Below are 141,261 nucleotides of genomic sequence, written 5' to 3'. Positions count from 1 at the left end.
TGTGCTGGGGCTTCAGGCCGGAGGTTGGAATGGCTGCCGCTCAGGGACTGGCACAGGGCTCTGCACCCTCCATCATGGTCGGGCATATCCTGATACAGAGTGCAGCTGGGCCTTGCTCTGCTGAGTGAGGAGGTGGCACAAAGGAGGAGGAGCTGGGAGCAGGTCAGAAGTGACAGTGCCCAACACACGATGAAGCCTCAGTGAAGCGAAGCGCAGTGAGCCTTGGGTTCCTGTCTCTGGTAGGGAGACAGGAGCCCTCTGGTAGAGTTTGGTTTGTGCAGCCCCTGTGAGCCCCCTCTGGCTCTGCAGGGAGGTGGATGTGAGGTGCTGGGGAAAGTGGGAGAAACCAGAAATGGGGTCAGTGAGAGCTCGGGACAGGGGCTGAGGCCTGTTCCCCCCATGCTCGCCTTGCTTCCACCAGGCTTTTGCTGCAGGAGACAGTACTGCTGGTGGGCAAAAACAAAGCCTGTCTGTCCCTGGGCTGGGGGACAGGTTGCAGAGAGAGCAGCAGGAGCTTTCCCTGAGGCTCTGCAGAGTGATTGGAGGCACAGGTGCTGCCAGGCCACCAGCTCCTGATCAGCTGGTGCAGATCAGCCATGGGCAACTGCCTGAGGGAGGTGTGGGCTGGAAACTTGGGCTGTGACCGTGTCCCCAGTGCCAGCCAGGGCAAGAAGCTTCACCCTGGCTCTTGGTCCATGCTTACCACAACTTCATGGTGGAGCCAGCACAGGATGGGTAGGATGGTACAAGGCCAGGCAGTGCCTATGCATCTGTCAGGCTTTGCCCGACATTTTCCCACCATGAAGTGAGGGGTCAAATACTTTCCATTGCTCCAGCCTTGAAGACTCTTCTCCCCATCTCAGTCAGAAATAGCCCTGGGCTGGGAGTGAGCTATTTGTGGTGACTGATTGGGAAGGAGGAATGCATGGAGCTCCCCAGACCTCCCTTTCTGCAGCCACATGCCTCCCCCAGCTGCTGAGCTAAAGCTTAAAAAATCCAAGTAGCTATACTTGGAGAAACGAAGTTTAAACATAGCAGAGCCCAGCATGGCCTTAGGTGAAAGGGCTCAGGATCAGCTCCCTGGAACCCTTCCTGCAGCCAGCCTCACTGTGGGTAGATGTTAGCTCCTCTCCAGACCCCAAAACAGGTCAGGGACCCAGAGATCTGGAGTTTTCAGCGATCCCTGAAGTGTCAGGTGTTGAGTGTTGGCCATCAGCTGTTGCCATTCAGTATTGCTTTTGTCTGGCACTTCGGGCCCTGGTACTGAATATCCTTCTGTGGTGGTGCTGATGGGGGAACCTCCTGAGATCTGGTTTGGTTGGCATGAGGAGTTGGTTTGCAGGGGAGGGTTGAGCTCAGCAGTGCCCAAGGCTGCCTGTCTTAGCCAGGCACAGCCTTGTGTGGCTGTGTGGCAGCACTGGCTTTCACTGGGTATTCTTGTCTATTTAAGCAGGTTTGCAGCTCCAGGTGAGCACAGCCTGTGCTGTGCCCTGCTGCCACCCTGGCCATGTGTCTTGCAAGGACAGAGGGGCAGGAAGTGATCCTTGGTAATGTCTGTGGGAAACAGCCCTAGCAAGATAAGGTTGGAGGTAGTGGCAGTGTAGGGATGTTCCCCTTCCCACCATGAAAAAGCCCCTCCTCACTCTGTGTCCAAGATAAAATGTTTCTCTGCCCTCTCCATTCTTTCCTGGCTGATGCAAATGGTGGTAACAGAGCCTCACCATTGCTTCCTGGGGCAATGTGAGGATGAGGTGCGCCCTTACAACAAGATCCACTGCTCCTCAGTGCTTCACACAACTCATTCCCAAAGATGCTCTCACTGTTCCCCAGTCACCCTTCCTGCTGGCACCCCACAGACCAGTCCCATCTCTTTCCACCAACTCCAGCACAGCTCTCATCATCTCAGCAACACCCCACAAAGCACACCACTAAGCATTTCTTAGAAACATCATTTATTGACTTGAACAACTGCCACTAGAGCAGCATTTTCCTGCTCAGATGTTGGTGTTGCGGTTTTTCTTCTTTTATTTTCTACTAAGGTACTTTAAAATGAAAAAAATTAAATGAGTTTATGGTACTGAAACAACAGTCAAATGCATTACAAGAGGGCCCTCGTTGTAATCCCTTTGCAGCGAACGGCAGAGGCTGGAGTAAGGGAGGCTGCACCCGACTCAGAGGAAAACCACAGGGCGCTGCTGCTGTGTGCCAGCTCCGTGCCTTCCCTGGGCTGGCTTTCAGGCACAAGGACTTCCTGCCCATCCCTGGGACACCCCGGTCCCCACACAGCAGCCGTCACCCTCCTTGGCCAGACGCAGCCTTGCCCACCACGGCTGGCAATGAGGCTGCGCTTGCTCCGCGCCAGACCAAAGACCAGGGCAGCTGCTGCACGGCCGGGAGCTTCCCGCCTCCCACCATGGGCTGGCCCTGTGGCATGTGCTGTCTCCTAGTTTAGGGCAGGCCCATGTGGCCTGCAGCCCCTGGCACAACAGGCCCTTTCATTCCAGATGGTGGCTGGGGTTGATTTTGGGATGCTTCACTTGAGAGGACAGAAAGGTCAGGAGGAACAGAGAGTGACTAATGTAATGCTAAAGCAGCAGCTTCAAGCTCCTGGGTTAATATTTACTGCTGAAACTGGAGGAGTTGAGAACAGAGTGTGCAGCTCAGCTGTTTAAGAAATGCCCTGGAAATTATGCAATGGCGAGAGAGCTCGGAGACACTGGGAGAGGGTGACAAGCAGCTACAAGGTGAAATGTGTATGGCAGCAGATGTGCAAGAGCTGGAATCTCACTGCCATCCATGATGGCTGGAGGAGTCAAACCACTTACACAGAGAAACTCACACCAACAGAAGGTAACTTAGTGCTGGAAGGCACAGCAACACCCTGGCTAACATGGGGAGGGGAGATTATGGAACCCAGGAGCAGAGGGTTAAGGGCAACAACCTAACGGGCAGCAGGTTTTGGATAATTTTGTCTCCTGCAGGGCCCAGCACATCCCTTCTGTCTCCACAGAGAATGTAACAAATGCCAAAAACCGTTCACAGGATACTGTTCAAATGAAAACCAAATTAAACACATCATGGGAAATGGAGAAACATGCAGCATCCCAAAACGTAATGGGAGTAGCATGACAGCACAGGCAGGCAGTCCAATCTGAATGCACCACCCCGTTAGAATCCATCAGCTTTTTGAACCGTCTGCAAAACTGAAAACAAGGGTCTCCTCCTAATTAGTGTTAATTTGTTAGAAGTTTCCAAATACTTTCAAAATGTGCCTTTGCAAGAATCACACCCCCCAACCCATCACCCCAAGGGCCCCAACAACAGAATCCATTCCTGATCACTGCGAGAGTCATGGTTTATCTTCAGAAATACTTGGTTTCTTCCTTCTTATTCCTCTTCCTCCTCTTCTTCCTCCTCTTCCTCTTCCTCATCATCATCTTCATCGTGGCAATGTGTGATTTCCTGAGGTGCCTGGGGGAAGAGGTTGGGCGGTTTGATCTCACTGATGGAACGGGTCAGTTGGTGCCGCTTGTAGTCGGAATCTTTGAAATCCACCGAGGTGCGATTGCGTGTGGCCATCGGCGACTCCTTCTCATTGATGTCGACGTGCGTGTGCTCTACTGTGGACTCGTGTGGCATCTGCACATGGAACAGAGAGAGGAGGTGACAAGGGGTGTCCCAGCCCCAGGCTGCCTCCCTGAGACACATGGAGAGCAAACCCCAGAATGTGACCCTTTGGTCTACAGTCTATCCACTGCCACCAAACCCTCCAAGGAGCTGTTGTGTCCTGTGGAAGTGATAATGGACACAAGCGTGGGCACCTTTGGGACCCCTGCCCACCTCCCTGGGATTGGAACTCACCAGAACGTGGGCGGCTCTGAAGAGGTAGCTGAAGGGGTAGTAGAGGAGGTTGATGAAGGAGGCTGCATAGAGGTCGGCGTAGCGCATCACCTGGCTGGCAAAGAGCGTCTGCCGAGAGCCGCTGCGGAAGAGGCTCCCCATCATCCCGTAGCACATATCCATGTCGTGGGTCACTTTCTGTGAGGAAAGGACAGGTGAGATCCTGGGCCAGGCAGGCAGTACCTCAGAGCTACAACACTGAGGCTGAGTGCCCTGAGGGCTGGGGGCTACGTGAGACTGCAAGGATCTCCAGCAAGGCTTTCTGTGCTTGTATCCCATGGCATCAGGGCACAGCTGAGCCCCAGGTAACAGAAAGGAAGGTGGCAGCAGGCTCAGGGCCAGCACTGCCCTAGGCTGACACCCCAGGGCTGGCTGAACCAGAGGCTACAGCCCCTCTGAGCCTGTGTCTGCCACTGCCACGTGCTGCAGCAGTGAGCACCCTCAGCCAGTGCTGCTTGTAGGCGTGAGGAAAGGGACCCTATTCCAGACCAGGCTGCCTTTCAGGAGAGCCAGTGACACCAGTGAACTGAGACAAAGTGGCTTTGCCAAGCCTGCTGTGCCCACCCAAAGGCAGAGCAAAGCATTTCAGGACTGAGCAGTGGCGTTGGGTTGTTAAGCCCTTTGGGATCCAGAAGGATGAAAAGGGATTTTGATGATTGGTACCTTAATGCGTCTCTGGATGGAGCTGATGTCGGGGCGTTCATTGCTGCTACTGTCCAGATGCCTAGTTACAGGCGAGAAGGTAAATACATGGTGTGAAAAGTCTTTCAGAACCAGATGCTGTGGGATGGGGCTCGGGGGAGGGAGGCTGGTCTGGAGGGGAAGGTTGGTCTCACGGGCAGAGCCCAGGCCTGAGTTAAGGCGCCGGCAGCAGTGCCGCTAACCCAACCCCAAGGTTTTGTCATTGCTGCTCATTAGATGGGAGAGGCAGCAGGAAAGTTGTCACTGTTCGAACACTCACTTGTACAGCTCGGCCAAGAAAATGTCCAGACTCTGCAGCTCTTCAAAAAGGGCTGGAAAATCCAGAAAAGAAAGGGGAAAAGGGTAAGTTTAAACTGTTGAAATGGAAAGTGCTGAAAGTGAATCCAGTCCCCTGCCCATTCCCTTTGCATGGTGGCAGAGGGACACTGGAGCAGGGACACTGGAGACATCTCATGGCCTCTGGGCAAGGAGCGGGGTCAATCATTCTGTGCCATGGGTAGAACTTTGGGCTTGGTTTCTGGTTGGCCCTTTTGTTTTCGAGGCTGAACCTTTGCAGCTCTCACCAAAGCCTTCCAACCAGCCATGGGGCAATTTGCGTAACCCCCAGCCCTATTTACACACCAAAGGGCAAACCTGGGAGAAAAGCAGGAGTGCTGGAGGATAGGAAACACACAGCACTTTGGCAGCAGAGCAGCAGAGGGAGTGGGAGGAACGAGGAGGAAGCAGCTGGTGAATAGGGACTCCCTGCAGATGGGAGAGCAGTCAGGGCTCAGGCATTACAGGGAGAATAACCCAGGCCTTGTCAGATATTTTTTAACACAGAAGCCATGGCTCCATATGTGAAGAGGGAGAGGATGTTCTGGGGTTATTGATGAGGAACAACTCAACCCCACCCAGCTGCAACTTCTCTCGCGGCCATGACAGCATTTGGCTGATTACACACAATAGCCTGGGAAAGAGCACAGGAAAGCCCTGGGACCCCAAGGCCAGCCCACAGAGAGGCACCCCAGCTCCTGCCACCAGCATCCAGACCCAGTGAAAAGGGCCAAAAGGAGAAGTGGCAAGCCAAGGTGATCTCTCCCCTGCACCCCTAAGCCCTGGCGATCTCAGGGGTGCAGCATCAGACAAGCAAGAGCAAAGCCTGGCCAGGGGCTTGCCCGGCTCCTGACCGCTTTTGTCTGTCCAGACGTGCAGCTCCTGCGCCAGCTCAGGGATCACCAGGAAGGTCCGCCAGCCCTGGCGTTTCTTGGATTTGAGGATGTCTCCAAAGATATGGTCTCCGATGTACAAGATATCCTTCCCTTTGGCCCCCAGCAGGTCACAGACTGTGTCCGAAGAGCCTGAGAGAAGAATGGCATGGCTCAGAACAGTGAGCCAAAACAGCTCCTTAGCCATGGCTGCCCTGGACACTGCTCACCTGCCTGGGAGTTCACCCAGGAGCAGCTTTGCCTATGCACACCCCTACATGAACGGCAGCAAGAGAGGCCATGCTGCCTGCCCTGCCATGTGAGAGTAATGGAGCCCTGGGTGTCACAGACAGTTCTGTATCCACCCACTGCCCTTCCCTGGCTTGGCAGAACCTTCCAAGCGTGTCCACACTGGTGGCAGCACCTTGAAATACAGCTGGGGACACTGCACTGGGCCAGCTGCAGCCACCCCTCCACCACAAGCCCTGCAGGCATTTCCCAGACCCTCCCTGGCAAGGAAGAAAAGGACATTTGAGGAGGAACAGGTCCATCTGTCCTGCACTGTGCAGCTCTGATCACGGAGAGCTTCTGGTGCAGTGTGCAGAGGGCACAAACAATGCACTTTGGGAAGCACAGCCTTGCCTGGCACAAGTCCTCTCACAGCTGGAGTGCCTGAAGGCCACATCAGAGCCACTCCACACAAAAAGAAGGGCTCCTGCCTCACCTCCCGAGTACACAATGCCGTGCTGCAGCGGGCCAGTGTAAGTACCAATCTTCAGCTTCCCGGTCACCTGTGGAAGGAGGTGCTGTGTTAGTGCTGAACAGCTGATGGTCTGACCTTTCCTATATTGATACCATTGATACGTCACTCTTTGTCTGTCTGTCTCACTCCCAAGCAGCCCAGAGGTGGCTTTCCTACTGTCACCTGCAGTATTTTAGGGAAGCCAGCAGAGCCTTGAGGTGATGGGGTTGCTCAGGAATCACTAAGTGGAGACTCCAGCCCACAACCTCTAGGGTAGGTCCTGTTCAAACACTGCATTGCCCATTGTCACTGAGAGATGCCACGCAGGAGGTGCAAGAGCCCTTCCAGCCATGGAGGTACCCTCCACTGAGCACTCACCGTGTCCACCTGCCGCAATACAGTGCCTTCCCCAAAGAAGAGGGGTTTTCGTGCATCCACCAGGATCAGGTCGAAGTAGGACTGCCATGGCCGATGGGCACTCCCGGGCTACAAAGGCAAAAACAAACCCCAGAATCAGAAACAACACACATAACCACACAGAGTTTAACTGGAGTGTCACTGTCCATAGCCATAACCTTGTGACATTGCTGGTCCATCAAAATCCCTTAGCTCACACCTCCCGTGGGACAATGCTGAGTTGCCAGCACCATCTCTTAAAGCATTCCCCTTTTGCCACAAGTTCATCCCATCCCAGTCCTAGCAGTGGACGCTGAGGCCATGGTGTGGGACAGGAGAACAGCACTGAACATCCCTGTCAGGGCACAGCTGCCACGTAAAAAGATGCTGTAAATGACACCCTGCCACTGTTCCTGAAGGTGACATCCCGTGCAGATCCAGACACATGCAACTCCACAGCTTCAGCTTACAAGGCCATGCTGGTGCATTTGCCAAGAGTGGGAAAATGCCTGGACTCTATTCCACAGAGCACAGCTTTCAAAAGAGCCCTGCCCAAAGGATATCGAGCCCTTTCTGCTCCATGTTTCTGCACTTGGTGAGATCAAGACCACAGCAAGGGGCTTCTTTAGCTATCAATTGTGGTGAGTGTGCTCTCAAAATTTCCCTCTTGGCTGCCTTCTGCTTTTAAAGCAGTGTGAGAGCACATCTTTTGAACATGAGATAGCCTCTCACTGGGAGGCTGAAAGAGCAGTATAAATTTGTGTCATAAACCTTTCTCCAAAAGTTGCAGGGCTGAGTCTTGGCCTCAGGAGAAAAAAAAAAAAAAAAAAAAAAAAAAGAAGCACAACTAAAACTTCTGGAGTTAAGATAATTAATGCAAAATCAGCCATAAATGTTTCTGCTGTTTTATAAAATTATCTCCTTCCCATCATGGCTTTTTTGAACAACATCTAAACCACTGTGCATGATTTCTAAGAAATCTGTCTACAAAATGCCACAGCTGAAACGTTTTATCACTGAAATAATGTTATCATTAACACAGATTATCATTTGAGACTGGATGATGCCCCTTTTCTCTTTGTCATATTGCATTTGCTTTGATCCCATTCAAACAGACATAAACCAGCAAGTGCATTTTAACCAGATTAAAGCAACTAATCCCATGCAGCCAATGAAGCAGGATTAAAACGCTTTCCAGCTACACAGATAATTAGACACATCAGTGTCTACTGCAACTGCAGAATTCACATACCTTTGGTCCATGTGGAAAGTCAAACAAGTAAGTCATAATTTTCTAAAAGAGAGAAAGAAAGCCTTAAAATATGTACTTTTAGACATGCATTTGTGTAGTTTATAGAAGCATGCTTTTCTAACTTTATCTTTTCTGATTACATAACTTTAGAATTTACACTGAAGTCAGCATAAGATTTGGAGACAAAATGAATGGAAGAGGACAATGACAGGAATCAAACCAGTAGTTTTTATAATCAAATAACACAGTTACCTCAGAAAACTGCACACTGCTTAAGGCATATCTTGCAATGCTTTAAAATGGCATATAAATCTTTAGATTAGCAGCATTGCAACATCCTGCCATCCACCTGGAGTTGGAAATAACCATGTTTATTTCTCAGCTTAGCAGACAGACCTTTCTGGGTCTCAGACCTCTCCAGGACCTTGGTTTGGTGACCGTCTGTACTCAGACTATCTATCTCACTTGAAAGGGAAAGTCTGCATTTTAAAGGATGCTAAAATCCAAGACTGAGTATCACTTTCCTTTACAGCCTTTTAGTTGCTGAGGAACTGAGTGAAGCACAGAGGGACTTAAACCAGGCCTGTACCAGCTCAGCATCAGAACCAGGATGGCAAAAGGTGACTCAAGGCTTCATCTGCATCCCCCACTAACCCATCCTACACGTAGATTAGAAAACACACGATTCTCCACCAGAAGATGTCCCATCAAAACCCATCCAAATGACTGGCTGGCTTGTGCTTATTCCATGATATACCAACCCAACAATTCAAGCAGCACTTACGTCTGTGTATTTATAGTCGCTGTTTGTGACCAGAAACACCTTTCCCACTTCATTCATGCGGCTGAGCAGCAGTGGCAGCTTCCCCTGGAAGCCAAGGGGAACATCCAAGTCACACACAAAAGTTACATACATGCATCATGGAAAAAACACTCAACTATCATCCCACCAGACAAAAAAAAAGGCAAATCAAACCATCGAGCAAGCAAACTCACGTGTTGTGCACTGGCCAGAGCCAGGAAAGCTGCTGGTCCATCCAGGTAACCCCTCCAGAGCACAGCCCAGGGGAGGAAGGCGAGGGGGAAGGGCTCAGCAGGGCTGCAGTGCCTTTGCCAACCACAGTGCCAGGCACCCTGTGCTGCTCCCACCGATCTGCTCCAGCTCCAAGTCCGTTCCCGAAATGGGCCCAGAGGCAGGTGAAATCTGAGCTCACGAGCCACAAGTTGGAACGCATTATAATTCCAACCTCAAATTAGGGAGAATTTATTCCTGGGGCTATTTTTATTGAATCTGAAATCTCAGTCCATTGCCAAAATAGCTGATTACCTCACTGAACACTTACCTAAGAATTCTGTAGGCGTGTAACTAGAAACAAGGTTAACTGCTTTAAAGTGATAATCTACCACAGAGCTCATCTAAACTAAAAAATACTTACTCCATAAGTGGTCCTGAGAGGCCTTGCACACTGCAGAGATGGCAGGAGTAAGGAAACCACTGGAGCTTGCTCAATTAGATGTGCTGAACACACATTTTGAGGTTCTCAAGACACTAAACACTGGTGAGTCTTTCAGGATCTTTCCCTCAGTCCCTTATGGTTAAGTGTAACTTTCTTGTCATGTGGCTAAAAAGATGCTCAACTGTTGCTTTTTAAAGAGAGGTTTGCTTGGGCAGAAAAACATGGGCAGGGAACACAGTTGCTTTCACCACTGAAAGAAACAACATGAGCGCTGCCAGTGTGTTCACCTTGATAACATTTCCTCTGGCTTTTATATTTTACATATAAAACTGCGCACATCAATACACAATCATGTGGGTCACTGGCTCAGAATAAAGGCTGCATCTGAACCTTCCACTTTGTCTTTGGTTATTACAATAGAAATCACAGCGTTTTTGTGATTTAGTAAAGCAAATCAGCATGTTTATTTCTTGCCTGCTTAGTCAGTACTGAATAGCACAAGTCAGTCACATAGCACAAGTAAAGTAACTTCACACTTACATCTTTCACCACGTACTTCTCCAGATTCTCAAGGGTCTTTTCCTTAAGCGATCCCTGAAATAGAAACAACAGGACCCAGTGAGGTCATGGAAACTTATGATGTAAGAGACAACAAAGTAATGCCAACTTTCACACTTTAAAATGCTGTGAAAGTACAAACCAGGGCGAATCTGAACCAGTGATTCTAGAGATGAGAGGCTTTGAGTAGCAGGGACCATCACAAACTCTGTGATCCATCGATTCCCTCACCATGGTAAATAATCCACTTCAACAGCATTTTAACCCTTTCAGAAGGGAATACAATAGAAACAAACAAAAAATAGATTTGCCATACCAAACAAGACAGTTAACGACCTGTCTCCAACACTGACCATAATGCTTTAGTCAAAGGCCAACTCCAACATGTATCACACAACACTGCATAAGGAAAGAAAAATAGATTCCTGACTTCTGCATGGGTAAAAGGACCACCACAACTACAACTGTGAGCAGAGTTCTCCTGTGATGGCTCTCCATCCCACCCAACAGACTGCTTGAATGAGGGAGAACAAGAAAATCAGGTCTTTAACCACATGCTAATGCTCACAAAATTATATTCTAAATTTGTGCACAAATGTGTGCAGAGGATGAAATGCTTTTCTCTAATTAGAGAACAGCTGGTCTATTTCTCTCTTTAATGCCAGTACTTTTTAGACAACACAGCATAGTACCAATGTAAACAATTTGCAGTAGAATATTGCTTTAATAATTAGGACAACATACAAGTTGTGGACTTGAAATGCAAATACCCTCATGGCATCACACTCTAAAACCCATGAATTACAGTACAAAAATTAAATCTGGCCACAATAAAAAGGAATAGGAAGCCAAGCCAGATATGTTCCCATACTAGGAGGGCAGCTGAGATCTTACTCCCATAAAATTGCAATTTATTGTTTGCTCACTAGGCGGCAAAGCAGGGCCCTTGCCCAGAGCAGGCAGAGAACATCTGAACTCAGGAGTTCCAAACCAGCCCCTCCAACCCAGTTACAACCACACACATCCCATGGAGTTCTTGCAGTCACCTTGTAATGAACCCAGTCAACAGCATCTCTGACATCCTGGAACATACTCCTGAAGGACATGAAGAGGTCTCCATCCTTAAACCCTGTCTCACAGCTGTGAGGAGACAGAAGAGAGATTTCAGCAGTCAGTCACAGTAGGTAAGAAACACAGCAAGGAGCAAGACAGCTCAAAATGCTGTTTGGAGCTTGTGTTTTCTTCTTACCAACAGGGTTTCTTATCTATTCTTATCTTATTCTTATCTTACTTTACTGCAGCTCAGGCTTGAAAGAGGGCTACAACTGCAGTTTAACAGGACCAGGAATGTCTGTGCCTCCACAGCAGTACCACAGCTTTCTGAGGCTGTAACTCTTACTTCTCATCCACATTACAAGAAGGTAAAAAGACTGCAGAAAACTACAAAAATGCCATTTGCAGCATTTAACAGAAGATGAATGGTACTGAGGGAATAAACAGAGTGGTGCTCTTTCTCCCTCCTTCCAGCACTAAAGAAGGGAGAGTCATGGAAATCAACTAAATGTAATGTTGCTTAAAGGAGGAACTTCTATGTTGAACACTTAGAATTAACATTAGAAATTACAAGATACTCTGGAGGCATCTTTGAGACAGCATGACAGCTTGCATCAGAAGAAATCAAGAAGGATTACACAGAGCTGTATTTATTATGACAGCAATCATCATGCCTCTCCTGAGAAAAGGTACTTCACCTGATGGATTGCCAGCATAAACAGTTCCTCTGCTCCCAGGTGAAATCACATTAAACCTTTGCCTTCCACTCACATATATGCAAAGATGACCCACCACATGAGGTGATGAGCAGCACAGCAAAGTTCTCATTTGCCAGTTCAAACCACAGCATGTTTTTATATTTATATGTTTTTGACAGCAAGGTAATTACTCATGCTGCACAAACAGCCTTTTATACCACACTGAGCACTTCACCTCTAAGTGTGCAGTGTTCTTTATTACAACATGAAGCACTTGTGGTAACTGGCTGAGGAAATTCAGCCTTTCAGTTACCAGTTCAGACATGGCTACAATGGACACAGGTTCAAAATGAACTGAATGGTGCCTGTAATCACCCTGGAAAAAGTGTGCAGCCCTAGACACTGCCCCAAATACCAATGTCAGTCAGTATGCTGGTTCTGCTGTACCCTGTGAAGGAAACCTTCAGCCTCTGCTGTACACACAAATCAACGTAGCACCACAAAATTATAGGAGGCCCACCAAAACCACTTGAGGTTTTGATATTAAGAGCAGCTCCATCTGTGCTGTATTGCTCTTGTATAAAATAATATCAATCTTCTTGTTCCATCACATCTCAGAGTGGAGGGAATACAAACCTCGTGTACCGGTCACAGTTAGTAAAGAAATCCACCAGGCAAGCCAACAGGTAGGTCTCTGCAAGGAAAGAGATTGTAAGACAAAGATAACATCATACAGCCAGCTAACTTTAGACCTTGTGCCAAAAGGAAGAAAATTCATGCAAAAAAAACCCAAACAGAAAAGCAGAGTACAACATCAGCAAAGCTTTATTAGCTTAAAAGGCACAGAAAGAGGCCTGTGCTGGCTCACAGACTCACCTGGTAGATTGAATAACGTGTTCAAAATGTAAAACCTATCTGTGTCATCCCTCTGGATAAATTTATTTGGATATTGCTCCCGTGTTTCAGGCCTGAGAATAAATAAAGTGGAGAAGAGTGAAACCACAAAACATAAAGAAGATAAAATGTGCTGACCTGCAAAACGGAGCTGTAGCAGGGTCCACTAACCAAAGTCTGCTGTGCTTTAATTAACACCCAGCTTCCCCACATGCACTGTTGGCAGAAGAGCAAAAGTGCATCCAGGGGTGTTCCCTGGGCTGTGCTGACTCCAGCAGAGGCAGGACCAAGCCCTCATTGCTGGGTCAGCAAACAGAGCCCACCCAGGGACACAGAGTGGTCCAGAGTCCACAGCTCGACCTTAAGCCCCATGCTGCTGGCTAGGAGGATGCTTTAAATCATCTGCACTTCCATTGTTTGCTTATCTTAAACTCTTCCCCACTTTCCATGTGTTGCTCTTCACTCTCCCAGCAGCTCTCAGCCAGGGGTGTGCAGGGCTCTGCTGCAGGAGGTTTGTGTGGGGCCCTCTGCAATTCATCAGCAGGGTGGCAATGACTGAACTCATATCATTATTCTGGTCTCCCTAATTTCTGGAGCTACTGAAGATCATTTTAGGTTCAAAGAGGAACTTGAATGCACACATAAGGGCTTTTTTGTAAATTCTGGAGTCCTGACGTGAGGACTTAGAGGCCTGCAATGACAAGGTTTGTCACCCTGGGGCCCCTGAGCTTGCCTTGCCTTCCACTCATATGTCCTTGCAGCAGGAATGTGGGAGTGGGGATTTGCTGGGACACATCAGGAACATGGCACTGCAGTCCTCTCTGCTTCCTAAAGCACCTTCTCTGGGACAAGAAACACAAGCAGCCAGGGAAGGCTGCAGGAAATGGCGTGCAGTGCTCAGTTCTGACACCCTCAAAGGTCAGAAACACCAAGGGGCAGCGCAAGATTGTTCCTACCCCAAACCAGCTCAGGCCCTCAAACTTTCTTAACAATGGCTGAGCAGCTGACAGTCTCATGGGGCACAGGCCTCATACAATGGCTTTGTCTTGACTGACAAGCTGCTGACACTAAACTGTGCCAGGACAGGTGAACGACCCCTGGATGATCCCATCAACTCTTCCCCACAGCACACTTTCCTCTATTCCCAGCTCGCTACGGATGTGCCTGTGGTGGCACATCCTGTAAATATCTGTTTACAGGTAGCCCCTGTAAACATCTGGGCTGTTTCTGAGACCCTCAGTTCACCCACAGCTGATCCTGGAGCTGTAGGAACACCAACACAGCCTCTGCTGTTAGTAGAGTCCCTGTGATTCCACAGACTGGAGCTGATCCTGGAGCTCAGAGCCACAGCCTCTGCTGTTAGTAGAGTCCCTGTGATTCCATATACAATGGGTGCCCTGAGGATCATTGACACAATAGAGTGTATTAAGTCAAAAAGAGCAGCCAAGAGTCTGCACTCACCCTCTGAGGAAATTAAAGCCATGTGCACATACTAGGAGGTTCCCATAGGCATCAACTTTCAGCAGGTTTCCATAGTGGGTGTCAAACACCAGGCCTCTGTTAAGAAAGCAATGTAGGATATGAAAAGGCAAGTGCATTAAGGGGTGACCATTTTAACAGCAGCTAGAACAGCTCTAGAACAGCTTTGCTCACTTGGCATGGGGCACCAGAACAGAGCTGCTGTTATGATCCAGGTGGGCTCCCTACTGCCCCTTTTAGCTGTCAGCAGGTGAGCAACCAGAGCCCAGCACCAGCAGAGACACCGGACCTGCTCCCCAAAGTGTTTAACCTGAGAGCTCAGGGGAGCTGTGAGCCTCTTCCACAGGGTCACAAACGTGACACCCCTGTCGGCTGCAGGGAACAGTGAGGTGTGATAAAGGAATTTCTCTCTGCCTTTTCATGGCTCTGTCACAGACAAAGCCAGATGGGGCATGTAACCATGGCACATTACTTTGGACATGCCCGGTTCTGACTCTGGCAAAACTCTGTTTCATTTATCTAGCAGTTTGCATCTGGCAAACACCGCCTTCCCACAGAGATTTCCCTTCTGTTCCCTCCCTGGGATGAAAGTAGTGGATTTAACAGAGCTCTCATCACAGGTTTGTGAGGGGCTATGCCTTGTTACAGGCACGGCCAGCAGCAACTCTTAGGTGTAAACATGCTGAGAGGAGGGAAGGAAGGAGGCTGCCAGACTGAAACTGGAACAAACAACAGACCCTCTGGTCCAGTCTTTTGTAAAGGAACTCCAAAGGAGTCAAAGAAGCAAAATCCAGCAAAGGCACAAGTGGAATGAACTTGAAGGTGCAGAGTTAGATCAAAAGCTTTGTTCAAAACCTCTCCCACCAGAAGACAAAACATAGAATTTAGTAATTTTGCACCATTAACTTAGTGTAAAGTTATAAAATCAAAAAGTTACTAAATCAAGTGTTTTTGACATTTGATTCATCTTGACAAGAAAACTGGATTGGTCCCACTTCTGTTCTTGTTTACTGTCACCTTATTTTCAGGATGTCTTATGCACCACAACACTACTAATTAAAATCATTAAAGAAAAATGTTCTGAGACATCCCAGCAGCCTCTTGGACAGTAATGGCTCATCCCCCCCCAGTCCTGATTTCACTCCCAATCCAATTGTGTCTCTGCTGTCTTTGCTTTGAAGGGCTATTTTTGGCCCATGTTTTCAGTAGGATTCTTTTCTTGAACATTCCCTCTTTGCTGACAAGGGCCCATGTGTGCAAAGGCCCCCCACATTCTGGATTAGTCTTCTCCCTTCCCCAGGATGTGTGGCCAGCCATAGGCTTCACATCCACAACTGAAAAGCTGGCCTCACATGTCACCTGTGAACGTCACAGAACAAGCACTGGGGGCCTCGAGCAGGCAGGGTTGGTATCCATGAGTCATTTACCTGGTAGGGAATGCAGGATCATACACAAAATTGAGCAGCTCATGAGGGTATCCAATGGAAACTAATCTTTCTACGGTCAGGTCAAATCCAAGAGATTCGTATTCAGGGGATTTATACACTGTACCAAGATGAGATTTCAGTTAGAAAATTTGAAAACAACTAGGGGATTAAACAAGAAGGCAATTAAAAGTAATGCACCCATTCTCCCTCCTCCACATACCATTCCCTCCTTTGATGCCTCGAGTCCCCCAGCCCAGAGCGTGGTGGAATTAGCTCCTGCCCCAGGGCTGCAGTGAAGCAGAGCTGCAGTTTCAATTTCAGCAGCAGAGTGCACCAGATGAAATATCTATCAGTTTATCATAGCTCTCTGCATCAGGAAAAATGTATTTCAAACAGCAGCTCCTCTCCCTGCAGTCCTGTTAGGCATATGCATGAACACTCCTTGTTGTATCTGCTCCAACAGGGTTTTGGTTTGCTATGTTATTGCAAAGCTGATAAAGAAACCAATAAATTGTAGGAGCACATGTATTGGAGGTTAGAAATCCTGAAATTCATCACTTCTGAGCTACTGTAACTGCTCTGGATAGAATCCCAAAGTTCAGTATTGCTCCAGATTTCATATCAGGGGAATTAATGTTTGCTGCAGACTAAGTCAGCATGAAGGTAGATCTGTCAAGTTAACATATGATTTGTTTGTTAATAACACCATATGAAACTGCAAAATGTCTGTTCATTATTACCCTTGTGCATCAAAATGCTACTTTTTAAAGCAAGCTCACTGCTCTCACGTGTCAGGAGCTGCTCATTTGGGACACACACCTTCCCTTCACTCCATGCAAAATAAATGGGCTTGTTCAACTAAGTCATTCCTACCATGCAGCCTCTCTTCTTCCTGCAAATGACCTTCCCATGTGCTGAAAATGTTACTGTTTAATCAGATCATTAAATTACATCTAAAAGGCAATCAGGGCAGATGGAAATCACAGGGTTTCTCTGGCAGTGTGTTTACGCTCACTGCACGTCTGCAGAAGCCCAGAAGATAAGGGGCTAATGTGCATGTTTCAAACACTGAGACAGCTGGACAGTCCTGAAGCTGACCAAGGACTGCTGGCAATAACAGCCAGGGACTGTTGGTAATAACATGTTGTGAGAAGGAACAGGATGTGGCTGGAGAAGGGGGCTATGTGGAGGAAAGGACAGCACTTTTCTGGGGCAAACGTCCCTTGTTCTGGCTCCCAGAGCTAAGCACAGCACAGCTCCAGTGCAGGAACAAGGTCGAGAAGTATGGAGGAGATCAAGACCACCCAAGACCCTCTGACCCATTTTCAGAAAGGTCTGGAAGAATGGAGTGCACATGGTAACTGATTTCCACAGAAAGCAGGAGCCCTGTTTTCCAGGTGGGGAAGACTCATCTGTACAAAGATACCCCCACAAAGGCCAGGTGTGCGTGTGCCCCAGGACACTGGGCACCTCATCAGTGCTGCTGCTGGGACTGGTGATCTCTTTTTCTTGCTTTCTTCCTTTCTCTCTCTCTTCCTCTCTTTAATTCATCTCTTTCTCTCTTCCCTTTTACCCTACCCCTTTATCCAAACTCCAGTGCTGTGTGCTTATACTAGAAGGTCAGGGATTAACATACCAATTCTCATGCCAAGTGTAATTTACTAATAAAACTTTGTAAGGTTCTGTGGACCCCCTGACTTAAGTAATTCCTTTCAGCCATGAACACCTACAAATCCTGGGTGCTCCCTTCACCTTAGGAGTGGGATACCATAATGTTGCTGTCTTAAACTGGTCCTAAGATAAATAAATACAACCCTTGACTGCAATGAGGGTTACCATGAGTTCAATGGGTCCAACTGACTCCAAGACTTGAATATTTCAAATTTGGCTGAAAATGTGCAAGTTACACAGTAAACTCATTAGAGGACAGACTGCTTTTCCTGAGAGAGATCCAACACATCTGTGGGCCTCATGATATATATTAATACACATTGTCTATACTTTGCCCAGTAACCATCAGCAGACATATATATATATATATATATATATACTGTGGGATACAGAAGTTTAATCTGAGAGGAGAAAGAAAATATATAAAATATATTAAAAAAAATAAAATTAAAAAGGCAATGACTTTAGATGAAACAAGACTGTCAGAAGACTGAGATCACACTACCCGTGACAGAGGGCTCCTGTTTCTTTTAATAACCTAAAAAGTACCAGAATCCCAAGAGTTAATTTTCCCCATTAAACTAGCAGCATTAAAAATGTAATAAGCAAACCTGTAATGGTCTTAAACAGATAACTAAAATCAATAAAGCAGTTATCAAAATCTCCAAGCAATATTATACCAATGGCAAACACCAACAACATGATACAACATTCAATGCACGCAGTCTTTTCTATCCTTTAGGAAAGGAAGGATTGATTGAGCTATAGATAGGAATAAGCAATCAAAAGGTACAGCTAATGAAGGAAGCAGTGACTGACAAGGCAATTCTGGGGAGTGAGCTAGAGTTGGAGGGAGCAATAGGAAGTTAGGTGATGAACAAAATTGTGAGAGTGACACCAGAGCATCATCTGGAACAAGGAATTCCTCTGATTCAGGACAGTAAAGGCACCTCCCAGGGAAAACTCTTTAAGTCCACCGGCACACATTCTCAGAATGTCAAAGCTCTGTAAAGCTCCCCGTTAAGTGAAACAGACTCCAATCCCCCGCTCTGTCCATGACGCTGCTGCACTTCTCCTTCTCAGCCCCCTGGGAAATGGACCATGCTACCAACTGAATCCGTAATACATCACTTCACACAAAACATTTCTCTGAGGAAGCCCTGGTCTTTCTGAAGTCACCAACCATGGTGATGCTGCCCAGACAGACACCTGGGCAGGAGCACACTGGCATCTCCTCTGGACAAGCAGAAGTGGTTCATCAACAGCTCCACCAGAGCCTTTCCAGGGAAATTGTAGGGCTTTCTGATGAACAATCTGTATCTTTTTAACACTCCACCAGGGAACAGCTGTGTGGGACACATGGTCAACTGCTCACAAAATACCCTCACTCAATTTATTTATTTCTGTATTTGCCTCAGTCTTAGAAAATCACCACAGACCTCCTTTTAACTCTCTAAGGAAACAAGCTGAAGCACCATTAGGAAAAAGGCTGAAGAAGAGGTATCAACCTCAGCCTTCATCATCCCAAGTATCTGCTGAGGCAGTACATTAATCAGGATTAATCTAAATGTTTCTTTTACAGGGACAGTTATTCCCCTTACCTCTCAAGCCCTAGATTTTGCTTCCTTGATGTCTCTTTGAATAACACTAAACTATTAGCTCATTCACACCTCTGATCCCATCTCTATCTTTCTACTGCTCCAAAATATCTGGAAAATGAGAGCCTTCTCCTTGACACGTGAACTAAACAGACACAGGAAACTGGACTCGTGAAAGGACAATACATGTTCTCTAGTTACCAGCACACTTACTGTTCCAGGTAAACTTTCCTTTAATTAGACACACAGCTGGGAAGAGACAGAGAGCTCCCTGAGGCCACCCTGACAGCACCCTGCACCACAGCACTGGCTGCATCAGCTGGAACAAGCCACAACCCCTGACACTTCTCATAAGCCTATTTGAGTAACTGGAGCTTCCTCCAGGCAAACAAACCATCCACCTCCTCAGATCGAGAAAGGACAGGCTGACATCACTGCAACTCTGGCAGCACATTTGGGGAAGATGCCCCAATCACAGGTGTTACTCCATTATTTCAATATTGTACTCAGGGCTGGTTGCTCTCTCTCATGTCTTTAGGCAGCCATGAGGAAACACAGTGGAGAGGACAGATCAGTACTTTTTTCTGCTGCATGATGAAAACATGGTTTTAAACTTTGCTGGAATACCCCCTCCCTCAGACCTGGCTGCTGAATCCTGTTACCTCTGATGGAGACAGTTTGTGTGTCATGGCAATGTCATGAATTCAGCTATTTGCCACGCAGTCTCCTGTGCCCAGCTCTTTCAGCCAGCTGAGAAGGGCACAGTCTTTGAGCATTCCCAGCTCTGTGACAGGAGAGGAGGCAGAGCCACACACACATTTTCACACCATCCTTGCCCAACACACATGGGATGACAGTAAAAACCAAAGCACGTGCTACAACTTATTCTGATTTCTTTTTCTTGCTGCTTGATGGCCATGTCTCTGCCACAAAGCCAAGTCCTCAGCTCCAGAGGAATTGTTATTTTAATAGTCCTGTTCCAACACAGGCAGATGCTTCAGCATCACAGGGCAATCAGCACCCAGTGCTCGTGGATTATGCAACCAGGGTGGAAAGAAAACAACTAAAGGTTTTAAAAAAACAGAAGCCAGTTGACAGCATTCCAGCTTCCTCTTAATACCATTACTTGGCTTAACAATACACCATTAAAAGGTAAAAAGCTGTACCCCAGAGTGAACACTGCAAGCCTTCAGGTCTGTGATGAGTGATTCCTGACTGACACAGGACGTGCTAGCAGGGAAGCTGGTCTGGAATGAGGGGTTGTGCAGTAAGGTATGCAATTCTCATGCATTTGTGTGGTTGTGTTTACCTTTGCTGCCAAGACACATACAGTTACAATTTTATAGCCTTCCTGAAAAGGAAAAAAAAAAAAAAAAAAAAAAAAAAAAAAGCTCTCTACAGAGGCTCCAGCTTATGCAAAATGCTGCTGCCAGGATTTTAACTCACATGAGGCAGATGCAGATTCAGAGTGTCACTCCAGGCTTGACGGAGTTACACTGGGCTCCCCTGTTAAAGAAAAAAATCAGACTGATTTTAAAACTGCAACAGCTCTGTGCCATGTGGGACTGTGTCTGCTGGAGCTCTGTCCTCTGGCAAGCTCAGAAGCTGGCCGGGCAGTTATTCCAAATACACTTACAACTGATTTACAGAAGAGGCACAGTTGGTAATCGTGCATCCTACAGGCAAAATTCTGTCCTCATATCCACAAAGCAGTCTTAGATCATCAGCTCAGGGATAATTAGGAGGAAGAGGCTACAAGCACATTGCCCAAGTGATACAACAAATCCTTCATGTTTCTCTCAGACACAGAGCAACTGGTTTAAGAAAAGGTCTTGTGCTCTTTTTGCAGCTTTGCCATTATGGTCCATTCCTCAGTCAGTGACAAATTACTCCTTTCAGGACACCCTTTCACACCATACAATGCCTGCTCGTGTCAATGCAGGAGACTTGGGAGACTGGGTCAGGAGCCACTCTGGGAACCTGAGAAGAGAATTTTGCCCTACCCCTTGAAGGTGCTCCCAGCGAGAGCCCCGCACACGGGTCAGTCTGTGGGCACGTCTGCACTGAACGTACACCGGGACACGCTTTCACTTGGGCTGTCACGGGCAAAGCACCACAGGACAAACCAGCACCAAGCCTGCACACAGAGCTGCACTGCAGGGCTCTCGCTGGCAAGCACACACAGGGAGAACGCCAGAGATACTTCGCGACTTACAGGTATGCACAGAGTAATCAAGAATCATCTTTGAGATCCAATTTGCACTAAATACAAAGCTGAACTGGTTGGAATGATGTTGCAAAAATGACCCACAAAAGTATGCAGACCTCCTGGAAGGCTTTTCTGAAAATAAACGTTTAAGGCCTGTTTTGTTTCAAAATGAATAGCTGGGGAAGGCTGAAGTACATGTGATGGCTCTGCTTAAGCTGTGGGGAGGAGAAAACCCTTTAGGGGCTGCCCGTATCTTCCCTTGTTGCTCCCACACACAAAAATTCAGGCAAGGGCACTTCTCATTGAAGATGTAACATGGTTTGTTCCAGGGCTTGCCAACAGTTCCTGCAAGGTATTTATGGATCTTGGGAGAGAAGCAGGAGTTGAAGTTAAAATAATGACCCCTTTCTGCACTGCTTCAGTCGTCTCCCATTTGTGAGATGTCTCAAACTGCACATCTGCAAGCAGTCCCGCCTGCCATTTTATTTCCAATCACTATGGATTTGGTGCTGGGAAAAGCCCTGAATTTGGAACAGTGACAACACACTGATTTCCCATACCACCAAGGCAGCTCTGGGGAAGCAGCTGCCCTTCACCAGAACCTTTGTTTAGGAAGGGAAGAACAAGCTCAGGAGGTGGCTACAACAGAAGCCTGCAGGGAGAGCAGCTCCTCCGGGCAGAGAGGCAGAGCCGGGACCACTAAATGATGACCTGAAGTATCATTTGCGCCTGCCTCCAGTTTTTCCCCATCTGTTGCTCCCTTATGATGCCCTACCACCTCCTGAAGGAGTTTCATCCCTTCCATCTGCCAATTCCTCACCTGCCTCTCCTCGCAGCGGGAAGGCAAGAGCAGCCCAGGGAGAGGTGCTTGTGATGCCCCCAGAACAAACCCACACAGGGCAGTTCACAGGAGCAGCTGCTTCCTGCAGGTGGTGCACCCTGCTCTGATCCCTTGGGCACAACTGTCTCGACCCCTTCCCCACGCAGGTGCTGTCTTCCCCATGCTGTCTGTGCTGTTGACTTGCAGGTGTCCAGATAAGATCAGTATTTCTTAAACCAGAGGTGATGACCTCCTCCAAAAGGGTTGCAAAAACCTTTAACAAATACTCCAATCTTCAGAAATGCTACCCGCTCTCTGGGTCCTCCAGAGGTCACACAAAGACAGATAAGCCAAAATGTAGACATATAAAGCACAGGGTTTTGCCTTTTCTCTGAAGCACAGGAAATGCAGCCCAACTACTTTGTGTTAAGTCTTGAAGAAATGAAAGCAAAATAACTAAAAACAGGTATTTTCAGTTGCTGCTTATTCTCCAGTGAGTAAGGCATGCAAATCAGGCAGTTAGGGACATACATGGGCAGGTGGAGAGCTGGTATCCAGATTTATATGTCTCAGGCACAACATGCATAATTAAGCTTGTACAAATACATTTCTGAAATTACACAAACCTGACTTACAGAGCAGGATCAAAGTGTTGCTCTGAATTGCACCACAAATAAGTAATGTGTAGTGGGTTTGGTTCGCCAAGTATGCGAGTCTGTATTAGGAACAGATTTATATCAGTGTTTTACTGACAAAAACTGCTTAGTTAAAGCCTTGAGGACTGAGATCCCCTTTTACAAACCCATTCCCTGCAACAGTACAAATATCTGTGCATCCTGCCTCAACAATTTCTATCAAATGAGATCCTGATGTCCCAGAACAGGCTAGATCTATCCCCAGAACTCACCCTTCTGTCAGTATCTCCTCTGCACATGGCCCCAAAGCCAGCATTTAGTGTCCACTACACTGTGTCTGTGACAGTCACCCCTCCACAATAACAACACCACTGGCTATTTCACACAAGCTCCAAATACTGATTCCTTCCAATTCTGATCATCTGAAATGCAACTCTGCTGAGAATCCAGAGGGAAGCAGCCAGTGACCAGTCCTGGAGGTGTTTGGGATACTGGACTTAATTAAAAAACAAACCCCACTGAAATAACAATACCAATTAAATGTACTTCTAAGTGTTGGGCAAGCATTTCACATACTGCCATAGTATGAGGAAAGTCTGTCTCAGCTGTAGGGCCAGAGGTCTGAGGATCCCCAGCAGTAACCAGGTAGTGAGGAATGCTATCTGACCTCTACACACTGACCCTCCTTTCAGGGTATCTTATCTTCAAAATTTGTTACAGAGCAATGCCACTTTTCATATACAAGTGGAAAAGAGGAGGATTTCTGCTCCAGCATACCAATGACTTCAGCCTCTGTGTTACAGGGCCTTTTCTAATCAGGCAGGTATTGTCAGGCACTGCCACTGAAATGTAACAAAAGGGGAATGCTAAGGTTTCTCAAGCTATGCCGCTCTCCATGTTAAAATAATTCATTACTTACACAGGAAGGAATCTGAAATGTCATGTTTAAGTTTCACACCTGGTGTTAACTACCCTCAGTTGTGACAGTGCAGTCAGACTGCTCAGCTCTGATGGGAGCCCAGACTCACGCTTGGCTTGCACAGACTGGCAGGGTGCTGTCACTCTGCACTGGAAATAAAGCTGAGGATTTTCTTTCCCATGAGAACTACAAACCCTGCAGAGGTACCTGTACTGTGGGACTCTCTGTAGAAAAACTCAGCTGGCTTGGCAATCCCAGAAATGGGGATAAGCACAGACCTCCAGATCCCCCTGCCTTGCATCTCTCTTTCCAATGACACATCAAGTGTTACCCTCAGCTCCTGCCACAGCCACTGAAGGCATTTCTCTTCACAGTATCCTCGCTGGCCATGAAGGGAAAAACACTCCAGTTTAAAGCTCTGGTGTGTCCAGCAGTGTTTGGGTCATCTCTGCCCACACAAACAAGTGCCCTGTGTGCAGGCAGTGGAGTCGAGCAGCTTTGTGCTGTGCTGACCTGGGAGCTCAGCGCCTGTAAACAAACTGACAAAGTGGTAAACGTGCCTGACTGCAACCACAAGAAATCCCAAATGAAATCCATGGGACAGCTCACATGTTTTCAATTAGGAACGTGGTGAACTTCTGACTTGCCATTTGTTTATGAACTTGGCTGAACTGTGACCATAAAGGGTTTGTCTACAGTCAAAATGAGTTGAAAACCAATTAGGAACAGTCTCCAGTCCTCTTGTCTCCTGGGGTTTGATTTTAAGCACTAAACCATAAATAAAAATGAACAGGACTATGGAAAGCAGAACAGGACTATTGCAGCATTTCAGCCTATATTTAAATTGACTTTTCATAATACCAAACAACATGGGTAGCAACACTGGTTTGTTTCTTTGAATTTTTTCTTTCAGTCCAAATGAGAAGAAACTGCTGCCAGACTGAGCATAATTTTTACCCGTAGAAACCTTTTCAAACACAGAAGTGACCTGGGCAGTAAGACAAAGCTTAGCTTTAAAGCACACTTCAATACTTAATGTGCCTTTTCTATTTCATTAAAAATTATGTGTCTGTAGCGATCAACAAACAATACCTTGACAAAACCTCCAGGTGCATCCCGGGATACTTTTGTATGCTCAACACACGAGCTGCTCTGCCCTGCATGAGCAGCCAGATCTTGCAGAGCACCTTTGTGCCCACAGATGTTTTTGACAGCAAATCTGATTAACAGAAGGGCAAGGGTCGCTGATCATCAGAGGTTGCATCCTCTGGATGTGAGCTCCAGTGGCTCCATGGCACCCTTGTCTGACCATGCCAAACCTGGGGTTTGGGTGGAAACCAGAGCTCCCCTCCAGAGCAGCACCCGCGCTCTGCAGTGCCCAGCCGCAGCGACGCACCCACTGCAGCCTGAGAGCAGTGGAAAATTCCTTCCCTCTGATGCTCCTGCAAACATCCCCAAGTGCACAGCACAGCTTTCTGCTCTAAAACCTCTAACCTGGAAGTGTATCCCGCTCTGCATGCTAACAGGCTGTGTGAAGACAGGGCTTGTGGCTGCTTCAAGGACTGACACAGCACGGTGTGTGCAGCCTGGCTGTGAATTGCTGGGTCCACACTTCAGGTTGTGTCTAGTGCTGCCTTTCTGCTCCTATTAAAAACAAGTGTTGTCAAGTATCATCAGCTTTAACTCTTCCCAAAGCAGGCTTATTGGTGCTCTCATTGGTAAATTCTAGATATTTTTAGCTCTCTGCTGCTGCAATTTGTTTGCCTGCGATGTAACGAAGATTTGGGCTGTTTGAATATGCCTCAGAGGCTGGCAGAGCAGAGCTTCGTGTTGGAAAGATTTCTTCTGCTGAATAAAAATGAATGGCTTGAGGTAAGAACAGCAGCACTGAGGTCACATTGTGCATGTTGAGAGAAGCAACTCAGACTCTGCATTTCAAGGAAACTTCAGTTTGTCTATATTTTAATAGTTGGTATAACTTTCCTTTGCACTGGATTAATATTTTAAAAATTACTACAGAGTCACCTCTTCTTTCACAGGAAATTTTTAGTTTCCCTGACACAAGAGAATGCTTTTTGTTCTTAACAAATGGTCTTCACAATTTACCTCTCTCAGATACAGCCCACTGTGAGTTATAATCTCATATTGGAAATATCCCTGCATTTCCATGGAAACAAACTACTGTGCCAAAATATGGGCTTAGTTCTTCGGTAAAGACTTATGAACAGGGAAGAAATAGTTGCTCGAGCTTCAGGTTCAAACATAATTTTCTAGCATCTAGAAATAAGAAGTAAATTACTTAAAGTCTAGAAGTCATTAACATAATATATCTAAGTCATTTTTCAGGTTTATCAGCATCCAAACAGATTCAGCTTCTTATTTTTCTCTATATTCACTGAAGAGAGCGAGCTCCAAGGCCACACATTTGTTTAACAGCGTGCACCTGGGCTTAGATGCAGCTCAAGTGCCCATACTGGCAAGAAGCCACATACAGAAGTTTTTCTGTAGTGCTAAAATAAGGCATTCACAAAGCAATGGCACACACGTGATCTCAGAGTTAAAGCCTTCTGTACTCTCAGCTTTGGTTCCTCCTACAGAGTAAGCTGCTGGAGTCATCACAAGGGTATTTGCAACTTAATAGTACTTCTGTTGTGGTATTAAGATTACTAGATAAGGGGGTCGATTAGATTGAAAAATGCCTCCCTATTTTCATCGAGCTTGCCTTGGTATACTAACAGCCTGCTGACCCAGCTTGGTGTTATCTTCTTGTTTTTAAGAGCAAGAAAACAGAATATAGCAGCTTTTGAAACTTTCCTTACACTGTGAAGACTCGTTCTTTCAGCAGCTTCTGTTTATCACTGTGATTCTTCAAGAATCCACAGACAGCAGATTAGCAGTTTGTCAGTCAGTGATTTACTGGGACAGAGCAAGCAACACATGCTCTCTCCACTCCTCCTTCCCAGTGCCAGCATTTCAGATCCCACAGCTCCAGACCTCATTTGCTCATTACACAGCTTTAAATGGTCAGGCTCTGAAGAGCAGCAACACAAAGAGAGCAGCGACAATAATCACTGCGCTGGTATTTGAAAAGACATCCAACTCAAAGCATACTCGGAACAATTCGGCTTCTCCGTCTGCCTTTAGCTTTAAAACACCAATGGCTAACCCTGCCTCTGAAATCTGCAAAATCTGCACCTGTCAAACTGGCAATGTGCAAATGTGAAAAGGCAGACAGCAGATGTGCAGCAGCCAGGGCATCTCCCAGTCCTGGCTAGGAGAATTGGAAGGCTTCTCCTGCACATCCACCAAATCCTTTCTCCAGCCACCACATTATTTCTGTATGACACAAAGAACTGCGTTATCCAGCAAACTGGGAAAGAAGCAAAACTGCTTAGTATCTCCCCAAAAGAGCCTCAAAGCCTGTGGTCCTTATATCATGATGAAAAAAAGGCAAACCTTTAACCTAAGCAGGAGTGCCTGTTAGAACATTTGCATTAGAGTTCAGCACTAATAAACAGACAATAACAGCACCCGAACTGACATCCAGATACACTGTAGTTGTTTATGAGCTCAGTAGTTTAAGTATTCAGCTCAATCTTTCATGTATAAAACTCCCACATCTATGATTTGTTTTTCATTTGTGCAATCCAGAAATTTTTTTCATGCAAGGTACAAATTCATGAGTCCCATTTCTCATGAAAATTAAACAAAACTGAAACACAGGAACCTGATAGACTTGGCTACAATAAAAACAGTAGATGGACTGAAGAATCAGTTCTCAATTCTGCCAGATCACACACAGCAACAATCCAATTCTACCTTCTGGCTGAGTGTATCTTTTATGGGGAAGAGTGTAGGAAGAGTCAACAGGTAAAGGAAAGCATTTCAAAAATGAGATGAGGGTGTGAAAAATTTCCTCTTCCAAATTGCAAGGATGGCTTTGACATGAACACCTACCTGAGGAAAGGGCAAAACCTGTTTATGCATGTTGCACTTTGGATTGAGTTGGGAAAGACTAAAGCTGTCTTTCCCATATCTTTTCCCACGTGATGAGAAGGGAAATGCTACAAGCTGAAAGCATAAGCAATTTTGCAATAAAATCTTTGCAGTGCACCAAACCTTGGCATTAAATTGGCAATGTTTCCCGGACACAAGCTATATACCAATCAGATTATGTTGCATTAATCACATTTGCACACAACAAAACCAGTATTTTTCAAGCCTCATTTCCCCTCTTTTTTTTACTGAAACCGTTTTCAGCAGTCATTGATAATTTCATTATCACTTTCTGAAGAACACAGAAGGAGCAATGAATTAAGCACAGGAAAAGAATTCCAAATGAAAGCATCCTGTCTATTGATATTACCTCTTATCTACCTCAGAGACAGAAAATAAACTTTCAACAAGGCTGTAACTTTTGGAGAAGAGTAGTCACAGAGGAATCTTTTCAAGCACAATTGAGTTTGTAATTCTTACTATCCCTCTCCATCTGCCAACGGCCCAGTGTGAAATTACAGCCAGTTTGGGAACCCCACTGCTTTAGCTCTGCTCCTGTCAAGGGACATCTATCCATCACCTCATTGTGCAGCCTGTCCCATTTAAGAGCTGGTAATGCCAAGGCCTCCTGCATTATTTGGATCCAGATCCAATAATTAAGTGTAGCTCACACTGAGTAGGAAGCAGCCAAATAAAAGCTGTGCGAAACCAATCTCTCTCTGCTGCATTTCCAATGGGTGTCACCAACTCCTCAGGCTCAGGTGAGTGCCACTGTGACGACTCTCCACTGACATACCTTTATTTTATTTTATGCACTTAGTAGTAAACACAAAACAGAGAAGACTATGAATCTTTTGGATTGCATGCAACATTTTCCTTCACCAAAGCACGAGCAGTTTTGACAGTACTGGTGAAAACAGGCAGGCAGACCAGAATTGTTAGTGACTGTTGATCTTCTGGCTAGATGAATAAGCAGAGATGAATCACTCAGATAATAAATGAAACTACTATTTAGCAAACAAAAAATAACAGCAATAGGACCTTCAATCTCTCTGATTTAAACAGGAATTGTTCAATAATTCTCAGTTGTGCCCTGACAGCAATTTCAGCCCTGGGTGTAACGCTGTGGCTTCCCAAGGAGGCTTCGCTCCCAGGCTGGCAGGCAGCAAGGTCAGAGGCAGGGAATGAAGGGCTGCATAACATCACAGAAACTTGTCTTAACCTCCACCAACAGCAAGGGCTGAAATAGCTGATGACTCCTGCTTGTGTCAACTGCTGCAAGACTTTAAACAGAAACTACTTAACTAAGCACACAAACCACAGCCAACCCCTGCTGCCCTTCCTGCTCCCTCCACTTGCCTCCCAGTAACACCTGGCTTTAAAAAGCATTATTTTATGTACTAAATGTGACTCCCTAACAGACTGAATAGGATGAGGACAACCAGTTTCATACAAAACACAGATTTCTGAGCCTCTAATATTACTGTATCTAGAACATTAACCTAGGGAGATTTGGGAGTTTCCATACACGTAAGAGATATTACTCACTCCATGAGAATACAACAATCCTTTATGAGAAAAAAAGAAATCTAAAACCTGTGAGAGTTATTTCAATTTGCTTTCATTATATTTTCCCACCAGTCAAAATTCTAGATGTAATCACTGTGATTACAAATTCAGCTATTTAAGGTCCATCATTTCTCAGACAAAAACGCTAAAACCTTCAGGCTCTTCTACACAAAAAGACTTTGTTTAACCCAACCATTACCAGTATTTCTCAGGAAAGAGACAAGCACAATCAAGGAACACAGGAGTTATTTACAAAAATTCAAAGTTTAACCTAATTTTGGCTTGAAAGCTAACACAATCACTGTGCAAATGCTGAATCAGATAGCCTTGAATTATTTTAAATGCTGAGTTAAATGTTCTTTAATTTAATAACTCTAAGAAGTGCTACTCTATAAAATAACACATGAAATTGTACTTTATGCGCAATGTAACATGATGATACTAAAACTGCTCTCAGCTGGCAAGCTGACATTCTCAGACATGCTGGTAGTAGAACACGATCACTGCAGCGTGTGCATGGTAGCTGTTACTATAGACTTCAAAATGCAAATGCCATGTCCCTACCAAAATTAGATTATTCTAGACAGAAAAGATGGTTATTGTAAGTAGATCTGTGTCCTTAAATTCATATGGTACAGGAATACAACTGTCTCAAGCTTCTAAAGTTCAAAATACATTAAATTATTCGGAGTTTTCTGGTACAGAGCCACCTCCTAAGGAAGACTTTTGGTGCTACCAGTGGTCATTGATTTGGAAAGAAGAAACAGACAAGACAGGAGTACTTCTTTACAAGACAGGTAATTCAATGGGTATCAAAATAATCATTCTGAGATGGCAAATGTATGACTGTCAACAGTCTATTTCAGATGTGAAAGTACACAACAAAGGGGATGTCACGTACAGATTTTGGCAGGGTCAATGACTCCGCCTGCCTTAAGTTGTTGAGTAGGAAGATTGTGCTTGGATGTTTTAAAAAATTTTACAGAAAAGTAACCTAGCAATGTCTGAAAGTACAAATGCAGAAAACTAGATGAGGAGCTAATGACACTGGAGATGCTTCTGTTCTTTTCTTTGGCCTATTTACGTGTTTTGAATGGTCTCCAAAAGGCTTCTGCTCAGCATGAGCCATCTGGTATGCAGATACCATTTCCAGATGTTAAATTACACATAAACTGGCTCTTTATACTTTTTTTTTCTTTTTTTTTTTAATCAAGAGAAGTAGCATGCCCATGTGAAAGAGTGGGTAAAGGATAACGTGACCAATCAGGAAACACAAGAGGATCTCATGAATACACTGAATATAGCATATTACTGTAATACTTCCCTTGTTCCACTTCGTCATTATAACTTCCAATTAATTTATTACAATTGTAATCATATTCTAACACTGCACTCTTTAAAACCCCTGCAGTGGATAGTATTTTTTCTTGTATGCAAGCTATAGGTAGCTAATAATGGTCAGAAAATGAAAGCCCACATGGAGAGGAAAGGATGACTCTGAGACATATGAAAATAAACAGGTAATTTCAAAGGTTAATTTCCAGTTTGAGTGGAAAAAAGGGAAATAGTACTTACCAGTCATAATGTTTTTCATCTGCAAAAAGCTTTCCAACCTAATTACATTCTCACAACTCCTAGTGAAATGATCTGCAACTATTATCTCTGTTGTACCATGGAAGAAGTCACAGGACAGCAGCTTACCCCAGAGAGGGCCAGATTTCCAGTTTTCTGCTCAGACCACATCCCATTTCTTTTTCTGCCTCACACCCTGTCTCTCAACTCCCCCAAATGCACTGACTTTACCTGCTCAACTGGAGCACTGTGATATTCCAGCCCCAGGTTTTTATGTCCCTGGTACTGCTTTAGCATGCTTGAAACATTCACATTTTTTCCATTCATCAAATCAAGCATCATTTTGTGGGTAACAACGCATTTGCTGTGTGTTTACAGGAACAAGGAACATTTGAGTAAAATGAACAGTCAGATAAGTGAGGACAGTGCTGAAGCTGTCCTTCTGTCAGGATGGAAATTAGCAACAAACTTCACGCTCCAAACCAGCCCCTGGGATCACCTGGGTCCTTGGGAAGTGCCACCACCTCCTTTGCAAAAGGCACAGAAGTTGCTTTTCTGTTACTGAAGTGAAACCCACAACTTTTATTTTCTTTTTATTTTAAAGTATTTATTCTTAAACAACTGTTTTTCATGCAGCCCTTTAAAGCACTGCCACAAGACTGTCACAGCTGGGAAACACAAACAGAAAGCACATGCCTGCAGTCATACCCAGCACAGATTAACAATACACTTAATGATTTAAAAAGTGGCAAGAACTTTAAACAGATGTATAAATAAGGTGGGTAACAACCAAACCTTTTATATGTAACTATTTCCTTGTAGATAAAAGACCACAAGGAACTGATCTAAATATAAACTGCAATTACCTGCCACAGTCTCCAAAACTGCTCCATGCAGTTGAACCATGAGCCTATGGAAACCTTCCTGCCCTTCACTTAGCCTCTGACCCCAGCTCTGACCCTCACACGTCCCCAGCCATCTCTCATTCCTTCTTACTCATCTCTCATTCCTTCTCAGCACACAGTAACCAGATGACCATAGCTGACATACTGCATTAACCTATTATTAGGTGACCCTGACACCCTACCTCACATTTTCTCAGTTCATATACACAACAGCTCTAAACTGAAATATCAGTGGTGATAGGAACTTTTTATCCATAACCTTGGAGGTGGTAATGAGAAAGAAGGCAGGATGGTACATGACACCCTCAGTTACAGCCTGTGTGATACTATAACCTAGAAGAGTGGAAGTGAGCTTTTTATCTCTTCCTTCCTTAAAATACATAACATGAAAGTCTGACTATGAAGAAAATGGTAGCTTTATTTCCTCTCATCAAAAGTCTCAGGGAACTTGCCTGTTGAATATCTGAAAGATGGAGAAGTCATGCAAACAATTTTATGAAACCAAAAGATCTTATGCAACCTCCCAAAGCTTATCTGTCATAAAGAGTGGGCAAAGCTTTACAAATTAACTCGTTCAGCTGACACAAGGCACTGCCCCTGTCATGCCTCTTCTCAAAATCAGTCACTGGTGTGGCTAACCCAGGAAGGGGAAAGAGGAAAACCTATTGAAAAATCACTCTCCCAGGACTAGAAGAACCTGCTGGCCAAAGGTGTAGCTTGCTATGTGCACCAAGGATGAAAGAAATCACCTTGTTATTCAAAGCCAAGCATGCACAAGGGGCATTGTCAAAATACAGTGGAATCTAAGGAAGCAGATGCATTAAGCTTTGGTTTTCTTGACACCCATAATCACTTGGACCTGTACCACAGTAACATGGCTTAGGACCAAATACAGCTTGCAGATAACAAATTTAAGGAAACACCTAAAATGAAAGTGCAACAAATAGTGAAAGATACCCTTAGTAATAGAAGAAGCACCTGCTAACTCGAGTAACCCAATCAGCTTTTTGCTGGTTTTTGCTAAGCAAGAAGCAATATTCCAAACTAAGTCAGTGTTCAAAAAACTTAAGAAGATACTCACCAGCAAGTGTATAGTCCATATCAAAACCAAAGCACTTTATCTTTTCCATGGCTAAGCTTCTGTTTACAAAGACCCTGAAAAGAGAGAAGAAATATCACCAGAAGTACAAACATTTTCAAAATACTCACGTTTTAGAATGAATACATTCTGCCACTGTCAGGATGCTGGGCTTCCATAGGTCAAAATCAGCAAATATACCTGAAAACAGAGTCAAGTCTCATTTTTTGTGAGTTCTCCTGAAGCAAAGCCATGACTTTGCAGAATTATTCTAATGATTGGTATGCTGTCCAAAGACATACACGCATGCATGCACACTCACACGGCCTTCCATGTGACCTGCAAAAATTCCTAAGAATACAAGTGCAAAATCTCCTGAAGCAGAATACAGACCTCAAAGGATATGAAACTGGAAGCAGTAGATGCAAAGCAATATAATTCACTGGATTAAAACAAGTAATTGGTAAGAGGTAAGAAGGAAAATAAAATAATTTCTGTGAATAAATTCACAGCATTTGCCTCCTATTTCTAACTATATCTGGAAATTCAAAGCAAACCCAAACAGATCCATTTTCACATTTTCACCAATACCATTAAAAACATGTAATAAAGCTCTGAAAAACAGTAAGTGAGAAAAATTTTCATGCACAAGATAAGCCATTTCTATTGTGAAAATTTTTTATTTGTAATTCCTCTGAAACTTGCCAACTGCTATTTTGTAAATTTGACTTTTACCATTAATGCTTATTACAAACAGACGCTAGGCTGAATGCTTCCAGGCCCTTTTAGATGACAGCATTAATACATGATATCCAATTTAGTTCAAGTAAGTAACAGGGTACAGAAATAGGTCAGAGAATACAACGAAAGCTTTTCTTGCTTCCTGCTCCAACTACGACAGTAACTAAGCTGCTTACGTTTCCCCAGAACTTTAAAGCATAAAGCAGATCTGTAATTCAACAGGACTTCTTTCCACTGGCTTATCTGAACCTTAAAAATGAGAGTCAGAACTCGTCTGTGGGAGGGAAGCTGAGCTTTTCAACACCCATCTCAGACCGAAATCCCATGCACTGCTCGAGCTGTGATGCCAAGACAAAATTCTCCCGTAGGAGAAAGGTCCCAGAGCCTTCACTTGTGCTCTGATTTCAGCATGTGAAAATTCTCCAAATATTTACTAAGCGCACTGCCCTCAGTGCAGTAATTATCCTCCTAGGACGCGGCATCGGCTCAGGGACGGCGAGACACGGTGGAGACGGCAAGTGCACATTCGGAAAGCCGGGAAAGATGGGGAAGCCAGGAAAGACGGGGAAGCTGGGAAAGATGGGGAAGCTGGGGAAGCTGGAAGGAGCCCTGGGGAGGTTGTGCTCCAGGCAGGTGGCCGGCATAACCGGCCCTGTCAATCCCACAGCCCGGATTCTAGCAGCAATCCGCTCAGCCCAGGCTGCTGCGCGCTCCTCTTACCTCATCTCTCACCGATGTGCTCCCTGCTCAGCTCGCAGCAGTCTGATTCATCTACTTGTCTGAATCATATTACAGAATTCCTTTAAAGCTTCCCTGGTACCCATGCAATTTTGCTTGGATCTGATTTGACTTCAGAAGATCATTATGCCTGAACCAAGCCTTAAAGTACTGTATATCTTCTTGGACAGTGTTCTAGAAAACACATCTGTGGCTAATTTAACCAGTCACTGGATATTGTTGTTGTTCCACACAAATCCACTTGGAATACAGTTTCTCTGGCAGTAGTGTACTTTCCCTCTAACCTTGCACACTCTCTCTGGAGTCACTGTTTCCTGGCAAAGTGCCTGCCTTCGACAATGGGGCTTGTCACTAAGGGGCCTTAGAGGTTATAGATGACGCTCTTTTCTAATAGATTTATGTATTTCCTAAAGAAGACAAAGTGATAGGATGAACACTGGAAACCGGTAAAGAAATGCCTTTTGGAAATATGAGATGGGCTTGTAAGTCACTAAAATTTGCTCCTGAAATAGCTGGCTTTTGAGTAGGTGGAGCAAATTATCTGAATCTGCAATCTGAATCCCTGTTTGTCTTTTAACATCGAGACAGCTCTGATTTACAAGAGACCAAGGAGAAGCACTATTTAGTACTAAATACAGTCTGATACTTTGTACAATGCATATGATTACATGGTGCTGCTGCTGCTGTCAGGAAACATTATTTATTAGCTAATTCAAGCATAATTTCTGATCTCATGTTTGTGCAGCTTGTTTCTGAGAATGCAGAGCTTTAAGAAGGAATAACATACTTCCAGGAGACACCGGCAACATTTCTTTGTCTAACCTGCAGGGTCCAGTTCTGCTCTTGCCTTTAGGCTTAATCCCTGCAGCACAGTTTTCTGACTGTCTTTATAGGACAGGAGCAAGAAGGGAAATTTAAAGATCACAAGATCATTTCAGAATTGCAACATTTGGTAAGTTTCCCAAATGAGGACAAAAACCACCAGTACTAAGACACAGCTGAATGCACTCACAAAAAGGTAATATGACAGTGCCTGTGAAAGGCAGAAACAAGGGAGCTGTGACCCAAGAGATCGTTCCAGTCCAGCCTGCCTGTGTTTAGATGATGATCACACCAAACTGACCAAAAACCATGGAAAGATCACCAAACCTCCGACAGATGTCATCCCTTGCTTTTGTAGTGTTTAGAAACTGAACCCAAAACCAGCATACCTTGAGACTGAAGATCTGGAAAAGTTTTCTGAACAACAAAACAAATAGCACCCACTAGTACATTTTTGTTCCAAAATAAGTCTTTTGGAAAATTACCATAGCAGCAGTCTTTGGCCACAGCTGGTGAAGATGCCTCTTTCCCCACCAATTTTCACTTACTGCCTATGACCGACAAACTGCACTGGCAGGGTCTAATCACACCCCAGGCTGGCAGATTTCAAGGCATCCTACCAACTGATCTGATGTGGTAATTACTTCACCCACCAGCGCTGGAGTGAGACTGAGCAAATAATAAAAAAAGCTAAAGAAGGTTATTACACAACATGTTCAGGACAGGAAATGAGAACACTTTAATCAATTTAAACTTGCATAAGCCTTGGCAGATTAAATGCAGACTAAACAGTGGTAAAAAAAAAAAACAAAAAAAAAAAAAAAAAAAAAAAAAAAAAAAAAAAAAAAAACAAAGAAAAAAAAAACCAGGGATCATTTTTACTTCTCTTATGAAGGCCAAGATAGATGTTGGTTTATTTTGTAGCCACTCAGGACCACAGTTTTAAATCCTGATAAAGAAATCTCCCATGAACAGTGCTCCCCTAGGCACAAGGGAGTAAGCAGCTACTTACAAATATTTACTCCCAGAAACTGACCGGCTTAATTTGGGGTTTTACTCAAAGTAGTAAATATCTGCAGTGTCCTAGAAACTAAAATTAAAAGCTGAGATTAAATCTCTAGCACAGTTTCTGGGAAGAGCCAGGTTCTTCTCAGAAGCTGCAGACTTAGCCCATTCCAAAGCTGTTCTTGACTTCTAATTGAAGGTACACTCAGCCTGACTACAAGAAAACTGATCAAATCACAGGATCACAGAATGGTTTGGGGCCAAAGGGACCTGAAAGATCATCACATTCCAAGCCCCTGCCATGGGACACCTTCCACCAAATCAGGTTTCTCCAAGCCCCATTCAACCTGGCATTGTGTCTGTTGGCTAGAAAAAGGTAACATCTCCTCAAAACAAATGCTATAGAGAAATTACAAAAGTTGTTTTTGATGACTATAAAGCAAGAGCAAACTGAGGGCCCTAGGAACCTCAACCACCTGAGGGAAAAGATCCTCTGGTCATGAAAGGAAAGGATGAAATAACAAGTTTTTTTACAGCTCATCCAGATGAACAAAAATCAAAGAAACTTTCAGATTACAAACAGTAGATATAATGTCAGAATAAGAGAAAAACTAAAATGATCTAACATTTTTAGGCAAGGAAGTTTTAATGTAGAAGAATTTCTCCACTTGCCAGAATCAGAAGAAATCACACTCTCCCTTCCCCTGAATCTGATTTTTTCCATTTAGAAAATAGTAACTTCAACTGGAAGCACTAGAGTTAAAATTTAAGCTGTTCTAAAATCTTCACAGCACTGGGCAGTAAGACAAAACAAACTGCAGGCACAGCACGAGAACACCCTCTGCATTCCCTGTGCTGAGGCAGAGGTGAGCATTGCCCAAACCCAGCTCCGCACCCGCATGCACCCGGAGCACCTCCTTCAACAGGACACTGCCTTTCTCCTGCCTGCATCTTCTCCTCCTGATGAAAACCCAAGCTTTACGTTTCTGCTCTGAGGAATATCCTGCATTTTGGACTCCCTGCCAGTGTGGCTGGAGTGACACAAGGTGTGGAGCATGTGAGGAAAGCACTTCCAGGGACCCCATCCCAGCTCCGAGCACAGCTGGGACTGGGGACCAGCACCTGGACTTGGGTGGCTGAGCCTGGCACAGATCCCCACCTCTGGAAAAATGGACTTGAGGAGCTGCTTTAGGGAAACCTTGAAGCATGTTTCCTCTCTAATGAGTTCTTCCTCAAAGATTAAACCCTGCAGCTTGGCCACAGCAGAAGGCTCTCAATGACTACAATATTTATTTTCTTTTTGAGCTCTATGGATTGTGCTGGGTAAGAGAAAAATGTGTTGTACTGCAAGGAAGAAGGAACTGCTGAGCATGCAGCAGGGAAGCCACACAGCCCTGACAGCCACAACTCTGCAATTCATAGTCCTTTATATTTTCACAAGAGAACTGATCTTGGTTTTGTTACTGTTCTTGTCAATCAATTCTGAAGCAGGAACCTAAATCCCAACGCTTCTCAAGTAACACTGGAGAGGAACAAACGCAGAGAGGGAGAAATGTTTTTATTTTATTTGTGCAAAGCCTCTAAAGAACTGTATGCCCCAAATGAAATTTATGTGCATAGCAGTCTTGACCGGCAAAATAAACAAAATGCACAGAACTTTACAATTAAGGAGGAACTTGGCATATGGCTCACAATTCCTCATAGCAAAGAAATGAAAACGAACAATGTGAGGCAAGGTTTCTGGAACAGAGCACTTCATAACAATTTTCCAAATGTGTCTAGAAATACCTTGCAGCAATTAGCATTTTTCTGGGCAGTATGTTTCACTGGAAATTAAATAAATACAAAGAAAATTGCAACACTGCTGAGTGGAACAGCAAATACAGTGGAAGCTGGCTAAGCAAGACCTACATGTGTGTTTAAAAAAGCCTGTGGTGGACAGTTGGGCTTGAGCCAACCACCAAACAGGGACTAACTAGCCAGAAGGCTCAGATTCCCGCTTACTCAGGGTTTAGGAACTTTGGTTAATCTTCTCTTTATGGACAACTTCCATTTTTTAATAAGCTAGAAGATTTAAAGAGAAATAATGGGAACTAAATGGATTAGCTTTTAATAGTCTCCCACGCCCAAGGTCCCCGTGGCCTCTTTAAACAGGCGAATAATGAAATAAACATCCCTGCACTGTTATGACAACTCAGTGTCCTCAGTATGACCAGCTAGTCCCCAGATGTGGTCTGCTTGGGGACTTGTGTCACTGCATGACATTATAGTTCTGGTCTCAGGTGACTTCCACCAGCAGCAGCAAACTTCCCCACTGACCTTATTTGTCTGGTACAAAGCACGTGAGCAACCTAAAGAAGATACCACCCTATCATCCAAAGGTCTCATCTTTGGGTGCTGGATGTTTAGGCAGCTGCCTTAGAGAAGAAATAAACTGCTTTAAATTTTTAAAACCAATGAAATTATTCTTTTGCTAAGTTCTGCCTCTTCAGGCAGGTATTGACCATTCCATATACTATTTTTTATCATACCACTTTGGTTTTATTTTCTAATTCTACATTTTCGGAGTTATATTTTATTCCTTCTTCAATCAAAGATGAATATTCTGAATATTTGTAATCGTATTTAGAGATAGTATTTGGGCTTGAGATAACTTTAGGGGATGAAATAGTATCAGATAGGGGAAACAAAAGAAGGGCATAAAAATTTCCTGGCCACTTCTGGTAACATTTCCAACACCATGCCCCAAAATTTCACAAGTCTAACTGTCCTTGCACAGTTATAGTGACATTAAACTGTAAAATCCAGTAATGACTGGATTCAAAGCCTGATGAGGCTATGAGCACTTCCCAACTCTGCAATTCATAGTCCTTTATATTTTCACAAGAGAACTGATCTTGGTTTTGTTACTGTTCTTGTCAATCAATTCTGAAGCAGGAACCTAAATCCCAACGCTTCTCAAGTAACACTGGAGAGGAACAAACGCAGAGAGGGAGAAATGTTTTTATTTGTGCAAAACCTCTAAAGAACTGTATGCCCTGAATGAAATTTATGTGCATAGCAGTCTTGACCAGCAAAATAAACAAAATGCACAGAACTTTACAATTAAGGAGGAACTTGGCATATGGCTCACAATTCCTCATAGCAAAGAAATGAAAACGAACAATGTGAGGCAAGGTTTCTGGAACAGAGCACTTCATAACAATTTTCCAAATGTGTCTAGAAATACCTTGCAGCAATTAGCATTTTTCTGGGCAGTATGTTTCACTGGAAATTAAATAAATACAAAGAAAATTGCAACACTGCTGAGTGGAACAGCAAATACAGTGGAAGCTGGCTAAGCAAGACCTACATGTGTGTTTAAAAAAGCCTGTGGTGGACAGTTGGGCTTGAGCCAACCACCAAACAGGGACTAACTAGCCAGAAGGCTCAGATTCCCGCTTACTCAGGGTTTAGGAACTTTGGTTAATCTTCTCTTTATGGACAACTTCCATTTTTTAATAAGCTAGAAGATTTAAAGAGAAATAATGGGAACTAAATGGATTAGCTTTTAATAGTCTCCCACGCCCAAGGTCCCCGTGGCCTCTTTAAACAGGCGAATAATGAAATAAACATCCCTGCACTGTTATGACAACTCAGTGTCCTCAGTATGACCAGCTAGTCCCCAGATGTGGTCTGCTTGGGGACTTGTGTCACTGCATGACATTATAGTTCTGGTCTCAGGTGACTTCCACCAGCAGCAGCAAACTTCCCTACTGACCTTATTTATCTGGTACAAAGCACGTGAGCAACCTAAAGAAGATGCTACCCTATCATCCAAAGGTCTCATCTTTGGGTGCTGGATGTTTAGGCAGCTGCCTTAGAGAAGAAATAAACTGCTTTAAATTTTTAAAACCAATGAAATTATTCTTTTGCTAAGTTCTGCCTCTTCAGGCAGGTATTGACCATTCCATATACTATTTTTTATCATACCACTTTGGTTTTATTTTCTAATTCTACATTTTCGGAGTTATATTTTATTCCTTCTTCAATCAAAGATGAATATTCTGAATATTTGTAATCGTATTTAGAGATAGTATTTGGGCTTGAGATAACTTTAGGGGATGAAATAGTATCAGATAGGGGAAACAAAAGAAGGGCATAAAAATTTCCTGGCCACTTCTGGTAACATTTCCAACACCATGCCCCAAAATTTCACAAGTCTAACTGTCCTTGCACAGTTATAGTGACATTAAACTGTAAAATCCAGTAATGACTGGATTCAAAGCCTGATGAGGCTATGAGCACTTCCCTCTGAAATTCTGCAGGAATCAGATGCAAAGAGAGAGCCTTGGCCATTTCTGTTTTCATTGTTTGGCTTTTCTTCCCAGGCAACCGCAAAGTGCCAAGAAGCTCACATATGGATTCCATCCCAAAATAACACTTGTCTGCTCCCTGAAACTATTAAAGCTAAGGATCATAGGACATTTACAACTTAATTTCTTTATTATTAATTTGGCAAGTGGTGTGCTTTTTTTATAAGCTCACCCATTCTGTGACACCCTCCAGTGTCTAAAGCACTAAAGCAAAACAGAGAGAGCCACACGCTCCCTCTGTCACACACATGCCACCACACAGGTCCCAGGAGGCTGCTCAGCCACACGAGGACAGACCACGGCCAGCAGAGCCTCCAGAGCTACCCAGTACATGGGAGCACCACATGTGGCCTGTCCAGTCGTGTTTCATGAAAAGAGCACTTTCAGACTGGTAAAGATTTGTTCTGGTCTTCCACCTCAGTGAACTGATCATTTCAAAGCGATTTTAAATATAAACAGATGAACAGTTTCAAGTCTCACAGCCTTGTTTATACAACATTTCCACCTGTTTGCAATCACTGATGATCCAGTAACAATTAAATGAAGAAACAAGATTAGCAGTGAATAGCCCAGAGTCTACAAATTTGAACAAGCTAAAGTACATCTTTGATCCATGAAATCAAAACAACCAATTGGCAATCCTTTTGCTTTGTCATTATTAAAGCGTATACTATTTTTTAATCCAGAATCTCAGTGTATAGTACCAGATAAAATCACTTATATCACCACCGTAGCATGGTCTGAAAGCAAACTGAAGTACAAACTATGAAGCAACTTAATGCTCTATCAGCAGTCAGCAGGAGAATTAGGACTAGGAACCATGATGCCACATGCCTTGCACTAGCCAGTAAACAAGAGAGCAAGAAAAAACCCCAACAGTTAAAACAACAACAGAAACCCCACATTCAGGATAAGAAGTCTCAAATTAATCTGATGCAAAATGGTAGAAGCATCCCAAAGCCAGTATGTTTAACAAAAAGGCCATTTCAGCCTTACTGCTCTGTTAAGCTCTGTTAAGCCAAAACCACAGATAAATAAATATAAGTGCAAATACCTGTTTCCTGGATCTTGGTAACTGTCAGTAACAAGAGTGGATGGAACACCAACTTTTTCCATTATTTGCTTTAACTAGATGAGGTTGCTATTTAAACACTAAAGAGCTATGTGAGATAATCCAGAGGGTGCCTAGAAGTGCTCACTCCAAGTTAAAAAATAGACACTAGGGCAATTTGGTGGCTCAGAGTCAACCTAGTTCTTGCCTAATTACAATCACATTAAATGACAGCACTCCTCCTGAACAAGTGATCTAGTGATTATCCTCTACCCGGAAAAGTCAACAAGCAGCACACGAGGGAGGTGGCCTCACCACCACACACAGCAAGGAAAAGCCTCCCAAGAACTGCACATCCATTTTATTTCTGAATTAAAATCTGTGTTGCCAAGAGCACAGCAATGCAGTATCCTCTTACCAGTGACCTCTGCTAGAGAATGAGTAACATGTAGCTTGCATATTAATTCATCTTCAGAGCTCACCTCCAACAGGCGCCAGCAGTGTTGTGTAACAAGGTCTGACAGCAACACCAGCCAACCAAAAGCTGTCATTAAAGTTGTCAGAAATTCCCTGAAGATAAAACCCCACCACTTCTCCTCCCCAACAGATTTTTCTGATTCTATAGCTATATAAATTTGATTCTGAACATTCCTGCCCATGGCATTCAGATATGATTACGATATAGTCATTATACTCTGAGTCAGTATGCACTACACCAGTTAAACCAGTCTCAACTGGGACTTCTGCCAACAATTATTATATGTTGAACATCCATCCATCAATTATAATATCATTATAAGTGCAGCATCTGAAAAAACACATTCCAAGTAAGAAAGACCACCATAAACTATGACTATTAGAGTAGTATCTTCAGAGGTAATTTTTTATAAGTTTTTTAAAAGTTTCATGGCCACAAGAACATTTATATATTTTTTTAAGGTAAACTATTTTGCTAATGGAAGCTTTTCCTCTTATTTTGTCTGAATTGATTTACAATTCAAGCGTATCAAATCTGGTGTATTTCATGAGAACAAGAACGTTAAATTGATTGGTCTAGGTATCTCCACCAGTATTTAAGTAAGCATGAAGCAAACAAACAGTGAAACAAGTTTTTTAAATTTCACACTTCAGAAAACTAAGCATTCCTAGCAGCATTTAGAAAATCTGCTGAATTTGAGCTCAACTAGGCTTTCAACACAGGTAACAAAAGCTAGTCCCACTTATTCTCATCTGTAAATGTGGTGTAGCTGCCAAGCTGCTCCAGCCTTTCAGACTGGGCCCATAAAATAACTTTGACTAGCTTTAAGGTAAAAAAAAACATAATAGGTTTAAATTCAATGTTCTTATTGGTTTTGTTTCTAAGTCACTTTAGATTCATGTTTTCAAGGATTTTTCCTGTAGCTGCTGGAGTAAGTAAAAAAAGAGACAGGAAAAAAAAAGACTGAAAGAAAAATAGAAGAATAAAAAGAAAATAATCTTGACAATGACACCATGTATTTTCTATTTCTCTTATTCATAAAATTTGCAGTGCTTCAGCATTATCCAAGAGTCAGAGCATACCTGGACCTTAGTGAAACAAATTTACATCCTACAACTCATGGCTGTGACCAGCACATGTATTCTGCACCTGAAGCATTAATAAAACACTAAAAGATAAAATATCAAACACCAAGGGGAAATAACTTCAGTCATACTCTATCATGTTAAGTTTGCACTTTTTAAAGTAACATCACATCTGTTAACACTACGACTATGAAAAGTACCAGAAATAGAAATCTGACAACACTGCCTCTGGAATGAGGTTGTTTCAGATTCTCACAATACTGGATTATCAAAATAACTCCCATGAAACTGGTATACCAAAGCCATTAATAGCACAGATTTATACTACAGTCTTGGCATCAGGCTCTCTCATTCTCTCCCATTCCCTCCCTCTCTCTCTTTGAAAGAGGATAGCAATTCCAAAACAAAAATGTGCCTCTCCTTAATATTGTGCCTCCCTAGTATTTCCAGTGTTGTGCTTCCCATGAAAATCTGAGATGCTAGCAGCACTTCTGCTCGGTATGTTTTGCCTAAGACATTTCTAGATGCTAAAAACACATACCTAAACTTTACCACAGACTAATTTTGGGCTACCAGATCCCAGCTCCCAGTGGGCAACCCTCCCTTATATGACTGCACTCCCATCTTCCATAAGGAAATTATTTCTGAAAGCAAGGATTTCTTACACAGGTAAGGTAAACGTGATGAATGTATGAGCTCTTTAAGACAAGCACGGCTTCCTTTGGATCCTGTACAACATTTAGCAAACTGTCAGCACTTAACCATAACAAATGTTAAGAAAATACTTAGAAAAAATTATAGGCATTACTCTGACTTGATTTCTATCAATCTGAATCAGGAGTAACACAGCTGAAGTTTTAAATAAATTTATGACACAAAGGTAAACCTGTCAATGACTGCAACAAGGTGAAGATTTTCTGACAGGGAATGGTATAAAATCCCTCTCTTCTTACATGCTATATATAGTTACATTCATTAAATGCTTCCATATCTGACAAACCAGCTGACAGATTCAAATAATGGCACCACTTAAGACATGTTGCTCAAACATATTCTTTGGAAATTGGAAAGCTTCAGAAACACATCACAGGATCCATCACTTAGCCCCGGACACTGCAACTTGCACAACCTGGCCAATCATATGATGCACTAAGGCGTTTTTCTCAAATTAGATTCCATTTGGAGAATCAAAAGATATCTAACACTTCCAAAACACTTCCCCAGAAATACCACCAATGTGAATCACAAATGCAACGTGGCATTTAAGCATGAGGTTAAATGTTTCTGTTTCTACATCAGACATACATTTCCCCTTCTGCTGAATATCCTCTCATCATCACACTGTATGACTTCTCAAAATAACGAAGCTAAACTTTGAAGGTACACCTCCCACAAACAGAATACTGACAATTACTAGATACTGTTGCTTTTAACTCTGTAGAAGTCCAGACATCTGATAAGGATACAGACTTCATCCCTCTTTTATGCTCTATGCTTGGAACCTTGAGAGCTGTGGCCTAAATTCTTGGCTCAACCAAACCTCCAGTGTGATCTTGTAAAAACAACCTAGGGCCTGCACTTTGATTCCCAAACTATAAACAAAGAGTGATAACGTTCCTTTTATTTTGAACTCTGATGGTTTTAGGTACACCTAACAGTGAAAAGGCTGTGCCCTTGCCTAGTGCTCCTGCATGCTCCTGTGGTCACACAGTTAATCACACTAGGTGTAATTCTCAATCAATTTCTGACCCCATTTGATTTCCTCCTTATTCATATTTGTGCATTCCAGTGTCTAAGGCTCTGCTCTCCCAGTGTGCCCTGCAATAATTATTATATGCCACTGATTATTTATTGACTTGAAAGCTTCTATCCAAAATCTGACTTTGATTAATCTTTTGACTGCAATAAGAAGCATATCCTGTCTCGCTCGAGTACTTGTATCTCAACTCAGCTGTTTGCAAACTCCTGCAGGCCAATACTGTACCATCTTATATGCTCTCATCTACCAACACTTCTAAAAGGAAGGTAAGAACAACCTTCCTATTTTACTAACAAGCCAAAAAAACTCCAAGAAATGTGGGGTTTATGTTTAGTTTTGGAGCTTCACAGACGCCTTACCGGTGATAGGCTTCCCGGCGGTACTTCTTCAGAGCGTGCCCATCCATGTTTGCAGGGAGATCTGCTGCATTCTGCAGTCGGTCGCTCCATGAGGTTGTCATCTTCAAATGCTTACTTATTTCTGAAAGAGAGAGAAAAGAAAAGCTTGCTTGAGTTCAAGGTTTGTTTTGCCAGGCACTTTGCAAGACTTCCTGAGTAGCGTGACCTGAGTATGCAGGTCAAGTAAGATGCTGCTCTTTGAGATGTTAAAACAGAGAGCTGGGAAGGCTGTTTTATATGGCTGCAAAGATATTCCTATCCATTGTGGTGAAAATGCATTTACAAACAGAGACTTTGTTTTCATTACTGAAATGGAGTATTTTTTGATGCTAGAGTTACCAACATGCATTAACTGTAGGTGACAGAAAACTCTTAATACATGAGATAAATTCAGCAGTGTAAACCGTACAAGCCCCACTGGGACTGACCTTGCCACTTTTACCACAGAGTGAAAACAAAGAACCTTGTCCCTGGCCATTTGATCTCTAAGCAAAGACAAAGCTTCAAACTGATGCTAAATTAGCAGGAACAATTGGAAGGAAAGTAGAAAGACGATCCTTTGTCCTCTGCAGGTCAGATACATTCAGGCAGAGCAAGAACACACTGCAAACCTGTAACATGAGCGATGCAAATATTCACCAGCAGATCTTCACAAACACGAGCACCCCTTCTCAAGTGCTGGCTGTCACCACCAAACCACAGACAGTCCTTCTCATCAGTAGGAAAGAGGGGCACCTTTCCCAATTTTGTTATTAGCACACTGGGGCAATCCTGCTCGCCTGCTCCTCCAGCCAGACACTGCTGCTGCATTCCCTGGCACCAGGCGGGGTTATGAAGCAGCCCCACGCTGGCTCAGTTCAGCTCACCAGTGCAAGTCCTCACCTGTCAAAACCAACTGACCAAAAGTGAGGAAAGGCTGAGTAGTGCCCACTGGTCAGCTGAACCCAGGCTGAGCCCAGCTCAACCTGCCACAACACTGTCATTAGAGCTGGTGAGGAGAACAGGGTGGGAGACACAACCCACAGTGATACCAAATTAGATATTACATGCAACCACACTCTGGTGTAACCCACACAACTGCTGGACTGCAGGTCTTGGCTTGTTTGCTCTTCTTAAAACAAAAACACCCACAAACTACATGGGTAATGACATAGCAACTACCTCTGGACACCTCTAAAATATGACTGCATTCATTTTACAGGAGGGACTTTAGTGATTGCAGTAAAGCAGAGAGCAGAGCAAGTGTAGAAACCAATGCTAGAAGTCACAGCACTCTCAGTGTCACATTCATACTCCTCAAGGAAATGTGTGTAATTTCTTTATTTTAAATTTTGTTAAAGAACAACAGTTCCAATTGTCACAGCGCTTCTTAGTATATCTACCTACTATCTGCTGGTCATAAACACCAAACAGAGAGCAAACAACTTGTCTGTAAAAAATACGTTCCTCCTCCTCCTCCAGCATTCTCCCAGTTACTATAACCAAGGTTTACAAATGCATCTTCTGCCACATCCTAAAGGTCACCAAATTCAGGCCCTGGCAGGCAGCCCAAGAGGCCGCATGCCGCTGCTGAGAGCTCTCCCCTGAATTCCCTGCCACACACCCAGGAGAGGAGGTCACCACAGCGAGAGGGTGACGCGCCATTGCAGCCAGCCACAACTTCCACAACAGGGCAAGCAGGGCGAATCAGCTTCCAAAATAGCCCCAGCCACAGCCACCGAGGGCTTTACAAGTAATTACCATCTATCTATTTAAGCCGTGCCCAAAGGCAGACAGAAGGCAGCGCAGTATCAGAAGTGAACGCCCCACAAGCACCGAGCTGTTCCCATTTCGCTGGGAAGGCAGGGCACTCCTGCAGCAAGGCTCCTCAGGGACAGCAAGGGCTGCTCAGGAGAGGAGCAGCGCTCCTGCAAGGGTCACAGACTCAGCCAAGGCATGCAGCAGATGGAGTGATCTGGTAACACCCCAAGTCTGCAAACTACAGCAAGGGCCTGTGCTCTCGGAGGGTGGAAAAGCAGCTACTCCATGGACAATTCCAAGATGGTCCAGATCACCACAACCTTGGTCTATTTTGAAGCTACTAGCCTAGAGCTCCAGATTTGGGTCCAACAGACACACTCACTGAAGGCCTCTAAAAGGCACATAAAAAAGTTCTGAAAAAACTGTTGCATGGCTAACCTTAGGAATGTTAGACAGCTCTTCCAAACAAATCCAAATCCAAGCTTCCTGCTGTTTAGAAGGGGTACACCACTCTGCTTACCCAGCCAAACACATAGCAAGATTCAAGGATTTACACCCACAGACTACACCAGAGACACCGTGTTCTGCCAGCCTCTTCCCATTTCTTCTGCTTCCCATCACCCCAACACCACATCAGATGCTGACACAGGTACTAAGCTAGGACTGCTTCCAGAGACCATCCATGCCAGACGACCGACAGTATACACCGACAGTATCCTACAAAATACCCTAAAATCCAGATGGCAGAAGAATTTTAGCAGGCTACCTTTATAATACCCATTCTAAAGAAAGGAATCAGTGAAGCAATTTGAGCTCCTATGTGATGAAATCCTCCTCTACAGTATGAGAAACCAGACAGCATCATTTTATGTGTGTTGGGATTCAAAAAGCTGAGACTTGAGGAAGCCACAAAAATCTGAGTTTCCAAAATTAAGCAAAGAAGGCCTGAATTATTTTAATAAGCCAGCAGTATTTTGCTGTAGATGCAATCAACAGAGTTTGCAGGCAGGACAAGGTTTGTAGACAGAGACAGTATCTTTTATTAGACCAACTGGTATGGCTGGAAAAAATAGGCTCTTGGGTACACAAGCTTGCATGTTTTCAAATTCTAAAGGTTCTTCTAATGAAAAATATTACCTCTGCATTCAGAATTTATTAAAATATTTCTTCTAATGTTCATACAGCATTAAGTAGCAAAAAAATATGCTGAAGGTTTCTATTACACGTACTCAAAGGCAGGCTTACAGCTTAGCAGGCTCCACTGACACTGTGACAACAGCTTGCTGCCCTGAAACAAAACAGTGACAACTGACAAAATATATTGTGAGGGACCTTCGCCATCCGAAAGTCTTACTCATGCAAAAAGCCTCACAGACTTCACTGAAATTGTTCTGTGCTCCAAAGCATAAAAATCAGCCTGCTTGCGTGGGTAAGAAACCTGGGACCTGGTCCCGAATACAAATTCCCTCTTCCAAACAGAGAGAGAAAAATAAGAAGGACAGAAATCACTGGAATAAACATCTAAGAGATGTAAGTCACTGGAATAAACATCTAAGAGAGCAGGCAGACAGCCGGGCAGGATTCTCAGCTCCAAGCAACTGAAATATGATGCATCTTTCTTTAGTTACAAATCTATTTTTGAAATCAATAATCTGTAAATAGTTTCACATAAAAATAGAAATCTTTACATAGATAAAGCCTGTCAGAACACATCCTCATAATTTATTGCAAACATGCTCCTTGCTTGTGCTGTCTTAATTAAGCATCTGATACATTTATGGTACAGGATTCCTTTTGAAAAGGTATTTAAATCTCAGCTGCAAAGCTTTGATACAGAGTTGTTGCTCAGCACATATGCTTTGGTCCAAAAGAACATGAGATTTTTAGCATATATTTTGAATTAAGTACATTTGTCAGATTTTAGATGATTTAAAGTATTATCCATAGTGTATTCTTTCAAATACTCATATAAATTAAATAAAATATTCCAAAGCATTTCTCTTAAAGTTTTACAATTACTTTTTAAATCTTTTTTGGGCAGCAAATAGTTAGAAATTTCTGCACCTGATAATATCCGACATGTTCATGCTAAATGCACTGACTGCCTCTCTTTTTTTTCTGACTTCATCTTGACACGTTGATGATGCAGTGCCAAATCAGAGGCATCCACACTAAAACACAGAGATGAACAAAACTCTGGCGACAATCCCGCTATTTCCAGGATATTCTCCGAGAGCTTACACAGCCGAAAACAAAGGCATCCCTACGTGAAGCCAAGGTTGTAGCGTACTCACACTGACTCACCGTGCACTACAGCTGCCTCTGCTCACATGTTCTGCCTCAAGAATCATTAATACCTTGGCAGCACAGCCCACACATGTACGTGCACAGCGGGAAGCGAGCAGAGAGAAGATCACCACGCCCAGGGTTCTCTGCTCAGGAGCTCTGTGTCTAGTCGGAGCTGTGGGAGGACAGACTGTGACGCCCTTGCCAAGCCTGGAGCAGCTCCTGGCTCCCCGCTGCAGTGCTGCTCCATCCCAAAGTGCTTCGTGGGGTCTCAGCAAGGGAGGAGCAAACCATCCTAAAATCCTGAGGACTGCAGAAAGCAAAGGGAGCAGGAATAGGGTTGGCTTGTTCGTGACTCATGTCAAATTCTTGGTCTGGGTCGACGAAGCCTCACAAATAGGGCAGGGGAGGGGAAAAGCGACACGTTCTGCAGCTTAGGGGACTGTCCATGTAAGGGTGGTTAGGAAAAGCAAGTGACTCACTTTCTAGGAGAATTCCACCCCTCCAATGAGAGCAGAAGTAGCTTATACCTTGATCAGGCTAGGCACGTGGGACAGCGAGCACTGCAGGAGGTGAAATCCACTCCGGATAGCATCACCCCTCCTGATCCTCTGGGAGGGACAGCGAAAAGGGGCCAGGACTGTGTCACCCCCCTCAATGGGTGCCAGTGCCACTGTGCGAGCAGGGGCTGCACAGGCTCCTGGCCTCACCAGAAATGCCATTCTCACACCTGCAATCCCAAAACACTTCACCAGCTCCCACTCACATAATACATTTAGGGGCAGCAAAAGTGCTGTCCCCATTTTGTCAGCTAGGGATAGCAAGGCTCACAGAAGGTAATAACACAGAGCAAGTGGGAAGCAAATGCAGAAGCACTAATTCCTCAGTCCCTGTGCAAAAAGTCAGTCTGAGTTCCTAGCAGTGCCAGGATGAATCACAGATACACTGCATGTTCCTAGCACAGTATACTTTTACACAAATTCGAATTTCAATACTTAGCATCAACTGGCAGACACAGAGAGGTCAGCCTGTACCTCTGTGTGACAGAAGCCACAGAGCAGCAGGCTTCTGATGGGCTCCAAGACACAGGGATTGCATGGATGCCAAATGACGCTCTGATTTTATTCTGAATTTTAGCCCTACACACTAGCTGTTAGTTCACATAGCTCCTTCCCTTTCCTCCACAGCCCTGGGATGACAATTCAAACCACTTTTGTCTTTTACTGCCAACACTTCTGCTTGATGGCCAAAGGCAAACTGTTGCCAAAAGGTGTTTTTAATTAGCGATGCTTTTGGAAAACTATTATGTCCATGACTTGAGAAATAAGCAGTGATGCTTGTAAATTATCTAAATCAGAAAACTGACTTTTTTCTCCTCCCTTCCTTGTGCCTAAAGTTAAATTCTTCTTGAAGATCTTCCACTTCTGTGTGTGGTTGCCTATCTGACAGCAAGACTTCACGTTCATTATGGCAGGACAGGCAAAACACATACTTCATATTAGAAAATTAAATTACTTCCAAGAGACACTTCAAAGCATACTCTCACCTCATGGTAATTGAGGTTGGCTTTAAGCAGGATAATTCTGTATACTGATTACAGGGTATTGAAGAGGTAGAGAGCTGCTGTTAAGAACCTGTTAAGGTTAACCACAGATTTGTAGTGAGCTTACAGGTGCCACTTGTGGTATCCAAAGATCCACTGGATTACATTAGATTAATAACACTCTCCTTGCTCCATGGATCATACTAAATCTCCTAGCTTCAAACCTACTGGCTCTGACTCTTCCTGCAGGAAGGGGGTAGCAGTTACTCCTGGACACCACCACAGTGCTTACATTATGAAGCTGCTTTTTCAAGAGCGTGCTTTTAGTGAAATTGGTAAAGCATTCCCAGTTTTATGTTCATTTGACTGTGGTCTGACCGGTAGACAATGGTAACTCATGGACTACTTCTGAATGGGTAAGATATAAGAAAGGAGAATTCTACTCATCCCATTTATTATGGGATTTGATGTAATTTCAGGCTGAATTTTATCTGCTTTAAAGCCAGATGCTAAAGTAACATCTATTATATAATATATTATTAATGTATATTGTAAAATATATTTAACAAAACCATGCTTATTTTACATGGATTTTAAAATCAGAATATTTCTACTGACAACCACATCCACAGAGTGGCTGTGCATTTCCTAGAGCTCCAGCAATACTCCAGGACCCCAATGTATTAGACACACTAAAACCCAGAATACATTCATTTGGAGTTTCTTCTCATGTCCATCCATTTCTATCCAAGGAAAACTATTCTTTCAGGAATTCCAAGCAGCACTAGTTCATTAAAATATTTTAAGTATTATTTAATTATCATCAATGTTATGGATGGTTAGAATAGAACTTGGAAAACAATGAAATCTGCAGTGCAGCTCTGAGGAGCAAACCTCAAATCTGACCCTTTCTGAGTACCATGAGACCATCCATTCTCCTCATCTATCTGCAAATTAGTTTAATGCCTGGAAACAGGAACTCCATTCTCCAGTGAGCTGAGCTCATAAGTGTATCTTCTACATTCCATATAGCTCATGCTTCTCACTGTCTCTTCCAGAGCCACCATTTTAGTTATTTCCAATTTACTGCTTCTTACACAAAGAGTTTGCTAGGGGTAATGCTATTTCTCCACTCCTCTAACTCTAGTGTGCCCCATTCTCCCAGCACTAGAAAAAAAAAGAAGGATCATACTTAAGGAATGTGAGACTTGGTCCAGAAGCACAAGAGCTACGTCACAGAGAAGAATTAGCAAACATGAGCTCTCAAAGAAATGCTGCAGCTGCGGGTCAAACGTGATCCTTGGATGTACAAGACTACCAAGCAGGACTCCATGTCTCTGTCACTGACACAAACTCTGCTGGAAAACTGTCTTCAGCTGGCTGTCCCCATTCAGAAAGGAATACACTGAGAAAGGAATAAAGCTGTGAGAGAGAGTAAGGCTGGAGTGGAAGGCTGCCAGCACAAGAAGAGCAGCTCTGCAGGTGATTTGAAAATGATCTAGAAGCATTTGCACCCAGGCAGGCAGCCTGAATGTGGAGGGTTCTCAGTCTAGCAATGACAGAACAAGACCCCATGACTGGAAGTTAAATAAATCAACCAACACACCAACACAAAAATATTAACAGAGAGAAGAGTTAGCTGTGAAAAAACACATTTCTGAAATCATCATCAGAGGGCTCTTAATGAAGTGTGTGGATGTTTCAATCAGCCTTTTTTTTCACAGAGTCAAGAATTAATGCAGAAAAGTCAAATGGTCTGAGCTATACAGCAGGTCAGTCAAACTGAGTATCATGCCTCAGGAGACTTTTCCTCACCTTATACCCCAGTGCCTCAGTGGATATGAGGCTGAGGCACAACCAGTATTCCAAAGAAACCTCCAGAGAGTGGTTTCACCTGGACAAAAGGTGAATGGATAAACAAAGGCTGTTCTGAGCCAACACCAACATAAACCACGCACCCTGATGGTGCTGGGAAACTCTCCTCCTTGTGAAAAGGCCCTCAGCAGCCTGCAGCAACCCCTGCCACGGAGGTTCCCAAACTGCTGTCCAACTGAGCACCTGCCAAAGGCAAGCAGAGACCTGGCTACGAGGATGTTCTCACTGTCTTTTGTTTCCAGCTGTTAAATTCCAGCAAGAAACATGTAACATAATTCAAATACTTTACTCATATTGTTTTTCCCATAAGCAATTGCTCTAGTTGCCCAGAGTCTTTCTTGGAAGATTGAAAATGAGAGATTAATTTGATCCCTTTGCTGTAATACAGCTCACCCTACAGAAACTATTTCTAGTATATTTCTTTTAAAATATTTATCAGAGTTCCCATATATTTCATTTAGCTGAAAAAATGGGCAGTAAACTTTGATGTCAATGCCCACCACAACAGGAATTCAATGTTTGAATGATACATGCAAATACTTTATTTGCTACAAAGATGAAGCCTGACAGCATGACAGCCAAGCTGTAGGTTAACATAAAGATCACAAAAGGCAGAAATGTCAGCATGGAAGTATACACTGAGTACTGCAAATCAGAAAGGGAAGTCAAGATAATTTTTTTTTTTACTCCTAACTCTTTTTTTTTTACATCAGAACAATGTGCTGGCAAGAACAGACAAATGTAATCCCTGGTACTGAGCAGAGAGAGCACTGCTCCCCATTCTCAAAGGGAACTGCCAGTTTCCCTTCCCTTGTCACCCCTAGTAGCACCACTGATGTTCAGCCTGTGGAAGGGTCTATTCCCAACTCAGGACAGCTGAACACCGTGTGAGTCACAGCTCCCACAGGGAAGAACAAGATGAGACGTGCCATCCCCAGAGAGAACTGGGAAGCCATCCTGCCACATACCAATTTCAAACCTAGGAGCAACTGCCACTCTAACCTGCTATTAAGGATTATACAACAGTAGCTCTTTTGGCAGCAGATCAGAGTGTTTCAAAACAATGATCCTTTTCGTTGGATTCCACTGTGTTATGGGAAGCAAACACAGATATAACCTTTCCAGAAGCATTCCAGGTAGCAACTGACAAAGTATTTGAGATGCACAACTGGGCTCAGTGGTACAGCCGTTCTGAGAGCATGCAACCAGGACAGCTTGGATAATGCAAACAGCCAAAAGTTCACTTAGGGCATTTTTATTGTCTTTCCTTACTGACTGAGTTTACTGGCAAAAAACCTCTCATCTCTGAAGATCTCATCCTGCTTCATTAATATTTTAAGGGAAAAGCAAAGATACTGAAACTTCATTCTAGCTTTTTTTTCTAGTCTTCAAAAAGAAGAAGGAGGATGATTTTTTTTTAGAGATGCTTGAACCCTCTTCCATGCAGGACAGACCCTCTCTACACATTTATGGGCTCCATAAACAGATGTGACAGCAGAATCAGCATCTGAACCATCTCTGCAGGCTGGAAATATGAACTCACATCTCCCTCCAGCCTCAGCAGAAAGGTTTTCCTGCTCAGCCCTGGTGAGCAGAGCCAACTGGCTGCTCAGCCTGAGTCCCAGGGCTCTAGACACAGCACTTGCCAAGGGACACGCTCCTGAGTAAAGAACTGGGGAGCACTGGCTCCTCCTTCATTAAAAATGGGATTGAAAATAAACACTGACATCAACAGCTGAAAACAATCCAATAATTCTGAGAACTGCTCTGTCAAAACCAGTGAGAACTTTCTTTCTCTGTTAAGAATTTTCTTTTCCAGTGCCATTCCCTTCTCCTCCCAGCTTCTTTAAGGAAAAAGCTGACCAAATGCTTATATAGTAAACTTGTCTCTCTTATTTTTGAGAACTTACCCAACAGTAAGAGACAAATAAACCCATATTTCAAAAAACCAGATGACTATGGAACTGTGCCAGACATAGAATAATACCCAGTAAAGCCAGGGACTTCATACACAAAATTCAGCCAATTTTCATCTTGCTATTTATTCACAAAACCCAAACCAAAATAATGAAGTCCTCAGCTGTAAAGGACACTGTGAAAACAAATACAGAGATAATTTAGCAAGGAGGATCCTGATTCTCTGCTATCCTAACATATAGGGCTCCAGACACATACTAGCCTAACACGGACTTCACAGGCTTCCTGCTTTCATCCATAATAATGGTTACCCATCTCCCTTCCAAGGAGCCTTCCCTGAGGCTGATCCAGCCTTACAGGTGAGCACAGTCTGTGTGCAGGCTCAGCTCATTGAAATAAACCCCAGGCTGGCTCTCATGCTCTCCTGAAGTGCTCACAAAGGCCAGAAGTACAACCTCCTCCTGCTCTGTGCTCCTCCTAGTTCAGTACCTACAGCTACCCCTGCCCTGCAACCTGCACCATACAAAAGTCCTCCTTCTCCCCAAATCAGAGGCTGGCTGGTACCTAGTACTCACCATGGAGATCACAAAGGCAAGTACCCACAACCTGCCCTGCACTCTGCTCCCAGCAGGCAGCAGCTCCCTGCTGATGTGAAACAAGCCGCACAAACCTACCAACCGAGCAAGCACAAAGATGGAACACCAGGGAACCTGAGCACTGTACAGTGTTTTGAAGTGCTCTTGCCCTGTGAAGTTCTCCCCCATCCCATAAGGAGAACAATTCATTACTTTTCTGACCTGTTTTTTTAATCAGAGGCAAATATAGTAATTATAGTCTGCCTGATTACAAATGAAATTACAAATCTGTCCTAAGGGCACAATACTGTCCCCATCTAGATGTTATCAGCCTCAAATCTCATTTAATCTTAACAGATGTGTAGTACTGAGGCACCACTACAGGAAACTCTACAAGTAAATTAATTTTATGAATACTTTCTTTGCAGTATACACAAGCTCTTCCAAAAAACTGCTAATTTGTACAGCTTTTGTTAGGCATCCTATGTGACTAAATTCATCAGTAAAATAACTGAACATCTATGATGACTTTGAGCTCTTGCTAGGTTTCTGGCTTCTCTTTGATAACCTAACTGACTCAGCTTTATCAAGCGATTCCAAAGACCTACATTAAACCGTTTTCCAACTGAATCAACCTCTTTTCTTTGGAAACTTCTTACTATCTGTCCAAGCAAAACACAAACCACTAAGTTAATTTGGGGAAACAGTCACCTTTCCATGGGCTGTTCAGTTCCCTAGGTTTTAATATTAAATCAATCCTGCTGACACAGGAGCCTGTTCCCTGGCAGGAGCAGAGGAGGACACAGAGTGTTGTCTCTGCATTTGTCCCAGCATAAGCAGTTCTCAGAAGGGACACGATGAAGTGACAGATCTACTACATCAGCTGCAAACTGGAAGAAATCTGCCAGCCTGAAAGGTGAGAGAACCTTAACAAACAACTAAGAAGGCATCATCAGCACATCCCTGTTATACCAAACCTGAACTGAGAGTTCCCAACACTGAACCTTCCCTCTGGCCAGGACTTCTCTCTTCAGGGAATCTCAAGTACCTTGTAGACGCAGACTTGCAGATGCATTCAACAGCACAGTCTTGTCCTGCTGCAGATGAGCAAACAGCTTGGATCCCCTGGGTTTTGAGACACCCTTACAAACATCTGTCCCTAGCAGAGCAATATGAAAGCCCTGATTCACCCAGGACCTCTTTTTCAGTGTGTTACCTGACCTACTGTAGCCACTAGAAAAAAGAGCTGACCACACGCCCAGCCAGCACAAAGCCTCCTCCTAATTGCTTTCAAATCAGCAAATTAAAAGCTCCCAGCCTTGCTCTGAGCGTCACAACATGGGAACAGTTCTCTGCATGTTCTAACCTTTCCAATATTTGTTCCTGACCCCACCAGCACGCATTGATTTATGAGGCCCCACAGTGAGTTTTATTACTGTCTTTGTTAATATCTACTCTCTACATGTCTGTGAAGAAAATGACTGGTAGATGAGTAAAACACTGTTAGTTTTTCATCATCTGTTCCCTCCTGATTGCTCAAGTTTAGCAAGCAGAGTATTTTGGCCTTGGCTCATATAACTGGCAGTGCAATATTGAAAGAGAAGTTAAAACACATGTAAAACAAGAGGTTAAGAACCTACCTAATCTCTTATCACATAAAAAAAAAAAAACCAAACCTGAAAGGTTAGATTGCAAATGTGTTTTTAACTAACTCTTTAAAAGGCTACAGTGTTATTTTGATCAGACGTGAAAAAGTCCCCAAAAACTCTTTCCAATTTTTTTTTTTTTTAACAAAGGTAAGCAATGGGGAAATGCAGGATCCCCAAACACTGAAAGGCTCAAGATAGGCTGTCTTGCTGACCTGCTCTTAAACATCACTGATGCACCAACTGATAACTGCAGCATGAAGCGGAAAACTAAATTTGACTCCTGCCTCAGTTTCCAAACAGTAGAACTAACAGATGATTTATCTGGCTTGCCTCTATGCTAAACTTCTCTTTCCAGCTTTACTCAGCCACTGGTATTCAATGATGAGAAAGCTACAGGAAATGAACTGGAGGAGAAGTTTCCAGGGTCAGTCTTGAGTTAACTGATGCTCAGAACACCTGCAATTTATGGTCAACTGATCAGTTTTTTTCTTTAGGGAATAAATTCATCCTGACCTAAAAGAACACACTGAGACTGACATGAGAGCAACACTAGGAACTGAACAAGCAATAAAAAAGAAACAATTATGTAGCTACTATGGGCATCTGTTCTTAAAAGCTCTCAGGGAACACTGCACAGGGTGTCAGAAAGGACATGATTTAAGAGGACATCTGGGACCAAATTTTACATCCCTTTCCTATGACTTCAAAGGCCACATACATCTTTGCATAGTCTTGAAATGGAATTGCTCTGTAACATCCAAAAAGATCAGAGAGAAACATTTGAAATACCTTTGCCAACTTGTTAAGCTGTTCCTTTGGGGGGAAAAGAAGGTATCTTGGAGACAGAGAAAACAAACAAAATTAACATTAAAAGATTATTTATTTTTGATTGCAAGTGTTCTATTTACTGACTCCCGAAATTACCTATGCTGCCTGCCCTTTGCTAGCACTTATTCTTAGATGTTGTTATTGGTAATTGCCGTGTTATGATTACAAAGCTCTGGCATAAACCTCAGGACCTCTTTTGGGTTTCTGAGAGCAGAATATTCACACGCTCTCCTCTGACCTCATGTTCCTAATTATTCACTGTGCATGCCTATATGTAACTCACCACCAATTGAATCAACCCAAACACCAGCAGGTTTCAGCTATTCTAGAGAACTCTGGGTGCTTTATGCTAAACCATCTTCAGTCTTCTGAATTTACTTTCCTTTCCAGGTTACTTTACAAACTGACTACAACATACACTACATTTGATGCAAATGCCAAGAGGAGCATGGTCCAAGCAGTAAAGTATGAGCTGATTCAGTAAAGTACGAGCTGATTCCCATCCACAGCTAACATTCTGCAGAGGAGATAAGGAACAGTGATTTCAGCAGCAAACACTGCCTGAACAGCCAAACGCTTCCTCCTGAGCCCGATGGACACAGCTGGGATGCAGCTGTTCCACCACAGCAGTGCAGGCAGCAGCAGCTGCTGCCAGGGAAGAGGCAGCAGCTCGCACAAGAGGGGGACAACCCACCCAGAAGGTCTCACAAGCCAGAGCTGGCCACCACAACTGCCAAAACTAGAACACCCCAGCTGGAAAATATTCTGGGGATGTGTACCTTCCTGGAAGGTTCGGTGAGTAGTTACTTCCTGAAAATCTAGCAAGAATGTGTCTTAAGACTTTTATCTATTATGCCAATGTTAACAGGGAGAACTACAAGGCCTGGGTCAAAGCCAGCTAATCCAAAGGCCTGCTCTTAAATACACAGTGGAAAACCACTCTACCTCAGAGCCTCCAGCAGAAATAATGTACAGGAACTTTCTGTTTTATCCCTTCCTCTGAACCAACTCTGCCAAGCAAGGTTTAATGGTAATCTTGTAGTAAGCACATAAGCAAAATAGCAAGTCTTTGAAAATATCTGAAACATAGCTAGGAGCTGTGAATACTTTATAACTAAATTAAGCTAAGTTTGGACCACATAATGACTTCAAGGAGCTTTTGTTTTTCAATAAATCACTTGTAGTGAAAAGAGCTGGAATGGCAGTTATAGCGACGACCACAGCCGCCTTCTTGTTTACAGGCTGGGTACAACACGAGCTGCACTAGAGTACATTGTTCCTGCACATCTGTTTCTACTAACTTCACTTTGGAGCCACCTTCCAATCTCAGAAGAATCACATCTCCTTGGACCTCCCTTTCTTCTTCCATCCACCTACAGAAGCTCTGCCCACACATTTTTCAGTTTCAAAAGAGAAACCAACAGGTTTCAGTCCCAGCATCATTTCTACAGATGCCTCACTACTGTGGCTCCTGCTCTCCACAGCTGATGGGCTCATACCTTTGCAGAACTTAAGTCAGTTTGAGCTGGTATGATGCACAGGGTAAGAACCCACTTGTTTTCTTCCTTGGTTGTTAAGAGAAGCATGCGGATGATCACAGTGGGGTTTCCAACCTCCCCACTTTAGTCAGCATGGTGTCTCTAGTGAAATCACCAAAAAGGGCTGACTGTGCTGGTAAATCCCACTGCAGGTATTCATGCCCAGAGGAAAAGTTAAGACCACCAGCAAGCCACAAGTTTAAGCTCTACCATGCTGTACCAGACTTGAAAAAGTGACAGAACTTAGAGTTCTGGCACACAGCCACTCAGTGCTCCTATGTCTGGGGACCCAATTGTCCAGGAAATAAGAGCAAATCTGCTTTTGACTTCATAGTATGGTGCACACACTGTTACACATTCAGGTAATAACAGACTGCTGTGGGTTTTTTAGGCTGAATTACTCATGCTCCCTCCTTGATCTCATACTGCCATATAAAAAATGTATTTATCCTAATATAGCTTCATACAGGCAGGTCTCCCCATCACCTTTTTAGCCCTGAAAACACATGCAGGAGACTTAGTAATAACTACATTTATGTAGGCAGGTCTAGATTATCAACTGCTTACAGTGGCTACTTTAAAGACCGATGCAATTTTTTCCAGATGTTGCTTAAGATCTGTTTACCATACATAAAGTTCTACTTATTGTATATGCTGGATTCTCTCTGCAGTTGTGTTAAAGAAGCAGATTCATGTTGCACACATGATCTCTGTGTAGTGTGCACAGTCCCAGGTTTTAGGAACCATTCCAGTTGGTAAGTCATAATGATTAAAAAACAAAATACAGCTCATTGCTACAAGCATCATAATCACGACACAGTAATTTCTTTAATAGCACAAAACAGACACTTTAAAATAGGAAATATTTATATCAATGTGATCTTCAAATATAAATAATAAGATTCAGCACAGAATAGCCAACTCTTGAAGACTCGGATTGTGGCCATTTCAAATAACAATTCAAATTATATTTGTGCTGCTGACACTAAACAAATAAAATTTAAAAGTAGATGCAGTACAGAAAATAAGTGAGGAATTCCCATGCACTGACTTGGAAACATCTCTTCCCAAATACATCCCAAAGAGCCAAGCAAGGCTTCCCCTCCTGGGCACATTCTGTTCAGTTTTCTCTCCTATTATTCTCACTGCTGAAGTAGCCACAGCTGTTTTCTATCAGGACACCCAGTGTCTGTGGGCCACCCCCGGGCAGGGAGCTGGTGCAGAGCAGGCGCTGTGAGCTCATCCCAAGGCACAGCACTCAGGCTGCTCCCTGCTGGGTACAGCGCTGTCCTCAGTTTCCCCCGGCAGAGCCCGAGTGCCCTGCTCTCCTCAGGGCTTTACACTGGATGGCATGTGAGTATTTCTTAACCTGAGGTGCTCTTTCCAAGGAGCAAAGACAAGGCTTCCACAGGCCTGCGGAACAGCGAGCCAGTTCCTATGACAACTTTCCACTGCAGCCTGGCTGGAGACCATTAATCCACTTTCCCCAGGCCAAGCAGCTTCTCCGTGGTAACGCTGCTTTGTGTGGGATTGCCACCAGTGCCCAAGCAATGGCAAATTCCATGGTACTGAACCACCACAGCACCACCTCCACAGCCCTCCCCAACTCAAAATGCCCGCAAAACGATGGGTTCACTGAGTGTGACTGCATGACTGCAATTCTCTCTTGCTCAAGATTTTCAGGGAAGAGCTGTGGTCAGCCCTTGTTCCTGCACCTCCTCACAAGTCAGTATCCACAATTCCTGCAGGATTCAAAGGCTGCAGACTTTCTCAGCTTGTCCTGGAGCACCAAACCTGCTCTGCAGCCAGCCTGCGCCATCCCCAGATAACAGCTCACACTGCAACAGCTCACCCACCCACCTATCACTTTTCAACAAGCATTATTTTATTAAGATGAACTGCAAGTAAAAGTAATGATGTGATTAAATAAAGCTATCTGTTTTTTCAATAAGCATAATTTAAACACCGTATTAGAAGAGTTTGCTTCCCTTATTCCAATGCAAAAATAATATACTTGTATATTTTTGAAGGAAATAAAACACTCCTTTCAGTGTTCCCCAGAAAAGCACAATACCACGATGTTTACCAGTAAACACCAGACTAAGCTTTCTGTAAAAAAAAAAAAATCCCCTGAAAGTTAAAAAAAGTCTAGGATAAATATTCCTAGTGATTTTAATGAGGGTCTATTAGCTTTCTCTTCAAGTTATATTAGGAACCAAACATGACAAGGAGTGACAGTTCTAGAGGAATATTATTATCATCATCGTTACGATGATTAAGAATTGCCTACAAACTGGAAATTTGCCTGGGAAAGTTTCAGCCTGCGTCTGATTTTCGCTAGCGTATATCCTAGAATCATCGTATAACACTACAGCTACCAGTGCAAATATACTAACAGGCTGCTAATTTCAAACCTCAGCTGAAAACATCTCTCCCATTCTTACAGCTTTTCTCCCCATTTCTCTCTGCAATTGTACTTGATTCAATGGAGCATTCTAAACGCAGTTCGGTGCTGCATTTGCCATACAATTTGTTTGAATGACGCTGTACAGAGTAAAGGTTGTATTGTGCTATATAATGAAACCACGTCTATGCTTGAACAAACCCCAACTGCTGTTAATCAAACCAGCAGGTTCCTGAATGATCTTTTGGACTCTGGACTAATGGCAATAGATTATTTTAAACAGCAGTTCCACTCTGAAATATGTTTAGGTTGACACGGGCTGACGGGGACAGTGACAGACTTCCTGAGCTAAGCTGATTGATTTGCATGTAAAGCACTGGTGTTTTTGCTCAGTGCTGGAACTACAAATTCAGCACTTGAACTGAAGATCAAAATGCAGTTTTGCGTTTTCTTTCTGGTTTTCAGTAAAACCACGCAGCACCTGAAAGGACCTAAAAATCTTCATATTTTCAGTTCAATCACTAGTGACAAATGAATATTTGGATCACTACATTTCAGTCAGTGACGATGTTACTCTAAACTGACAGGGAGACATTTCTAAGTGACTACTTAGAGAGTATTTTGCAATTTTTGATGTTCAAACAATAAATCTTTCAGAGCTAAAAAAAAATGTTTTAGAACATGAATGATTATGGCTTGAGAGGAATGTTCTCAAGACCACGTCAAAGAGGAGCCTTAGCATCCAGCTTGGCAGCCTTTAGAAACACTAGCAAGGGAATAAACTTGAGCATTTCATAATCTCAGTGGTTCCAGGAATTTTCAAAACTGCCTGTGCTACAAGAAGCAGTACTGTCGTATAAAGTCATCTGGTCTATCAGAGAACCAGTGTAGGTTTGTTTCCATCATACATTTTGCAACATTATTTTTGGCATGCAAGGAGGGATTAAAAAAAAAAAAAAAGAGTAAGCAAAATGCTAGGAAAGCAATCTTGCACTGGTCTGTCGTATTTATTTATTTACTTGGTGCCTCGCTCCCGGCTGTGGGTTATCAGCTCCAGCCTGACACAGCCGGACTGCCAAGAGCAACTGGAGCGGAGCGGAGCGGTGACAGCGAGCCCTCGCTCAGCCGCACGGCTGCCCGGCACCGCGCTGCCCCCTCCGCGCCCAGGGACGGGCACCGCCGCCTCTCCCGCCCGGGCGGCCGCCGCCCCGGGGGACCGGCGGACGGGAAGGCGCCGCCGGGACCCTCCGGTCCACGTGGGGCGGAAGGAAAGCGGAACCGGAGGCACCGGGTGCCGGCCCCGGCCCTGCTCACACGCACCGTGCCGGGGGCTCGGGCGGCGGAGCGGGCACGGAATCGCCGCCCTGCCACGGGCGAGGGCAGTCGGCGAGCTGAGGCACGGCCGCGGGCCGCCCTGCCCGGAGCGGGACGGGGCAGCGGCGGCTGCCGGGGCAGGGCGGAGCAGCGGCGGGCGCTGCCCCGGGGGTCTCCCCGCGCCGCCTCAGCCCCGGCCGCGGCCCCGCCCGCCGTCAGGGAGCGCGGGCAGTGTGCGAGCCCCGCGCCGGCCGCACAGCCCGCGGCGCAGGGAGCGTCGGCAAAGTGCCGCACCGGCAGCGAGGGTGAGGGGCGTCCCACACACTGCGGGAGCTCGGCCTGAAAAAGAGACACTGAGAGGGGGTCTCATCAATGCATATAAACCTCTCAAAGGCGGGTGCCAAGAGGATGGCTCCAGGCTCTTTTCAGTGGTGCCCAGTGACAGGACAAGGAGCAATGGTCATAAACTAAACCATAGGAAGTTCCACCTCAACGTGAGTCACAGAATCATGGAATGGATCAGGTTGGAAGGGACTATAATGGATTGTCTGGTCCAAGCTCCCACTCAAGCAAGGTTATCCTAGAGGATGTGGCACAGGATTGTGTCCAGATGGTTCTTGAACATCTCTGGTGAGGGAGACTCCACGTCCTCTCTGGGCAATCTGTTCCAGCACACAAGTTCTTCCTCATGTTCAGGTGGAATTTCTTGTGCATCAGCTTCTGCCCAGTGCCTCTTGTCCTGCTACCCGACACCACCGAGCAGAAGCTGGATCCATCACCTTGACCCCCTCCCTTCAGATATTTGTACACATTAATGAGGTCCTGTCCCAGCTGCCTCTTATGAGGCTGAACAGGCCTCAGGCTTTCCTCGTAAGCTCCAGACCTTCTCTGACTTCATGCTGAGGGTGGCAGAGCCCTGAACAGGCTGCCCGGGAGGTTGTGGAGTCTCCATCCCTGAGGACATTCAAAACCCACCTGGACACATCCCTGTGTCACACGGTCCGGGTGACCCTGCCTTGTCAGGGGAGTTGGATTGGAAGATTTCCAGAGGTCTGTTCCAACCCTAACAATTTGTGATTCAGTGTGGCAACTCACAGAACAACCACACAACCCGTCCTCAGCAGCCTCCTCCAGGCCTGGCATAGCTCCAGAAAAAATTTCTGGGGCTGCACCCCCAGGCCTGCACCTCCCTGGCCTGCCTGAGCTCCCACAGTTTTGTCAGCCAGCCTCTGTGTTGTTGTACCACATAATGCTCATTTTCAAAACCTGTTATGAGGCTGTTTTGTGTTAGTTTGCCATTGAGTTACAATACCTTGAGCTAGGAGCTTAAGGAAGCACAGGCTTCAGGATCAAATAAAAACCTAGTCACTACTTTGACATCAGCTCCCCATGCTGCACAATGTTCATTTATTTTTAAGCTCCACAATGGGTGAGAGAGCCAGAGCTTCAATTAAAATGATGTAATTTATCATTGATACTTTGGGGAGGGTGTCTGTAGAGTGGGCTGGGACAAGGCTGGGGTCACTGTGTACCCCATCTGCTGCCAGGAGGGTGGTGAGGAGGTTCGCAAGCAGCTGGGGTGGCAGAGGGTGATGGCTGGGGGCTTGGGGGACAGTGACCACAGCAACGGGCAGGTGTGTCCCATCCCAGTCTACTGTGAGCACAGACTACATCCCTCATACCTCCAGGCATGGCCATTAGGTTGGGCAGGCTGAGGGAATCATTGTGCAGAGAAGAATCTGCCTGTGGTGCCCCCCAAGTTGTGCCACGCTGGGTGAGCACCACCACAAAAAGCGCGGAGCAAAACAACCCTCCCCAGCAAAATAAGCCTCACTTTTTCTGTCTATATTTCCTGACCCTGGAGAGCTGGAAAAGGCCTCACATTGGGATTCTGGCCACCTCAGGTTGATCCCTGCCAGAGACAAGGGTGATGGCAGCCATCCATCTACCCCACCTCATCCAGGCCACGCCGCTGTGCCAAGCTACTGGAACACTCATTCAATCTCCTTTCCCACTCCTCAGCGGTAGCCAGAGGCTGGGAATGTCTGCCTCACACTGGCAGCAGCTCTTCTGTCCCCACTGCCATGATGGTTCCTTTATCTCCCCAAGGACTCCCTCAGCTTTTCCTATTGCCCTCCACTCTGCTCCGGGTGATAAGGCTCTGCCACCACCCTCTGGCACAGGGACATGCAGCTGGGCAGGGTTTTGCTGACTTGGCCCATTGTACCTCTCCAGGCTCTGTCAGCCTTGCTCCATTCTCTTCCAAGGGAAAACACCCAACAGCACCAGAACTATTAGTTCTGATTGTAGCAAAGTCCATTTTTGGTGCCGAGCCTCTGGTGGGGAGGCATTGCTCACCAGGGAAGCTCAGCCTGCACTTCCCAATACCCTGGAACATCTCACAGCACCCGCACCAGACCCCCAAGCAAGAGTTTTTCTTGGAGATGCAGCCACCTGTATTTGTCATTTCCATGCATCCTCATGACAGGGCCCCTCCTGAAATGTCTGTCTGTGTGTCTTTCCAACACAATCCCAGATGAGTCACTGAAGACAACAAGGATGACTAAAAATGTGAAATGACTTTTCTGTGAAGGAAAATGAAATAGACAAAAACCTTTCAGCCTAGGAAAGAGGTGAAGTGGGGTAAGGCAGAGGTCTGCAAAATTCTGCACAGGGACGTGGGTGGAGAGAAACCATAACCCAGCTCTTCCACTGTGTCCCACAAGCCAGGGACATGGAATGAAATTAGCTGGCAGCCACTCTGAAACATGAAAAAAGATGTTTTTTCATAGAGTGCATTATCAAACCGTGGATTACAGAGCACAATGGCATGCAGGACGTGAACTTGCACTGATTAGATAAGGGCCTGTAAACAGAGATGTGACTGCTGTCTGGGGAGCCCCAGTGCTGCAGACAGACAGAACCAGAGAAGTTATACCAAAGAAGCATGAATCTCCCACTGTGAGAAACCGAGTTAGAGGGATCCAGTACAGCCATGTTCCTATTTTTGTTAGTGTGTCTGTGTGTGTGCAATTAAGCAAATGCATTTGTCCTCCTTACATGTGTGTTTACCACTTATATGTTTTCTCCGTGGCCAGACCCACCTGTGCCACAGGAGATCTGGCAGCAGCCTGCTGGAAGACACTGGGATCTGCCTTTTTCCCACTGCTGGTAAGCATTTCCCTCTCGTGAAGCTGCTGTGGGGAGGCTGGGTGGTGAAGCAGCTCCCCAGAGCTGTAGTTTCATGGTTTGTGCTGGCCAGGAGGCGTGTGTCCCACTGCCGAGTGTGCACAGCTCAGAGTACGGCTATTCCCTGTGACTCACGAGCCCAGGCAGATTGCAGCTCGGGAGATAAGTGGTTTAATGAGCCTCATCAGCAGGCAGATGCTGTGTGAGAGTAGCACAGAGCTTTAAGGAGTCCTTCTGCTGTCTCACAGGCAAGACTTGATTTTTGAAGTAACTAGGAGGTACAGAATGGTCCTGGGTAATTTAATCCCTAACACAACCCTTTGTTGTTTCATTGGTGTACAATTCTTAGCGATGGGACTGCTTCTCTTTGGTTTTCTGCTTGTTTTCTAGCCTCATAAAGCTCCTCCTGATGCCACGTGTCTGTGTCACAACAGTTACTCGAGTGTCAAGGTTTCCTGATGCTGAACACATCACAGACACTGCCGTGCTTCTGGTTTGTGCCCACTTGTCCAGCTTGTCGTCTCATTTCAGGTCTGACATGCCAGTGTTCAGCTTTTCTCCAGCCTTGGAGTCACAGCCTTGTTCTGCAGGACAGCAGTGCTCACTGTAACTTAGTGACCCTGATCCCTTGTGCTCATTCAGCCACACGGTTCCAGCACTCTCACCAGTAACTGGCACAGGTCTCAGCTGTTTCATGCAGCCTCCTTCTGGGTGTGTAAATGATGTCAGAACACCTTGACCCCTTTCCCAGAGGCAAAGGGATTTTATCCCAGGGTCTTTCCTCATGGAAATCAGCACTTCTACTACCTTGTAGTTCATGTGCTGGAGGAGACTGTGACACTCCTAACTCAGCTGTTAGGTACATATGTATGGCAGTGCTAAAACAGCAGAGTGAGGAAGCCAGGGTAAGCTGCACCTCACATTTCCATGACAAAGAGAACCACAGAAACCACTATTATTAGTAATAAGCATCAGAGCAAAGTCATCAAAGCAATGCCACACACAGAGCTGGAAACTCCTCAATTCCGTGATCAGTTACTCGCAGTAGTAAACCCCTGACTTAGGATATTGTAATGCAGAGTAGGAGACACTGAGGAAATGGTAAAATGCACTTGTGTGTGAGTAGTACATTAAATACCTGGGGAAAAAAACAGACCAAGAATAGGATTTCTGCCCCAGCCAGTGTGAGCCAGGCAGCCCAGGCCAGGGTGAGGATAGCTGGCAGCCCCACCTGTGCCAAGGCTCTCCGCCTGGAATGTTCTGCCATCAAAATATGAACTGTTTGTTCATGTGCAGTGGATGATGCAAGTGTGCAGCTCACACTGCAGCTGCACATCGAGCTACCTGCACTGAAAGTATTGCTCAACCACAGCAACAGCTCTTTTGGAAGTCACAACTCTCTCCAGTGCCAGTCCTGACTTGTTTGTCCTCCCTGCTCATTTGCTGGAACTCCCTCATGCTGTCCTCTGGTCACCTGTAAGGACAAACAGTGATAAGTGGAGTAGAGGAACAGGACATTAGTGCAGATTTCTGTGCCACAGAGAAGTACAGCAGGGGACACGATTCAAATATTTGCTCATTTCACCCATGTTTCTCACACTTAGATCAAAATTAAGTTGTTTTTCCATCTTACAGCTATATTTTGTGCTGCTGTTTCCAGAAATCAGTCACTTCTCATTGATTGCTTGGAGGTCCTGCAATGGGGTGCAGGCAGTGCACTTGGCCTGGAGGTGGGGTGTGCAGGTATCCCTCTTCCTGCCAGTGATACAGCCCTGGGTACTCCCAGCAAACCCTAGTCAGTGGGAAGGCCCAGCCTGCTTGCATGGACAGTTGAGAAAGCGAAGTCCTTCAGCTACTGGCAAACAACCTGAAGGCAAAATCCTCCCTGTGTGTCACCTGTGTTATATCTGGACTCACCATTATCAGCCTTTGTCCTGGTCACACCCTCCTCCAGGCATACCCCCAACTCTGCACCCCAACAGTCTCCATTCCCATCCCAAGGAGGTCCCACACAGACACAGGCACCCTGGTCCTTTTCAGAGAAGAGGGGCTAGCACCAACCCCCAGGACACCTTCAGCCCAGACACAGATGCACAGCGCAGCTTTCCTTGAGCATTGGAGGGGACAGCTGGGGATAACCCAGCAAGAGCGATGGGTGTGTGTATGTGTGTGCACGTGTGTCTGTCTGTCTTTTGTCTTTCTGGATGCCTGCCTGATTCTCTCCACCTGCCCATTTCTACCTGCTTCCTTCTGTTTCTCTTCCTTTCTGCCTCTCCTTGCCAGTGCATCTGTGTGTCTCTGAACGGTTGCTTGCCCCTTTGTCTCTCTGGCTCCGAGCACGTGGATGTGTGTGTCTTACTGTGAATGCACCTGACCTTTTTCGCATGCCTGTGCATCCGTCTCTTCGTGTGTGTGTGACCTCGTCCACATGCCTATGTATGTTTGCATGCTCCTCTGCGTCCGTGTGACCGTCTATTCCCCACACACATCTCCCCCCACACCCATCCATCCGTCCGTCTATCGGTCCGTCCCGCCCCGTGCCCCGCCCGCTGCCACAGCCCTTCAGCACCGCCGCGCACGGACAGCTCCTGTCACCTCCTGCCGCGGCGGCGCCGGGCACCGCACCGCACCGCGCACCGCACCGCACCGCACCGCGCACCGCACCGCGCCCCCTCCCCGCCGGAGCGCTCCGCCCCGTGCCCCCTCCGCGCCGCGCTCCGCCCCGCCGTACATAAGCGCCGGCACCGCCGCCGGTCCCCCTCCGCCGCCATGAGCTACAGCGCGGAGCCGTCGGCGCTGGCCGCCTCCTATCGCCACCTCTTCGCGGAGGCCCCGCGGCGCCCGGAGATGCTGGCGGGCCGGTGGGTGCGCCAGGGCGCGGAGCCGGAGGCGGTGCGGGAGCGCGGCGCAGAGCCGCGGCGGGCGCGGGGCAGCGAGAAGGAGCAGCTGCAGGGCCTCAACGAGCGCTTCTCTGGGTACATTGAGCGGGTGCGGGCGCTGGAGGAGCGGAACCGGGCGCTGGCGGCGGAGCTGGCGGCGCTGCGGCAGCGCTCGGACGAGCCGCGCCGGCTGGGGCAGCTGCTGGGCGGGGAGCTGCGCGCCCTGCGCGCCCGGCTGGAGGAGGCGCACGGGGAGCGGGCGCAGGCGGCGCTGGAGCGGGCGCGCCTGGCCGAGGAGACGCAGCGGCTGCGGGCGCGCTGCGAGGAGGAGGCGCGGAGCCGCGCCGAGGCGGAGCGGGCTCTGCGCTCCCGGCAGCAGGCGGCCGAGGCGGCCTCCCGCGCCAGCGCCGATCTGGAGCGGCGGGCGGCGGCGCTGCAGGAGGAGCTGGCGGCGCTGCGCAGCGCCCACGCCGAGCATCTCGCCGAGCTGGGCGCCGCGCTCCCGGCCGCGGCCCCGCCGCCGGCCCCGCGGCCCGATCTGGCCGCGGCGCTGCGGGAGCTGCGCGCTCAGTACGAGGCGCTGGCGGCCCGCAACCTGCAGGCGGCCGAGGACTGGTACCGCGCCCGCTGCGCCCGCCTGCACGAGCGGGCGGCCCGCAGCCAGGAGGCCGTGCGCGCCAGCCGCCGCGAGGCCGGCGAGTGCCGCCGCCAGCTCCAGGCGCGCCTGGTGGAGATGGAGAGCCTGCGCGGCGCTCACCAGTCCCTGGAGAGGCAGCTGCAGGAGCTGGAGGAGCGGCACAACGCCGAGGCTGCCGGCCTGCAGGTGAGCCGGGCGGCGCCGGGAACCGTCACTGTGCCCTCCCCTGGCACCGGGCAGCGCCGGGCACTGGGCGGCACCGAGCATCCTCCTCCCGCGCCATCCGCACCAGTCCGCACCTCCATCCCAGCAGCCACTCCCTGTAATGTGTAGCACCGGGAATCTCATCCGGCGCGGTGCCGTACCGGTACCCGCGTCCCCGCACTCTCCCTCCCCTGGTCCCGCAGCGCTGAGCATCGTCACGGCCTGCGAGGTGCTGCAGCGCAGCTCTGTCCCCTGCAGCAGCCCCTCCCGCAGTTCTGTGCAGCGCTGGACCCCCCGGCCCCATGCGGTGCCCCCCCCGCCCCACACCGCTGAGCACCATCGCCTGCGCTGTCCCCATCAGCGCCGCGCTACAGGACACATCCCCAGCACGGAACGGCACCCACCCCTCTTGCCTTGTGCAGCACCCACCCATGCAGGCAGTGCCCCTGCAGCACTGTGCAGCGCCAGGCATCCCTGCAGCCTTCCCACCACCCAGCGTTGTGCCTCTCTGCCCTGCACACAGATCCTGCCCCACCATGGCATTGCCTGTTGCCTTCACCCTTTATGCAGAGGCAAAACCCCATAGGGCAGATTTCGGCGAAGCAGGCCAGCACACCCCTCCCAAAGCTCCCTTCCCACAGGGGACATCCTGCACACAGTAGTGCTGTTTGGGGCATCGATCCATCCCAGCCCTGTCCCTTAAGGATCAGGTCCAAAATTGCCTACACATCATTGTGGGCAATTCCTCGAAGCTGTCTGCCCAGGCTTGGCCCTTTGCCCTATGGGCTAGCTCTTGGCACCTGCACTGCAGAAATTGGAGCTCTGCAAAGATTAAGTCTGGACCTGCAGACAGATCCCAGCATTTTTTATGTCTGTGGAAAGACTCATGTGAGGCAGACACTGAGTGCTCCATATCTCGTATTCCATTACTGCAGTATTGCCACATTTTCATGCTACAGGGAACTGTTCATGATTTATAATAAAATGAATCATGAGATTGTTCTATTATATGGCTGTTAAATGATCTGTGGTTTCTAAATCAAGCCATTTCGTTCTAAATACTGAAACAACTGCTTTAATCATACGTGGAGGGCCCAAGTAATGCCTTGTCATTTCCAAGGCCAAATTTTGCCAGGCGCTCTAGAATTCGTGACTTAGTTCCAAGCTGCTTGCAAGCTTCCTGAATAATTGAGGTGGTCTTCAACAATTTTTGTGGAAATAGGCAATTAAAATATTATCCACAGTGAAAATATTATCCACAGTAATCTTCTTAAATACTCTTCATGCCATGTGAAAGAGGGGTCCTGGGAGCAAGCTATCAATTGGAGGAAAAAAATTAAGCAACTGGATTAAACAGCATCATAATTGAAATTGCTTTAGTGACAGCATAGCAGTGCTTTTCTATATGACCCTCAGGATCTACTTTATGTGTAGCAATACTTAAAAGTCCATTGAGCAATGTGTATGTGTATCAGCTAAGTAATTTCCTTGGCTGCAAACAGTGGACAAGGTTGGAAGTGTGTCTTAAAAGAGAATATTGTCTTGAGCTTTTAAAATGATCCTGCTAAAGCAGAGGCAAGTCTTTACAATTGTGGGCTGCCCAGTCAAATCTGAACCAACATGCAAGAGCTTTTTGTTAGGGGACAGGTTTGCAGTGGTGTGAGGAGGGGATTTTTATTCTACCAGCTGGCAGAGCTGGGTTATGGAAGAGAGATGCAGATCAGGAACAAGGACAATCAGTTTTGAAAGAGCTTTTCGTTCATGTGGACTACAGGCAGAGGGAAGAGGGCTGGAGGCACAAAGAGTCACAGCAGCAAGAGTGGAGCTGTCCCAGGGTGGGGATCAGCTCAAGTCATTCCTTCCTGCCCTGGCTTGGTGCAGCAGCAATCTGCCTGCATTGGAGCAGAGGCTTTAACCCCTACAGCAGCAGCAGCCATGTCCTGCAGCTTCTCAGTCGATGCCCCCACAGAATGATCTCCTCAGAGGCACAGCTTCTTGCAGATCTTTTGCTGTGAAAATGGTCAGGGCAGCACAGGTCAAGGCAGGGACCACAAGGATGGCTCCTAAATATCCTGCAAGGCTGGCTGTGCCCAGCTAATCCAACTGTGGCGTGCTCTATGCTGCATTCAGGATGAGCTGCTGCTCTGAGGGGCTCTGCTCAAATGGGGCCCACTGCATCAGGGTCAGCACAGCTCCCTGCTCCCTGGGCAGCTCCACCTGCTTTGATTTTCTCTGCACTGTCCACCAGGAAGGTTAGGCAGGAGAGGAAGGTGGGGACATGATAGGAATGGGAATGGGTCAAGATGAGGATGATGTGGCAGCACAAAGATTGTTTGATGGAACAGAGGATCTGGAAGCAATTGCAGAGTCCTGACTCTGGGAGGGGATGCAGGAGAGTGGAGGTGGGCAGTGGCCATGGCAGGGCTCTGTAGGCAGGGCTACGTCGTGGCTTAAGTACAAACTGCTGACTCATTCCTGTTCCAAATCACGCTCCTCTGGTGGCACAGTGGGGCAGCTGGCAGCAGGAAACCTGATTGGGAAGAGCCTTATGGGAGCAGGTTTCACTGCTTTCAAGCTGCTACTTAGATACATAGATGCATGTGGGAAAAATACAGACTGCTTGTTTTCTGAAAAAAAAAAAAAATAGAAGAAAAGATTAGTCTCCTTTGTCAGCAGGAATTCTGGCCTTGGAGTCCTCCACATCGCAGGTAGAACTGGTTATAAGGAATAAAAAAGGCAGGGCAAAGCTGACAGTAAGGATGCTAGAAGGACATTGTCCAGCTGAGCACCCTGGCTCTTGCAGGGCAGGCCCCTGTCTCTGTAATCTCCCCAAATCCCTGCATTCAGAATCCCCCACTTTGAGGCTCTGAGGCATTTTCCCAGGAAGGTGACAGACTTCCCCACCTGGAGGGGACCCCTGGCAGCAGCACCTCTCCTTCCACCTCCTGGAAACATGTCCCAACCCTTCTTAAGCCCTGCAGATGCAGGCTGTAGCCTTTCTTCTCCGCTGCTGCAGGGCAGGGTGCTTCCACTTGTCTTGTTGAGCCACTGCCTCTACTTTGAAGATATTTAAGCCCAAAACTTCCCTCTGTAGCACCCTGCCTTGTCCTCCCCATAGGACTGGGGGGTCCCACCACCATGCATTATTTGCCCATCTCACAGACCCCACTGTAGATGGGAAACTACATGAATCCATCAATGGCCAAGCCTCCCCATTGCACACTCTCACAAGCCAGGCCTGGTGCTCTGCCTGCTTCTCCATTCCTGCTAGCATGAGATTTCATGGTCCCACGCCCCTGGTGGGTTGTGCCATCATGGATCAATTGCCCATTGCAACTTCCCTGTCTCTACAATGGGCAAAGCAGAGTGGAACTGTGGGATAAGTCCCTGTTCCAAAATGCAGGGCTGAGCACCCTTGCCTTTGCAGGACACCATTGGACAGCTGGAGGATGACCTGCGAAACACCAAAAATGAGATGGCTCGGCACCTGAGGGAGTACCAAGACCTGCTCAATGTCAAGATGGCCCTTGATATCGAGATAGCTGCCTACAGGTAAGGCTGCTCTATTCCTGCTCTACCAGGACACTTCCCAAGCCCAATCCCCTGAGCCCACTAGGCTGGGGTATTTTCAAGGGCCCAGAAAATACTTGGGTACACACTGCAGGAGCACCACAAGCATGTTGTTCATCTCCCCCACCTGGATCTGCCATACTCCTGCCTGGGGAGCAGCCATGGCTCCATGTGCTGCCTCGATCTAGCAGCTGTGAACCACTTCCCTCAGCCATCCCAGAGGCAGTATTTTTTAATGGGGACAGTTGGGGTTGGAAAATTGTTTCTCTTGTAAAGTTAAAAGTAGATGCAAAAGACTGTGCTTCAAGTATTTATTTTCCTGTTGTTTCTGGAGAGGAAAGAAGGGAGAAAGTTGCTCTCATGTACCCCATATTGCAAGTCTTCCAGAAATGGTTGACCAAAATATCATTTTGAATCAGTTTTATGGTGCAGTGTGAACTGTGTGTGGCTTGGACTTGCCTTCAGGGCACAATGTGCTCTCAAGTTTTGCAGATGTTTCACATCCCCATACTAACCTCTTCCCTTGTGATGTGCTTGCAGGAAGCTGCTGGAGGGAGAGGAGACCCTCTTCAACATGGGAAGTGGCGGCCTTCCATCTCTCAATTCCCTCCCCAGCCCCACTTATTCCTTCCAGCCAAGGAGCTTTAGTTCCTCTACTCTGTCCTTCAAAGAGGAGGAGCAAGGAGAGGTTATTAAAGTGACCTCTAAAATATCATCCAGCAGGGCTGAGGTGATTGAGGGGACCATAACCTCTGTCAAGAAAAGAGGGAGGTTAAACCTGCATGGAGGAATCCTTGCCAATGCAAAGATGTAACCATCAGGACCCTGTTCACAAGCATTTGAGGGGGAACAGTCTCCACTCGGCCTTGAAATTGCTCCTCTGGGCACAAAGCTGCACTGGGCTCGCAGGAAGCCTCCCTTAAAAACACAAAATCCCTCCGGGGACACCAACCAGGGATGGCTTCCTTGCAGGTCCTGCCACACAGAGGCCGAGCTTGGCACATTGCTCCCTTTTAAATGGGGTGGGGGCACACAGGACAGGTAGCTAGAGATGCATGTTGGTCGTTGTGGTGGTGGCACATGGACTCATAACACACTCCCTCTCCTCCTGCGGCGGGCGAGGGGCAGCCAGATGGGAAGGCTGCTGAGCCAGCTCTCCCGGGAGGGGAGGGAAACAACTCAACATGTTTACTGTAACTAGTTTCATCAATTATCCAAATCTATGTACAGCTAAACTCTTCCCCACTCCTCAAACTGTAGCCATCCACTTTTAACCCTAGAAGCACAGAAATAGCCATACAGGACTGTAACTGCACCTGACATCTGATCTCAGCCACGTATGTTTTGAACTATAAGGAATGTTACTTTTTCTTTGTACTGACAAATCTTGTTTTCTGACAGCACTAGTCAAGCCAGGCGCATGCAGCAGGCACAGGGCAGGGAACTGCGACACTGGAGGCGAAGGCACCACTGTGCTAAATATGAGGCTCTGAGGGCCCCTTGTTAGGCTGCACAGTCTTCACATGTAAACCCTGTGCCTAGATTAGCATCGTGCCCCAGCCAGCACTGGGAAGCTGCAGGACTCCTGAACACCAGCCCGCAAAGCATCCTCGTCTCCGCTCTAACTGTTCCAACGTGTGCCAAATTTGATATAGGATTTAACAACCATAGGTTTCCTTCAATGCCTTAAATTGCCAGCGATCGCTTTTGCAAGAGCCGGAGACGCCGCGTGTTGAGTGTCAGTGCCCCGGCAGGGTTATCAGCACCAGACCTCGCTGCCCTTGCGGTGCTGCCAGAGTAGTTCCTGGAACCAGCAAATTGTTTGCTCGCACTCTTTCCTCTTCTATTGTAAGGCACAAGTTAATAATTAAAAAAAGAAATAGTTGTGTGGATCAAACTGAGCTGTTTTGTCGTCTTTGCTGCTGCGTCATCTTGGGAACGCACGTCGGTGTCTGGCCCTCGGCTGGTCCAGTGCCCAGCAGTCCCTCTGGGCCCCTGCCAAGAATTTGGGGTTGGGCTGCAGCTGCCAGCCCCTCCTGCTGGGGGTGCAAGGTAAGGCTGGACCCACCGATGGCAGTGGGGCACGTCTGGGGCTCACCCCCGGTGCCTGTCATGGTGGCCCTGCCATGTGGAAGAGTTCATGGCCAGCTGGCCGAGGGATCAAGGTCTGCCACGGCCGAGTGCACCCTCATTTGCTCAGAAAATGAACTCTGAGGCTGTGATTTGCATCACACCCCTGGCAGTTCAGTCCCAAGGTACCTGTAATTTCCTCTCCACACTGCCTGTGTGCTCGGGGGTTAGAAACAGCCTCGTGCTTTACCTGCACAACTGAAGATAAAGTGAATTACACAAGAGCAGATGAAGAGCAGAGGGTGCACCCACCTCCCAAGTAAACCCAGTAGTTACAAGTGCTTTGACCAGCAGTGGTTTATATCTGGAAGATGCACACATTCTGCTTGAGATGTGCCTGTAGAGGGAAAAAGCAGCTTCCTGCTGGGTGGCCCTGCCAGAGCACACTGTCCTGTTGCCTTTCCATTCCTGCTTTGTTGCACCATGTCGTGGCAATCTGCCCCAGAGCCCCAGGGACACAGTGTGGCAGACACAGGCTTCTCCACCAGAGCTGCAGGCCAGGAGCAGCACGGCCACACCTTGATCCTGTCACACTGGTAACCTCGGGGCCCACGGACAGGCTGCTCACTGTGGGGTGGCAGCCCCAGGCAGGGCAGCCCTGCAGGTGGGTGAAGCAAGGGGCACTTTCCAGAGGCAGGGAGGGGCCCCAGGCATGGCTGGAGCAGTGCAGCTCACCAGCAGCCCCCAGCAGAACAGCACAGAGCAACTTGGGGTGCCCAGGCAGAGCCTGGGGGAGCCAGCACTTGCAGAGTTAAGTGCAAGGCACTGGCACATCAAACAAGATCAAGAAATGTCCAAATATCTCCTGGCTGAGCTGTCAGTTAGGAAATACAAACACACAGTATTTCTCCCAGTCCATAGGGAGAATAAAAAGCAGATGTGACTGTGCAGCTAATTAAATGTACTCTGAATCTCAAACACTCCCCAGCACTGCTGCTTTCTGTCCCTTGAGCGTAAGCAGCCTGACCTGTCCTTTGTTCCCAGCACAATCCTCAGTGAGAATTCCTGCTTGCTCAGCTAACTGGATGCTAATAATGAAGCTGGGAATTTTACTTTGGTGATATCAGTGTGAAGGGACTGCAGTGGTGGAGCAGGATGGATGAGCTGCAGGAAGGACAAGAAACTGTTCTGGAAAATGGCTGCAGTGTGAGGGCCAGCCCAGAGATTTCCTGCATTTTTGGAGCTCTGAAGCAGTTTGGTGCTGTCTCATGGTGTTAAACTCCAGAGGTGACAGAGGGACAACAGGCAGGGAGGCCTACACTTTCCTTTTCTTTATGAGAAGAAAAATGACAGCAAAGAGGGACAGGCCTGGCTGAATATATTGCCAATTCTGACTTCTGACTATCACCATTCAGGCCTCCTTTTCCAGTGTTATCTGCTTCAGAGTGCCTCCTTTTACCTGCCTGCTTGTATGCACCAGAAGGCTTCTACAGTGAAACCATAAGCTGGAACAGGACAATAAATCCTCCTTTGTGGTCCCAGCTTTCTTACTGGGTTAAACACCCAGGCTGCCAGAGGGAAGGAGTGAGTCACACTGCAGATGTTGAAAGATTTATACCTCTATAAAACCTCTTGGATAAAAGGCAGCTGTGGACAGCAAGAACAACTCAGAAAGCAGCAGAGCACAGCTATTTCTCCTTGATACTGCATTTCCTTCACCTTTATGCTGGGGAGAGCTTGAGCTTCCACACAGTGAGACAAATTCCCACCACTGGCCTGGCTGCTTGTTTTTTTTCCCTGGATGTAGATGCTGGCCCATGCAGTGGAGATGTAGAGCTCCTTGAAAACAGACAAAGCTGCTGCACACGGAGTTTTGCTAATGACACTTATCTAGATGCTGTAATTCATTAAAAAGTATGCCAAAGGAAAAAAAAATACCCACAAACCCCAAGTCTCCTTTGGCAGGAATGCAAACATCTTTTCCAGACTGGGGAAGAATGCTGTCATTCAGCAAGAAGGAATCAATAAGCAATTCAGAGCAGTCTCTTCCGGCACCTTTGGCTGGGTCCAGCCAACTCTCTCTTTGCCAGCTCTTGGCTCAGACACCTCTTTAAGGAATAAAGAGCTTCTTCCTGCAGTGAGTGACCCACACAGAGCCCTAACACAGCAGCCAAACAGATGTTTCTGAATGATCAAATGTCCCCATCACTGGGGTTTGACACTTGGAAGCAGAGTTTATGCCAAAATAGCACAAGCAGCGCCAGCTCATTCGTGCAAGACTTCAGAGGCCTGTGGGAATCAGGATCACTTGGCAAATGCAGCACAACGTGCAAACAGGGCATGGCTTGGGGTGGGGTGGGAGAATTTTCATTGACCCTGGTCTGTGCCAGCGCTTCCAGCTGAGCCAAAGGGCTGCAGAGCTGGGGGGAAAGCACTCCTGCAGATTGTGCAGGGGTCTTCATCCAAAACCCAGCTCAACCAGAGATGAGCCTGCAACTCTGTGACAAGCAATTACATCCTTGTTAAAGCAGACATTGTGCTGGCCAGAACTGACATACAGCATAACATGAAGAAGGAACAGTGTCCATGTTAAACATCTGCTTAGACAGCAGGGAAATACCCAGAAAATGCCAGAGTGCAATTCCAGAGCCCCAGGTACATATTCACTTGCTGATGGCAGCAAAGCTCTTGAGGTGCTTTATCAGGTGATGTTCTGAGGTGTTGTTCTGAAACAACAGAGACCCAAAGTCCATTCCTACCACAGCAGGGTCACTCTGCTTCTTTGCCTTTGGACTGAGAGGCAGCTGCTGCCTGCCTGCATGCCAGGAGCACAAGGAAAAACAAGTTCTTGGCTCTCCGATGTCCAGAGCAGCCTTGTAAATGCTCTGACAGACACGTAGTCGTCCCCTGAGATGATGCACAGGCAGACCCAAATGTGGTCTGTAAGAAAAAGCTGTTTGGAGATGCCATTTGGAAAAGCTGAGATCAGACTGAAAAACATGGTTTGCACTGAGGCACAGAATATCATAAAGTTTAAGCAAATTTTCAATGGAATTGCAAAAGAAAACAAAAAAAAAAACAAAAAAAAAAAAGAGAAAAAAACAAACAAACAAAAAAAAGCCCTAAGCCCCTGAAAAGCAACCTCATTAGCAAATTCCTAGTCTACCAACAAGACCTGAGAGATGTATGAATAAGAATGCCTGAAGCAAGCCAAAATGATTCAGCAAGCCAAAACATTAAGGCTCTTAAGGAAGCAAGGATTATAGGATTATACTGTGACTCCATGTCCTCTTTACCCCCTGCATCCTCCCCTGATCATTTCTTACGCTGATCAGCTTAACTTCAGCCACATTTGAGAGCACTGGAAGTCTCAAAGATACCAAACCCCTCTCAGTTTCAGGCTCTCAGGTAGGCAGGTGACACATCCTCATGGACTGAGAAGCTGAGTTTCCCCTACTGGACACCAGAAAATCCATTCAGGGGACAGAGGTTATGGATGCCTCAACACCAGGGGCTCCAGAGAAGCTCTCACAGGAACACACAATTTTTCTCAATCTTTGCCAAATCTCCACCACCCACTTTTTTACTGCTAATGTTTCCTTTGGAAGAAAACAGACATTTTAAGCCTCTATTTCCAAATAGACTTTTACCACACAATTAGAAAATGCAAGTTCTCTTTTCCACTTTGGGAAACATTTCTTTTGCAGACCACTGCCGTATTTGACGCAAATGCACTGTTTGTGGTGCCATCCCAATAAAGATGGTGACACAGCTCCAGCAAGAATTCTGCAGTTGCAGAGCAGCCAATCAATACTGCATTTCACCTCAGATATGATTACCGTTTCTCTCTCAAAAATAATTAAATTCAACCTGTCCAGTGATTAAAGCTGTATCCATGGCAACATTCTGAAGCCTCAGTCAATGTAAATATCCTTTGGCTCATTCAATAAGGTCTTTTAAAGATGACATGGTAAAATTCCATTTGTGGCCACCTTGCTCCTCTTTCTGCTGAACTAATTAGTGTCACAGAAGAACCACAAGGTAGAAAAGCGAAATAAAAAGCAGAAGTGAAGAGAATGCACCATTTGCAACACTTCTCCATCTCTCAGATGGAGAATTATGACAGAGCAGATATTTATGACAGCCTAAAAGGTGCATTTTAAAGAACCTAAACACTCAGGCTGGCCCTTGGTGCATTCTATTGAGTATATTAAAAGATTCATGGGGAGAACATAAAAAAGAAAGGCATGCAATACATAAAAACTCCTTTGTCTCTTAATAGACTGAATCCCTCCACTCATTTGTATTGACCACAAATTTCATACTAATGATATTCCACACTGAAAAAAAGTAAAACCAGAAATGCCAGGGATGTAATTTTCCTAGTGACTGTTAAAAATGTATTAATGTAAGTCATTGCACATAAATGATTAATGATTCCCTGAAAATAAATGCAACATGGACTAGTATTAGACAAGCTTGAATGGTTTTTCAATAAAACTCTTTGGTTGTTTAATATCTATAGAAATGAGCTGTAAGAGCTCCCCTGGCTCATGTGTGCCACAGTCTGGCGGCAGTGCAGAGCCAGGCTGGGTGCACTGCTGTGTTCAGGACATAAATGACAGCTATCCCTGGCCATTGCAGGTCCTCTCTGCTTAGAGGGCTCAGCTGCACATTTCACCAGCCTCTTGAACCTTATCTCCTTCTTACACTGAACCTGAACACAAAGAAAACAGGCAGAATGTAACCAATGTGACTCTGCTCACAACTTAATAGTAGCTTGATTCTGCATTTGTAAGAAATCTGGAAACTAAGGCCCATCATCTCCTCTTGCTGGGAATTAGCAGGTCTGTACAGAACTCAGAATTATGCTGCATTTATAAGCAGTATTTAATAAGGCTCTGTGTTAGCCATGATGCTGTTAAGAAGACAATGAGAAAGGAAAACCAGAATTCTCTCATCAAGTAAAGAAACAACCGTGTCCGTAAAATAATGAATGAGTCCAAGCACACCCTCCCTCACTTCCAGAGCAGAAGGCTGGCTCATCTCCCACGAGGGCAGAGATGCCATCCCATAGACGGCCTGTTGTTACAGATGCTCTTCTATCATCAGCAGCAAAAGTGGCTGGAGGCAAGCCAAGGTTAAAAGGAGACCAACAGAAATAAAACAGCAGCAGGAGAGCTGAGAGAAGATTGGCACATTTTAAAGCAAGCAGGCTGATTATGCAGGAAACCACAGAGCCTCAGCTCAGCCTTGGCAATAGCTAAAGGTCACCCTGCTGCACGGATGTGCCCCAGGGGACCTGCAGCACTGGAGAGAAGGAATGCATCAGTGCCTTCAGGTGGAAGAAAGCAGGATGTTCAGCCAGGAAAACTATGCTAAAAATACACTTTCTGAAGGCAGGTGAGGAAGAAATAGAGAGAAGTGGACAAAAGGGAAATAACAGGTCACTAAGCATTCATAACAAAAACACCACAGCTACAGGCCTTCAGTCCTCCTCATTAAGCCACCAAAAGGGTGAAGAAGGGAGTGCTGGCCTTCAGCATTTTAGCTGGCATGTGATTTACCCTACAGGAAAATCCTTTGAAGATATCCAGGAGGCCTTTTTTTTTTTTTGAAAAGCAGAATTTGACACTGACATCAGTGCCAGTGGCAGCACAGCCCTCTTGGGGCCATGCAAGTCAAATGCATCCTAGAATGACATTAATTTGAATTAACTATCAGCTTCAATACAGCTGTTAAACTCTGCACATGAGCCCTTCTGTGGATGTGAAGTTCAAGCCAGGGTTAAGGGTGAATTTGCAATGTAAAATATGACTACACTGATAATGATTTTTTAGCACAGAGCTATACATTTGAAAACAAACCCCTGCGTGATAATGGAAAAGGAAGGGGCAATATTGAGTATTTGAACCACGCCTTGATTCCAGTGGCAGAGAAAGATTCAGTTCACAGGGACTCGAGAACAACAGCCATAAGCATGAGAGACAATAACTGAGAGGTGGCTTTCACAAAAAGATGTTTTTGTTGATGAAAAAAGGGGTCCTTTAACTACACATGATTATTTCTCCTATATTTCGATGTAAAAATCATCTTGACTTCTTTACTGAGCTATTTCTCACTAAAATCCTCATTAAAAGGAGAGTCCCAGGGATTTCATGTTACTCCAGCTAACAATACCACACTTAGCTCCAGTGGAGACTCTGGTATTGAATTACCCTTCACCATTCAGCCTCTTAATTGAAATCAGTCATTCTAACAACCCCAGAGCACATTCAGCAGTTTCATGATCATCTACTACAATTCTGAGGCTGACACAGGAAACATGGCATAGAAACACAAGGGCTCAATTTTAAATTGGCTAAAATAAAGTTTATTTTACTGTTACAATATATAATCTTTTATTAACACAACTCACGAAGTGTTTACAAAATAATCTCATTTTCTGCTGCATTTTAAACACTACTTTTATACAAACTTTAAAGGTAAAATAGGAGTTTGTAGCTAAAAAGGCTTTTTGTCACATATTTAGAAGCATCATGAGAGTTACTTCAAACTAAACTCTTTTTTCTTATGGTGCCACCTTCACAGACAAAACAATGTTTATTGTAAAGGCCTGAGGGAGGATTCATGAAAGCTTTCTTAAGACAAAGGATGCCAGTCCTCTTTGGCTGCCAGTGGACAAATGCATTTGAGCCCTTGCAGCCAGGAGGGCCAATGGAATCTGGGGGTACAGTGGGAAGAGTGTGGCCAGCAGGCCAAGGGAAGTGATCCTACCCCTCCACCCAGCCCTGGTGAGGCCACATCGGGAGTGCTGTGCGCAGTTCTGGGATCCTCAGTACAAGGAGGACAAGGAGCTCCTGGAGAGGGTCCAGCAGAGGCCACAAGGGGTTGCTCTGCTCCTTAGGGACACTTCAATGTCCCTCACGCTCCTGGCAATGTCCCCTCCATGCCCGACTGGCTGCCAAGGGCTTCCAGGTCTGGATGGAGCTTGGGGTGCTGCTCAGGTGTCCCCAAGCTCCAGAACCCCTGCGCAGCTCAGTCAAACCCTCACCCCTGGACTTAGCCCACTCGCTGCTGCTGCCTCACCAGCTGACTGAAAGAAGGAAAGGAGGACTGAAAGAAGGAAGAAATTCTTTACATTGAGGGTGGCAGAGCACTGAACAGGCTGCCCAAGACCAGCTTACAGCCAGCTCATCTCCATTCAGACTAGAGATGCATGATCCACCATTTGGTATAAGCCAAACTACCAGCAAATATATTTCCAGTGCAAACAAAATTGTCTTTCTTCAAGAAAAACAACAAATTTAATGCTACTTCTCAAAAAACAATGCTTATGCTGCATTATTTTCTAGCTATTTTGGTCTGCTTTTCCGAAGTTTCCTTCCTCTCCCCAAATCACATCCACAGACAGATGATCACAGTATTTCTTTTTTTTAGGCAAATGACTGTCTCTTCCCAAAACCAAATTATACTGCTCATTGAAGATCATCCCTGAGAGCACTGTTCTAGCTAGACAGACAGCCAGAGAAATCTCAGAGCATGGAGGAAAAAAAGGCTGTTCACCCTGTGAAATCTTGTGGTTTCAGAAAGTAAAAAAAAAGAATTAGCTACTTGGAGCATTTAATTTCCCTGAGCTGAGTGAAATTTGAAGACAGTAATTAGTAACATGAAGCATAGCAACATCTACAGCTGTACTTACAGAAGCTGCAATTTTTTACAGTGGTGAAGTCAGACGTTACATTACAAGCACACAGCAGTTAGTGGTGGTTCCTTTCACTTGCTTCCTGCCACAGGAAATGCAATGGCTTCTCTGGTGAGAAACAGCACTGAAGAAGCTCCATGACTTCAGATTCTTTAGCCTTCTGATATTCCAGACACCTTTAAGTTAGCGGAGACACCACCAGGCCATAGTGCAGTACAAGCAGACCATCCTAGAGAGAAGAGAAAGAAACAGTCTCAGAATAGCACTTTCCCTTCTCCACGAGGAATTTCTGTCACCACCTGGTACAACTGCTGCATGGCAGGACCCCAGGTACAATCTCACCAGTTTACACTGTGTCCCTTCCACATGGAGAATGCAAGTTTTGAAGAATCAAGGCAAATAACTGTATTCCCCTCTCCTCTTTGAGATGGAAAAGTGTGTTAAAAAAAGGTAAAATCTGGTACTGCTTTTATCATAAAGTTATAATGGCATTATCGTCATACAATAGGCTCTTGTTTACAAGTTGTGCTGATTTCCACATGGTATTGTGGAGCAGAAAAAAATGTAATCTATTAAGTAGTTCTAGAAAGTGCTGCCAAAAGTTGTAGCACAAGAGTCCAGACTACTACTACATACATTTATTAAGTAATAAATGCATTGGATTAAAAAAACCTCAAATGACAAACTAATAGTTTGTTAACTCATGTTTCTCTTCAAAGACTGCTTGACATAAAAAAAAATCCCTTTCACCTGTGAAACAGGACAGTTCTGTTAGTGTTATTGCTTATGTCACTTAATTCACAGGCAGCTGCTGAAAGGCCTAGCACTTAGTCTGCTTCCACCACAGACACACTGGGAATCTGACATTGCATTACACCTACTTATATGGACAGACTGTAAAAGAAGTTCTTTTTTGAAGAGAGAATTACATTAGTACCAATGGACATGTCAGATTTTTTACTATATTTTGCTTCAGATGTTTTTATCTGTTAAGGCACAGGCTATAAGATAATTCATTAGTACCAACTCACTAATGTCTCTTCACCTTCTTACCCTGTTAATAACCAGGAACCCATTGCTAACTCCTGAAAGGATACAGAAGCTTTAACTCCTGTATCCTTTATCACCTAGCTTTAACTAGGTGATTAGCATAAATTGGGATAGCAGCATTGCAAGGCAGAACCTTCTAAGAGGTTACTCAGGAACCTCTTGCCACATAAAAACATTGTTATACCTTCCCAAAGGTACTTATTCCTTGTGCCCACCAGTCCCTTCAAAAGAGAAAATAAGACACATTCAAAACTTTATTTTTGGAGAAAAATTGTGGTCAAAACCAGTTTTTCCTCTACTTTCCAGTTTCTTAAAGGAAATAAATATTTATACAAGAAGAAAATGCTGCAATGTATTCTTTGATGAATAATTTTGAACTGGTACATTTGGCAGTAGGATATTTAAAGGAAATAGCCCTGTTAAACCCAAGACCAAACCCACTGCAATTCCTTCTCTACAAAGAGAAGCTGAGAGTTACCCCAGTACTGGCACTTCTTCCTCTGTAATTATTCACTTGTAAAGTATTACACATTTCTATCTATGATCAGCTGCTTCTTCTAGATACTGTTATTAAAAGGAAGTGCAAACAGAGAATGAGCTCCCACTGCCCATTACAAATCTCAAGGCTAACTCAGACAGGCACAAAAGAAAAGCAAAGCTCTCCAGTGTCCTTTGGCACACATTTGTGACCTTGACCTAAAAAAATGCAAAGGATCCCACCTGTTACACCCAACTATAAATTTCAGAGTGGAACTGAAGCCCAAAACATCAGAGCATACACACCTTATGATGTTCTAAGAGGAGCAACAACAAAAAGTGCCCCACTTTCCAAATTCAATAACCCCATAGCAAAGAGTAGAACACTTCCATAGGAAATGTGTGCTAGAAGGTCACAGTAATTAAATTAGAGCACAGTTCTTCCTGCCTAGCTCGGGAGACCAAAAAAACAGCACAATAGCATTGGGTTACAAAAAGGTGAGAGCTACAAAGAGACCATTATAATCTGCCAAGCCTCTGTGCCAAGGGCCAAGGACATCAAGGAAGCTACTCCTTTTAGCTTTTCCCATGTGTGAGCTCATTATATCCATCAGTGATGCAGAACTCTGAGAGGACCCAGTTTCAGACAAGTGAAAATAACCAGCAGCTTGGATCAGGTTGCATTTGTGCAGCAGAGGGGAGGAAGGTAACACTGGGAAGAAGTTATATTCCTATTTAGTTAATAACCAGCTTCCTTTCTCAGCTACTTGATCAAACTCAATTCCAGGCAGAGCTCAATGTTTGGTAACAAAATTGAGCCTTTAAAAGTCTCTGTGTCTTTCATCACTCCTTGCAGTAAAGTCCGCAAGTTTTACACTGTTTAAAAAACTGAAAAAGCAAAGTTATTTCTTATTATATAAATTTTGTCAGTGATTTTTTCATGTTTTTGCCCTAAACAGAGCTAGAAATCCTACTTTCAGCTAATTAGGAAGACTTAACTGACCACTCAGTTTTAGAAATGTCAAAATATGTTGACATCTACCAGATTAAACAAGATTTATTCCTGATTCTTTTTTAGCCTTCTATCAGCCATCAGAAATGAACATGTTATTTGATTACATTCAACCATTACAATTAGTTGCCTATTTACTTCAATTAAAACAACCCAAATAGGTTACTATGGGATCAGTGTCAGGAATATTTATTTTATCATCAGATCACACTTGGGTCTTCCCACACATGTTGGAAAGGCAGAAATGTATCCAGAAGAGCTAAAAACTTGCTAGCTTGCACCTACTCAGGCTCTAAGGTATCATTACACAGTGCTAGTCAGTAGGAAAAAAAAAAAGAAATACAACATCCAAAATCTTCACAAACAAATCTTAAGAACCATTCAACATAAGTAAAAGCCACTAAGAGCACCACATGGTTCAGAACAATAAATCACACACAACATATGTGATGCTGCAAATGCTACCAAAGAATGCACGTTAAAATTAATATATTTGCCAAAGAGAAACTTATCTGCATCTTTATAATCACTTTTCCCAGCAAAAAGAATAACTGCTGACATGAATGAACTTGCAAGTGAAAAATGTGACTCAGAATAGCAGCTATTTTTCTCCTCTAACAGTGGTTGTACTCATCTAAATAAAAGAGCCCAACGTTTATTTCTTCAAATGACTTTCTGTTGCAGAAGTAGTTTCTGAAGCTTCTTTCTTTGCATGAAACATCTACAATGAACCTCAGAAACCTGTAAATGACAACAGCAGTATTGAACAGTGTCTCAGCATTCTGGTGAGAGCTGCTAGGGACATTCCAGACTCCAACACTGATTTAGAAAGGCTGGAAAGTTACAAAGGCACAAGATGCCCTTGGTGTTTAATGTAAGATTCATCAAATGTTCCTCTGTACTTATAGTTTCACTGCCGAGGACAACTGTGCCCTTTACTGAATTTCAGACCCTGGTGAGAAACAAACAACCCTCACCATTTTAGACTAGACCCATTCACTAAGATTTTTTTCATGGCTAATTATCTAAAAATATTTTGCAAGGTTTTTTTAATCATAGAAATGCATCCTCTTTATTTCTAAAAAATATTATAATGCTAGACTAAAGAATATGAAAATGTCACAATTATTTCAATATCAAAAAAGAAGCAACATTACTACTGTAACTATTTGGCATAGAGATCTTCTAACAATATGAAGAGAAATTAAAGATGAACCTGGTCTTTCAAACTTCCCATCAAAAGTGACAATGAAAGAACAAGACTTCACAATAAGCCAAGATATTTCTTTTCTATTTATCTGTCCAATAGAGAAGCCTTGAGAGAATTAACTGCTAGCATACTGATTTGGTAATAAATGAGATTTGAAACATCAGTGGAGAATGGATCCCAAGGCAACGGCTCTCTTCGTGGAGCTGCTGACTGGTACTTAATCACCAAACATCAATCAGGCAGACCCAGTTCTGACAAGAAATGAAACTGCTGCAGTATTCCTTGAAGTGCTCCCCCAAGAGCATTCCTCATACATGAAAAGCTTTTGTGCCAAGCTCAAGTCTAAAACCATACATGTGACTATACCTCTGGACTGAGAAATATACCATTCCCCCGCCATTTACTGAAGCTTTTAGTAGAGAGCACTTCCATCACTTTGTGCTGATTGCTGAATTTACTTACAATGACTCAGTGTCAGAAACAAGCTGGTTACCAGTTCCCACTTCCCCCCAGTTTCTATCCCCTGCTCCCCAAACTGGATTAGGTTACATTTTCATTTCTTCTTCATGCTATTATAAACCAGCTAAGACATCAGGTGTGGCATTTATTCACTTCAACTGCAGAAACAGCACAAGCCTCATCAGATTTTAATGTCTGCCAATATTAACATGAGCCAAACACCTCTGCCCTGACTCTGGGACCCCTCCTAGTGATTCAAATCAGGTACAAGTGAGGCAAAGTCCAAGAGATCTCAAATTCAGCTTTTTACTTCCTGCCCCCAACACAGAGGCCTTCCTGTAGCATAAGAGAGCTCAGCAGGAATTTTAAATGTAAATGTTTGTGCATGTGTAGGCACAAACAAGTGAGGAGAGCTGATTTTGCTACTACTTTAATCCTTCTGCTATCTGCTAAGATTGCTTTCCAAATAAGATACCAATCTAATCCTATTTCTTCCTACTGTATTAAATATTAACTTTCCAGACTCCCAAGTTCAGATTAAGATACAATTTACCATATATCCCAACTTTACATCACTACTTAATGATGCACTTTGCAGAGTACTTAATTGTTTCTGCAGAACTTCTAAAATGGCGTGTTCCTTTAATGATGCTTTGAAAAGATTCACAAAGCATTTTTTAAAAATGCATTCTTATTTGCAAAGCCAGCAAGACTAAGACAGCAAGTTATCCAACAAGAAATAGCTGGCCATACACTCATGCTGTGACCAGAGCCAATACAATATGCATCAAGCAAATTTACTGCATTCATTACCCTCTGTCTGAGGTTTGTGTTTTTATAAGCAAGTTTATTCTCCTGACCAGTCACAAGGATAGCCTTATTTGGGATTTGTCCTCTGATTTCCCGCAGAGATGCAATTGCCAGAGAGGAAAAACAAGCAATGTTAATTGAAAAAATGGCTGGTACATATTATCATTGGTAAGATAGCAACTTGTTTTGGGGGAGAAAAACCCCAAAACAAAACCCAACACAAACCCCTCATATCCAGAACATAATGAGACCAAGAAGAACACGGTACACTTTGTCAACTCTACTTACAAAATAAAAATGATTTTGCATAAAATGGAGAGATTTTTCTCAGTGACCTCTTCAGACAAGCTGGTGCTACCTGAGGGCTTAAGAAAGGTCTGTTTTGAAACAGAAAACCTGGAACAAAGCCCCAGCTGCCACGTACCTGTACTGCACTCTCTCCTATGACCTGACGAATTTCCCTCAGTGTCTGGTAGTGCTCCAGCAGGTGATCACCACAGATTATATCCACCTGTGAACAAACACAAGCACAGTTAAGGCCGACTTGCCTTTGGAGTAGCAAAACAGTATTCAAGCCCTTTCAATTTTATTAGCAGAGCTCAATGCTAGAGTGTTAGACACTAAAGCCATCTTTACCTCAGCTCTTCAAATGTATTTAGCATTCACAGCACTACTGCACTGCCCAAAAGCCTTTCATGGCCCTGACTTGGGCTCACTGCTGAACAGAGAGGACAGTTTATTGTTTCACTCAGTTTGGTGTGTCCACTGAAACAAGCTCTTTAGTAATAGCTGTGATGAATTTCATGGGAATTTAGATAACGTATTAAAACGATCACACAAACATCTGCCATCATTCATCAGTTGCAAAAGAAGGAAACTTGTTTGTGCCACCAAAAAAAAGAGCCATTGCCACCCTCCTTATCTCGAGGGAGAAAACACCTGACTATTTCCACTTAATACTGTGGAAGAAGTGCCTCAATAGAAAGGAGCATCTTGGTGCATGCCACTGTCAGCAGTTACATGGCAGTCCTCCTTCAGCACGCCCTCAGTCAGTACTCCTGGGGTGCAGCTGCAGGGCATTCTCAGCAGTTCCATGCATTGTCCTCCACTGCAGCTGAACTCTGTCAGTGGTGCCTGCAATTCCACAGGGGGCACCTTCATTTAGTAAATGCCCACAAAAACAATAATTTTGTGGAAAACACAAACCTTAATCAGTATTTTGAATTCCTTGCCTTGATTATTATGAAAAATATGCTTCTCTATAGAGTTACCATGTATTTACAGTCCTTAATGTAAATCCAGTCTCTAATGCTCCAAAGAGAGCAACTAACACAGCACTGTTTTTCTCTTTCAACTGGAATCTGCTTACATTTTCCTTATGAGCAATTTCTAGATAAGGAAATGAGAGTGCTCTCATTTGCGAACTGACAAGACCTCAAAACTGAAGGCAAGAGCACTGACAATGAGCAGTCCCACAGCTTTCTGCAAGGGAACTGCCTAAGCTCTGCCCCTGCAGCAGCGGGGGAGCACACTGCAATATCATGACGTACTGTCTCATACAGCCACTTTCCACCACAGGATGAGCTCTGTGCTGCAGCCATTCCACTCCCCCAGATTTATCTTCTTCTGCAGGCTGACCCACTACCTCTCTCTTCTTCTTCATGGAAAGATTTAGTAAGATTTGTGCTGGCAGACCACATTGTTCTGAGACTTGGGAATGCAGGAATTCTACTCCTCAGAGGTTCAAAAAGAACTAATTTACTGCACCACCTGTATCGTATGAGAATGAAGCAAATACTCTCTTTGTGTTTGATTCTTAATGTGCAGAATACGTAAACTGCTTAATAGCACTTCTGCTTTTAGCTTCCAGGAAGCAAAAATTTGAGTGGACATAACAGTAAATACTGATTAGCTATTGATCCATATATACTCGTATAGTTAACATCAACATTTGATGTATTTAACACAGTACATGAAAAATGTATTCTTTTCCTTTTGGAAAACTGTCTGCAGCTCTTTCTGCTATCTTCCATGCATTTTTAACCTCTACAGTTATTACTGCAGGAAGACAAACACGACTGCTTTGCTTTCCAGACATGAGTTTAATTACTTTTGTTTGTAACCTTACTTCTACAACTTTATAGCATAAGGCACTGAAAACTCAATCTTGCTCCCAATGAAACTTATCACATAAATGTTTTATATATTCTGCAGAAATAGAAGATCTAATCTGTTTGACCAATGCAGGATGCAAACAGACAGTGGCAGCTGCTGACAATCTCTCAAAACAAAATTGGAATGCTTGTTTGAAAGTACACTGTTGTATCTGTTGCTCCAGTTTCAAACAGCAGTCATTAAAGAGCCAGTGTCTAATAATAAATTGAGAAGAATTTCTCATATTTACTGTATTAGAGTTCTCCAAATACTCAATGCTTAATCTCCTAATTCCAGCCCCAAAGCCTGAAATTCTGCCTGCTAATTGTTACGCTAGCACCCTTTCTATAAGGACAAGAGAATAAAACATTCAATGAAAAAAAAAATCTCAGGTCAGTGCAAAATTAAGTTGTGAAATGTGTCTCAGAGGATTCCTTGTGTCACACAGGAATTAATATGTTCCATTATAAAAGAGGCACCAGCACGACCAGCGCTACAAATTTACTAAAATTTCAAATGACTGGTAAAATTGAAGCCAACTAGTACTGATTGCCAGAGACAGCAGTAACTGTAGCTTGACATTTTGTTGAAAGGAAACATGAAGGTGAATCTGCTGAATACTCAATCACTTCTGTTAAAATTCTTATTAAAATAAAGTAGGTTTTCCATTATGCAATTTCTTTTCTTTTGGTGACATGTCTGCTATTAGAGCTATTTCTCTAAAAGCCACCATAACAGACAATTATAAATTCATGCTCACTACGTAAGACAGATATAAAAATAGAAGTTCATACAAGGGACACCTCACATAAGACTCATCCTAAGGGAGAATTTGGCCCAGAAAGCAGTAGGCTTCCATCAATATTTTCTACACCAACTCATACTACCGAGGGAAGGACAAGGAAAACACAAAATTATAGAGACTGACTGAGTATTTGAGCTAGTTATTAAAAAAGCTGTCAGAATTTCCCATTTCCTCTAGTTGCTGTTTACTTCCAGAGGCCCTGGATGCTTTTATTCCAGGGTCCAAGACTGGCATAAAGAAATTGCATCAACAACTACACAGTGTATGAGCACAGAGTCCTTTCTCCCAGTCTCCCCCCAGACTGCAGTTCACGCACTTTTAGGAACGCACATCTAGTAACAGAACATTTCTGTTCCATCAGCCACATTAATGAATTCCAAGCAGCTGAGCTGCAAGTCTTTCAGCAGTTTCTCTCATCCTTACAGAAGAAATAGCAGGAAGGAATACTGCTGTTGCAGGAGGAGCTCAAAGGAAATCACACTCTAAAGGAAACTTCTGATGCCAAAGACAAGAATCTACTGGGTTCCAAACACCACAACCTGTATTTAGCTCCTATCAGATGTTACCTACTTAACTATTACTGGTAATTTCAGTTTCTAAAAAAATATTTTCACCCTCTCCTAAAAATTCCAGCAAGAATATTCACGAGAGACCCTGCAATTAAAAGAACACATAAACACATACAGAAAATTAGTTGTTGCCCAAAGCACAGAGTTCAAAAGGCATCAGAAAGAGGAAACGTCAGTCTGCCAGCTCAAGTGGTAAATAAAAATAAAAGAAGCCATAAATTTCAGATAAACTAGGGAATTTAAATCATAATCCATTTGCAAATGCAATTACAGAAGTCTGAAAGCAATTTGAATTCTCAGAATAGAAAAAAAAGAACATGGGCAGTAGCTTCAAAACTGCTTTTTAGACTTCTATATATACTGCCACACACAAGCCAGATGGCTTATTTCACATTTTCATTAACCTAAATCCATTGCACTTGTGCAGGTCAATGAAGAAAGGCAAGCATTAGCTCAAATTCCACATGAAAAGATTAAATCAGAGATGTCCAAGCAGAGCCAGGAGTTCAGGGGTTGGGTAACATACCTTCTATCACTTGGTCACCAAATCAGCTCTAACAGGGAATGACAAACATTCTCAAATAGCACTTTTGCAGATTGTCAAACTAAGCTGATATTCAGTAGGAACTGACTGCACTCACAAAATAACCACACCTAGTGTTCTTACAAGGAGTTTCAACAACGAAACCAAAAATGCAACTGATATACTGAGGAGATAAAGGAGGAAACACTCTGGGCCTTCCTTACAGTCAAATCTTTCGAAGTCCCAAGAAAGACACAATTCAACACTCTTGCAATAAATTTTCTGTAGATAAATGTAGTACTAAATGTAGAAATTTCCAAGCTTCCCAAGGAAACCAAATTCTTAGACTCCGTCCCAAACTAAACACACCAAACTCAAGACATCTTATATAAAAATCAATTATTTTAGGTAATGAAGAGAGTTGGAAATTAAGACTAAAGAAGTAATATTAAAAGGAAGAGCCTGTTATCCAAAGTTAATATCTATTTCTTTTTTAACATACCTTGGGGAAGCTGACAGGAAATGAACCACTGCAGACGTCAACACTTCCAAATTTCTAGAGCAAACTAAAAATGCAGCAAAGAATCTTCTACATTTAAATTCTTTGCATATACGGTGTGGAACCTAGTTCTCTAAATTTTTCTGCTTGTGTTAATTCAGAATCAGGTTCTTCCTAATTTTGTTTTACAGTTTATTAGCAATCCTGAGAAGCTGGAGTAAGACATGATTCATTAGGCTTATTAATCCTCAATGACATTATCTGACATCTCTTTCACTCTCTGCATGTTTACCAACAAACCATCAGCTTCAGCTCTGTGTACTACCATGACAAGGTAACAGCTCAGTACATACACTCCTTTATTCTTAGTCCCCATATGAAGAAATGATGACTCAGGCTAGAAAGAAATACTTCCAGCTTCATTTCCTGAATTTCCAATTTTTTTAAAGATGAGCCTAGATATCAAGACAACAGTCACGACTTGGGGCATAAAAATCAACTGCAGTTTTCTAATGACCAAAGAAATACTTGTTGAAAAAAAAATGGGAACACATTATTTAAGATGAGAAAAAAAGGCAGCCAAGGCATCTGTTTGTAGAAGAAAGAAGATTTATCATTTCCTCCAAACAGGCAGGGCTTGCACAGAAGAGACCAAGGATTAGAACCAGCCAATGATTGTGCCTTACACCACAGATACCAGCAGAGATAGGAGTCACAGCATCAGCATCAAGCAACGTCTTGAGAAAGGACACCTATGAAATCACCAGCTTTTGAGATGTAGCAACATTTAGTCATTTAACCAAAAGGATTGTACCTGTCTGGCAAAGTCCAAGAAGAAAGTAACTAATGAGTGAAAAAAATCTCAAGTTCTCTAACAGGTGATCTTAAGATTTTACAATCTGAAAGACACCCAACACACAGGCCCAGGCTGATTTTGAAAGATGGACACCTGCAGTTTCCAAGACAGATGCTCAGTGTTCCTGAAAACTGAGATTCTGATGTACTATTTAAGAAAATCCAAACAAACAAAACAATTCCTTCCTCTCAAATAAACAACTAAATAATGCAAGAAGTTTCTCCAGCCTCATTCTGAGGCTACTTGTATTTGTTTAGAATATCAAGTCACCACCATGTAAAAGCTGCAGACTCTCACTGAGAGGAAACCAGCAAATAAAAATACATTAATTCCTCTGCAGGATGAATAATTTATATTCGATTTGTCACCACTGAAAAGGTAAGCAGCATGAATACTCATTACTGAGGCACACAGTCATGCAGTGTTGTCCCACAGTTACTGCTGGATGAAAACAGCACTAACTCCAGATCCAGCACTAAACTGCTACCATTTGTCTATTCACATCAGCTTGATCTTCCAGGAATTGTCAGCTTTATAATTATTTACACATTACAGAGCTCTTGCACTTTCCCAACTGAATGGCTGCTGAAATACACTGAAGAATTGGAAACTGGTTCTGACATGCAGTTCCTCTCAAAATGGCTGAGAAATATGAAGCTAAATTCTTTTGTACCATATTCTGCTCCTTTGAATTCTTATTTGGAGGAAAGTGTCTGTATTTGCATTCATACACATTTCAATATATCCATCCGTAGTATAATTCTTCCTTAGCCCTTGTTTGCCTTCAGTTAAATTTTACTATTATTCACCTTGCAGCAGCTTGCATCATATTCCCACTTTCCCGTCTAGTTTTACCTTTGAAACAGCAGAATCTCTTGGCTTTGAATTCTTTGGCTGAAATTTTACAAGGCACTTTAGAAATTCTGTCCAGTTAGTACAGAACTACGAAAATCTGAATAGGTTGCAAATGAGTTAGAAGAGTTGTTCCTTGCAGATCACAAAATTGCAAACAATTCATTTTTTAATCCTTAGTGTATAAAAAACTCTAATATTACTTCTAGAATCTAATGAACAATGGAAATGTCTGTCCAAAGCCCAGACAACTTGTGACTGCTACAGCAACGATGTACCTGACAAGCAGGGTCTAGATCCATTTTTCTTCTCAGGAATTTCTCCACATGTCCAATTGTTGCCTCCCCAGAAACACGTACAAACTTCTTTTCCAAAGGCTGCACAGAAAAAGTAAAGATTTTAAGCCAGAGTTAAGCTAAAATTAAAGTGACTATTAAAATTAAAACTAATTATTTTTTAAATGTTTTACACAGCCCTATGCTCTGTGTGGCCCAAAAACCCCAGGAAAAACATGGCAGAAAGAAGGGCAAATATGAGACAGAAAGGGTAGGAGGTGATACTGAAGATGAAAAAAGATTATGAAAAAATACTGTGAAATATGAAGATAAAAAGAATAAAAAAATGCTGGGTAGGTGTAATGTTATACAACAATAGGTTTGAAATACACTGTAATACAAGACTGGTTATTATTATTCTGATAAAAGCTCCAGCTGCACTCAGTATAAGAAAATCAAACTAAATATACTCAGGTTATAATTATTCCTGAAGTAAACTGTAAGACAAAAATTTAATCATATTTGTACCTTAAAATGCCCTGTGCCTTCATTAGCTCTGAAAAAACAAAAGAGTAAATAGTCAACATTGCTAAGAGTGTAAGTTATTAATATCCTCAAGCTCTTTATTATAACAGTGACTTACTGATTTATGAGTCTTGCATATCCAACTTATTTTCCCAGCTCAGGCTCCTCCTTTCATTAAATTGCTATACATAAAATAATACTGAATTTATAGATCTTATTCTCCTACCCTTTGTACTTCCCCTCCCTTTTTCTTGTAAATTCAGCTATTTAGGATGTTAAGGTTTCTCTACATAAAATTGAATAAAACCCAATGCAGTCTAAAGCCATTTTTAAATACAACACAACACTAATTTTCATAGGAGTAGGTTGCAATATTGATGCTGCTTAAACATCCATACTTCATGATCCTTGATATTTGGAACCTTGACAGACAGTACCTAAGAAGTTACGGAAAGAACACACCCAACCACCTCAGGGGCTCCCAGGGCAAGATGCTGGCCTTCCAGCCTGTTCACGTGACAGTATTAATGCTAATGCTATCCAGGAACTCAGGAAAGCAGCATGTGTTTCTCTGGAATGTGAAGTACATACAAAGGTGGCAAATAACCAAATCTCCAGCTGGCTTCAGCCAAGGTTCACTGATTTGCACAGCCTGAGCATGTGATCTACCACTGATCACCTATCTCCTTCTTGTAGTGCAATGTGCAAATTGCTCAATTAATTAAGGCCAATACACAGTATTTCATTATTCTTGCATTGCATTAGCAAGTATGTATATATGAGAGAGGAAACACTGCAGTATTTTCATTGCACTGGAGAGGGCAAAAAAATCAACTGACCATTTGTTATAGCAAGCAAATATAACACTTGTGAAGACCACACATTAATGTGGCACTTCAAGTTACTATGACTGAGTATCTTCACCTCTAAATATGTACCAGGTATCAGACAGAGCTAAGTAAATTTGTCATGAACTAAGAAAAAACATACAAAAAAGCTTTTCCACTACACATGTAATTTTCTTTGGTACAGTTCCACAGCCACCGGTGACCACATTGTAATCCACAGAGACACAACACAGACAGTCAGACTTTCAAGGTAACAATTTCTTTTGGCTGGTCCAATCTATTCCAAGCTTTCTTTCTCCAGAATGCTTTATTAATCTCTCATTGCCAAGATAATCTCTTTGATTTTGACCATATAAATTATCAAAGGTTAAAAACGTCACTAAAATAAAATACAAAGTAGATGGTGTTAAGCCATGATCTTTTTTTGTTAGAAACATTCTGTGCTCCCCTCCATATAAATAAAAAAAACAACCAAAACACAGCGGACAGTTCCACATGGAATAGATGGTATTTACACAGTATTACCTGCTTTGCTGCCAATGCTGGACATTTAAAATAAAACTACCAAAAAACCAAATATAACAGATTCAAAAGTCATCTTGTTTCTCAGGCAGATACAAGTTTACTAGGTTTGAGGTCTAAACTGACTTGTGCAAGTCAGGCACAAAGAAAATGAAAACTAAAATTAAGGCAGGTATATGAATTCACAATATTAAAAAGTTTCTATTATTTGAAAGCCACTGAATCCTTCCGGCGAGCACATCCAGCATTAACGGTGCTGCCACCTACAGGGATCAGGGACTGGAACAGACAGGCATTTCTCTGCTCAGTTTACTGCAACTGCACGACTTTGCTAAAAATAAAACACATCTGCATTTTAAAACTATACTTCCTAGGAAGCTACATATTAAACATTTAATTATCTGCATCATCTACCTGTGCATAGCTGGCTCTCACTATTGCACTGTAAGTTAAAACTGGCTCCCCACGACTATTTGAGATGGAAGAAATGCACATTTAATGAAAACCAAGAGCCCGTTAATGGTTCATCACATGCTAGCAGCACCCTCATGTCAGTCAGTTACTCTTACATTTGCCCACAACTCACCCAATAAACTCCAGAAGTATGGAAATGTCAAGTTCTGGTGGGATCCGGAACACTGAGCCCAGAACTTTTCGGGGTCTTCCTCTGCTCGGTGGAACTGGCTGTGGGACAGCTAAAATATTCAAGTAGCCAAAATGCAAAGATAACTTAAAATAAAAGCAGCAAAAGATACTAACATGCACTGAGCAAAACAGGATAGCTCACCAGGTAAAAAAGCCCATGCAATTAATCCTCTTTTTTTATTACTAAATCAGCACTTCCTACATTCTATGCTGAGTATCTGAATCAGAATTTTAATAGCTTTCAGCACAGCACTCTCCAAAGAGCTTTGTTTGATAGGAAGACATAAAATAATTAGAATAATCCCCCACTGTTTAGCAGACTTTGAAGCTCTCCTCTTTACTCCTTTGTAGTGTCTATTACTTATTAACAGCGAGAAAATAACGTTAATGCACATTTTATATATATTTCCTGATTATAAGCAAAATATGTAGTTTAAAATAATTCAGCCATGATCAGGGTTTAAGTGTTGCCAATTCATCTATTTTTGTAATATGAGATCTGTGACAAGTTATAATTTCCAGATAACTAAGAATCCCATATTTCCATGTGTACTTCCATCTTCAGTTGTGAACTAATATTTTAAAGAAAACCCTTAAGAAAAAAATTATACGGTAAAGTACTTTCTTAATAGTGTTTCTTAAAGTGATTACAGCTCACCTGGTTTGGGCACTTCTAATCCTCTTTCTTTATAGAAGTCATGCATTTGTTTTTTCTCTCCTGAAAAAAATGCAGAATACAAATAGAAATGTTTCAGATGCTGAAACATCTATTCTCATTGACCAATTTTCAATGGTTAGAACACCAAAAACTTTCCAAGTTTCAACAGACCTTCACCATCACCAGAATTTCATGAGGCTGAGATGCTTAAGAAACCCAGACTAAAATTTTATTAGTAAAAACTAGGAGAAAATCAGAAAAACTGGCCATAAATAATACTGAAATAGCTGCAAGAACTAGTATCCTTCTGGCTGTCATGCCTTGTGACATGACATGGTATTTTATAACCTGTTCACACAGAGCACAGTTCTTTTTATACTAATTTGTATATACACATATATTTTTATATATACATATATTTTTTATATATATGCTCATGGTATACAAAGCAATACCATCTATAGTCCATACATATCCACTGGATTGTATATTTTACTCAGCCCATCCAGGGGGACTGCAGGATCATTGGCTCCCAAAGCTGAAGATAAATGAGATGAGATTGTAAACACATCTAAAATCAGACACGTAAACATGGCAATGAGGAAAAGATAAAAGCATTTGAGAGAATTGGTCTTGGTAATTTTTTTCTGCTGAGCCAAGTGAACTTTTTACACAGAATGATATGATATAGTTCTACTAAAGTAAGAGGGACAACTGTGAAATTATCTGCATGTTTATCTGGATACAGTGACAGCTGTGTTTCATGAGATAAAATACACATCACTACCACAACAGCATTTAGCAGCCAGAAAGATGCCAGTTGTCACAGTTAATTCATTACAACTTATAACCAAACATCACAAAACTATTTTGAAGAGTCCAGAGTAGCAACACGGCTTTGAATTGCTCAGTTTTCTGTTCTTTTCAATCTTTACAAAGTAATGTAACAGAGAAAGGGACTTACTTTCCTCCAGGTTGACAACTAATTTATAGACTATATCTTGCAGTTGTCGGTCCAGTCTACGAAATAGGAAACAAAAAAAAAAAAAAAAAAAGAAGAGTCTTTGGTGCAAGACAAAATGGTTTCAGTAAACTGTAACAAAGATGCCAAATACAATATTGACATGGGATGTACGTGGAGAGACAACACCACCCTTCATGAACAGCTCAAGAAATTAAAACTCACTTTTGTGAGTTAATAGATATACCATGCCAAAAAGTCTTAATCTTAAAAGGAAATCAAACCAAATAGTTAAGTGTTTGTATCACCTGTAACACTGAGCAAATGCACAAAAATACCCAGGGCAGGGATAACAAACCCTAGAAATGGATACAAACTAGAAGAAACAATAAAGAGAGTCTTTTTATCTTAATTATTGTGGTGAAACTCATAGTAGTGAAGAACACAATGTGTTTCTTGTAACCATTCCCTTGTTTAAAAAAGGAAGCACTACAAGTCTGTAGAACAAAACATTTAAAAGCAAGTAGCAAATCTATAAAATGGGACAAATTTATTACCTGATATTATAGAGGGGCTGTGTCTGATGTACAACAATATTGCACTTAGGACATCTGTTGCTATAGTAGAAGTGTCTCACGATACAGCTTTTGCAAACTGTAAAGAAAAGAAACCCCACAGGAGTCACATGTCCACCACACAGTGCCATCTGTTCAGGCAAAAGGGGTAAATAGACCCAGACTTCCCATACAAAACTTATCAGACACAAAATGAAGTCACTGAACACTCCTAGTCCAATGGATGCATGGGTGAGAGTTCAATGTGTATGCAGAATGTGAGTAGGGACCAGGAAGAATATTGACTGCTGAAAGGCAGCCTACAAACACTTTCAGTAGCAACAAGGTAAGAAATCATAATTCTGCCATTTTCACTGTATTTTACAAGTCCTTTAAAAGCTTAGAAAAAATACTAAGTGGAAATACCTAGAATAATAAATAGTCTACTATCAAGTCAGCTCTCCATCTGCCTGAACAGAGGAAGCTTTTCCGTAACATTTACCAGGAGAGTTCTAAGACACCACCACAGCTGCATTTGCAACTCTATGCTGTCCTTACTAACAGTTGTGCCTCTTTGTAAACTGCAAACTGTGCTGAGTACTTTGTGCTATAGAACAAACTACTGAGTAGTGCTCTAAAAAAGGGGGGAGAAAAATAGAGAGAGAGAGAAAGAAAGTTTTCCATCTATGCAGTGTGAATGTTTGGGAGATCTAGTAAACCAGGATTCTTGGATTCAGGTATGAACATGGCTGAAAGAGCTTCACATAAGGTGTTTTATTAGTTTGGAGAGAAAACAGTTCTTTAGCACTGGGAAAATTGTTGGCACTAGGATCCAGGGGGAAAAAATAACAAGACAAGCACATTGAAATTAGTTATTTATTACCCACCTATTTCCACTAATCAGATTATGGACAAACTGTGCCATGGGTGCAGACCACTGTTTCTGTATCTGAACTGGTATTTCCACAGGAGCTTATGGGGTTTTGTGAATTTATAAGCTCACATCAACAACAGCTGAGGAAAATTTGCAGTCCATTAAAAGCAGAGCCACTCAACTTTCTTTTCTCAGTTATACACTCAAATTCCTGGAGCCTACTTTAAAAAAATAACTAAGAAAATATATGTAGTAGCTCTGCTTTTGTCTTACTTGGGCTTTATCTTTTCCTACATCTTCTTCCTTCTTAATACGGAAAGATGATTTCATGATTAATTGATTTAATAATTTCTGATGCTTAAAATACCCACAAATGTATCTCGCTTAAGGAACAGAATAAATACAACACACGTTCACTTCAAACAGAGAATTATTTTTCTGAACTCAGAACATTTCAACAGCTGACCTGGTTTGAATTTGCAAATAAACCTTTAAACAGGCAATTCTGACAGATACTTACAGGTGTGCAGACATTCTGTAATAGTTGTAGCATCGATAAAGTATCCTTTGCAGATGGAACACAGGATGTAGGGGGTCAGCTCTGCGAGGTTTATCATACGCTGCAAACAAAAAGTGGTGAGTTTGAATACACATGCTAAGCCATGACATTCCTTGACTGCATCTTCCAAAATACCACAGCCTTAAAACCATGGGGAAAAATGGGATAATAAATATGTTACAGGAATGGGTTTTCCTAACAGATCAGTTACTTATCATATAGAGTTCGTTTTTAAAAGACTTTTTCCTAGTCTTCTAAATTGAACTTTTTGACAACAGTAATCCAATTTGTTTAATGAATCTCACCTAAAAAGAAAACTTTAAAAAATAATTTTGGGACAAGTTCTTTTGGATTAACTCTTTTAACAAAATATCACATAGCCAGCAAGCTTGAAGTGCATACGGGTGGCAAACTACATCATTATTTGAAAATGCTCAGCAATGCTCAGTTGGAGTCCCAAATTAAGGTATAGAGAGAGTTTCTATGACAAGAGACAGTCATCTCTTGTTTGTACACACAGTTATGAAATATACAAGTACACATAGAGGCAAAGGCTGAAATTTCACTACTTTGAATTCTGGTCATGAAGAACATTTTCCAGGAATGCACACAAGCAGTTCCACAACAGCTTTCCTCACTGAATAACAGAATTTCAAAAAAGAACAAATTTCTTCAATAGCGACGATCTGAGATGTGTCTGAAAGAGGTGACACATTAGATTCCTACGTTTCCTCTCGTCTCAAAGCCCGACCAAAGGGCTTCTTTCCCTCAACAGCACCATTCATCTCGCCCACGTGCCACCGTCTACCACCCTCTCAGCCACGCCGAGAGTTTACAGGGCTTCACTTAAATGAGAGAGATGAAGTGAACTCGGGTAATAATAAAATAAATATTACAATTAAAACAAAAAAAAAGTAAGAATAATAAAAAGTCCATAATCACACGCGGGGCAGGCCGGGAGCGGGGCCTGGCGTGCCCCGGGCACCCTCCCGCCCCCTTTACCTCCCGGTCGTCGTCCGAGTCGAGCTCCCCATCATCCGTCCCGAACCGAGCCCTGGTGTCGCCCTCCATCTCCTCCTCCTCCTCCTCCACCTCCTCTTCCTCGTCGTCTTCGTCGTCGTCGTCCTCATCGCCGCTGGACTCCGAGCGACCCCGCTCGAACTCGAAGGGGTGGGAGCGCGACCCCGAGCAGCTGGGGGCGCCTTCCATGTCCTGGTCCTCATCGGCCGGGCCCAGGCCCTGTTCCTGGCGTGCTCCATCCCCTCCCGACAGCGCCGGGACCCCGGATCCGGTGTCTCCCTCCATGTCCACGGACCGGGGCTGCCACGGGTCGGTCCACGGCCCGGGGCGCCTGCGTGGGAACGCCGCGGGGCACGCTGGGAAATGTAGTTCTGAAGAACGCAAGGCTGCGCTACCGCACGCGCGCTGAGCCACAGCCCGTTTGTATTTATATCCCCACGGTTTGTTTGGGTTTTTTTTTTTCTCCTTATTTTTTTCTCCTTATTTTTTTTCCCTCAATTATTTTTTCCCCCAAGGACTCGCCAATGAACGCTTAATTTTTCCCGAAAGACTCTCAATCACACAATACCAGTTTCATTCAAAATAAAGTTTTAATTCCGTAAAATAATTGAATTGTTTGGGTTGCAAGGGACCTTAGAAATCATCTAGTTCCAACCGCCTGCCATGGGCAGGGACACCTTCCACTAAAACAAATTCCTCAAAGCCCCATCCAACCTGTCCTGGAACACTTCCAGGAATGGGGCATCCACAGCTTCTCTGGGCAACCTGTGCCAGTGCCTCACCACTCTCACAGTAAAGAATTTCTTTCTAATATCTAATCGAGTTTAAAGTAATTCTCCCTTGTCCTGTCACTAGATGCCCTTGTCCAAAGTGCCTCTGCAGCTCTCTCGTAGCCCTTTAGACACTGGAACGTGCTGCAGCGTCTGCCTGGAGTCTTTTATTCTCCAGGCTGAACACCCCCAGTCCTCTCAGCCGTTCGACAATTATCACCGAATCTCTATTTAACACGGCTAAAAGAAGCAGTATTCGAAATATCCGGGCAGCTCAGCGGCCCTGCACTGCAGGGAGCCCCGCCGTGCCCACACAGCCCGGCCCCTCACACCGGCCCGGCGCCGCCATCCCCCACCGCGCCCCCGCTGCCACAAAGCGCTCCCGCCAGCGTCGCAAAACGAAGCCGCGCGTGCCGGTGGAGGCAGCGGCAGCGCTGCCCTTCCTTTGCCCTCACTGTCGCAAGGGCGGCCGCGCCTGGCGGCGGCCGTGCGCCGCCGGCGAATGGAAGGCGGCGCAAGATGGCGGCGCTGCATGAGGAGCCGGCAGAGGTGGCGGCGGTGCAGCCGGACCCCGAGGCGGGGACGCCGCCGCCGCCGCCCGCGGTGCCTCCCGCCGCCGCTCCCGCCGCCGCCCCGGCCGCCGTGGCGGAGGGAGAGGCGGCGGGAGCCGGTGGGGATGCGGCACCCCCGAAGCCCGCGGCGCCGGGCCCGGCCGCCTCGCCGGCGGCGTTGGACCGGCAGACGCTTGTGGCCGTACTGCAGTTCCTGCGGCGCAGCAACCTCCGCGAGTCCGAGGAGATCCTGCGTCGCGAAGCCCGCCTGCTCGGTGATGACCTGGGTGCCGGCGCCCTCAGCCCCGCCAGCGCCGGGCTCCTGGGGGGCTCCGGCAGCGATGGGGACTCCGGCGAGGCGCTGCTCGGCCGGGGCACCGGCGCTGCCGCCGTCGCCATAGGAGGCAACGTCGCCACTGTCGCGACTTCCAGCCCCGGGGTGGCTGCAGTTGCCGCCGTGCCGCCGGGGAAAGGTGAGGCCCGCGGGGACTGCGGGGTCGGTCCCTCTGGGCGGGAACTCCGGGAAGCGGGGAGCCCGTGTGCTGCTCGCAGCCTCGGGGCTCTCCGTTATGCTGGGACACAAGGGTTGGTGTCAGGCTCTCGGTGCCACCGAGGGTCTAGCCCGGCGTTCCGGGAGGTGACTGGGTGTCTCATTTCTCCATACAATCCCTGGAGAAATGCGTATCTCCTGGAGCAAGGGACCAAGGACAGGGTCTCTCGCATTTGCAGGGAGCACGGTGAAGCGAGAAATGCTCCGGCTTGTATTTGTGTCCCATCGCAACTGATCGAGTAGCGGGAACAGGAGTTTCCATTGTAATTAGTGGGGATTGTCCCGGATCTGGCCGCAGGGATGAGAACAGAGGTCTGATGTACAGGCTGCTGATGTTTTGGTGAAGGAGCCATGGGATATTTGTAGATGAGGCTTTCTGCATTTCTTTATCGAGTTTCTGAGTACTTGAGATGTCCTTTGAGTAATTCAATTCTACGTGTTGTTAATCAAGGTGTTCTGTGAGGCAGCTTTACTGAATAATGGAATTTCAGGAATGACTAGTCTGAGTTCCAGCGAGTGTACAGCATAAAGTCAGCTTGTTCCTGGCATCACCAGATATTACTGTTTTTATATGAAAGACAAAACAATGGAAGTGTGTAAGAACTGCTGTGTGGAACAGAACTGTCAGTGTTACGTGTCCCTGCTCTGTGATGGTTGTGTGGTGGTCTTGGTGAATTGTTCACTTAGTCTACTTAACTTGCTTGTTTACTGGAAGCAAAATAATTATAGTGGGAATGTTTTGCATTCTGCTCCTTGTTGAAGAGTTTCTAGCCCTAGCAATAAAATCACTCGTTCTGGTGATGTTAGTGGCTTCTTCCTTTACATCTAAAATCCTGGCTGAATTAGGCGCTAAGTGTGCAGCTGTTGGCAGGGAAAGTCCAAAAAACTGCTGGAGAGGATTGGCTGCTGGACCGATGTGCTCTCACCCGTATTGTTTAGACTCGGTGCTGAATGGGCACAGGACGTGTTTTGCTCGCCTGACCAGGGGGTTGTGGCCGCTGTTTGTTTGTTTGCTGGCTCTTCCAGACTGTGTGAGCAGCTGTTGTTGTTGGCTGGTGCTTTTGCAGTCGGGGGCGCGGTGGTTGTGGAGGACCAGCCGGACGTGAGCGCGGTGCTGTCAGCCTACAACCAGCAAGGGGACCCCACGCTCTACGAGGAGTACTACAGCGGGCTGAAACACTTCATCGAGTGCTCCCTGGACTGTCACCGGGCAGAGCTGTCTCAGCTCTTTTATCCTCTCTTTGTGCACATGTACTTGGAATTGGTCTACAATCAACATGAGAGTGAGGCAAAGTCTTTTTTTGAAAGGTAATTAATTTTCATTTGTGCATTTGTGTTATTTTGTGTTTGCTACTTCAGCTAAATCTGTGAGCTATTTATATACATATATATGCATATGTATTCTTCTCTGAAGAGATTGAAGAGATTTGAAATCTCAGGTAACAGTGCCATGGGTTGTAGTAATTGTTCTTAAATTCTTTTCCAATCTCCTGTTAGAACGATGTGCAAACTAGTGAACTGTGCATTGACAGAGTTTGAACCATATTAGTGGTGTGCTGATGGGCTCCATGCTGCAAAAGTATCAATGAAGAGATTCTGCATCTTTAGGGAGAGATTGTGGGGTCAGTTTTTATCACTGGAAGATTGCACTGAGATGCCAAAATAATGAATGCTATAAGTGTTTGCTGATATCATAGGATGTACATTGAAATGAGCTTAAAGAAATTAATTTCTGGCTAATCTATAACTTTCTGTACTCTTACTATGTTTCAATTGTTTATCACTTAAGAAGAAAATAGAATTTAATTTGTTTTGTGGATTCAGACCATTGTGAAATACTTCAATCCAAAAGTATAACTTTGTTTCCCTTCAAATGGTTCTGTAAATAGTTAAAATGTCCCTTGCCACAACTGTTTTATAACAAGTTGGGTGACTGAACCTTTTACCATATCTTAAATTGTTTCAATAGATTTCATGGGGATCAGGAGTGCTATTACCAAGATGATCTGCGCGTATTGTCGAGCTTAACCAAAAAAGAACACATGAAAGGTAACGAGACCATGCTGGATTTCCGAACGAGCAAGTTTGTGCTGCGCATTTCCCGTGACTCTTACCAGCTCCTGAAGAGGCATCTTCAGGAAAAGCAGAACAATCAGATCTGGAACATTGTTCAGGAGCATCTTTACATTGATATCTTTGATGGAATGCCTCGCAGTAAACAACAGATAGATGCTATGGTTGGAAGCTTGGCTGGGGAGGCAAAACGAGAGGCTAATAAAGCAAAGGTAGGACACAAAGATTGTTGTGCTTTTTACAAATCTCCCTGTTTTTTCAGGGAGATACCTTAATATAGATTGACAATCATAACTTGATATCTTAAAAGACAGCATGAACAGAACAAAGGAAGAGAACTGTACAAACAGGTGTTGACAGGAGTAGAGAGATCAAGATGTATTGCTGTCAGGTGGACGAAACTGCTGAATCCTTTTGAGATACAACCTTGTGTTCAGCCCACTGAACTAAAACTAGCTCATTAATTACTTTGGAGTTTTAAAATGGACACCTGACTATTTGGCTTCCTCTTTTGTACAACAGATAGTAATTTTGACTTGCTACCAGTTTGTTACTAGAAGAGCTGTGTGTATAGTACCACAGTACTATACAAATAAATGAGGTAGGATGGGGATTGCACTTTGAGGAAGGTCTAAGAGATGGTAGGAGAACGTAACAGTTGTCCAGATCAGTTGGCTGGATAAACCATAAGAAAATGTACTACGTTCCTTATGGGCCAAGCAGTTATATATGCTGTAATATTAAACAGAGCAGCTTTAAAGGGGAAGCTCTATTGCTTGGACTACTACATTGAAAAGTCACCATTAAAAAATCTGGTTTTCAGTAAGAACACAATTACTTTTTTTGTCTTGTGTGATTTTTTTATTGGCTGGTAGGTTTTCTTCGGCTTATTGAAAGAACCAGAGTTTGATGTGCCTTTGGATGATGAAGATGAAGAAGGAGAAAATGAGGAAGGAAAGCCAAAGAAGAAAAAACCTAAAAAAGATAATGTAGGGTCAAAAAGTAAAAAACAGGACCCTAATGCTCCTCCCCAAAACAGGTACTAAGGAAATAATGTGTAGAGAAGTTTTTAAAATCCAGTCTTGTCAAGTCAAATCTGCATCTCTGTTCACATGGCATTTTTATAATTTTGGCTATTTTGGCTGTACACAGCTTTAGCCATAAGACTTCTAAGGGAGGTCATGGAACCCTTGGCTTATAACCCTCTGTCATTGTCCATCAAGTCAATCTATATTTCCCTTGATGAAATTTTACTTGGTTACCTACTAATATTTCAGGTCATGCCCAGTTGTTTATCTTGTTCCAGTACCTGTCTGAAATTCTGAAAGCTGGCTCTCTTTCTCATCAGTTAGTCTTCTACATAGTCTTTTATATTTTCTAATTCTTGTTTCTTATTTGAATACTGAGGTATGAGGTTGCATGCAAAGGTTTCACTCTCTTTGGATTAACGGTAAGGAAAGTGCTTTTTTTGGTAAAAATGTGTGCTTCTTGTCTAGAATTCCTCTGCCAGAACTGAAAGACTCTGACAAGCTGGATAAAGTAATGAATATGAAGGAAGCTGCGAGGCGAGTGCGTCTTGGGCCAGAGTGCCTGCCCTCCATCTGTTTCTACACATTCCTTAATGCTTACCAGGTTGGTAAAAGAGTTTGAGTAATAGGGGAAAGGGAATCAAAATTATGAGCATCACTCTTGCTGAAGAAAAAAGACAACAGTGTTGGCAAGGGTAATCAAAGTATTTGGATTAAACATTGCCAAATTTATGTTCCAAAATGTTCAAAATTCTCTTCAAAGACTCCTTAAACTATAAAATTTCCATGTTCCTTGGTTTTGCTTGGATTTTGCTATAATTCTTTCTTTTGCTTTTCCTGTCCTAAGTGTTTCCTGCAGAACATAGTAAGTGTTTTGCACTGGAGTACTGGAAAGCAATACTCTTTGTCAGTTCTGACTGTACTTCATACATAAACCTTTATTTTTAATGGGGCAAGAATTTGTATATGTTTATGTTCATCCTACAGTAATTCTCCCTATTTTTGTAAATTAGTCAAATTACCTTTTTAATAGTTCTTAAGATTTTGTAATATTTGCAATGTGTAATGAGAGTGCAAACAGTATAACTGGATATTTTGTGTGTAGGGTCTGACTGCAGTGGATATTACAGATGACTCCAGCATGATTGTAGGAGGCTTTGCTGACTCTACTGTCAGAGTGTGGTCTGTGACTCCAAAAAAGCTACGTAGTGTGAAAACAGCTGCAGGTAATTTAGACAGTAACACTTAATATGAGCATACATAACTTGTGACATTTGTCTTCTGCCTGAACAGACAAGAAGATACCTGTGGCAGGAGAGTTGGCTGCAGTGGTTGGATGCTTCACTTTGAAGAAACAATATATGCACAAATATATGATTACATCCTACATGCTACCTGCATGCTAGAAACAGTTTTAAAGGAATGAGAAATCTGGTCACGTACACCTGCTATGAGGTGGTCAGTGCACAGAGCTTGGAACTATCATAACTAGTGTGGAACTAGCCATAAGTAGTGTGGAACTAGCCATCTTGCTTCTTAACTGGATGGTAACTACAGGGTGTCGTAGACAGTTGGGGTTTGGTGATCTAGGAGGGAGACTACAGGTACCATGGGGGAAAGGAGGGAACTCTGAGAAAGTTGGAAAAGAATGTTCTTAGCTAAACATCTGCTCAAATTCATGGAAACCAGCCTGCTTTAATTTTGCTGCTTTGTGTTGTGGTTGAAGCTGGATCCTATGCAAACATTTCTAAATCTTGATTTTTAACTGAGATTATGTCATGATGACATTTATCTTTGAACTTCTGACAGTTATTCTGATACATGAACTTTGAAATCTTGCAGACCTCAGTCTCATTGACAAAGAATCAGATGATGTCTTGGAGAGGATCATGGATGAGAAAACAGCAAGTGAGTTGAAGATTTTATATGGTCACAGTGGACCTGTCTATGGCACCAGCTTCAGTCCTGATAGGTAAAAGTTTACAAGCTAACTAGTTTGCTTGTCTTCAGTTTTAATTGCATGCTACTGAATGAGAACATATTCTTAATGCAGCTTTTTCCAGCTAAAGCAATTCTTGCTCATGCAGCTTGTAAGAAACTGTGTAAATGCTCATAAAGTTCAGGGTGTTGAGCTCTGTCAGCTATTACTGAAATCAACTATAGCTGAGAATACCAGCACTGTTTTGGAGATTTAGGACTTAGATGACAAAACTACAGTTCTGCAAACTGTAGTTTAAGCTGGGTTTTAACTGAGTGATACATAGAGAGGAAAAGTACTGCAGCACTTTTATAACTTGGAGTGTTGCAAAACTTAAAGTCTCAGTAGCACATAATTGTACTTCAAGTTTCTCATATTCTATTGAGACTTTATTTTCAGAAGGTTTGGAACAGTACCTTTAAAAACCTTTGTATAACAAGGGGAGTCTGGACAGTGGAAAAGAGATTTAAAAGTCTCAGGTTTTGCTTTTACTTGTGATTAGTCAGGAAACAGACACCACAGAAACACAGCTGAGAAGTAAACTTTGTGTGGAACAAATATAGTCTATAATTATAATTGAGAATGAGAGCATGATATGAATTCTCTTTCAGGGAATCATGAAATTTTGTTCAGAGTTGTAACAGAAGATCTTTTAAAAAAATAATACAGTGTAGCAGTTTACTAGTAATTTTTTCCTGTAACTGGAATTCCTGAGTAAAAACCTCTGTGGTGTGTTTTTTGGTTTTTTTTCCCCTCAGTATTAAGTGCCATCAGAATGAATCATCAATGTCAAATCATCTCCTTTTTTGCATAAGGGCCTAGGACTGGGTTCTGCTTGAATTGGTTATTATTGCTTACTGCACTGAAATGCTGATTTATGGGAAACATGCCAAACTGGTGCTGATGAGGGGACACTTCTATCATGAACATTTCACAGTGTTTGTGCAATATTTATACAGCCCCTGTGTGAGTTTGATATGTTATATGCTATACTTTCTCCTGTGACAGGAACTATCTGTTGTCCTGTTCTGAGGATGGCACTGTGAGATTGTGGAGTCTCCAAACATTCACGTGTTTGGTGGGATATAAAGGACACAATTATCCAGTTTGGGATACACAGTTCTCACCTTATGGTTATTACTTTGTGTCTGGTGGACATGACAGAGTGGCTCGGTAAGAAACTGCATGTGTTTTTTACTTGTCTGGATCAGTTTGTGGTGGATCAACCCTAAAATTCATTAGCTGATATACTCTTGCCCACTCTATTAATCAAATTTTATGTCAGTTAAAATACTGAACAAATGTTAATGCAGTTTTACTATTTTTTTCAACACACATTTTATTATCTCATGGTTTTTTCTATTTTTTCAACACACATTAGTAATATATCATGACTAAAGAGATATTGTCCTCCTAAGTGACCCTCTGATCAGAAGTATTCTCCTCTAATTGACAGATTGACAGAATATTCTTTATTTCTCCATTCTGAAAAATATGTTTTTCTAAAAACCACCCTGCTAATTCAATAAACTGACCCATAAGAAATCACTCCACAATTACTTTTTTTTTCTCATTGTGCAACCGGTCACTGAATCATGGAACAGTTTGGGTTGGAAGGGACCTTTAAAGGCCATCTAGTCCAATAGCCCTGCAATGAGCAGGGACATCTTAAACTAGATCAGGCTGCTTAGAGCTCCATCCAACCTGACCTTGAATGTATCCAGGGATGGGACATCTCCCACCTCCCTGGGCAACTTGTGTGTTTCATTACCCTCATTGTAAAAAATGTCTTCCTCATATCTAGACTAAATCTACCTTCCTTTAGTTTAGAATCATTATCCCTTGTCCTTTGCAATAGGCCCTGATAAAATGTCTGTCCCCATCTTTCTTCTAATCCCCCTTTAAGTACTGAAAGGCCACAACAAGGTCTCCCCAGGGCCAACTCTTCTCCAGGCTAAAATGTTATCCCTTCCTCACTGCAGAGGTATTTCAGCTCTCTGAGCATTTTTGTGGCTTCCTCTAGAGTTGCTCCAACAGATACAGAGACTGTAGGATTCTTTTATTAATACAGCTTTTCTTTTCAGTCTGTGGGCAACAGATCACTACCAGCCATTACGGATCTTTGCTGGCCATCTTGCAGACGTGACGTGTACCCGATTTCATCCAAACTCCAACTATATTGCTACAGGCTCAGCAGACAGGACTATAAGGCTCTGGGATGTTTTGAATGGGAATTGTGTAAGAATATTTACTGGACATAAGGTAAAGGCAGACCACTGACAGTGTGAAAGTGATTTTATTTCTATGCTGAGATTCTAAACAGTTCTGTTCTGAACACAGCTTGACTGACTGAATGTGAGTAGACATAATTAACTTGTTTTGCTGCCTCCCCATGTCTTTTAGGGACCAATTCATTCACTGGCATTTTCTCCTAATGGACGATTCCTGGCTACTGGAGCAACAGATGGAAGAGTTCTGCTGTGGGATATTGGACATGGCTTGATGGTTGGCGAATTGAAAGGGCACACAGACACTATCTATGCGCTCAGATTCAGTAGGGATGGGGAGATCTTAGCATCAGGTAAAATTCACCAGGAACAGTGAAGTGTCCATTGTATTCCATAATTCTGAAGAGGAATGATATAATTAGTTCCTTAAATTGAGAAAGACAAAGTTGAGTCACTTGCTTAGCAAAAGCAGCAAAGACTGGTAACTTTGATGTGTGCATTCAGTATGCTATATGAGGCTTGCTATAGTCTTTTGTTTTCTGAGCTTTAATTTCTGTTAACTTGCTCCTCAGAACCATTTTTTATATTCTATTTTATAACAAAATACTTTAAACTGTCTGGTTTTTTTTTTTCTTTTTAGGTTCAATGGATAACACAGTTCGTCTCTGGGATGCTGTGAAGGCATTTGAAGATTTAGAAACTGATGACTTTACTACAGCCACTGGACACATAAACTTGCCTGAAAACTCACAGGACTTGCTACTGGGCACATACATGACTAAATCAACCCCAGTTGTTCATCTCCATTTCACACGCAGGAACCTGCTGCTGGCTGCAGGAGCCTACAGCTCACAGTAGATCAGGAAGCTGAGACGGACTGTGCCAAGTCATTGCAGTAGCGACCTCAGGATGTGAGACGAGAGGGAATGTCTTGAACAGAAGGATCCCACGAGTCCATTGCAAGGAGTCTGAAACTGTAATTTATGCAAGCAGCAGTTCTCAGTTCTGCTGTTTCATATTTATCTGCAGTTTGAAAATGCTGGAGATTGACTAGACATTGTGGCTGTAAAAGAAGGAACTGTTCGTGGTGCTTTTGGTAACATAGATGTGTACATATGAAATGAGCCATCTCTTCCCAGAGGTGGTACTGAGCTCTGCTGAAACTTGTGAAAAGTTAACAGCCTTTACACGTGTTCTCAGCTTTTTTTAAAGCACTTAATTTATGTATAGCAAATGTTTTCATCAGTCTCAAACACAAGCAAAACTGTCCATTTTCAGGAAAGAAGAATGTAGTTTGATTCACTACAGCCTGGGCTGGGCAGCAGGCGTGGTGAGATCATAGCAACAAGCAGGGCATTGACGGAGCGGGCCCGAGCGCCCGATGCTTGTGGGGAACTGCCGCCGAGCTCCGTGCACGGTTTTTATGCAGCCAAGTACTAAGTCCTGAAAAGATTTCAAACTGATGTGCTCTTTTGAGGTGTCAGAAACACAATCTTGTTACTGTTTTCAAAGGTAGCCAGTGCTGTCAGTGTGATAAGCAACCAGAAGCGCAATGTGAACTTTGTTTACTTTCATACTTTATTGTATGAGAAAATAAAAAGGGGGAACTGAGGCACAGCTGAAATAGTCACGATTAAAAAAGTGGACTTAAACCCTTTACTTTGTATTAGCTGTAAAAGAACATTAATAACCTGTATCCTTTCTGCATAAGGTTTAATATAGAAAAACCTGGTAAAACCAGCCAAGAAATTGAAACATTATAGCAGCAGGAAAGGATAAGTGTGTGGTCAGTTCACTTTTGAAAGGCCAGCTTGTCTGCTGAGTGACAATTCCGATCCACAAAAAGATTGTACCCAGTGAGTCCTTCTGGACTACCACTAAAGCTGTGTTTATTTGTAGAGAAGAGTAAAACATGCAGAACACTGGAAGAACGTCTGTGTCTTTGAACCAAAACCTCCACCACCAAAGGCCAGGTCCAGTGTGGCTTGGGTTTGGGTTGGTTTTTGTTGTTAATCTCTTACAAGATTTGTGCAGAGAAATCTGTTTTGTGTTCCTCATTACTTCACAGTAAGGACTTGGACACTTGAACAATCTACTGGCTCTAGTGAAAATGAAAACAAGACTTGTCATTTCTAAGGTAAACGGAGAACTACCTCCTCTTTCATCTCTTGTTTGCTCTAACAGAGTAAAGCTATACTGCAGGCATTATACATCAAAATAAAGTGTGAAAAATTCACTAGGAAGCTCACCTAGATATTTTCTTCGAAGAAAAAAGGGTAAAACTTCATTGATTTTTTTTTTGTGTGTAATGATACCTCAACAAAATTTCCTAGCTCTCAATATGACCAGTTAAATTTAAGTACAATTTTTGACAGCTTAAAGAAAACACTGCCACATTCTGCCTTTGTATTTTGTACAGTTTTATACTTTTGATATCATAATAAATACTAAAACCACTTAGTTTGTGTCTATATGTTACAAGAAGATATTTACTTCCCTTAATGGTTGGAGTAAGCAAGAGCAGTTTGTAACTGTGACAACTCTACTAAGAGAAACAAAGTAATCAGAAATGTTTAAGTGATAAGCAACCATTCCATATAAATCTTGTTCTAAAGGAAGACTACAGATTCTAGCTCCTGCCATTATTACACTCTTAACAGCCACCATTCTTTAGTGAGGGAATTAAATACAGCTGAAGCCACCTATGCAAAACTCAGGAGGGAAAGATGACCAGATCTGTTCAGCAGGCACAGCATGTACAGAAATGGCTTTAAGAAATAATGAAGTAAAGGAGAGCATCAAGACCCTGTAACTAATTTTTCCATTCTTCTAGCAATCATTCCAACCTCCTGCTGCCCTCAGTTTGGGAAGTAAACGATTTGCAAGCTTTAGCATGGTTCAACCCCTGCTGCTGGCAGAAGTGTGGTACCATCACATTCCCACATCAGCACTATGACGTCTAAGAAAGGTTCCAAGTGTTAATTGCACTATAGAAAGACACTGGAGAATGTGATAGACACGTGTGAGTGTTGGGCAGGGAGGAGGCTGCACACACCTAACTGTGGTAGAGCATCTCCGCTCACAAGAGACAGGAAAAGTAATCACTGGACTATTTGTGTCACTGTTTATGAATGTGGAGTTACAGGAACTTAACATCACTAGGCTAAGCCATTTTCCTTCTTCCCTCTGCAAGAGAAACCAGTAACAGAAAAAGCTCAAATACCATAACTGGGTCAGCCTATTTTCAGAGATTTTCCATCAAAACCAAAGAGGTTCTGTGCAAAATACAGACAACTGAGGCAGAAGATGTCACAGTTCCCATGTAAGCTACTAGCTTAGAATGCAAAAAGTGGGAGCAACCAGATGGCTGCAAACCATGCAAGCTGTGACACAGACGTGTGGAGATGCCTGGATCAGCTGCAGGCCCTGTGCAGTGTTATGGCCCCAAGATCCTTCCTAGGTGCTCAGAACACCTTAGGATGTGTTACAACAGCAGCAGTTAAGATAGTAATGACATAATCAGATGCTCCATCTCTGCTACAAGCAACTAATTTTGACAAAGAAGGAAAAATGAGAAGTACCACACTCTGGCTTTTTTGGACCATTTCATACTTCCAATAAAACAAGTAATTATTTATATTTTATTATCCACAACAGGTCGTCAGCCTGCATTACACTGACACAGATTGGAGGTTCAGACATGCCAGGAACCTGCCAAGAGAAGAAAGGTCAAACATAGCAATTCTTGCACAATGTTAACTGAGCATCCCCCTGCCCCAAGCCCAAACTATTTTAGCTACGAGCAGCCAGATTTCAGCACACCCAGGGAGAAGTGGCTGATGCCACAATGTTTTATTATTGTTTTATACCCTTTTCTTCAGGCTATGAGGACAGCCCACAGGTTTTGCCAAAAGGCCATTTTGGAGAAAATTCTTTATTTGAAAGTGACCCCAAAATTTTTTAACACTTGGTTGTTGCTATACAAGTCCAGTCACTTCTGCACAGGCCTTGAATAATCATGTGTGCAACATGCACAGTTCCATCATATGGTGCTCCTGTACGCTGTACAAACGAAGGTCTTAACAGACTGCATTAATCTCTACTTTGAATTCTAATACAGTCAAGAAATAAGTCCTTAAGTACCACTCCATTATTTCAATAACCTACAAAGCAAGTTATCCCTATTTTACAGCAAAAGGGCAGACCAGAGGCACCTAAGATTTGTAGGCAAAGCTTGATGTGTCTTGCTGCAACATCCTCCTGTTCCTCCTTCCCTGCATCCCATCCCTAGTCCCATTTACCACATCAGAAGAACAAGAACACTGTATCCCATACTTTCTGCACTCCCTTTATTAATCCACTTTATTCAGAATGCCCCCAAATATGTCAATTCTATAGATTATTTGAGGTTTAAAATGGTAAATAGGAAGTCCATGTGCCTGTGTTTCTGTCCCTCATTACACTGTATTTTTGGCAACTAGTCCTCTGCCACTGCTTCCTGACCTGGCAGTGAAGCATTTTGGTCCTGGAGGAACATCAGCCACTTACCTTTTACTTATCTGTCACAGCAGGAGCTTGCTTCTTAGGCCTAAACTTGAAATACAAGACAAGGAGTGCAACACCTGTGTACGTTGCTATTACATACTGGAAAACAGAAAAGTTACATTTAGTTTCAGTCTAAGCCCCAGAAAACACCATTACACAAGACTACAAAACAATGTACTTAATACATACGTTCCTCCTGCCTATGATGGTGTAGGAATTGAAGTACTTCTGAAATCCAGTGAACTGGTGTTGAGATCCCGAGTCATGGCCAGCCATGGCTGCTTGTCCTAACAAACAGTACAGGACAGGGAATTAATATAAAGTCACTTGGACAGGATCAATAGGAAAATCAAACTAATCTCCACACTGAGCTTCATAATTCCATTGTCTGCTCCCAAATCTACTTTCAGGACATTTGGCAAGCAGTGGATAAACATAAGGAGCAGGCACATCCAGAGCAGATAAGCAAATAAAGGGTTCACTGCACAATAAAAGCAGAGTGGCTTTTTAATGCTTAGAGATACATTTTTCTTCTTTCTGAAGAGGATGTCATGTTTAGGACAAACATTTGTCGCTTATCTTCTGCCTCCCGCAAAGGCACCCCAGACCCGGCGCGGATCCCCAGCCCGGCAGACGCTGCAGCCCCGGTGTCCCTGCAGCAGGCACACGGAACGGCGCTGCGGTCACTAACCCAGCTCCTGTGTGTCATCTATCGCTCACCCAGCCCAATCCAGCAGCGTTATCTCTGGCGTATAACCAGGTAAAAGTTAGCTGACCGTGCCATAGTTAAAAAGCTTAATGGAAGAGCCCCTCTAAACGTGCCACATACTAGCGGCAAAGACTCGACAAGCCAAGGTCATCTTTTCTCGCGCCTGACCGATGCAAAAGCCTGGGCAAGAGCCGAGGCGCCCTTCCGAGGACGGGAAGGCACCCCGTGACAACACGAGTCCTGTTTTCCGGAGGAGCCCGCTGTCCTTGCCCGGCTACACCCGCGACCCCGCGCTCGCGTCGGGCCGGGCCGGGCCGGGGAACGGACGCGGCAGCGCCCGGGACTCGGAGGCAGCCAAGCCGCGGCTGAAGGTCGCGGGTGCCCCGGCGCTGCGGAGAGCCGCCGTCCCCCCCCCCGGCAGGAGCAGGACCCGACCCCGCCCGGGCCGCCCCGCCGTACCTGGGCCGCCGCCGTCCCCGCCGCGCTCTGCCCTTCGCCTCAGCCCTCCCACAAGATGGCGGCCGCGTGCGCCGCGCGCAGCCCCCGGGCGCGCCGATTGGCCCCGGCCCCCGGGGTGCGGCCTGGCCCCGCCCTCTCCCCGCTGGGTGGCTGAGGCGCGGCCGCGCCACTTCCGGCCGCCCTTTGCCCTCAGCCCCGCGCGCCGCTTCCGGCCGGCGCCGCGTGCGCTTCCCGCTCCCGGGAACCGTCCGCATCCCGATCCCGGGAACCATCCCGATCCCGGGAACTGTCTCCATCCCGATCCCGCGCTTCCCCCTGGCAGCGGCCCCGGGCAGGTAAGATGCCAGCCGTGCCCGCTGCAGCGGGGCCGGCTCGGTTGCCTGCCGTGGGAGGTGTGTGTTCCTCAGCGAGCCCTGAGCTGAAGCGTGCCCTGACGGCTTTCGCCTCATCGTGTGCTTTCCGTTTAAAGAAGTTTTGTATGGCTAACAGGTTGCCTGAAGTTTGACAGCATAGGGTTTCAGCTCTATTTTTTGTAGAAGTGCTGTTGGCTAATAATAAGTAATGGTGTAAGTAATAGTATAAACGCTATAAGCAATAATAATATAGGACTAGCAACTGCTTTTATATATTATTATTTATTAGTGGTAGTAACAAGTGAATTGTGGCCAAATAAGCAAGGTGTTGTTTATTGATTGAAATAGTAAGGTTAAACGCCTATTTTATATGCATATACTTATGGCTTAGACAAAGAGGTGGCAAGTTATATTAATCATAAGTAATTAATTAATAAGTAGCGTTCAAAAAGTAAAAATGCAAGCCAAGCTTATCTAGTGCTTTGCTCACAGCTTTCTCCTTGGTGACTGAAGCTGGTAAATTCAGCCACTGAATAGAATAAAGACTGGTTTAGGCAAAATACGGTTAAAGCAGTTTTATGAATATATATATGTGATGTATTTTAAGTGCCTTAAAAATGAATAATGTAATACTTCAGTGGAGCTGTACAGTAGTAAAAAGTTATGGATGTGCATATTTAGATAGATCATTGCAACACTTCATTGCAGTCACGTGTTGAATAAATCCATTTGGATGTGAGTTTCTGTTTTGTCACTGACGAACTAGAACAGCCATCCGAAGTCTTTCTTATTCTGGAGGTAGTTCACTCATGTCACCTCAGTATTTGTGAGGAACGAGCACAAAAACTGTATGTTTCATTTCTGCTTTGTCATTTGTCCCAGAGCAGTGCAATCATGGCATCCATGGAAGAAAACTTTCCTCGAGGAGGCATCCAGAAGAAACCTGCAGAGGGAAAAACACCCAAGCCAAAGTCAGAGCGGGACAATTTGTTTGATGTATGTTGTTTGCATGCTCTTGATTCTTGGAAGTTTCTCGGAGCTCTTCCACTGTCAGAACTTGACTGCAGCCCTCTCTACCTGTTACTTCTACAGTAAACTACAGAAGGACTCCCAAAAATGGATGTCTGCTGGCATCCACCATCCTCCTGATCTCTGAAGGATCCCTGATACCTGTTACATCTTGAACGTGATGACTGAGAAAGTTCAGTCAAAATTGATCAGGCTGTAGCTTTTAAACTTTCCACAAGCATCTTATCCCAAGGTGCTGCATGGTGAGCCTGGTGTTACTGGATGCAGGCTAAGTTGGTCTTTCTGTTAGTAGAGTGTGGATCTCTTGCACCACTCTTTTCTGTTCCCAAGATTCGGCTTTATAAATAATCAGCCTTGGCCCAAAGGAGAAACTTGGAAGACTTGCATGTAGACAGACAACAGTTAGCAAGATGGTTCTCTTTTTTTTTGTCCAAATTGGTATTTTATTCATGGCAGCAGAGTTCTGCCACAGTGCAAAGTTTGTTCCTTTTTCCACTTTTATTTTTTTAACCTTCTGTGCTTGTAATATGCTTTAGGTTCAACATGAAGAAAAATCCCTGAAAAGAAAAAGGGGCCAGAAAGATCAAGAAAAGCAGAAAAGGTTCAAGGCAGACAAAACTGTTAAAGCTGCTGTTAAAGACAATGTTATGAATATTGGACCACTCACAATTGAGGTTGGTGCATAAATGTTTGATTTTGTGTGCCTCTCTTTTCTGGGCTACGTAAAAATGGCATGTTTTTCCTCCCTAAACCTGCCAAATACATCTGTGATCCAGTACAAAACTTAACTGCTTGTCCCCCTGTTATCACTGACTTGCCAAGACACCCTATATGCTACTTTTCCTGCCCTCCCAGGCGCTCAGTGAGGGGATGCTGCTCCTTGGCTGTATAAAAGAGGTCAGTGATTACGAGCTCGCCATCAGTTTGCCCAACGGCCTCTCCGGATTTGTGCCGGTCACGCAGATCAGCGATGCCTACAGCAAACTGCTGACCAAGCAGGTGGCCCAAGGAGAAGTCCTGGAGGTGAGACCTGGGGCTGGGGCTGTGATTTGTGCTTGGAGGTAGAGTGTGTTGTTAGTACCTCAGAACCAACCCTCAGGTATTGCTTAGGAGCCTGACATTGACTGACCTTGGTTTGGAACTAGATTTTCCAAGCAAACTGTGCAATTTCCTGGTAACAGCTGACTGCTAGGAAAAACAAAATTAAATAATCAGTTACCCTGCCTCTCTGGTGTCAGCAGTGCCTAAGTTTTCCCGAGGTGGTGTGGAATGTGGGATTAGCACTGCCCTTTTGCTGGTGATGGTGTTTTTCTCTGCTGAAGGAGGAGGCCAGGTTAGGGTCACTGTTGGCTCTGTAGACATTTCCTCAGCTGCAGTCTCCTGACTCCAGTCCACACAGTGTTTTTGAGCAAAGCCTCTCAGTCTTGCTGACGTGACATAGTGTCATTCCTGCTTCTCTATTGAGAGTCAAGTGTTTGTGGTATTTCCTGCCTGTTACTGAAGTGTTGACAAAGAAACAGGACTTTCTTATGGGATTTTGTTTTCAAAATCTGCTTCAATAACAAATTCTAGCCTTATGTTATTTAACATTGTAAAAATTGTATGTTTCTCTGTTGATCATGTTGCTGGGCAGGAGTTGAATTCGCTCCCAGACATGTTTTCTCCAGGAACACTGGTCAGGTGCATCGTGACCAGCATTGAGAAAAGTGACGATGGACGTCGCAGTGTCAAGTTATCGATTGACCCCAAGAAGGTCAACAAGGGCGTGAGCTCTACAGCACTAGCAGCAGGCATGGTAAATTCTGTGGGTCTGTCACAGCCTCTCAGGGCTCTTGCATTTCAGTTTGTCCTTACATGGGATCAGAGCAGAGTGTGGAGCTACTCCCACCATGGAAGTGACCTGTGAGGAGAGAGTGGGTTTAGTTCTTGTCTCCAGGTTGTCATTCATGAAATTAATTCACTTTATTCTGTTTCAATACGGCCAAGTTATTTAATTATTTATTTCTGAGTTTGTTAATTTTTACAGAGAGTAATATATAAAATAGCTTACAGAAATATATAAAATTGCTTGGTTGTTTCTGTTTTATGTTTTCAGCTGCATGATTGTATACACCTGCTATTTTTGAGCATCACAATTATTTTCATAGTAGTTTGTGAGTTCCTTATGTATATAGCTAGATAAAGGTAGAGTTAAGTCCTCACTGCTAGGTGAGCTGTGTAATAAGAAAGAATGTAGTGTTCTTGCTACTGCTTTGGGTGGTGAATCTCTTACCATATGTTCATTCTTTGAAGACCCAGCTGCTTCATTACATTGCTGAGTTGCAGTGCTTTCCTCCCAACAGCTGCTCTCTGGCTCTGTGTCGAGTGTGGAAGACCATGGCTACCTCATAGATATTGGTGTCATTGGAACTCATGCTTTCCTGCCTCATGAGAAAGCCAAAAATTACATCAAAGCAGTCAAGAAAGGTAAGAACTAGTGCAGGAGGATCTGATGGGTTAAAATGGAGGTGGATAATGACAGGGATTAGAGTTTATTATATCTGTGGTTCAGTGCACCTTGGTGGGATTGGGTCAAGGTGGTGTCTGTGCAGGTTGCTGCAAGCAGCAGTTTTGTGGCTGGTCTGCAGCAAGCCTTTGTGTTCAGCCCCTGATCTGAGAGACTGTGTTCCAAGTCCTGCTGGCAGTAAACTTCACATAGACTGAGAGGGAACTCTGTAAAAGCTTTGGAAAGAGTGGGAGGAAATACTGAGTGTTCCTGCTAGAGATTTTATGCTGTGACTTATCTTTGTAGGGTCTGACTTGAAAATAGGCCAGAACCTGAACTGCCTCATTGTGGAAGTGAAGAACGAGGGCAGGGTGGTCTGTTTGTCCATTGATCGATCGGAGGTGGCTGCATCCATTGCCACAGAGCGACAGAACTGGGCACTCTCCAATTTATTGCCAGGGCTGGTGGTGAAAGCTCGAGTGCAGAAGGTAGGCTCTCGTGTGGGTTTCTTTTGTTGGGTTGGTCTTTTGAGCATTGTTGGAGACAGGAGACAGGTGAAGCAGAGATGAGAGTTTATGCCCTGGAAAATTTCTGGTTGGTCTCAATTATTTAGAAGTAGCAAACATAATCTGCTAGACACTTCCCTCCACTGCATTCGCCTGAGGTCTGATCTCAGTTCTGGTTGTGATGCCCTGAGTATAAAGGCTTCAGACTGAAGCTGCTGATGGAGTTTGAAGCAGAGCTTCAATAATTTTGTGTTTTCTGGCCTTTGCTGCTAAATATTCAACAGGATAGCAGTATTCAGAATACACACAGCTTTATCAAAAAACAGAAGGATTGTTTTTTCACCAGAGTGTGCAAAGCAGAATTGTTAGCAGTTTTTCTGTCTCTCGTGATGTGCTTGTTGATTAACACTGACAGTGCCATTTTTTGAAATGTGTGAATTGCTCTCTGGTGCATGAAAACTGAGCGTGGAAATTTTTTTGGCATCTTTTTGTTCCTTTTTTCTAGGTGGCCCCACTTGGGATGAAACTGACATTTCTGTCTTACTTCACTGGCATTGTGGATTTCATGCACATTGACCCAGAGAAATCCATGAGCTATTCTCCAGATCAAGTGGTAAGGAGGATGGAGGATGCCCGGAGTTATGTTGCTTACAACATCTCTTATCTTCTCCAACATTTCTGTGGAATTATCTCTGAAATCTGAAGTCTGGTAGCTTGTTTCATATCTTTTACTTGAATTACTATTGTGGCTGCTTTAAAGATGTAAATAACAAAGCCATTCCTGAAAGACTTATTTGGGAAACCTGGAATTTGCAAGGGATAGAAACATGACTTGTGTGGTAATGTTCCCCTCCCTGCATTGATACCAGCCTAGTCCATAAATAGACAAAAGCAAAAATCCCTCCTTGGTGAAGCTGTTAGAAGCGAGCAATGTCTTAGTAGCAATTCTGGAAAATGCTTGCATGTGGACAGAAAGTTCAGGTACCAAGCAGAATGTCTATGAGCATGAGAGAGGTGCCTTTGTCCTCTTTTGTTCAGTGAGCACTGTGTGTTCCCAGGTGAAGGCCTGCGTGCTGTCTGTACACCCCACGTCGAGGGCGGTGCGGCTCACGCTGCGCTCGCCCTTCCTGCACGCCGGGGGAGCCCCGCGCCAGCTCCCCGGCCCACGCATGGGGGCAGTGCTGGAGGAGGCCACCGTGAAAGCCTTCTACAAACAGTTTGGGGCCATCTTTGAGCTTGACGATGGCACTCTTGCATTTGCACGGGTAAGTGCCAGGCTGGCGAGGCAAGTCCTCCATATCTATCTTAGCCTGCTGGGAAAGAGGGCTAGGAGAGGGTGTTATTTTGTGCCTTTATCCTCTTTGTGAGGCAATGCAATTAAATTAAGATAGCATGTGAGGTGTTTGTCAAATGATACATCCCCTTGTTTGAATTTAAATGTAGGAGGGTTGTTGTGGAAGAGCTGGTGAAACCTGCATGAAGAGAATGCTAGAGGAACAGTTTTGTCAGATGCTGCCACTTCAACCTAGGGCCCATATCAGTGCTTCCACTTTCCAAACACTCACTTGTAATTCCTTTTTTTCTAGTTGAAACATCTTTCAAAAACCAGAAAATCCTTTAAACCTGGGGCATTTAAGGAAGGTTCCAAACATAAATGTCGGATCATTGACTACAGCCTGATGGATGAGATGTGTATTGTATCTCTGAAGAAGTGAGTATGACAGACTCTTCCAGAAAACTGGTTGAAGAATTAGAAAGGTGTTTGAGAATGGAATATTACACTGCTTTGCAGGACTGGAACTTGCCATTTGGGGTTTATGACTTTTATCTATGTTGTGGCACATCAGGTTGTCTGGGCATCCTGCACATATTCCCCATACTCTGTGGAACTGGGACACCATCAGTATAGTTGGTGAGCTGAGGCAGAAGATCACGATTCAGCAGGAAATCAAACCTTGATCTAGCAGCTCATTTGTATTCTAAAGTCCCTCTTAGTACTTCCAACTTTATGGCTTTAAGCAAAGAAGATAATGGGTTCTCCTTTCATGAGGCCATAACTGTGTGACTGTCACCTGGAATGGAGCCTGGTGAACCTCCCTGAACTTTATGTCCTAAGAGCTGTTTTTGGAGATTGGTCAGTTGGAGTAAAACACAGCTCTGGAGTTGTAGAACACTGTGGAGTGTCTGGAATAATGGATATTTGGGACAAGTCAGAGATGGGACTCTCTTATCCTGGGTTTCCTTCAAGATGACTGACTGGTCTCTTTGTCTCTTCTCTAGCCAGATTATTGAAGCACGGTTTCTGCAGTACCAGGATATCCACACGGGTGATGTGGTGCAGGTGAGCTTCTGAAGGACCTGAGCATATTATACTTAAAACAGTGATCTTGGCCAGTGTGCACTCCTGCCTAATATGTGTGTCCAACTTCTGATCCAGACTAGTGAGATGAAAGTGAGAGAAACCTTGTCTTGGAGGACTTGATTAGTGGAATGCAATACTCTTCCCATTTTGTTCATGCTTTTATTCGTGATGTGGCAAAGTCAATCAAATTTTATCTATGGTCAGTCATTTATTTGTTGCCATAAGTACATTTTTAAAAGACTTAAGTGAAAGAAATGAAAACTTGCCTTGCAGTCAAAGTTCATGGTTGAACAATCACAATGGTTGAACAATGAGCTGATGGGCAGAAAGTTACTCATGATTTTTATGTCTGTGTCATGTCTGTAATGGATATGTCTCTGGAAACAATTCTAGCTTGCTGGCATCAATAGGAATTTTGCAGAGGTAGTCTATGCTTAAAGAAAAGAGGCTGTACAACAACCTTATGAAGTATATAAAAGTTAACAGGTCAGATTAGTTGGGTGGAATGTAGTTTGGTCTAAGATTACTTTTTTAAAAAAATGTGATGAGATTTGGTGATTGTAGGTGTTGTAGTGTCTTGGCTGTTTTCTGTCTCACCACAGTCTACTTTTCAGGATGAATTTACGAGTTTTTCCCCTATTTTGGGTTCTAGGGCAAAGTGCTCTCTCTAAAACCCATTGGGATGCAGGTGAAAGTGGCTGATGGGATTAGAGGACTTGTACCATCCCTCCATCTCTCTGATGTGATCCTGAAGCAGCCTGAGAAGAAGTACAACGTAGGAGATGAAGTCAAGTGTCGGGTGAGAGCTGCTAGACAGGGTCTTCAGCTGCTTTGCACTCTTCTGAGATTTAGCAGCTGGATTGATCAGACAGGGGCAGACATGCTTTTTGAACCTCTGTACTCCGTTCTTATAGGTGCTAGAGTGCAATCCTGGAGGAAAGAAGCTGATCCTTACTCTAAAGAAAAGTCTCGTTCAGTCAAAGCTTCCAGTCCTCTCAAATTATGAAGATGCAAAACCAGGCCTGATCACACATGGCTTTGTAGTGTGTGCAAGGGAGTTTGGCTGCATTGTGAAGTTCTACAACGATGTCAAAGGTCTGGTACCCAAGAATGAGCTGGGCTCAGAACCCATATCTTGTCCAGATAAAGTCTTCTATGAAGGCCAGGTAATTAATGTACCTCTGCTCTGCCATGTGTTTTAATGTGAAAGAGAAATCTGCAGTTGGCTTCAATGTGGATTTACCTGAGGAGCCAGCTACACCAAGAGATGATTATGTCCTTTCACTTTATTACTTAGTTGTGCTCCATTTAAGCAGGGTGGGTTGTTAAAAGGGCAGCTCTTCTTTGGGTATGTCTGACTTGCCTTTGTTTCTAGGCTCTGTGTTCTACAGGAGAACACGGTCATGTGACTTGATTCTCAGTAGAAGTCTGGAGTTCAAGTTCTGCTGTTTCTCCTGAGGAAATCATAAGGATGCTACAGAATCATAAGGATGATGTTTTCTGCCTCGGTGTTACTCCAGTTATCTTGCTGGTTTAAAATTACAGGCACTTTAGGAACTGTGTTATTCACAGTTATGGTTTTTGTTGTGGGCATAGTTACAGAGATCTCAGCCCTCTTCATTATTTTTTCTGGTGCTTTTCTTTGTCTTTAATCCTGTTATTTTTTGGTTGGCTTAGGAGGAAGGTAATTTTCTAGTCAGAATTTCTGACTAGTTCTGGAGATCTGGATTTTATTCTCAACTCTGCTACAGACCTGGTACATACTTTCACAAGCTCATTTAATGATTATGTACTTCTGTTTTCCCTCTGTGGGAAAATATCCTTCTGATATTTGTCTGTGGTTGAACCTGTTGAGTTCTAGCCACTGGCCTGCTGTCCTCAGGTGTGAGAGAAAAGTCTAACTGTGTATGTATGTCCTTGTCTTCTTTTGTAGGTAGTAGCAAACTGAGGAGGGTCAGCTGAACTTAACCTGTTTTATAATTTATTTTTTTCTGCAGGTTCTTAAAGTAATGGTCTTAAAATGTGAGCCTCAGCAGGAAAGACTCTTATTGTCCTTCAGATTATCAAGCAAACCTGGCCCTGAGGACAAATGGAAATGTACTCCAAAGGAAAAACAGGAAATGAAGTACCAGATAGGAGAGGTATTGAATTCAGTGGCTGATTCCTTTTTAGCCTTTTCCTACTCATTTTCCATATGATTTGGTATCACTTTGAACAACTTTGCTTCAAGAAAGCTGACAGTAATCAGGGATTAGCATTAAATGTGCATTTCTTACTCTGTGGTTGACCTCCTGGATCAAAAATGGTATCTCAGTTTTCAGAGGTCAGGATAAAGGAGTCCCAGGAAAGTCCCTCTGGAGGTAGCAATGAGTGCTTCTACTCCTAAGGTGGAATTCTCTTTTTTATTTTCTGGATGCTGCTGATTTTCTTGCTCCAAAACCAGCTGCTTTTGCTCCCTGGAAAATAAAAGCTTTAGAGAAATGTTTTGAAATGTTTCTCTGTTTTTGCAATAAACAGTTTCCAACTCCCTGCAGACCATGCTAATGCAGGAACAGTACAGTTCTGGTCTTGGTGAAATTGTTCCCTTCACCCTTCAAATGAAAAGTTACAACCAAGAGAATGTTTCCAGCTCTTTATTTCTCTGGGAGCTGAGAATTAGTTTTTATTTTACCTGCAGCGTTGTCATGCTTCTTAGCTCAGCCCTGTTGATGTGAGAGTTTTTCATGTATAGCTGCGAGGCAACGTTAAATCCCCTGCAGCACATCACATCCCATCCCCTGTGCATCAAAATAATTGAGTTCAAAAACACTTGGAATTTTATATCACTGTACTTCTTCTCTTTTCAGATTGTTGATGTGAAAATCTTGAAGAAGAAAGATAATGGGTTAGAAGTTTCCATCTTAGAAGATGAAGACAATCTGGTAGCCTGGATCCCCATGCTGCACCTTTCTGACTTTGTTGCTACCTCCAAGCTCCTGTGGCACTGTCTTCAAGAGGGAGATGTCCTGCCCAGAGTTATGTATCTAAGTGACAAGGGAGAGCACATTGTATCCTTTGCCACCTCAACCGGGCAAACAAAGTGTGGGGAAGGAGGTATCTCTCAGGATTCCAGAGTATCTGCAACGAGCATAAGATTACTGTAGCTAGTGTGAAGTGGAAGTGCCTGTCATGCTAATGATACTTTAAAGAGACATTATAATTTGTTCTGGAAGTGAGGCTCAGCTGGGGTTAGAATCTCTGCAGAACTAGGTGGTCAGCTGACTTGTTTTCCCAGCCAGCTTCTGGGCTGTTAAACCTATCACAACCTTAGGAAAAAATTTGCTGTTTTTATATAAAAAATCTGCACTGAATTGTTAGGAAGTTGATATTTCTGGTGCTGTGAAGCATGTATCTTTAATGCTGAGCAGTTCTAAGAGACATGAGTTGCTAAATTCTTGTGTAGGGAGACCAAGACAGAAATTGGAATTACAGCATTTAGCACTCCTGTACTTTCTAACTTGCAGCAAGTGCTTTAGCCCAATGGTTAGCAGCACTGAGAGATTTGCTTGACATCGTGCTGCTTTCATTCATCTTTTCCCAATTTTCTTAACTGGTTGTTCAGATCTTGAGTAGAAAGTCTGCAGTGATTTCTGCTGTACAGGAGGAGCAAGTTGTAAGAAGCTTCTCAGAAATCCAGCCTGGGATGCTGTTGACTGGTTATGTGAGGAATGTGATGCCCTTTGGAGTGTTTGTGGAGTTCCCTTTTGGTGTGACAGGACTGGCACCTAAAGTGGTAAGTAATGCCTCCATTTCAGTAAAGTAGCATGTGTGTGATCAGGTACAATAACAAGGAGGGAGCAACTGGGCTGCAGGCCCTGCATTTGCACAGCTTCCTGCCTCAGGGTAAAAGGGTTTAGGTTTGCCTTCTAAATCACTTCCAAAATTAAATGAAGCACTTAATTCAAGTTAGCTTAAGCTTCAACAAGGATTTCATGTGACCTCAGTAATTAATTTTAATTGATGGGTTTTTCTTAGTCTTTGTTAATTTCTTTTATGCATTTACATGAAGTTTAATTCAGACCCTTCTGAACAGCTCTGTGGGTGGTTGATCAGTACCAGCTGTGCTCAGTAACCTTGCCCTCTGTTTCCTTTGCACAGAGCATGAGTGACAAGTTTGTGACAGACACCAAGGACCACTTCGTGGTGGGACAGACTGTGATTGCAAAGGTGATGAGCACTGATGAGGAGAAGCAGCGTGTGCTCCTCAATCTGAAGGTGTCTGAGTGCAGCTCAGGAGATTCTGCTGCAGAGAGCTTTGGCCTCCTGAATCAATATTTCAAGGAGCTGAAAGAAATCAGGAACTTGTTGAAAAGAGGTAAAGATTATAAATGTTCTGCTAAAGGGTATCAAGTAAAAAAAAAAAAAAAAAAAAGTGCTGTAAAGGAACAAGAAAAGAAAAACATTTAAGTGAAAGAAAGTTCAGTTCAAGCAAAGACTTCGCTTCCCAAAGTAGCTTATTAGAAAAAGGATGTGTGTGCAGTGTCTGCCATTGACAAGAGGCTTTTTGTAAGTACAGCTGGATCAAGCCAAAGAAATTGCTCTTTTCATTGAAGTCTCCTAAGCCTCTTGCATTGATTTTGGATCAAGTGCTTGTGATAACCCAAGCACAGTACTCACATGAGGGTGAGTTTGTTCAAATAGATTTAACTACATGCATTATAGGTCCTCCAGCAGGGGTTTTCTTGCATGCTGTTTTTCTAGTGTTTTTATCAAATTCTGACTTGTCTTTTTAGATTCTTCCTATATCTGGTACTTTTTAATGTTTGTTTTCTGTAATTGTGAAGTGACAGGTCTGTTTTTTACTTCTAGTGTTACTCTGTTTTGCTTTTGCTTTTTTCCATATGCAATGCTGGGTGCCAGTGTTTGTATAATATGGGAAAACACTCACTCTAAAATTATTAGGTCCTTAATGTCACAGAAGGGTTTCTGCTTTGATTAGCTCTTAAAATTTACTTTGTATTTCCACAGATTCATGAACCTAGGCTTTGTTTTCCCTTATGAAGGTAGATTAATGCTTCCTGTACCACTGAGTAAATGCAAAGGCTTGTCTTTGTTTTGTGAAGAAACAGCATAAGTAAAACTGATTTCCCACTTTTTCTTCCCTTTATTTAGGAGAGCCTGGCATCTGTGAGTTGGTGCCTGGGAAGAGGATGCATCTGGTTGTGCAGGATGTGAGGGAGGATGGCTCAGCACTGTTCAGTGGCAGCTCTGTCACAGGCTTGTCTGTAACTGCCACCCGCTACCATTTGGGAGGTGAGGGTCTTTCCTTTGCTTGTGTTAGTTTTCAGTCTTGTACTTCGAAACCTCTCCCAAAATGGATTCTGCTGATGAGGTACTAACAGGGAGAAGTCTGATCAGAGTAGGAATGGCCTTGAAGAGTATTTAGGTTTCCCAATGTCTTGCTGGCCTGTTTGTGTGACTCAGAAATTTTGATGTAAACCTTCCTGTGCCTCTGTTAATCTTGTCTCATATTTTGGGCATCTAGTTTGTGCTCATAGATCCTTAGTTGAACCATATTGTATATAGACAAGTATGAGTACAAGCTCCAGCTTTCTTGTTTTTTTTTTCTTCTTCCTTTAGAAAGAGCATACTCCAAGGAGTACCTATCTAAAATTGCTGTCAATTTTTCTTGAAAAATCAATGACTTTAAAACAGGACCATAATTTTCCAATTAAAAAATTAAAGATGTCCTATTGTGCAAAACCAAACATATATTTGCTGAAGTAATGAATAAACCAGAGAAAGCAAGATAAACCTCTAACTTCAGCAGAAGTAATAACCCCAGCACTTCTGTGTCAGAAGAGTTTGTTTTTTTTTCCTTAGCGACAGATAGACTGATGACAGTTTTGTGCAAATGATGGGAAAATCTTTTTTATATTATCTTGACCTTATTTTTAGTCAGCCTTGTCTTCATTATTTAAGAGTTGTGTCTTCATAAAACCAATTTAGTTTTTCCAAGAAAGATCAGACCTTTTCCAAATACAAAGCTCTCTCTTTTTTTCCTCATTGCCAGTAATGTTGGGAGAATCTGTTCTTAAATAGATTTATATGTTTGGTACTAATTTGGTTTAGATACAATAGTGATTAAGCAGTCTTTGGTCATCAGGAATTAAACCTTTCGTGTTTGTCATGTACCACTCTGACAGTTGCTCAGAATTCTTCATTGTCATCAGGATATAATCTCATTTTTCTCATTTGTAGCCAAAAATATTGCTCCTGGTGAGAAAAGGAAGGCATTGGTTCTTCATGTGGATGCCCTCACATCTGAGGTGTATGTTTCTCTTCGGGAAGAACTGTTAAAGCAAAGACCCAAGCGAGTGAGTATGTGTTGAGTTTTTGGGTTTGTGTGTTTCTGCTTGTCTGGCAAACTGTAGCTGATTAATAAATTTCAAGGGGGGCTGTTTCCTCTTTTAGAGCTGTGGGAGGTAGAGTGGAGGGAATCCAGATCTCAGCAGGAGCAGTCACTCTCTCTGTCCATTTCTGTCTAGCGGCTCCGAGAGAACTCGCAGCACTCTGCGGTGGTGCAGCACATCACAGAGCACTTTGCCATCGTGTCTCTGCTGGAGACAGGCCAGCTGGCAGCTGTCCCCATCGCCTGCCACTTCAACGACACCTTCCGCTTCGACTCAGAAAAACTGAGGGTGGGACAAACAATCTCTGCCACCTTAAAAGCCGTGAAGGAGAACAACCACGGAGTCTTGTTAGCAGTACAGGGCCCAGCCAAGAAGAATGTTTTTGTAAGGGTGCGGAACGAGTCAGAGACAGCACTGGAGGAGATGCTTCCTGCTGTGAAACACTCGCTGTCCCCGGGGGATGTTGTTACTGGTACCGTCAAATCCGTCAAACCGACCCACGTCACTGTAGCTATTGATGACAAGCTGACAGGTTCAATCCATGCATCCCGGATTCTGGATGAAGTGCCCATAGGCTCTTTTCCAACTTCTACTCTGAAAGCCGGACAGAAAGTGACTGCTCGAGTCATTGGAGGCAGAGATGTGAATACTCACAGGTGGGAAAACACATACATGGTATTGCTTCTGGAGGAATGCAGAGGATGAAACACTTTGTGTTTCAATTCATGTCATCTAGGCCCTCTGTCAACAGATGCTGTTACAGCTGCCTTTGCTGGAGTAGTTGAGGCCTGAGGAAATCTGCTATTATATTCTATTCCAGATCCAGCTTTCAGTAAATAAGCTTTCTATCTGTGTTGCTGTATTTATCTTGAGTATAGGTTGCAAGAAAAAAAGATGTCTAAACTCTTAAGATCCAGTGGAAGCCCTAAATACAGGCACAAGGGACTAAATTTGGTGGGGTATTTTGGTTGCCTAAATTGCTGCTGAAATAGTCATTGGAAGAACTGGAACTGGAAGGCTCTTGTAGTTTTAGAGGGCTTGCATCTGGGTTTTTTTTTGCCAGTGCAGAGGCATTAAATATGGGTGACTGGGACCTGGGGAGATCATGAGAAACTATGATCCTTTTCCTCTTTAGGTGCCTGCCAATCACCCATCCACACTTCACACAATCCATTCCAGAGCTCAGCATTCGACCAAGGTAAGTGTTGGCCTCTGTGCTGTCTGCACATGCTTTACAGACCTTGTATTCTTGGATGTCCCATCCCTTGTACCTTTCATTCATGAAGGAGCTGGCCATGAGCAAGAACCTCCACATGTAGTGCAGTGAGGCAAGGTCTCTTACTCTCTTTCACACTAACTTGGGTCCTATAGCTGTGTTAAACATCACAGTGCTCTCCTAGCACATGATTTCCTTTGAATGTCCTTTTGGCTTCCTGTTCTGCCAATCTGGACTCTGTCGTGTCTATTCCTATCAGAAAAATTTCCTCTTATGATCAGGGAAGAATTAATTCCTGGCAGAAAAAATGCAGCTGGGGAGGGGTGAAAGACATTGTCACAGTAGTACTAGCTCACCACATTCCCCTGGGTTTCTAACTTCCATCTTCATCTTTAGGACCAAAACTGTTTTACTGATGTCCTCTTTCTTCTTTTCCAAACAGTGAAAAAGAAGGGGAATTCACAGCAATGCTGAACCTTAAAGAAGAAAAGTCCCTCAAAAAACTTGGACTCTATGATATTGGACAGACAGTCACCTGTTTTGTAAAGAAGGTGAGGTCAGAGTCTTCTCAGGAAGTGTGCTGGAGAAGGCAGCAAATGGACATGACCTTGGGGGGCCTTAGCTCAGACCTAAATATTGAAGACTATGGTCTTCATTAACTGTGAGAGTGGCCCGTGGCAACTGCAGTGTCTTACAGGGAAGGTAGAGGAAGGAAACAAATTTTTGGTGCTTGGTGGAGTCTGGCTGGCTTGTCCTCTTTGACATGCTTGTTTGTTGCCAGCAGGCTGTAGTAAAATGGCTTTGGAGTATGCCACCACACAAAGTGTACTTGCTGCTGATCCCCTGTGTGCACTTGCCTGTGAACCACAGCAGTGTTATGCTTGTAAGAACTGAATCCAAAACACCAGTTTTGCTTGGTGCAGTGGCCAAGGCTGGACTAGTTCCTTTTAGCCTTAAAAATGAGTGAAAAATTTCTGCCAGGGAAGATTTTTTTTTATCCCCCAAGGTCTCATGCTGTCTTGTCTGGTTATTTGGTGTCTTTTTAGTATAACGTGCTCAAAAACTGGCTGGAGGTAGAAGTTGCCCCGGACATTCGAGGAAGAGTTCCTCACCTGCTGCTGTCTCTGAACACCAAGGTAAGAGGCTGTTACTTTTTTGTTCCCGTATGCTTGGCCACAAGTAATGGCTGCAGACACTTCTGATGTCTGTGTGAACTCATAACCCAGTGCTCTGCCCTTTGGCATTGCTGCCCCTTGCTGACAAGCAAGTACTGTGCCTGTAGCTAGTTCAGCTCAGGATAGCAGAGCCACTAGAGCAGTGCTGAGCTATCAGTCAACTGCACATCAAAGATGTTTTTAGGAAGTGTAAAGGTTCAAAGGGGAAACACTATCAGAGTTGTGCAAAGCTTCCTTTCTGGAAATAAGTGTAAATGTGTCTTTTATTTCAGGTCTTAAAACATCCAGAAAAGAGCTTTAAAATTGGCCAGGCAATATCAGCTACAGTGACTGGAACAGATGCCACCGAAACAAACCTCTGCTTGTCACTCACAGGTATTGTGGAGCCTTAACAGCAGGACCCCACCACAAGTGGTACTTTACTCAGAGTTGGGCCTGCATTGACCCCTCAGGTGAAGATGTTGCACTCCAGAGCCAAGCTGTACCTCCCTGTGGAACAGAACTAACCCCTGGGACCCTGACCTAGATGTAGCAGCATCTAAGACAGGCGAAATCAAGCCTCTAGAATAAAGAATCACTTTCCTAGTGTTGCAGATTGAAGCCCTTCTCTGAGCCCTTCTGAACATCTTCCCTTCTAATCTCAGGTGTGAGGTGGTACATTTGTCAACATTTGTCAGTTACTCTGGATACTGGAATTGTGCAGCTAAGGATTGTACTTGTCTGGGCTACCACAGCAATCATGGATGTGAGCAAAGATGGCATAGACTGCACCTTACCAAAAGTTTGTGGGTTTGATATATGACTAGGCAACTAAAATTAGCTACACAAACATACTACCTCTTGCTTCATATTTTGAAGTATTATGAAGCCCTTTCCCTCCACCTTTTTCAGGAATTCAATCACTGGAGCAGGACACCATCTCTGTAGGCATGGTAACAAAGGTGACTCCACATGTTGGCTTGACCATTGCATTGCCAGGTGGGAAGAGTGGCAAAGTCAGCATCTTTCACCTGAATGATACTTACACAGAGGATCCTCTGGGGAACTTCAAAGTTGGCAAAATTGTGAGGTCAGTAATTGTCTTCCTTGTTCCTTCAAGCTGCAAGGCTTAGAAAGATCCTCGTTTGGTGACCTTGAGGTGGTGATCCTTGAGGTAGTGCCAGACTATAAGCTCAGTCTGTGGCTAAGAAGTGATGCTGACTTCCCTTATAAATATTTGGGTGAAAGTCTTGTATTTTCCATTTTTGAAGAAGCCCCTTTTCAGCTGCCTTCATGGACTGTCTTTTTGAGAGTAACTACTCTGTTAGCTAAGGCACTGATGGGGCTAAGGGTGGGCAGGTATCCCAGCTCTGCAGTGGTTCTGGGCTGTTTGGCTGTTGAGTCGTTTTTACATTTGTAATGCACAAGCAATCACATTTCCCTGCTTCACATTCGTGTTGGGAGTGTTGGACAGTGCAACAGGCCAAGTGATTTCAGGTGTAACAATCTCTAACTCTTTTGTACTGGCAGCAGAGACTGAGTAAATCAAGCAGACATGTTTCAGAAGTCCTTTATCTAGCTTTATGAACTATTGTGTCATGCTGGTTTGTATTAGACAGAAAGTGCTCAAAGGAACAGTGTGCTTTGTTTCTTTTTCAGCTACTGCAAATATTTCTTTTCTACCTGTGGCTTATTTTAGCATGTAAAAAAGCTTTCTGTTTTCTCCCCCTCCTCTGCCATGCAGGTGTTACATCCTCTCCAATGAGAATGGTAAAATCCAGTTATCACTCAGGCAATCCCGGTATGTGTCATCCCTCTAGTCTGTTGATCTCCTACTAGTGAAGAAAATTATCATGAAATACTCTTGTTATTTGTTTGGGAATATCAGTGAGAAGTGTTAAAAGAATAAGGAATGTATTTTTGTAAGGGGTGATACTTGTTCCTATTTCAGAAAGATTTTTTTCCTGTGAATCAGCAAACATTGAAGGGTCTGGCACTTAACATAAACCTGCTCAAGTGGGTTCAGATTTAATTTCTGTTTGTCATAGTTTCTAGGCCTTATCTTTTTTGTTTGCTTATTTGGGAAGAAAGTTCTACCACTGAATTTGCAATACAAGTATGTTGTTTCAATGTTCAGCTGCATTTTAACAGTTTTGATTAAATCATAGATTTAGCCCTAAATGTCTCTTAAAACTGAGCCTCTTGCTTTGTCCTCCTTACATGTGGAATTAAGAAATGTGGAATTAAGTATCTTAGAAATAAGTAGGGAAAACACCAAGCAAATGCTGTGCAAAATTTCAGACAGCATTTCACTCTCCTCATTTTCTTAGTGTCAGAGAAGGCCAGGCTGATGCGTTTGGCTCTGTTTGCAGCAGCATATGTATTCCCTAATGCTAGGTAGAGCTTGGCAGAGATGCAGGTAATCCATTAGTACATTTCAATAAACTGAAGGGTGTCTCTGATCCAGTGTTTTGCAGAGAGTACTAGCTATGGTTAATACTGATCTATTTTCTGCTATCCAGAGCAGAATGTGAGTTATTCAAATGTGTGCTTTAACTTCTGACCTCTCTTTTCTTTTAGGCTAAATCCAAAGATAAACAGCAAAGTGGAGGATATTGAAATAAGAAGTATTAAGGATGTTAAAAAAGGCCAGCTAGTGAGAGGCTATGTCAAATCAATCACTCCATCAGGTGTATTCTTTGGGTGAGTAACCTGAGAAAATGATTCTGGCAAGTGATGTGTCTTGGAGAACTTATTTTGAGGTAATGATTGTGGAATCTTGTTTTGGGATGGTCTCTGGAATAATGTGAGGTTGCAAAATGAATTTACTCGTGGGAATCAAGATGTCATGGATACTGTGCTAAGCCTGTGAAATTAAAGTAGGGAAAGTTATTGAGACACTTTATAGAGCTGATGATGCCACAAATGCACTTTATTTTTCTTTCCTCCTGCTGTAGAATACTTATTTCTGGTTTTCTTCCTCTTCTCAGATTGTCCACTTCTCTCCTGGGCCGAATCCTGTTCCAGAATGTTTCCCCATACTTTGTACAGAAACATTCCTTATATGCAAAGTACCTGCCTGAAGGAAAGCTGCTCACTGCCAAAGTACTTAGGTAGGTCCAATGTCCTTTAAAAGGGACTATGAATTAAAAGAGAGGATGGGGAAGAGGGAGGAGGATAAAAGACAGGAAGGTTTAAAGAAGTTCAGAACCTTGCAGTCATTGTAAATGCTCTGTTTTTTTCTTATTCTTCTGTCCTGCTACTCCTGGCGGTGCACCACAGGGTAAATAGAAAAGAAAAGCATATTGAGCTCTCTCTCCTGCCTGAGGACACTGGGATGCCAAGTGTCTTGCCTGAATCCCTAGGCCTACCACAATATGGAGTAGAGGAAGAGAAAAGAGAGGCAGATGGTGAGGAAAAAAGAGAAGAGCCTAAGCCAAAGACAAAAAAGAGAAGAGGAAATCATGAAAGTGGTCAGGTATGGGTGTGCTTGCACAGGATATGCTAAAGGACTTTGTTGGTTCAAATACTGAAGTGACTGGGAAGATCCCAGTCTCATCCCAGAAGGATGAGGCTGAGAAATTATACAGACTAGGAAAAAAAAAAGATTAAATTGCATTGGAGATTACAGAGATCAAAAACTATTCCTTTTGGGTGGGAGCTGAGATAACAGCCCAGTTGTGTTTCCTGTCCCTTTGGTCTTTGCATCCCTTGTAGTTGAGTGTGGGTTTATTCTCCACTGTCTCTGTTAGCTGAGAGAGTAGCGGGGAATGCTGTGCCAGGGTACGGCCCTCTCCCTGCTGTCAGGCTCTTGACTTTGTGATCAGAATTGCCTTTAAGATTGTCACAGTTGTTGGTCTTGACCATCCACTCATTTCCACTTGTTGCAGGAGGCAAAGCCAAAGAAGAGGAAGATCTGCCCAACAGATGAAAATGACAGTGGAATTGAGGTATATTACCGTGAGGAGGAAGAGGACCAGGAGGAAGAGGCAGCTAAAAAGAAATCTACGGTGAGAAGTTTGGAGAACCTGAGCCTGAAATGGCCTTCTAGCTCTATTGATATGTGTCAGTTTAACTTTTAAGACAATAAGTATTACTGCTGCAGATAAGAGTGACACATGCTGGTATTTGTGTATCTGAAAATGGCTTGAAGTGGAGGGAATATAAATTACAGCAAAGCTGGTCACAGAGTCAATGTTTTTGCTGATGGGCTGTTTGCAAGTACAAGAAGTCAATAGTACTGAATATGGGGAGATGCCACAAGCAAAGAGCAGTTGTCTGATCCCAGTCTAAAAACCTTAAATTAAAATCCAGGGCATTTTCTGTCTTCCTCTGAACAGGTGAGGAAGCCTGGTGAAGCTCCCAGGCTGCAAGTTTCCATGGGCTTCACCTGGGATGAAGACAGTGCAATGGATATACCTGTGCTGGATCAGAAGGAAGAGAGCTCAGAGAGCGAGGAGGAGGAGGATATGCAGTCCAAGGTACTGTGTAATTGTATTGTCTGCACAGGGGACACCACACAGTGGCTGTAATGTGATGTTTCGGTATTTGCATGTCTGTCTCTTCTGTAGCAAAGCCTTTTAACCCAAGGGAACATCTTTGGCAGCTGACATAGAACTTGTTCAGCTATTTTGAAAACTGACTTTAGTAGCAGTTACCTCTGAAGCAGAGGAGAGAAGGCCCAATTTTAGCGTGGCTGCATGAAAAACAGGTTTTCTTATGTTGACGTGTTAAAAAAATAAGTATTTAGGGTCAAACAAATATTTTAATGTTAAAAAACTTTTTTATTAAATGTCAGCTCTGTTTCTTACTTTCCTGAGTGTCATAAACTTTCAGAAAAACCTGGAGATGAAAAACCTTTCAAGTTATAGTCCTCTTTTTTAGCAAAACACTAAAAAGCACCAAAAAAGAATCTTCTTTTATGCTATAACCTTTAGAAAGGTTTTCCAGTGAGAGCAATTTAGCAAAATCAGAAACAAGCTCATGAACTCCTTTCATGTTTGCTCTTCAGGATTTCCCCTGTCCCTCAAAACTCACCTCTCTAAAGGCAATGCATGGCTGATGCTTTATTGGCCAAGGTAACAAGGCAGAGAACTATGGCACTGTGAGTTCCAAATTTAGACCTGAGTCACCCTAGTGATCCAGCAGCACACCCAAGTTGTACATGGGGAGAAATTGGGTCAGGTTTTTACAGAGTGAAGGAGAGTGATAGTGAGTACTGGCCTGGAGGGTAAAGATGGAAGAATGAGAGGGAAGGGCAAAGTGTGCATCCTGCTGCTGTGGTGCCATACAAGCAAACTATTTGGTCTCTCAATGAATTTCATTTAATAAAAAGGAATTTCATGTACTGCTGCTCTTCTTTGAGGTGTGAGCTGTGTAAGAAGGGTGGGGGTGTGTATCATTTTTATCCTCTTTTAAACAGTTGGCCTCATCTCTTCCTGTGGAAACTGCCTAGCAGTATGTCCACTTGGACATAGTGAGGTCTGGCTGTGCTTTAGCTGGACCTGCCTATTCCCCCATGAAGTGCCTGCCCTTCCTCAGTCCTCCTGTTTTGCTCTTTCAGCTGAAGAAACGAACAAAGAAGGAGAAGGAGCTGGAGAAGCAGAAGAAGGAGAAGGAGCTTTGCAAAGTAGAGGCGGCTCTAATGGACCCGAGCCGGCAGCCCCAGTCAGCAGATGACTTTGACCGCCTGGTGCTGGGCAGTCCCAACAGCTCCATCCTCTGGCTGCAGTACATGGCTTTCCACCTCCAGGCTACAGAGATTGAGAAGGCCAGAGCTGTGGCAGAGAGAGCACTTAAAACAATCAGTTTCAGGTAATAAAGGAGCTCTGCTTTTCTATGCCCCAAAGAATAAATCATGATGGGGTAGTTGTGGTGGAAGAACACCAGTAGTATCAGTGTGAGTCTGTGTGTGTGGAGTGACAGAGTCTGTTTTAGTGAGCTCAGAAGGATTAAATGGTAGCAACTGTCAGCTGGCCCTTTGAAGGTTTGGCCCGAGTCACCACTACTGACCTGCTGCAGGTTATGGGCTCAGGAGCTCCTGAAGGTGTCACTGAGTGCACAGATATTCCTCTGAGCAGTCAGAAGCATTTGGAAGAGCATAATGCTGTCAGTGATGTCTTTGAATCAAAACATGAAACAAATGGTGAAACTCCTGTTGCTTTTGCCATAGGGCTGTACCTTAAATAATCTCTACTGCATGGTTAAGTATATTGTGCTTTCTTGACTCAACCTTCTGGTTTTTAATTACAAACAACAATGATAAAAACTGTAATGTGAATCAACTGCTGTGCTGTATTTCAAAAATGGTGTTTCAAGGAGCAGTATGTCCTGTTTCTTGTCCTGGAGGCCTGCTACAAGTCAGTGAGTCTGTGCAGGGTGGTTTGCAAAAACCTGGTGAAGACTGGCAAAAGGCTGAATATTCTTGTTCACATGTGCTTTAAGGGAAGAACAGGAGAAGCTGAATGTCTGGGTTGCTCTGCTGAACTTGGAGAACATGTATGGTACTGAGGAGACACTGATGAAGGTTTTTGAGAGAGCAGTTCAATACAATGAGCCTCTGAAAGTCTTCCAGCATCTGTGTGACATCTATGCCAGTTCTGAGAAGTACAAGGTAAGAGAGTGCAAGCAGATCCCTGGCATGTATCCCATTCAGGCATGCCAGTAAACTGCAAATGCTGACTGTGTAAGCTTCCAGCTGTCAGATTTTGGGCCTGTCCTATTCTTAACTGGAATTAATGGCTGTGTTTGACAGTGGGCAAGGATGTATTGATGCTTGCTTTTATGTCATAAGTGTTCAGAGACACCCAGCCTAAGAATAAGAGTCTTAAACCTACAAGGCTTTGTCAGGAATGTGTGATCTAACCCAACTCTGTCCTTCCAGCAAGCAGAAGAATTGTACCACACAATGCTGAAGCGTTTTCGTCAGGAGAAATCTGTGTGGCTGAAATACGCCTCTTTCCTCCTGAAGCAAGGCCAGGCTGAGGCTACACACAGGCTTCTGGAGCGTGCTCTCAAGGCTCTGCCCACCAAAGAACGTAAGCTCTCTCTGCCCCAGCCTTACTGTGGACCTTATTGTAGACAGGGGATGGGCTGCTGTCTGATATCTCTGCCTGTGACAGCATTTGTAATAAGTGAAAAGTGCAGTCAGCTGACTCTCAGGGAGAGGAACTTTCAAGCTGGATGTCACTGCTAAATCCACCTCTGCTAAAGGCACCAAGTAGAATTTGCTGTGATGCTCAAAAGTAAAGCATCCAAAGCAAAGGCAGCTTTGAGTTATACAGCCCTCTAGAAAAGTTCACTTGGTCTAAGCTCAGGTTTCTGGGGCTGCCTATGGGTGCTGCATGATACATTATGAATATAAAAATAAACCTCTCTCTCCTGCAGAGAGTTGAAATGGGAAGTGAACTGTGACCCTTCTGTCTCCCACTTTGATCCCGCCCTGGTCCAGAACCATTTTGATCCCACCCTGCTCCAGAACCTCTTTACAACAGAGCCTTTTGTCTCTGGGTAGAGATGGTGCTGTCTCTGTGCCTGCCTCTGTTCTGTGTAATTCTCACTTGTGTTTGATCATGTGGAAGAGTTGCTGTGATACCCTAACATGTCATTACTTTTTCCAGATGTGGATGTCATTTCAAGGTTTGCACAGCTGGAGTTCCATTCTGGGGACACAGAACATGCCAAGGCCCTCTTTGAGAGCACCCTCAGCAGCTATCCCAAGCGGACAGACGTTTGGTCCATCTACATGGACATCATGATCAAGCATGGCAGCCAGAAGGAAATCCGGTGAGTTGTGCTGCGGCAGGCTGGGAAGGGGCAGGACACACCTGAAAGGAGCAGAGGTACCCTGCAGTGTGAGGTTGTATAGGGCTTCCCACAGTGCAGCAAAAGGGATTTCCCCCCCCCAAAAAATGGGGTGTGTGGAAGTGCTTATCCTTGCTGGGATTGAGGAGACTCAAAGAGTTGCATAGAGCAGAGAGGAGCTGATTTATAAGTTGTGGCCTGCATGACAGAGACTAGGGGCCCTGCACTGAAGTTCTCCTGTCCCTCTGCAGGGATTGCCTTGTATCTGAAGGGTGAGATCAATGTTGAATAATCAATCTTTGTAACATAAAAATGGAAAACCATGTTTTTTTCATTTCTTTTCCTGAGACGTGACAAAATGAAGTAATTTTCCACATCCACTTAATGAATCCATAGTGCAATGCAGTGCCTCGATCTTTGTTTAAGTTGACCAGCAGCCTTAGTGTTCTGCAAGCAAGTAGAAGGCTTCTACTTAGAGATTTTGGCCAATTGTCAGGAATCTCTTTCTTCAAGCACCAGCACTTCACAGCAATTTCCCCTGAATGTTTCCCCAGACTTTTTGCTATTTATTAAAAGACAGGGTACAGGGCGAGTACTGAGTGCTGTCACAAACACAGTAATTTGAGTCACATTGGTTTCTTGCAGAGACATCTTTGAGAGGGTCATACACCTGAGCTTGGCACCAAAGAAGATGAAATTCTTCTTCAAACGCTACCTGGATTATGAGAAGAAATTTGGTACAGCAGAAAGTGTCCTGGCTGTTAAAAGAGCAGCACTTGAGTATGTGGAGAGCAAGAGTTCCCTTGCTGACACCTAAGTGTGGTGCAAGTGAAAGCAGAGAGACTTGGCTTTCCATGCAGTGTGGGAACTGAGAAATGTGGAGTTCTGCTGTGACTGTCCATGGACAGTGAGTTTCTGGAGAGTATTGGTCTGTGACCAAACCAGCTTGGGAAGAACAATCAAATGAAAAGATTTGATAAGTGTTTGCAGCTTTGTCCAGAAGTTACAAATAATCCTGGTCTGTTGATGACATGTTTTTAAATACAGACTGTTTTATAATCAAAAGAAACATCAGCTGTACCTGTTTTACTTTCCTGGGGAAATGCTGCAGTTATGACATGCTGCTTTTACGTACAGTAATGTCTTACAATTTGATTTTTCTCACTGTTAAGATGGCAGAGAAGATTCTTGTCTTTTGGATGCATTAACACTTCAAAAGATTTATCTCAGGTGCCTTTATGCTCTAGAAATTGGCAGAGCAACACTGGATTGTGGCATAGT

At 44.1% G+C, this 141,261-nt stretch overlaps 6 protein-coding genes across 11 annotated transcripts; 3 read left to right on the top strand and 3 right to left on the bottom strand.

Annotated features, from left to right (window-relative positions):
* Nucleotides 1–1,935: 1,935 nt before the first annotated feature.
* NT5C2 (5'-nucleotidase, cytosolic II) lies at nt 1,936–56,153 on the bottom strand. 5 transcript variants are annotated; one of them, XM_041461219.1, is made up of 18 exons: nt 56,134–56,153; nt 45,111–45,231; nt 32,721–32,794; nt 15,746–15,863; nt 14,301–14,396; nt 12,822–12,913; nt 12,582–12,639; nt 11,241–11,334; nt 10,177–10,230; nt 8,964–9,047; nt 8,180–8,221; nt 6,910–7,017; nt 6,514–6,580; nt 5,772–5,942; nt 4,862–4,913; nt 4,564–4,624; nt 3,862–4,038; nt 1,936–3,639 (listed from the first exon to the last, which is right to left on the bottom strand). In XM_041461219.1, the coding sequence occupies exons 2-18, from the start codon at nt 45,209–45,211 to the stop codon at nt 3,388–3,390; spliced, it is 1,701 nt and encodes a 566-aa protein (XP_041317153.1). In that variant the 5' UTR covers nt 45,212–45,231; nt 56,134–56,153; the 3' UTR covers nt 1,936–3,387. The 5 variants fall into 5 exon arrangements, with proteins under 5 accessions (XP_041317153.1, XP_041317154.1, XP_041317155.1 ...); XM_041461220.1 differs by lacking the exons at nt 45,111–45,231; nt 56,134–56,153 and adding an exon at nt 34,179–34,337; XM_041461221.1 differs by lacking the exons at nt 15,746–15,863; nt 45,111–45,231; nt 56,134–56,153.
* Nucleotides 56,154–68,776: 12,623 nt separating this feature from the next.
* On the top strand, nt 68,777–75,194 carry INA (internexin neuronal intermediate filament protein alpha). The gene is made up of 3 exons (XM_041461289.1): nt 68,777–69,709; nt 73,155–73,279; nt 73,838–75,194. The coding sequence occupies exons 1-3, from the start codon at nt 68,777–68,779 to the stop codon at nt 74,109–74,111; spliced, it is 1,332 nt and encodes a 443-aa protein (XP_041317223.1). The 3' UTR covers nt 74,112–75,194.
* A 7,356-nt stretch (nt 75,195–82,550) lies between these two features.
* Nucleotides 82,551–102,129, bottom strand: PCGF6 (polycomb group ring finger 6). The gene is made up of 10 exons (XM_041461610.1): nt 101,772–102,129; nt 100,731–100,830; nt 99,340–99,436; nt 98,786–98,841; nt 97,822–97,881; nt 97,105–97,213; nt 95,152–95,179; nt 94,627–94,725; nt 88,515–88,601; nt 82,551–83,301 (listed from the first exon to the last, which is right to left on the bottom strand). The coding sequence occupies exons 1-10, from the start codon at nt 102,072–102,074 to the stop codon at nt 83,251–83,253; spliced, it is 990 nt and encodes a 329-aa protein (XP_041317544.1). The 5' UTR covers nt 102,075–102,129; the 3' UTR covers nt 82,551–83,250.
* A 918-nt stretch (nt 102,130–103,047) lies between these two features.
* TAF5 (TATA-box binding protein associated factor 5) lies at nt 103,048–113,423 on the top strand. The gene is made up of 11 exons (XM_041461258.1): nt 103,048–103,583; nt 104,728–104,968; nt 105,630–105,945; nt 106,609–106,772; nt 107,230–107,365; nt 107,867–107,987; nt 108,604–108,733; nt 109,748–109,912; nt 110,824–111,001; nt 111,143–111,320; nt 111,608–113,423. Exons 1-11 carry the CDS (start codon nt 103,079–103,081, stop codon nt 111,823–111,825), a joined length of 2,352 nt encoding a protein of 783 aa, XP_041317192.1. The 5' UTR covers nt 103,048–103,078; the 3' UTR covers nt 111,826–113,423.
* Nucleotides 113,424–114,594: 1,171 nt separating this feature from the next.
* Nucleotides 114,595–116,805, bottom strand: ATP5MK (ATP synthase membrane subunit k). The gene is made up of 4 exons (XM_041461259.1): nt 116,681–116,805; nt 115,702–115,799; nt 115,516–115,611; nt 114,595–114,678 (listed from the first exon to the last, which is right to left on the bottom strand). Exons 2-3 carry the CDS (start codon nt 115,786–115,788, stop codon nt 115,519–115,521), a joined length of 180 nt encoding a protein of 59 aa, XP_041317193.1. The 5' UTR covers nt 115,789–115,799; nt 116,681–116,805; the 3' UTR covers nt 114,595–114,678; nt 115,516–115,518.
* An 81-nt stretch (nt 116,806–116,886) lies between these two features.
* On the top strand, nt 116,887–141,049 carry PDCD11 (programmed cell death 11). 2 transcript variants are annotated; one of them, XM_041461473.1, is made up of 36 exons: nt 116,887–117,015; nt 117,916–118,029; nt 118,599–118,736; nt 118,918–119,085; nt 119,696–119,857; nt 120,405–120,528; nt 120,854–121,035; nt 121,559–121,666; nt 122,112–122,318; nt 122,640–122,764; nt 123,334–123,394; nt 124,068–124,214; nt 124,330–124,581; nt 125,413–125,556; nt 126,262–126,462; nt 127,017–127,187; nt 127,553–127,769; nt 128,567–128,707; nt 129,656–129,771; nt 129,943–130,463; nt 130,943–131,005; nt 131,466–131,574; nt 132,070–132,159; nt 132,471–132,573; nt 133,090–133,267; nt 133,922–133,978; nt 134,758–134,880; nt 135,168–135,290; nt 135,460–135,655; nt 136,068–136,187; nt 136,518–136,658; nt 137,741–137,991; nt 138,622–138,790; nt 139,061–139,214; nt 139,797–139,962; nt 140,626–141,049. In XM_041461473.1, exons 2-36 carry the CDS (start codon nt 117,928–117,930, stop codon nt 140,795–140,797), a joined length of 5,502 nt encoding a protein of 1,833 aa, XP_041317407.1. In that variant the 5' UTR covers nt 116,887–117,015; nt 117,916–117,927; the 3' UTR covers nt 140,798–141,049. The 2 variants fall into 2 exon arrangements, with proteins under 2 accessions (XP_041317407.1, XP_041317409.1); XM_041461475.1 differs by lacking the exon at nt 116,887–117,015 and adding an exon at nt 117,227–117,246.
* Nucleotides 141,050–141,261: the final 212 nt, after the last annotated feature.

This window comes from Pyrgilauda ruficollis, unplaced genomic scaffold (assembly GCF_017590135.1).
Source record: "Pyrgilauda ruficollis isolate IOZ18807 unplaced genomic scaffold, ASM1759013v1 scaffold15, whole genome shotgun sequence".
NCBI lineage: Eukaryota > Metazoa > Chordata > Aves > Passeriformes > Passeridae > Pyrgilauda > Pyrgilauda ruficollis.
Note: the sequence above shows the minus strand (reverse complement) of the source record. Positions and strands in the feature narration are given on the sequence as shown.

Bases quoted from the DNA above. Each gene is read 5' to 3' on its own strand.
- INA (XM_041461289.1), top strand. From the start codon at position 68,777: ATGAGCTACAGCGCGGAGCCGTCGGCGCTGGCCGCCTCCTATCGCCAC. The intron at 69,710-73,154 runs GTGAGCCGGGCG...TTGCCTTTGCAG, and splicing joins CCGAGGCTGCCGGCCTGCAG to GACACCATTGGACAGCTGGA. The intron at 73,280-73,837 runs GTAAGGCTGCTC...ATGTGCTTGCAG, and splicing joins ATCGAGATAGCTGCCTACAG to GAAGCTGCTGGAGGGAGAGG.
- PDCD11 (XM_041461473.1), top strand. From the start codon at position 117,928: ATGGCATCCATGGAAGAAAACTTTCCTCGAGGAGGCATCCAGAAGAAA. The intron at 118,737-118,917 runs GTTGGTGCATAA...CTGCCCTCCCAG, and splicing joins TTGGACCACTCACAATTGAG to GCGCTCAGTGAGGGGATGCT. The intron at 138,791-139,060 runs GTAAGAGAGTGC...CTGTCCTTCCAG, and splicing joins CCAGTTCTGAGAAGTACAAG to CAAGCAGAAGAATTGTACCA.
- NT5C2 (XM_041461219.1), bottom strand. From the start codon at position 45,211: ATGACAACCTCATGGAGCGACCGACTGCAGAATGCAGCAGATCTCCCT. The intron at 10,231-11,240 runs GTGACTGCAAGA...TTTCTATTTCAG, and splicing joins TTGACTGGGTTCATTACAAG to GGATCGCTTAAGGAAAAGAC. The intron at 8,222-8,963 runs GTAAGTGCTGCT...TCTCTCTTTTAG, and splicing joins GCGACTATAAATACACAGAC to AAAATTATGACTTACTTGTT.
- TAF5 (XM_041461258.1), top strand. From the start codon at position 103,079: ATGGCGGCGCTGCATGAGGAGCCGGCAGAGGTGGCGGCGGTGCAGCCG. The intron at 105,946-106,608 runs GTAGGACACAAA...ATTGGCTGGTAG, and splicing joins GAGAGGCTAATAAAGCAAAG to GTTTTCTTCGGCTTATTGAA. The intron at 107,988-108,603 runs GTAATTTAGACA...GAAATCTTGCAG, and splicing joins TAGTGTGAAAACAGCTGCAG to ACCTCAGTCTCATTGACAAA.
- ATP5MK (XM_041461259.1), bottom strand. From the start codon at position 115,788: ATGGCTGGCCATGACTCGGGATCTCAACACCAGTTCACTGGATTTCAG. The intron at 115,612-115,701 runs GTATGTATTAAG...TCTGTTTTCCAG, and splicing joins CCATCATAGGCAGGAGGAAC to TATGTAATAGCAACGTACAC.
- PCGF6 (XM_041461610.1), bottom strand. From the start codon at position 102,074: ATGGAGGGAGACACCGGATCCGGGGTCCCGGCGCTGTCGGGAGGGGAT. The intron at 100,831-101,771 runs GTAAAGGGGGCG...TTTTGTTTGCAG, and splicing joins ACTCGGACGACGACCGGGAG to CGTATGATAAACCTCGCAGA. The intron at 97,882-98,785 runs GTAAGTCCCTTT...CATTTTTTTCAG, and splicing joins AGTTGTCAACCTGGAGGAAA to GAGAGAAAAAACAAATGCAT.